Source organism: Panulirus ornatus, chromosome 6 (genome assembly GCF_036320965.1).
Source record: "Panulirus ornatus isolate Po-2019 chromosome 6, ASM3632096v1, whole genome shotgun sequence".
NCBI classification, from domain to species: Eukaryota; Metazoa; Arthropoda; class Malacostraca; order Decapoda; family Palinuridae; genus Panulirus; species Panulirus ornatus.
Genome location: NC_092229.1, coordinates 16,123,223 through 16,267,401, shown reverse-complemented (window position 1 = coordinate 16,267,401; position 144,179 = coordinate 16,123,223). Strand labels below are relative to the sequence as shown.

At 40.3% G+C, this 144,179-nt stretch overlaps 3 protein-coding genes and 1 long non-coding RNA gene across 4 annotated transcripts in view; 1 reads left to right on the top strand and 3 right to left on the bottom strand.

Moving 5' to 3' along the window:
* The window catches only part of LOC139749095 (uncharacterized), a 284,265-nt gene extending 271,163 nt beyond the window's left edge, over window positions 1-13,102 (bottom strand). The window contains exon 1 of the long non-coding RNA XR_011712887.1: window positions 12,857-13,102. This is a non-coding gene — a long non-coding RNA (uncharacterized lncRNA). The remainder of the gene's footprint in view (window positions 1-12,856) is intronic.
* A 19,428-nt stretch (window positions 13,103-32,530) lies between these two features.
* LOC139749092 (probable methyltransferase-like protein 15 homolog) lies at window positions 32,531-59,814 on the bottom strand. Its single transcript, XM_071662639.1, has 3 exons — window positions 59,524-59,814; window positions 35,787-35,931; window positions 32,531-32,914 (listed from the first exon to the last, which is right to left on the bottom strand). The coding sequence occupies exons 1-3, from the start codon at window positions 59,797-59,799 to the stop codon at window positions 32,703-32,705; spliced, it is 633 nt and encodes a 210-aa protein (XP_071518740.1). The 5' UTR covers window positions 59,800-59,814; the 3' UTR covers window positions 32,531-32,702.
* A 12,300-nt stretch (window positions 59,815-72,114) lies between these two features.
* Window positions 72,115-94,832, bottom strand: LOC139749093 (ubiquinol-cytochrome c reductase complex assembly factor 2). The gene is made up of 3 exons (XM_071662640.1): window positions 94,636-94,832; window positions 81,898-82,032; window positions 72,115-72,723 (listed from the first exon to the last, which is right to left on the bottom strand). The coding sequence occupies exons 1-3, from the start codon at window positions 94,710-94,712 to the stop codon at window positions 72,588-72,590; spliced, it is 348 nt and encodes a 115-aa protein (XP_071518741.1). The 5' UTR covers window positions 94,713-94,832; the 3' UTR covers window positions 72,115-72,587.
* Window positions 94,833-95,136: 304 nt separating this feature from the next.
* Window positions 95,137-131,554, top strand: LOC139749091 (transmembrane emp24 domain-containing protein 1-like). Its single transcript, XM_071662638.1, has 5 exons — window positions 95,137-95,336; window positions 99,781-99,884; window positions 106,230-106,422; window positions 120,369-120,536; window positions 128,902-131,554. Exons 1-5 carry the CDS (start codon window positions 95,169-95,171, stop codon window positions 128,983-128,985), a joined length of 717 nt encoding a protein of 238 aa, XP_071518739.1. The 5' UTR covers window positions 95,137-95,168; the 3' UTR covers window positions 128,986-131,554.
* The last annotated feature ends 12,625 nt before the right edge of the window (window positions 131,555-144,179 follow it).

The following is a 144,179-nucleotide window of genomic DNA, read 5'->3' as shown; positions in this document are numbered from 1 at the left end:
GTTTAAGGTTATCCTGGGAGAGTTGATAAGTCGGGCCGCTTTCGACTCAACTTTATCAAGTAAGGTTGCAGAGCTAGACCCACCCCAGGTGTGAGAGCAGCACTCCATACAACGGTGGATTAATCCCTTGTATAAACAAAGCCACTGTTCAGCAGACAAGAAATTCTGACATCTTAATGGGATTCCTAGTATCTTAGAGGCAGACTTAGCTACTTCCGTAATCAGAGGCTTCCAATATAGTGTGGATGTTACTTGAAGTTAATAACCTGGAACAGCATCCATATGTTACCTTGTGATGTATCGAAACCTTTGCAAGGTGCAGGTATCGAAACCTTTGCAAGCTGCACCTTGCAGCTTAAACTTAACTTTCAAACATACAACTGCAGTCGCACATTCCTTTGCTGACACTTGATGTGCATTTGAACACGCGAGTGTAAAAAGTTTCCAACAACTGGAAGTAAACACGGGATCACATATTTTCAAATAACAGAAAAAAAATAAGTTCACTCTCGACTGGTAAGGGAAGTTATGGTACGTTACTTAATCCCACATTTTCCTTGATCTTCACAATGCTCCCCACTTTCCTTTTATCAAAAAAAAAATGTAAATCACGCTCCGTCAGAGTATATTACGATTGCAAGGCGAAATCAACGATATTCCCAAAGTTGATATAACGTGACCTGAAACCAAAACATTACCTATCAAAACATAAATGACTGTACTGTACTTAAGTATGACGAACGAAGAGACGGCAAATAAATCACGAAATCCCCCAAAGGTAGGGATATAGCCATCTACACATCATACAATTACGAAACTGCCTCACACGTAAATCAACTTTTAAGAACCAATTACACTCTGTAACCATCTTAGCAACCAGATGCACACAGAGACATTAAATCCCATCATGATACTTTACTGTAATCACTTTGAACTGCCGATTTATAGTGGAACAAAAATCAAGAAGACAGAACAATAGCTTAAGAAGACTTTATAGATGCATTATCAGAAAAATCAAGAAGACAGAACAGTAGCTTAAGAAGACTTTATAGATGCATTATCAGAAAAATCAAGAAGACAGAACAATAGCTTAAGAAGACTTTATAGATGCATTATCAGAAAAAGCAAAATGTTATTTCAAATTCCAAAAGGTAGCAATTATTTCACAATTTACATCAATAAGCCTATAAACATATCAAACAACAAAAGCTGACATGTAGCAATTAACTTAAAAAAAATTAAAGAAATAAAAACATGCTGCAGAATCTTTTCCCTTAAAATGCATACATAAACATCAACAAATTTAAATACCCTCTTACTTCACATGCAGCCATCTCATATTTCACTACAAACAGCGTTTCAAAGTACAAAACATAATCTATTACTGAAATAATTTACATAAATAACTTCTACTAATATGGAGAGCTTTAAGCGTGTAAATCTCCATTTCTAGTTATGTATGTACGGGGCCGTAATCATTTCACAACTTGTAAATATGTTGACTATAATCAAGAGGAACGTTGTTTGCTTTATGAAATTTTCACGTGCTATTATTCAAGTGATAAGCTTTTGAAAAATGTATCATTGAAGAAATGTATTAATAGAGTGAAGTCTGAAATGCTTGTATCTCAACATTCATTGGTGATATTTTTTGGTACATTACATAATTTTTGTCTACTTATGAAATCACCAGGAATGTGTTAAGTGATATAATCAATAATTCAATGTGATATTTTTAGGACATGAAATATAGTACCCATTATTTGACTATTATCTGAAAACTAACCTCCTTTATGATGCTATTTTCCTCGTAATGATTGAGAAAACTATGAAAACCTTCCTGGATGTTACCTTGTAACAATGATACTAAAAACAAGGTGGAACCTTGAATATCTAAACTGTTCTGAGAAAACCTAACCTAACCTGTGGAAATATGTAATATATTAGGTAATATTTATCATTTAGTGTCCAGCAATCTTTCATTAACCCTACAACACTATCACAACATCCTGTGTAGTCAACACGATAACACTCACCGTCATTATGTTCTTAATACTAATGTAACAATTTATAAATACAGCATTATCAAAAAAGTTGGGCAAAAAAAATCGCATTAAAAAAGCTAAACTGATTCCATATTTATCAATAGTCACTCAAATAATCACGTTACCAATTATGTGGATACATAATCATTACTCAGTTTTTTTTCTGCATTTGTCGTTCGCTTTTGAGAGGCCAATAATCAAAAGGAGTAAATGCAGCATAAATCTTCCTTCGAGTCTCACATAGTCACGATCATATTTTCGCCGAAGCTTAGATTACAATTGTGGCAGACGGATCACTTAACACATCCGTCAAATTTCGATGTCCCTTGTTGCATTTTGCGACGGTTTGATTAATTGTGGTGCCTCAATCCTGACAATAAACTACTTCACTGCTTGCTAACTTTCACCATGCAAGTGCGATTCCATCATCCACGGATACCGAACCGACCCACGGCTGCTAACTATATACCCTTATAAGGAACGATAGTAACCATGGCAACTTACGTGAGATACGAGTGCATCACACATGACAGCTAGAGACTGAGTGTGAACGAATAGGCATTTTTTTTTTTTTCTTTTTGTCTTTTCCTGGCGCTACCTCGCTGAAGCAGGAAGCAGCGATACTATTTCCTGTGGGGCGGGGTATGTGTTTATATGTATATATCTGTGTATGTGTATGTATGTATGTGTATATGATATGTATTAGTATGTGTATGTATAAATACGTGTATGGGCGTTTATGTATGCGTATATGAGTGGATGGGTCGTTCTTCGTCGGTTTCCTGGCGCAACCTCGGTAATGCGGGAAACGGCGATCAAGTATAATAACATATGATTCGGCCATTAGTCTGCCTAACCGAAGTGATATCTGACTCTGAGCATAAAAGTTATAGCATACTTGGTATACTTACAGGCAGTCAAAATGCCATTGAAATTGACAAAGCAATCCAAATGTTTTCAACAACTTTTTCTGTTACCCTTTTATATTAGATTACATTATCTTAAAACGTATTCTGGTCCGTGACCCGTTTCAAAAGCTGAACACCACACAGATGTCATCTGCTGTGGCCATCATTCGCGTTACATTCATACTATGTCTCTGTTTTCAGTGTTACTATATTCACTAATCATCGTAGTCAAACGCATGATGTCCTCAAAAATGAGCGGCTCAGAGTTTACACAGAAATGGAACACAGCGCATCCACCATCACCATTGCTTACTATAGTAAACAAAACTGCATGAGAGATGTATAATTATGCTACATCCATAATTTAGGCGGAAGTTAGTAACAACCTGTTAAAGGCTGGTGGGGACCCCAAAAAAATGCACAAAATAGGAAACAAAAAAAAAAGTTCCCAGTTTAGGGGCACCATAGAAGTAACGTGTATGTGTGTGTGTACGTACTGCACATAGCGAAGTCCTCATACTTGATAAATTTCCCTTAAACTTGGGTAACGTGATTGTGTACATTTATTTCATCGTACAGTATTAGATAATGAGAGTGGGGAGGGCTAACTTGACCTTGGGGAATGGGGTAAAAAAGCTAACACTTTTATTAAAGCCCAACAGAAACATCTATACTTCCTTATGATCCTAAATTTGCCGTACTTTTAACGTCTTTTGAAAAAAAAAATGCATTTTTTTTTTCATTCAGCTGCTGGATAGTTTGTTAGTTGAATGTGCTGACTTCCGCACGACCCAAGACAGGAGGAAAGCTCATGACAAATGTCTTTGGTATATAACAATTATCAAACTTAATAGCAAGGAAAATTTGACCTTTTTAAGTCAGATTGGATGAAGTTTTCAATGGGTCTGTTGATCTACTTCATATCTTACCTAACCATAGCCAAAAAAATGTATAGCACTACGGTAAACTACCCCAGTCTAAATCATTCCTACTATAAAAAGATAAGAGGGAGAGTCTACTAATATGCATTTCATCCAAATCCATCAAGTTACGTCAGTGGTGCCCTTAAAATGAAACTTTACAAAATAATTTATCGCATTGCATCTTTAGTAGGATACCATCCCCCTTGCCCAACACCTATCAAAACGTTTGCAATATTCCTCGTCTACCATCGTCTCTGATGTTATATATCTCATAATGTCGGGCCTCTGGCACTTGATATATATGTGTCAGATGATTCTCAGTCCCGTGGGTTACACGCCATCATGAAGCAGCAGTAAACATGTTTGGCTTACCTTGTTATCATCACACTTGCTGGACTTGCGAATTCCTTCTCACTTTTTCTCACGAAACTCACAAATGATATTTGGTTTATATCACGATCACTAGAACCTCAGATCATAGGTAAATTATTTGTTTTTGTTTTCAGAAACACTCACTTCCAAGCTACCTGGTTGCCACCAACATGTAACACGGCCGTACTAGCTATAAGGACCTGGTGGTGATGACGTCTTTTGTTTACACACACATGAAAACACCTTTAGAATTTCACAGTTTTCATGCAGTTTTTTAGTTTTAACTTCATCTATGATACCATATACCTATAGATATATTTCCAAAGTCAAGTTATCATGATCGCAAGACTCGATATTAGTATTCCTGGCAGCCAAGTGGTGACCAAATCATGGTAACAGAGTGCAAATGGCAACGATCAGCCTCTTTTTGGAGAGTTTTCACAGCAAGTCAGTATCAGAACTGAGTAGTAATATATATATATATATATATATATATATATATATATATATATATATATATTATATATATATATATATATATATATATATTATACTCGATCGCCGTTTCCCGCCGTCAGCGATGTGGCACCAGGAAACAGACGAAGAAAGCCCCATCCTTTCATATACACACATATATACATACACGTATATATGCATACATATACATATACATATCAACATATACATACCTATACATACATGTACACAGACATATACATATACATATACTCGTAGTTTCATTCTTGCCTTCATCCAGGCCCGGCGCGACCCCGCTCCACAGGAAACAGCATCTCCACCCCCTGCGTCATGGAGGTAGCGCCAAGTAACAGACAAAAAAGGCCACATTCGTTCTCACTCAGTCTCTTGGTGTCATATGTGATGAAACGAAAACACAGCTCCCTATCCACATCCAGGCCCCACAAACCTTTCCATGGTTTACCCCAGACGTTTCACATGCCCTGGTTCAGTCCACAGCACGTCGACCCCGGTACCACCACATCGTTCCAATTCACTCTATTCCTTGCACGCCTCACACCCTCCTGTATGTTCAGGCCCCGATCACTCAAAATCTTTTGCACTCCATCCTTCCACCTCTAATGTGGTCTCCCGCTTCTCCTCGTTCCCTCCACCCTTCACACACACACACACACACACACACACGTGTGTGTATATATATAACGACAGTTCAACCCTTGAGTATGACAATACGGCAGGACGGTACGATACAAACATGACAGTTCGACCTTGAGCACGACGGTACCGCCCCCTGCTACAATAACCAGACCTTGAACCTAATGTTTCAGGATCAGGCTCAAGGGCTGGACCATGATGGCCAAGGGCGCCACCCTCCTGCTGAAGGAGTTACGGCGGAGTTCCTCCAGTGACGGTCGCCCGTCTGTACCGGCTGGTGACGCGGAAGCTCCTACTGAGGAACCACCACCTGGCGAGTCACTCATTAAACCAGTAGGTTCAGTGGTAATAACTTGCAAGTGGTAATAACGTCAGTGGTAATAACTAGCATTGTACTGGTGTCTCCGCCGTGCACAACATGGTCACCACCACCTGCACGAGGTTGTACATACACACATGCATGTGTGAGTGAGTGTCTGGCACGTGTGGGGGTCCAGGTACGAAAGAAAGATGGTGCAAATCTTTCCTGCAGGCGGTGCACGTGGTGTCCTGACCTGCCAACCTCCCTTCTTACTCTCCTCCTGTACACTCACTCCTCTCTGATCAGGCAAACAAAATTTTGGCACATCACTTGTCTTGTTTATCGTTGTTTGCCAGTCATCTGCGCCTCCTTCTGTGAAGCTGGAGGTGAAATGATACTGTCTCACGACCCTTGACTTATATGTCTTTACCTGACGAGTAACCAGCGGGTCACTGTGGCCTGGGGTCTTGCCATGCTCTACCGTGGCCCCCTGTGTACAGTCCACCTGGGTATGATGGTCACTCATGATGACTGGGGTCAGCCTGACTCTCCTGGTGCTGACGGTATGCCATGCCCTCACCTCCCACTCATGGTGAGGACTCTCACAAACATCGAGACGAGTTTGACATCAGTAACTGTGGGAGTGAGAGCGTCACCAGGACCACAGTGTACTACACGAGGAGCGGGGCCGGGCTGCGCCTCACCAAGATGTGTGCACCGTCTCCTACAGCACCACAGGTCACAGCCGGGCGAGAGATGTGTACACCGTCTCCTACAGCACCACAGGGTCACAGCCGGGCGAGACAAGTGGCCTCAACCTACACCACAACACCTCCAGCTGGGTCACATGTTGCACTCCACCCTTGCCAGCAGCAGCCCTCTCCCTCCCGCCCAGGGTTACCCCCTCACCCACCCTCCCCCCTCCTTCCCCCACAAACTACGTCATCAAAATTCTGACCATATCTTTACAAATGCAGCCCATTGTCCTCCATTGTTGTGCCATACCTACCATCATCGCAGACCTTCTCTCCAACCTCGTGACAAATGGCACTGGTGGTTTTGTCACACAGCTCACACTGCCTCACCCTCCGCCCTGTGGAGGGACCAGTACACTGCCTCACCCTCCACCTGGGGAGGGACCAGTACACTAGTGGCCTCACCCTCCACCCTGGGGGGGGTACCAGTACACTGCCTCACCCTCCACCTGGAGGGGTAGGAACCAGTACACTGCCTCACCAGTACCTACTGTGCTCCTGAAGTTCAATGTTCTACCCATCATGCTACAGGAACGCCACACAGTATGCTCCAGCAGTTTAATGATCCCATTACCTTCCAGGAGTTCATCAGTCTACCCACTATGCTCCAGTTCAATATTCTACTCATTATGCTCCAGGAATTCAATACCCTGTACATTATGCACCATTTAATGAGCTGCTCATTATGTTCTGGGAGTTTAACGACCTACCCATAGGGCTTCACTACCTCAGGTCAGGAATTTTCAAACTATCTAAAGGCTTGGAATCGTCTTAGTCTTTCGCAGATCCCCATCTAGCTTCTGCAGAAGCCTGAGGCACTGCGGAACCCAGTGTGAAAACCCGTGCTCGAGAGCGCTAGCAATCCCTGAGAAGACAAAACACAAGTGTGAAGACAGTCATAACCTGAGGCGATGCCCCACTAAACTCATACTTCTCTCAGATCAAAAATTCCACCATCCCTGAGCAGCATCGTTCCTGGTGGTAAGCACAACCTGCTGTCAAGTGCAGAGTATACAGCGGAGGAAAAAGAGACCAGGGAAATGGGAGGACGGTAACTGTATGGTGGCATTCACAGCAGGAGGAACAATACAAACACGGCTTTTCCTCACTGTCGTTACAACTATACCTTTTAATGCCCTTTAATTATTAAGTATACCTTAAGGAACAAAATGACGTGCCATGCCAAAGCAGGAGACACTCCGGAGTGGGTGTGAACTGGTGGTAAGACGAGAGGCATGTTCTGCTCCCAGACTGTGACGGTGACGTCACGCAGAGAGCCGACCTAGCCTGGTAAACGTTCATATAAACAAGCAGCAATAAGTGTACATAATGTATGTATGACGAAGACGCACTAACCGAACATTTGCTCGGGAAACTGGTGACCAGGAGATGATGGGTGCGCCCCACCACAACCATCCCAGTCCATGAAAGACGCAAATAATGTGAATGAAGAAAAACCGTCATAAACAGATGACGGCCATGGCCAGGGTCCTTGCTCACACTCCATGAGGCAACACTAGTAAGGCAAACATTACCAGAAATTCTATCAAGGATGTAAAAACCACCTGGAGAGCTCAGAACCACAGGGCCTTATGTGATACCTATTGCGATAAACAAGGACTCCAAGGAACGTAATCTCCAGCTTAGGTAACTCAATACTCAGAACAACTGAAATTAAGATAATTGAAGACATCATAATAACAGAGCGCTATGTAACGCGACCCATCGTCCTAAGGCACATCACAATACTGAGATTTGGAACTAAATAAGAGGATCATAATATCCTGGAACAGCTTTTTATCACTTTTTAATATCATAATGCTTATATCACGGACAGCTTCCGTTTATTACTTTGTGATGCATTTTCTTTTATGCTGAAAGGTTCAGTCACGGAAGAAAGGCCACATCATGTTCGGCACTTAATTGAAAAATAAAGAGGTTACTGAAACAGAAGAATAAGAGACAAGGAATTTCGAGTTTTGAAGGAAAAGAAAGACTTGCCTTTTTAAAAAGTGCCAGGTCATAGTTACTGGGGGAAAATTCAACAGGAGAGTAGAGAGTTCCAAAGCTTCAGGGTGTAGGCAAAGCTATCAAAATGGCCCACCCTTGAGTTATCAACGGCCACAGCAATCATGTGACGAGGCAGCAGCTTGCCAAGTATTGCGTGGTCTAGCTAATGGTGGAGACACACAAGCAGCAGCCTCTCAGAAACAAAGACCAAATCAATGCCTATAAAAGAGGGAAAGTGAACCAATATTGCCGCGTAGGCCAACTGGGTCAAGGTTTAAGGTTATCCTGGGAGAGTTGATAAGTCGGACCGCTTTCGACTCAACTTTATCAAGTAAGGTTGCAGAGCTAGACCCACCCCAGATGTGAGAGCAGCACTCCATACAACGGTGGATTAATCCCTTGTATAAACAAAGCCACTGTTCAGCAGACAAGAAATTCTGACATCTTAATGGGATTCCTAGTATCTTAGAGGCAGACTTAGCTACTTCCGTAATCAGAGGCTTCCAATATAGTGTGGATGTTACTTGAAGTTAATAACCTGGAACAGCATCCATATGTTACCTTGTGATGTATCGAAACCTTTGCAAGGTGCAGGTATCGAAACCTTTGCAAGCTGCACCTTGCAGCTTAAACTTAACTTTCAAACATACAACTGCAGTCGCACATTCCTTTGCTGACACTTGATGTGCATTTGAACACGCGAGTGTAAAAAGTTTCCAACAACTGGAAGTAAACACGGGATCACACATTTTCAAATAACAGAAAAAAAATAAGTTCACTCTCGACTGGTAAGGGAAGTTATGGTACGTTACTTAATCCCACATTTTCCTTGATCTTCACAATGCTCCCCACTTTCCTTTTATCAAAAAAAAAAAGTGTAAATCACGCTCCGTCAGAGTATATTACGATTGCAAGGCGAAATCAACGATATTCCCAAAGTTGATATGACGTGACCTTAAACCAAAACATTACCTATGAAAACATAAATGACTGTACTGTACTTAAGTATGACGAACGAAGAGACGGCAAATAAATCACGAAATCCCCCAAAGGTAGGGATATAGCCATCTACACATCATACAATTACGAAACTGCCTCACACGTAAATCAACTTTTAAGAACCAATTACACTCTGTAACCATCTTAGCAACCAGATGCACACAGAGACATTAAATCCCATCATGATACTTTACTGTAATCACTTTGAACTGCCGATTTATAGTGGAACAAAAATCAAGAAGACAGAACAATAGCTTAAGAAGACTTTATAAATGCATTATCAGAAAAAGCAAAATATCATTTCAAATTCCAAAAGGTAGCAATTATTTCACAATTTACATCAATAAGCCTATAAACATATCAAACAACAAAAGCTGACATGTAGCAATTAACTTAAAAAAAATTAAAGAAATAAAAACATGCTGCAGAATCTTTTCCCTTAAAATGCATACATAAACATCAACAAATTTAAATACCCTCTTACTTCACATGCAGCCATCTCATATTTCACTACAAACAGCGTTTCAAAGTATAAAACATAATCTATTACTGAAATAATTTACACAAATAACTTCTACTAATATGGAGAGCTTTAAGCGTGTAAATCTCCATTTCTAGTTATGTATGTACGGGGCCGTAATCATTTCACAACTGTTGTAAATATGTTGACTATAATCAAGAGGAACGTTGTTTGCTTAATGAAATTTTCACGTGCTATTATTCAAGTGATAAGCTTTTGAAAAATGTATCATTGAAGAAATGTATTAATAAAGTGAAGTCTGAAATGCTTGTATCTCAACATTCATTGGTGATATTTTTTGGTACATTACATAATTTTTGTCTACTTATGAAATCACCAGGAATGTGTTAAGTGATATAATTAATAATTCAATATGATATTTTTAGGATATGAAATATATTACCCATTATTTAACTATTATCTGTAAACTAACCTCCTTTATGATGCTATTTTCCTCGTAATGATTGAGAAAACTATGAAAACCTTCCTGGATGGTACCTTGTAACAATGATACTAAAAACAAGGTGGAACCTTGAATATCTAAACTGTTCTGAGAAAACCTAACCTAACCTGTGGAAATATGTAATATATTAGGTAATATTTATCATTAAGTGTCAAGCAATCTTTCATTAACCCTACAACACTATCACAACATCCTGTGTAGTCAACACGATAACACTCACCGTCATTATGTTCTTAATACTAATGTAACAATTTATAAATACAGCATTATCAAAAAAGTTGGGCAAAAAAAATCGCATTAAAAAAGCTAAACTGATTCCATATTTATCAATAGTCACTCAAATAATCACGTTACCAATTATGTGGATACATAATCATTACTCAGTTTTTTTTCTGCATTTGTCGTTCGCTTTTGAGAGGCCAATAATCAAAAGGAGTAAATGCAGCATAAATCTTCCTTCGAGTCTCACATAGTCACGATCATATTTTCGCCGAAGCTTAGATTACAATTGTGGCAGACGGATCACTTAACACATCCGTCAAATTTCGATGTCCCTTGTTGCATTTTGCGACGGTTTGATTAATTGTGGTGCCTCAATCTGACAATAAACTACTTCACTGCTTGCTAACTTTCACCATGCAAGTGCGATTCCATCATCCACGGATACCGAACCGACCCACGGCTGCTAACTATATACCCTTATAAGGAACGATAGTAACCATGGCAACTTACGTGAGATACGAGTGCATCACACATGACAGCTAGAGACTGAGTGTGAACGAATAGGCATTTTTTTTTTTTCTTTTTGTCTTTTCCTGGCGCTACCTCGCTGAAGCAGGAAGCAGCGATACTATTTCCTGTGGGGCGGGGTATGTGTTTATATGTATATATCTGTGTATGTGTATGTATGTATGTGTATATGATATGTATTAGTATGTGTATGTATAAATACGTGTATGGGCGTTTATGTATGCGTATATGAGTGGATGGGTCGTTCTTCGTCGGTTTCCTGGCGCAACCTCGGTAATGCGGGAAACGGCGATCAAGTATAATAACATATGATTCGGCCATTAGTCTGCCTAACCGAAGTGATATCTGACTCTGAGCATAAAAGTTATAGCATACTTGGTATACTTACAGACAGTCAAAATGCCATTGAAATTGACAAAGCAATCCAAATGTTTTCAACAACTTTTTCTGTTACCCTTTTATATTAGATTACATTATCTTAAAACGTATTCTGGTCCGTGACCCGTTTCAAAAGCTGAACACCACACAGATGTCATCTGCTGTGGCCATCATTCGCGTTACATTCATACTATGTCTCTGTTTTCAGTGTTACTATATTCACTAATCATCGTAGTCAAACGCATGATGTCCTCAAAAATGAGCGGCTCAGAGTTTACACAGAAATGGAACACAGCGCATCCACCATCACCATTGCTTACTATAGCTAACAAAACTGCATGAGATGTATAATTATGCTACATCCATAATTTAGGCGGAAGTTAGTAACAACCTGTTAAAGGCTGGTGGGGACCCCAAAAAAATGCACAAAATAGGAAACAAAAAAAAAAGTTCCCAGTTTAGGGGCACCATAGAAGTAACGTGTATGTGTGTGTGTACGTACTGCACATAGCGAAGTCCTCATACTTGATAAATTTCCCTTAAACTTGGGTAACGTGATTGTGTACATTTATTTCATCGTACAGTATTAGATAATGAGAGTGGGGAGGGCTAACTTGACCTTGGGGAATGGGGTAAAAAAGCTAACACTTTTATTAAAGCCCAACAGAAACATCTATACTTCCTTATGATCCTAAATTTGCCGTACTTTTAACGTCTTTTGAAAAAAAAAATGCATTTTTTTTTTCATTCAGCTGCTGGATAGTTTGTTAGTTGAATGTGCTGACTTCCGCACGACCCAAGACAGGAGGAAAGCTCATGACAAATGTCTTTGGTATATAACAATTATCAAACTTAATAGCAAGGAAAATTTGACCTTTTTAAGTCAGACTGGATGAAGTTTTCAATGGGTCTGTTGATCTACTTCATATCTTACCTAACCATAGCCAAAAAAATGTATAGCACTACGGTAAACTACCCCAGTTTAAATCATTCCTACTATAAAAAGATAAGAGGGAGAGTCTACTAATATGCATTTCATCCAAATCCATCAAGTTACGTCAGTGGTGCCCTTAAAATGAAACTTTACAAAATAATTTATCGCATTGCATCTTTAGTAGGATACCATCCCCCTTGCCCAACACCTATCAAAACGTTTGCAATATTCCTCGTCTACCATCGTCTCTGATGTTATATATCTCATAATGTCGGGCCTCTGGCACTTGATATATATGTGTCAGATGATTCTGTCCCGTGGGTTACACGCCATCATGAAGCAGCAGTAAACAACATGTTTAGCTTACCTTTTTATCATCACACTTGCTGGACTTGCGAATTCCTTCTCACTTTTTCTCACGAAACTCACAAATGATATTTGGTTTATATCACGATCACTAGAACCTCAGATCATAGGTAAATTATTTGTTTTTGTTTTCAGAAACACTCACTTCCAAGCTACCTGGTTGCCACCAACATGTAACACGGCCGTACTAGCTATAAGGACCTGGTGGTGATGACGTCTTTTGTTTACACACACATGAAAACACCTTTAGAATTTCACAGTTTTCATGCAGTTTTTTAGTTTTAACTTCATCTATGATACCATATACCTATAGATATATTTCCAAAGTCAAGTTATCATGATCGCAAGACTCGATATTAGTATTCCTGGCAGCCAAGTGGTGACCAAATCATGGTAACAGAGTGCAAATGGCAACGATCAGCCTCTTTTTGGAGAGTTAACACAGCAAGTCAGTATCAAAACTGAGTAGTAATATATATATATATATATATATATATATATATATATATATATATATATATATATATATATATACACCATCCCTGGGGATAGGATATTACTTCCCACGTATTCCCTGCGTGTCGTAGAAGGCGCGGGGGATGGAAATCCTCCCCTCCAGTTTTATACTTTTACAAAAGAAGGAACAAAGAAGGGGGCCAAGTAAGGATTTTTCCTCTACGGATTAGTCTTCTGTTCTTTACGCTACCTCGCTAACGCGGGAAATGGCAAGTATATGAATATATATATATGACACTGACATATTGTTGGCCTTCCAACCGCAGCTGACAACAGCTACTCAGTTACCACTTCCTCACGAGTCAGTCAGAGGTCCGATCACGTGACCTACGTCCGTCACCACAAAGACCTCATACCCACCAGTGCTGTACACATACATGAATCATCCTATACATACGACTGTGAATGGCATAAACAAGCTATGAACAAGCAGGCAAAATGCTTAATTTTCCCTTAGTTATGTGTATGTTAACTGTTGTACTACATTAACACAACCAAAGTGAAAATCATCACGTAGTATGAGGGCATTACAGTACGTATGTAACTCTCCATCACTCAAAGTTCATCATTAAATACATAATGTACGTCATCACAATACTACTGCAATTCAACCGATGTGTAACTTCACACCACGTAATGTACAACATATAATGTACAAATGTATAATGTATAAGCCACAAAAATTTCTCTGTAGAACTTCGTGTATTATGTAGCAAGACTTCACTCCCTTTCTCATCCAAAGCGTGATTAATTAAGTCGTTACTTTTATGACCCCAATTATGTCATTCCTCAACTGCGTATTTTCAGCTGAGTGGCTGCCTAAATTCAATAAATGTTCTTCATTCTAATTATTTGTATTTATACATATGCTCTAATGTTGCGACCCACAAGGTCTTCATCTTCCTACACTTGTCCTGAGGTCTGACCTGACATACACCACAGGTAAATCATCTCTCTTGCTGTCTCAAAACTCTCTCCTGCTTTCCATTTTTGGCTTAACCCCCTTTGTTGCTGTAACCACCAATCCGCCAGCCACAATCCACCAATCACCTTTGCCAAAAACACACATCTTTCTCAATGGTTAGTAGCCATAACATATTTCTCTACGTAGCCCCAATGCGTCTCCTTAACTTCCTTTCCCATCTTTTATGTTACAACTTCACTCTTTGCCACCAACGAGGCTGATGTTTTCTGAGTTCGTACATTACTTATATACTCTATTACACGTCTTTCTACCCCACGAGAAGCGTCTGGTGGAGTGTTTGGTTGGGAAGTGTTTAACACTGAGTTGGGAGGAAGGTCGATTTGTGATTCTCGGGTACTTCATTATATGTTTCGTCATTGTAATGTTTGTTGCTTGTGGGGAGGAATGTGTGAGCAGAGGTTGCTGAGGTTGGTCATGGAGTGGTCTAGGCTGGAGTGGTCTGGTGAGTTCAGCGTCGAGCATGTTGAGGTGAGATTTATCTGGGAAGATATTGTTTCTGTGAGCAGGTGTTGAGGATTTTGTAGTTGCTAGACAACCGGTGATTGTTCTGAGTGCTCTGTTTTATGTGATTTGCACCTTTGTTATGCTTGTCTTTGCGAGGATGGAAAGTCCAGGCAGGTGGGGGATAGTTTGAGAAGAGCGGATAAATTGTTTGCTGTTGATGCTGGGAGCACTGTCTTCCTCCTGCAGATTTTGGTGCCAGTTATCGTGCTGTGAGGGTATCAAGTCTGCATATTGCATCTGCAATGATGGTGTGAGGGGCATGTGTGTGTGTGTGTGTGTGTGTGTGTGTGTGTGTGTGATGAAGAAAATGGTTGGTGTTTTGTTTAGTGGTATTGATCGTCCATTCTACATGACTGGAGGGTGTAAGGAGGGTTATTGTCTGGCCTGGGTTAAAAGAGTAACTGAAGACTTCTGTGGAGACGCAGACATCATGTGTGTTGTTGTCGAAACTGTGGTGTCAAGGTGATGTGTGTGTGTGTGTGTGTGTGCCTGCGGTGGCCCCGTGGGAATCAGTAACATGTCAGAGGCAGGACCAGCTACGACATCCACCAGCCGACACTCCAGAAGAAAGGATCGACATTGACTTGGGACCACACCCTTTAGACAACTTCCTGCCCCAAAGGGTTAGCCCAACGATACCTGCTCACGCGTGGAGAGCAGCCTGGAGGTGTCCCCTCCCTACACTACTTACTGCCTACCCGATGAGTCCCTTCCATCTTTATGAGGCTCCTGCAGCGTTTGCCCGACCGGCAGACCATCCCAGGTAGGAACGAGGACCCGCCTCCCACCATCACTTTCCCTCTGCTGACTCGTCTCGGGAAGTTACAGGCTACCTCAGCCATGCGCGCGCACGATGACTACTGTTATGTACGTAGATATCTGGCTGTATGTGGGAAAATCTGTTATCAACAATCCCCGAATATGCTATAGGAGGATACCGCAACGTCGGAGTTATCAGTGTAGTGAAATGTATATACTTTAATGTATATAGTATGTGTGCAATATTTACAAAATGAAGAAAAACAGATATAGCAGGCATGTTTCACATTCTCCCGAACGATGTAAGAGATATGTAAAATAAATTAAAAAGGTGAAATTATAAATAGATATAGAAGAAAGTTTGATCTTCAATGAAATGTGTGAGAAAATATTATATATATATATATATATATATATATATATATATATATATATATATATATATATATATATATATATATATATATATTATATATATATATGTGTGTATATATATATATATATATATATATATATATATATATATATATATATATATATATATATATATTTATTTATTTATTTTGCTTTGTCGCAAAAAAGTGAACGAAGACGACTGGAGACAGAACTACTCTTGGGGAACTTCAGTGTAGAGTTTAAGAGTTTTACAGATGAAATCTCTGTGTATGACTGCCTTCGCAGCCATTTACGAAATTGGCTAATTCCCCTTTTTGTGTGCAAGTCATTGTGTATTCTGTTCTTATATAGGTCATGTAGGGAGACGGTTTCATATATTTTCAGACATCTATTGCCGCCAGCACAACGCGTGAGGGTAGACGTGGCTGGTTAAAACTATCCAGTATGTGTGTGTCTTATACGATGCTTGTCTGCTGTGTGGTAGTGGAGTGTTTGTCTGCTGTGTGGTAGTGGAGTGTTTGTCTGCTGTGTGGTAGTGGAGTGTTTGTCTGCTGTGTGGTAGTGGAGTGTTTGTCTGGTGATAGTGAAATGTTTGTCTGCTGTGTGGTAGTGGAGTGTTTGTCTGCTGTGTGGTAGTGGAGTGTTTGTCTGCTGCGTGGTAGTGGAGTGTTTGCTGTGCAGTGCTGGGTCGGTAAATGTGGAATATTTTGAGTGCTGATTCTATTTTGTATAAGTTTCCCAAGGAATTTGGATACATTGATACAGTGATATGGTTCTGTAGGAGGAGGGGGAGAGGCAAGACTATTCTGTTATTAATCACCTGTTCTTGACCACCTGGTTTTTGACCTTTGTTCTTGACCACCTGGTTCTTGATCTTCCTTGTTCTTGACCACCTGGTTCTTGATCTTCCTTATTCTTGACCACCTGGTTCTTGATCTTCCTTGTTCTTGATCTTCCTTGTTCTTGACCACCTGGTTCTTGATCTTCCTTATTCTTGACCACCTGGTTCTTGATCTTCCTTGTTCTTGACCACCTGGTTCTTGATCTTCCTTGTTCCTGACCACCTAGTTCTTGACCTTCCTTGTTCCTGACTACCTGGTTTGTGGCCTTGCTTGTTCTTGACCACCTGGTTCTTGATCTTCCTTGTTCTTGACCTTACCTGTTCCTAATCACCTGGTTCTTCACTTTCCTTGTTCCTGACTACCTGGTTCTTGACCTTCCTTGTTCTTAACCACCTGGTTCTTGACCTTACTTGTTCTTCACCACCTGGTTCTTGACCTTCCTTGTTCCTGACCACCTGGTTCCTGACTCCCTAGTCGTAGTGACCTGCTCAAGGGTCGTACTATGGTGCTGGAAAGTTTAATGTTAACACATGAGCCGTGTTTTAGAAGGCAGCACATCATATCGGTGGAAGGAACTCGCACAACATTACTCTATGAGCTGTATGTGGCTGGGTAAGACACACACACACACACAGATTACAGTAGCCTCAACTGAGTACAGGGATGATGACCCCCTGGATCCCTGCCATGCTCCGTCTCCCGTGCTGTGGCTCTCCACTCAACAGTAGCCTTCACTCTCACCTAGCACCAGCCTGGTGAAGACCCCTCACCAAGAAGCTGTGTGGAAGATCATGAAGTTGTCGTGTCGGACACCGTAACGAGTGGCACCTACTCCTGCGGGAGGGTCGACCGTCATCTGTATTCCTGGCGTGGCGAGGGGGAGGCGGGTGTGGGGCGGAGTGTTAAGGAGGCATGACGGGAGGGCCACGGGAGGAGCGGGTCGGGATAGCCGCCAGGCGCCGCTCTCATGGTGCTTTCTGTACACTGCAGGCATGCCGGAGTGCAGCAGGTGAGGCTACGTGCAGTGGAAGCACAAGGTGCTTGATGTAGGCCAGGTTGGTGGCCGGCTGAAGGGGGGGGGGAGCCTGTACACGCTCAGTATGAAGGGCGGGTGGCCAGGCAGCCTCTTTGGCATACACGGCCACGTATATAACACGGGCTCCCCCTCCAGCTTGTTCAGAACCTCTGGAACAGGACAACATAGATGTTGGGCAAGTGTGGATAGGTTATGGCCGGACTTGTTTGACTTACTGGGTATACAAATGCCTGGCTTCCCTCGGGTGATGCATGACTTAATGCTAACAGTAGGTTATGACCTGGGCTCACTCTGAGGCAGGCAAGTCAGGTCACGACCTGCAGCCGCAGGTTGGCGAGGGGAATACTGTCGACCTTCCCGACCTCCTCCTGAACACGACTGTGACGGCCAGCCAGTGTTGGCCCCCAGCTGGGCCAGACTGGATGGTCCCAGCAAGAGGCTGTACACACGAACACATCAACAGACGTTATCATGATAACTGGTTTTTTAAGAAAAAAAATCAGCCAAAGGTTGAAATATAAAGAGAAAATGCACATATTAAGAACACCAGAATGATCATCAAGTGATGAAGTGTGTGTTCGCCAGCCTTCACAGTAGATAATCTATAACGTTCACGGTGGATGGGAAGGCCCTCTTCTGGTGGTGGTCTGAGCGAGCTCAGGCGGGGTCGATGTAGTTGTGGTGCTAAACTGCAGGCAGAAATGAGGGATATCTATTGTCTGGAGGTGAGGGTGGCGAGGATGGTGCAGTCACTTGGTGTTGAGCTCATGTGGCCAGGTGGTCATACTCAGCCAAGCCTTCGACCAGGCAAAGGTCCTCGTCTGGTGATCTATACTTTTCTTCTTTTTATTTATTACATTGGAGGCTCGTCATGGACAAAAGTCCACATCAATGGCAGGGCTTAACTAAAATACAGAAAGGTTATTGAAAGGTTAGAAGCAGAGACAAGGAAAAGCATTAATGAATCTTGAAAGTAGTGAAAAACCTGTCTTCTAAAATAAGTCAGGTTATAGTTATTGGGAAAGACATGAGAAGGTAGAGAGTTCCAAAGCTTCGAGGTGTAGGGAAAGACAGGTATCAAAACAGCCCACCTTTGAGTTGCCAACGGCCACACAATAATCATGTGACGCAGCAACTTTTCAAGTAATACGTGGTCTAGCTACTGAAAGAAGACTGCGAGATTCAAGACGTCTGAGGATATGGGAGTTGAGGAGGGATTCAAAGACTTTGGAAATGGTAGATGTCAAAGCAACAAGACGATAGCTAGAAGGGTGAGAACAATCTCTTCTTAAGGAAGGGGTGTACCAAAGCATGCTCCCAAGAAGGAAAAGTTCTGGTTCTTTAAAAGAAATCAACCATAGTAGCAAGCACGGGTGCATGTTCATATGCACACTTTTTCAAGGTGTTTGATGCCTTCATAAGCTTTGCTTTTGTTAAGAAAAAGAAGTGTTTTCGAACAGTTCGCTAAGATTACGGGAGGGGCATAGGATTAGTAAAAGGAGCATCATTAGGGCGAAGAAATGTTAGAGTCATCCAAGGTAGAGTTAGAAATGAAACGGGAACCAATGACAATAGCTCTGTCTACGGGAAAGACAGCCATAGCACCGTCATAACAAAAGAGCGAAGGAAAGGTATATAAGCGCAATACTCTGCTAAAACACGGATACAAAATGTAAATAATTGCTCTGTGCTTCCCGGTATTTCCAATTCTAATCTTTTACATTCCTCTGTTCCTCTTTGTTCTCACTTTCCACTTCTTACCTCTAGCTAACAAAGACAGATGTATACCAAAAACCTGAAGGTATTCAAGTTTTTTCATTAGCGGTTTTAACTTGACGCTTTAACTTACTGATCCTGACAGTCGACAAGACTAAAGCCCAAACAAACAGCTAACCAGGATTTTGCGACCATTTTTGCTTTTCCGTGTCTGGTACTGATTCTGGCTCCATGGAAGACTAGGACTGAATCCTTATACCTATCGCCGTCTTACTTTTCTCCACGATCCCTATGTTTCTCTTGATCATCGCACTCCCAAGAACCCTCCCACATCCTTCAACTCTGGCCAGTACCCAGCCCTCCAATCAAAAATCAATACTGGCATAGCCTCGTCTCCATCACCTGAAGGATTTCCTCTGAAGCACCAATTTTTGTTACATTTTATATTCAACGTACAATACGAATTCTGGCTTAATGACATTACCAGTTAATAGCCATTAAATCCAACTTACAAATACAACACCTTTACCCAAGCAGTAACAACGAAGCCTATTACTGTCTGCTGGTCGTACATCTTGCTGCACTCCACAACCAGTTTGTACTACATCATCTTTGTTAACTTCAAGAATCTGTAGTGTTGTTTGCTGGAGTTCCTACATCCTCTTAGTCTGGCATAAATAAAAAAAAAAAAAAATGCCTCTGGGGGTCCCCATTCTAAAAGAGTTACCAGGTAGTGTATGAAAAACGGAATTGTTATCGTAGTTACAAATGTTAAGGTACTCAGACGATGGAAACTCACATACTGATGGTTCTCTTTATGAGTAGAATCCAAAATCATGAATGTGTTAGTTTCTTTTAGTACGAATATTAAACAAAAAAATGTGTATGTTTGCCATGTTTGAGCAAAACATGAACAAGTGGTGTTTTAAGCCAGTTGTCAGGTCTGAATTATCGGTCATCTAAAAGTCGTTAGCTTGTCACTGAACGAAACATAGATAGATATACATAGATAAATTCATTAAAATATACATTGTGATACAAATGAATTCCACAAGTAACCCACTTTTTCGATGAGACGACAGGAGTGGATGTCTGCACACCAGTACGGAGGAACCTCCTTCCTGCTGGCCGATGGCTTGATGTCAACAAATGAACTGTTGCTTTAGTGCCTCTCGTTGCTTTACATGTATTTCTGCTGAATATTTTCGTTTTTCAATATCTACGACTGTCTGCATCACAACATAAAGTAATATGCTCAGTCTACTAGATCAAGGTTCTCAAGAGTATTTATTTCTAATTGTTCTTCAGCCTCAAACATTATTTAAATTCATTTTAGTCTTACCTCTTAACTCTTCATTTGATATCAGTCTACTAAGTAGTGAACACAATATTGTCAAATCCAATTTTTTCAAATGTCTCCGTTGAACTCGTCTTGCCTCTGTGTACAGCATAATGAACTTAGGAGCGACATTTACTGAACGTTACAACAATGAAGCCTTTAAGCAAACTTCGATCGCCATTTTTTGCGAAAAGTGTTTCTTTTTTGTTTAGTGTCTCGGTGTTGCACGTTAAGATCCGTAGATGGGACAAATACTAAGACTAGTAATAGAGAAAATCAATTTTTTTTCAGAATAAAATGTTAACGATTCACAGATTTTCTTATATTTTGGGCAGAATTCTTGATCACTGGAGTTCAGGTTCTGCTTTTTAAGTTCGGACTTGAGAACTCGGGTCTAGATTTTTCAAGACCTACTTGGACAACACAGACTTCGACTCGCGGTTAGTCTGCTCTCTACTGGAATGGTGGCTAGTGTAATATCTTTCAAAATTCCCTAATTATTCCACTTCCTTCAGGAGCGAGATTTTAAATTAGCATTTAAAAAAAAAAAAACTACGGAAACTTTACCGACATTTTCAGTAGCTGTGGGAAGCTTATTACAAATAAGTCAGTGACTTACTTTCTGTCTATCTAATCTTCACTCAATAGGCCACCGTCTGCCATGGTCTCTCCTTATATTTTAGTATTTATGGTTCATTGGCGACGGCACTAGACATAAAATACAAATGACAATAACTTATTATCATCATTACAGACGGAGCCTCGTGTCACTGAGAATGGTGTTAATAGATGAACTGAAAACTTGAGATTGAAAAGTTAAGATGAACTGAAAGTTTCTTTAAATCTATCATCAGATGTTTCGTCCTTGCACTCGTCAAGTAATTCATTCCGGAAAAACTACACTTATCATGCACGTCTGTTACCAGTGGGCGGGTAGTGGTGCATTAGACCTCATATCAAAATATCTATGGACATGGGAATTACAAAACTAGAATTTCTGCCATCATAAGTATAGGTTGATAGGCCTTTATCATCATCATTATCACTGACACCAAAAAAATAAATTAAAAACTCACGCCTGTTGAAAAACTGATCCAGACATGTTTGGGTGTGATACCTTGCCTTCAAAATATTTGCACCCATAATTCACCTCATATGTAATGGATGAAAAACAAATTCAAGGTTGAAATCTCTCGATACTATATACATATGATATTGCAACGCCCTTCCCATGCAAAAACAGTCGCGTGTAAATTGGTTCTCAAACTTTTAACTGGTGTCACATTGTATGTACTACCAAAACTACCAAAACTCTTTGTAAGGGAGTTATCTACTGAATCTAAACCACATTTTTCCTCCTCAATCTGATGCTCTGTACATGCCTTCACCCTCTACCACCACTCTCCTAGACAACTTACCAGATACAATCAAACATCATCTCTGTAGTTCGAACACTCACCTTTGTACCCCTTGCTTTTATACAATGGCACTACATATACACTGCTAATCTTCTGTTTCTCACATTGATCTAAATATAAAATGAAAATCCGAAGTGATCAAATGATATAGTTAACCCCCCCACCACCATTTCTTAAAAAAATTCAACTGCAATATCATCCACTCCAGCCGTCTTACCACGTTTCATCTGAGAAGGCTTTTGCCAACTCTTTTCTTTTCACCTCCTGCATCTTCCACTTGACCTCCTGCCACTTTTTCGTCCATACATCCTAATCATTTGCACTCCTTCCCTGTATGTACGTACTGCCCATACACCTCTCTTTTCTCTTTCACTGGCAACTTTATTGCATCAACCCACCATTCCCTACCCTTTCTTGCCTGCTCACCTTCTGCATGCCACATTTCCCTTGCACATGCCAGCCCTGCCTCCCTAAATATCTCCCACTTTCCTTGCTTTACTTAAGTCTCACCTTTTGCCATTATGCACCAAAGCTCTCTTGGTATTTCTTCATGCACAATTCTCTTTGCCAAGCTCACTTGTTTTCACCACTCTCTTCTTGCTCATATAATTTCTTCTTTTCTAAAGACCACAACAAATCTTCACCCTTGCCTCCAGATAATGATTCAGACATACAACCCACTACCCCTTTGAACACATTCCCATCCAAGAGTCTTTTCTGCAGGCAGTCAATTAGTATGTAATTCAATTAGCATGTAATCCACTTTTATACCATGTATTACCAATCACCAGTCCATTTTCAGCACACAACTCCAAGAGCTGTTCACCATATCCTCTAGTTATACCCTCAACTGCCATATCATTCATTTTCGCATTTAAATCACCCATCACTAATACCCGATTTCTCGCATCAAAACTGCTGATACACTCACTCAGCTGCTCCGAAAACACTTGCCTCTCATCATCCTCCTCCACATGGCAAGGGGTAAAAGCACTAATATAATCACCCATCTGCGACCCACTTTCATTTTCAACCGCATCAGTCTGGAGCTTACGACTTCCCTATACTCTTTCACATATTGCCACAATTCCTGCTCAGTCGGTAGTGCTATACCTTCCTTAGCTCTTGCCCTCATACCATCTCCTGAATTTACCCCAAAAACATTTCCAGACCATTCCTTACCTTTACATCCAGGTTTCTTTCCCCACACATTCTCTCTCTCTCATGCTGGAGGCTCCAGTCATGGACGAAAGTCCATATCAAGAGACAAAGAAAGTATTTACGAAATTTGGAGAAAAAGAAAAACTTGCATTTTAAAAGTGCAAGGTCGCAGTTATTGGGAAAGACAAGAGAGGTTAGAGAATTGTAGGTGTGGGGAAAAAACAGTTATCAAAATGGCCCATCATTGAGTTACCAACGGCAACACGAAAATCATGTTGACACAGCACCTTGCCAAATATTGTGTGGTCTAGCTAGTGGTGTGGGCACAGAAGCAGTGAACACTCAGGAGTAAAGCAAAATTATGCCTACAGAAGAGGGTAAATAAACCAACATCACAGCATTAGGCAAGTGGGTCAAGTTTTGAAGTTAGCCTGGGAGAACTGATGAGTAGGACTGCTAATGACTCAACTCTAACAAGAATGTAGAGCTAGAACAGCCACAGATATGAGTGCAGTACTCCATACAAGGCAGATCAATCCTTTGTGGAAAAGGAGCAACTGTTTGCAAGAAATGAAATTTTATCGAAACAGGACCTCCAGTTTCCTAAGGGCAGACTTAACTGTTTCTATAATGTTGGGTTTTTCAGTGCTCCCAGAACCTTTGCCCCCTCACCTACCCTGTGACTCACTTTTGCTTCCATGGTAATATAATAATCTCTGCCATGTTTACTCCCAGGTGTCTAAAACACTTCACTTCCTCCAAATTTTCTCCATTCAAACTCACATCAGATGAAGAAAGGGCCTTATTCACTCACATCCACACTCTAATGCACCAAAACCATAGCTTCTTGTCCACAACCAGTCTCCATAGACCAATCTATGGATCCTCCAACTGCTTCATATGCCTTGATTCAGCCAACTGACACTATGTTGTCTCCTGTAAACCACATCACTCCAGTTTCCTCTGTTCCTTGCACACCTCACACCCTCATGCATGGTAAGGCCCTGAACCTTCAAAGCATCTTTCATTTGATCCTTCCATCTCCTCTTTGGTTTCTCTCTTTTCCTTGTTTTCCCACTTCTGATTCGTTTCCCTTGTTCCCTCCACTTCTGACACATATATGCTCTTAGTTATCCTTTTCTCAATCATATATCCAAACCATTTCAGTACACCCTCTGCAGCTCTCTCATCGTCTTACTACTGCACTCCTTTCTTACCTTGTCATTAATTCAATCAGTTCTCCTTACACCATATACTGTCCTCAAGCATATCATTTCCAACATATTCACATCCTTCACATTTTTGTCTAAGGACCATGCCTCATATCCAAATAGCACCAACAACCCATACCATCAAACATACTCATCTTTGTCCTTGGACAGTGAATTCACTTCCCATACATTCCTCAATCCCTGGTATCTAAATCACTTTACTTCCTCTAAGTTCTCTCCATTGAAACACATTTCAACTAAAATTTCTCTTTTCACTACTAAACCTAACACCCTTGCATTTGTTAACATTTACTCTAAACTAAACTTTTTCTTTTGAAACACTCAAACTAAGACTCCAACATCTGCCATTTCTCACTCGATTCTGCCACCAATGCCATATCATCAGCAACTGACTCTCCTCACTGGCACCCTCACCCTAACAGACTGCATACCTGCTCCTCTCTCCAAGACTCTTACATTCACCTCCCACTCCATAAACAGATTAAACAGCAAGAGCAAACACCTCTACTGGAGACCCCTCTTCACCTGGAACCACTATTCCTCCTCTCAACTCACCCACACACACACAAACACACACCTGTCCCTCAACCCTACTGAACCTAATAACCTTGCTCATATATTTACTCTCAACTTCTTTCACACACTTTTCCAAACACAGTCACCAACTTCTGTAGTTTCTCACTCAAATCAGCCACTAGAGCTGTATCATCGGCAAACAGCAACTGACCCACTTAAAAAGGCCCTCTCATCCCCAACAGACTTCATATCTCCCCTCTCTCCAAAACTCTTCCATTCACCTCCCTAACCACCTCATCCATAAACAAGTTAAACAACCATGGGGACATCACACACCCCTACCGCAGACCAACTTTCACTGGGAACCAATCACTGTCCTTTCTTCCTACTCATACATATGCCTTACATCCTTGTTAAAAGCTTTTCACTGCTTCTGATAACTCACTTCCCACACCATATACTCTTAAGACCTTCAACAAAGCATCTCTATCAACCCTATCATATGCCATCTCCAGATCCATAAATGCTGCATATATATCCATCTGTTTTCTAAGTATTTCTCACACACATTTGAAGCTTAAAAGCAAACACCTAATTCACATATCCTCTACCACTTCTGAAACCTTACTGGTCTTCCCCAATCTGATTCTCTATACATGCCTTCACCCTCTCATTCAATACCCTCCCACATAATTTCCTAGGAATACTCAACAAACTTATGCATCTGTAGTTTAAACAGTCACCTTTATCCCCTTTATGTTTGTACAGTGGCACTATGCATACATTCCACCAATCCTCAGGCACTTCACCATGATCTATACATACATTGATGCATTGAATATCCTTATCAACCAGTCAACAGCTCAGTCACCCACTTTTTTAATAAATTCTACTGCAATGCCGTCTAAACCTGCTGCCTTGCTGGATTTCATCTTCCACAAAGCTTTCACTACCTCTTCTCTCTTCACCAAACCATTCTCCACAACCCTCTCACTTCTCACATCAACCCAACCAAAACACCCTATATCTGCCACTCTATCATCAAACACATTCAACAAACCTTCAAAATACTCATTCCATCTCACTTCATCACTACCTGTTATTTCTTCTCCACTTGCCCCCTTCACCAATGTTCTGGGAGCGATGAAGAATGTGTGGAAGAAGTGAACATTATCGTGGAGAGGAAAAATGGGTATGTTTGAAGGAATAGTAGTTCCAACAGTGTTATATGGATGTGAAGCATGGGCTATAGATCAGGTTGTTCAGAGGAGGGTGGATGTGTTGTAAATGAAATGTTTGAGGATAATATGTGGTATGAGGTGGTTTGATCGAATGGATGGCTGGATGAAAGTGAGCAAGCATAAATATCTGCATGTGTATATTTGTATATTATATATTATACTTTGTCGCTGTCTCCCGCGTTTGCGAGGTAGCGCAAGGAAACAGACGAAAGAAATGGCCCAACCCCCCCCCATACACATGTATATACATACGTCCACACACGCAAATATACATACCTACACAGCTTTCCATGGTTTACCCCAGACGCTTCACATGCCCTGCTTCAATCCACTGACAGCACGTCAACCCCGGTATACCACATCGCTCCAATTCACTCTATTCCTTGCCCTCCTTTCACCCTCCTGCATGTTCAGGCCCCGATCACACAAAATCTTTTTCACTCCATCTTTCCACCTCCAATTTGGTCTCCCTCTTCTCCTTGTTCCCTCCACCTCTGACACATATATCCTCTTGGTCAATCTTTCCTCACTCATCCTCTCCATGTGCCCAAACCACTTCAAAACACCCTCTTCTGCTCTCTCAACCACGCTCTTTTTATTTCCACACATCTCTCTTACCCTTACATTACTCACTCGATCAAACCACCTCACACCACACATTGTCCTCAAACATCTCATTTCCAGCACATCCATCCTCCTGCGCACAACTCTATCCATAGCCCACGCCTCGCAACCATACAACATTGTTGGAACCACTATTCCTTCAAACATACCCATTTTTGCTTTCCGAGATAATGTTCTCGACTTCCACACATTCTTCAAGGCCCCCAGGATTTTCGCCCCCTCCCCCACCCTATGATCCACTTCCGCTTCCATGGTTCCATCCGCTGCCAGATCCACTCCCAGATATCTAAAACACTTCACTTCCTCCAGTTTTTCTCCATTCAAACTCACCTCCCAATTGACTTGACCCTCAACCCTACTGTACCTAATAACCTTGCTCTTATTCACATTTACTCTTAACTTTCTTCTTCCACACACTTTACCAAACTCAGTCACCAGCTTCTGCAGTTTCTCACATGAATTAGCCACCAGCGCTGTATCATCAGCGAACAACAACTGACTCACTTCCCAAGCTCTCTCATCCCCAACAGACTTCATACTTGCCCCTCTTTCCAAAACTCTTGCATTTACCTCCCTAACAACCCCATCCATAAACAAATTAAACAACCATGGAGACATCACACACCCCTGCCGCAAACCTACATTCACTGAGAACCAATCACTTTCCTCTCTTCCTACACGTACACATGCCTTACATCCTCGATAAAAACTTTTCACTGCTTCTAACAACTTTCCTCCCACACCATATATTCTTAATACCTTCCACAGAGCATCTCTATCAACTCTATCATATGCCTTCTCCAGATCCATAAATGCTACATACAAATCCATTTGCTTTTCTAAGTATTTCTCACATACATTCTTCAAAGCAAACACCTGATCCACACATCCTCTACCACTTCTGAAACCACACTGCTCTTCCCCAATCTGATGCTCTGTACATGCCTTCACCCTCTCAATCAATACCCTCCCATATAATTTACCAGGAATACTCAACAAACTTATACCTCTGTAATTTGAGCACTCACTCTTATCCCCTTTGCCTTTGTACAATGGCACTATGCACGCATTCCGCCAATCCTCAGGCACCTCACCATGAGTCATACATACATTAAATAACCTTACCAACCAGTCAACAATACAATCACCCCCTTTTTTTTTTAATAAATTCCACTGCAATACCATCCAAACCCGCTGCCTTGCCGGCTTTCATCTTCCGCAAAGCTTTCACTACCTCTTCTCTGTTTACCAAATCATTTTCCCTAACCCTCTCACTTTGCACACAACCTCGACCAAAACACCCTATATCTGCCACTCTATCATCAAACACATTCAACAAACCTTCAAAATACTCACTCCATCTCCTTCTCACATCACCACTACTTGTTATCACCTCCCCACTTGCGCCCTTCACCGAAGTTCCCATTTGCTACCTTGTCTTACGCACTTTATTTACCTCCTTCCAGAACATCTTTTTATTCTCCCTAAAATTTAATGATACTCTCTCACCCCAACTCTCATTTGCCCTTTTTTTCACCTCTTGCACCTTTCTCTTGACCTCCTGTCTCTTTCTTTTATACATCTCCCACTCAATTGCATTTTTTCCCTGCAAAAATCGTCCAAATGCCTCTCTCTTCTCTTTCACTAATACTCTTACTTCTTCATCCCACCACTCACTACCCTTTCTAATCAACCCATCTCCCACTCTTCTCATGCCACAAGCATCTTTTGCGCAATCCATCACTGATTCCCTAAATACATCCCATTCCTCCCCCACTCCCCTTACTTCCATTGTTCTCACCTTTTTCCATTCTGTACTCAGTCTCTCCTGGTACTTCCTCACACAGGTCTCCTTCTCAAGCTCACTTACTCTCACCACCCTCTTCACCCCAACATTCACTCTTCTTTTCTGAAAACCCATACAAATCTTCACCTTAGCCTCCACAAGATAATGATCAGACATCCCTCCAGTGGGGGAGGAATGGGATGTATTTAGGGAATCAGTGATGGATTGCGCAAAAGATGCTTGTGGCATGAGAAGAGTGGGAGGTGGGCTGTTTAGAAAGGGTAGTGAGTGGTGGGATGAAGAAGTAAGAGTATTAGTGAAAGAGAAGAGAGAGGCATTTGGACGATTTTTGCAGGGAAAAAATGCAATTGAGTGGGAGAAGTATAAAAGAAAGAGACAGGAGGTCAAGAGAAAGGTGCAAGAGGTGAAAAAAAGGGCAAATGAGAGTTGGGGTGAGAGACTATCAGTAAATTTTAGGGAGAATAAAAAGATGTTCTGGAAGGAGGTAAATAGGGTGCGTAAGACAAGGGAGCAAATGGGAACTTCAGTGAAGGGCGTAAATGGGGAGGTGATAACAAGTAGTGGTGATGTGAGAAGGAGATGGAATGAGTATTTTGAAGGTTTGTTGAATGTGTCTGATGACAGAGTGGCAGATATAGGGTGTTTTGGTCGAAGTGGTGTGCAAAGTGAGAGGGTTAGGGAAAATGATTTGGTAAACAGAGAAGAGGTAGTAAAAGCTTTGCGGAAGATGAAAGCCGGCAAGGCAGCAGGTTTGGATGGTATTGCAGTGGAATTTATTAAAAAAGGGGGTGACTGTATTGTTGACTGGTTGGTAAGGTTATTTAATGTATGTATGACTCATGGTGAGGTGCCTGAGGATTGGCGGAATGCGTGCATAGTGCCATTGTACAAAGGCAAAGGGGATAAGAGTGAGTGCTCAAATTACAGAGGTAAAAGTTTGTTGAGTATTCCTGGTAAACTATATGGGAGGGTATTGATTGAGAGGGTGAAGGCATGTACAGAGCATCAGATTGGGGAAGAGCAGTGCGGTTTCAGAAGTGGTAGAGGATGTGTGGATCAGGTGTTTGCTTTGAAGAATGTATGTGAGAAATACTTAGAAAAGCAAATGGATTTGTATGTAGCATTTATGGATCTGGAGAAGGCATATGATAGAGTTGATAGAGATGCTCTGTGGAAGGTATTAAGAATATATGGTGTGGGAGGCAAGTTGTTAGAAGCAGTGAAAAGTTTTTATCGAGGATGTAAGGCATGTGTACGTGTAGGAAGAGAGGAAAGTGATTGGTTCTCAGTGAATGTAGGTTTGCGGCAGGGGTGTGTGATGTCTCCATGGTTGTTTAATTTGTTTATGGATGGGGTTGTTAGGGAGGTAAATGCAAGAGTCCTGGAAAGAGGGGCAAGTATGAAGTCTGTTGGGGATGAGAGAGCTTGGGAAGTGAGTCAGTTGTTGTTCGCTGATGATACAGCGCTGGTGGCTGATTCATGTGAGAAACTGCAGAAGCTGGTGACTGAGTTTGGTAAAGTGTGTGGAAGAAGAAAGTTAAGAGTAAATGTGAATAAGAGCAAGGTTATTAGGTACAGTAGGGTTGAGGGTCAAGTCAATTGGGAGGTGAGTTTGAATGGAGAAAAACTGGAGGAAGTGAAGTGTTTTAGATATCTGGGAGTGGATCTGTCAGCGGATGGAACCATGGAAGCGGAAGTGGATCATAGGGTGGGGGAGGGGGCGAAAATTTTGGGAGCCTTGAAAAATGTGTGGAAGTCGAGAACATTATCTCGGAAAGCAAAAATGGGTATGTTTGAAGGAATAGTGGTTCCAACAATGTTGTATGGTTGCGAGGCGTGGGCTATGGATAGAGTTGTGCGCAGGAGGATGGATGTGCTGGAAATGAGATGTTTGAGGACAATGTGTGGTGTGAGGTGGTTTGATCGAGTAAGTAACGTAAGAGTAAGAGAGATGTGTGGAAATAAAAAGAGCGTGGTTGAGAGAGCAGAAGAGGGTGTTTTGAAATGGTTTGGGCACATGGAGAGAATGAGTGAGGAAAGATTGACCAAGAGGATATATGTGTCGGAGGTGGAGGGAACGAGGAGAAGAGGGAGACCAAATTGGAGGTGGAAAGATGGAGTGAAAAAGATTTTGTGTGATCGGGGCCTGAACATGCAGGAGGGTGAAAGGAGGGCAAGGAATAGAGTGAATTGGAGCGATGTGGTATACAGGGGTTGACGTGCTGTCAGTGGATTGAATCAAGGCATGTGAAGCGTCTGGGGTAAACCATGGAAAGCTGTGTAGGTATGTATATTTGCGTGTGTGGACGTGTGTATGTACGTGTGTATGGGGGTTGGGCCATTTCTTTCGTCTGTTTCCTCGCGCTACCTCGCAAACGCGGGAGACAGCGACAAAGTATAAAAAAAAAAAAAAAAAAAAAAAAAAAAAAAAAAAAATCCCTCCAGTTGCACCTCTCAGCACATTAACATCCAAAAGTCTCTCTTTCGCACGCCTGTCAATTAACACGTAATCCAATAACGCTCTCTGGCCATCTCTCCTACTTACATAAGTATACTTAAGTATATCTCGCTTTTTAAACCAGGTATTCCCAATCATCAGTCCTTTTTCAGCACATAAATCTACAAGCTCTTCACCATTTCCATTTACAACACTGAACACCCCATGTATACCAATTATTCCCTCAACTGCCACATTACTCACCTTTGCATTCAAATCACCCATCACTATGACCTGGTCTCGTGCATCAAAACCACTAACACACTCATTCAGCTGCTCCCAAAACACTTGCCTCTCTTGATCTTTCTTCTCATGCCCAGGTGCATATGCACCAATAATCACCCACCTCCTGAAACAGGAGTTGTGGGAGTATGCGATAGAGTGTAAGAAAGTAAATTCTCGATTAATATGGGTAAAACTGAAAGTTGATGGAGTATATTTGTATATGTATGTGTAAATATATGTACATATGTATATGTGCATGTATGTGTGCAACTAAAAGGGGAGGGAGTGGGGGGCAGGAAATCCTCCCCTCTCCTTTTTTTTTTTTTTTAATTTTCCAAAAGAAGGAACAGAGAAAGGGGCCAGGTGAGGATATTCCCTCAAATGCCCAGTCCTCTATTCTTAGCGCTACCTCGCTAACGCAGGAAACGGCGAACAGATATGAAGAAAAGAAAGATATGTCAGTGGATGTGTCTTTCATTGTCTGTTTCCTGGCACTACCTCACTGACGTGGGAAATGGTGATCAAGTATGAAAATATATATATACTGTAGCATGCAATCCATGAGAAAATTCTGTAAACAATGAGGGGATGAGCTTTGCTTTTACAAACTACCTTCACCTTCCTACCCTTCCACTACTCTACCATTCAACTGGCTGTAACCTACTTAAGATTTAAGAATATTACTTCTTCACATTCTCATATCATTCCCAAAAATAATATTCTGTATGTAATTTCCCTCAGTCATTACTATAAATGAATTTTTCAGATTTAGCTACACCTTTGATGTTCAAAAAATGCTCTAGATTCTTCTAATCCCTGATATTGCCTTTTCAGTTGCTTGGACAGTATAAAACAAACATATCTCTATGTTTGGTATATTTTGATAAAAACTATACAGGACTTTCTACCATTTCTTATTAACAAAATTTTAGAACAGGCAGAACATTGGCATAAACCATGCTTTCAAGCACAAAAGTCCATAATGTACATAAATTCAAAAAAGGTTCCACATTTCTAAGAACCATAGATTTTATCATGCTTTCATGGCTGCTCTAAGTTTAGCAGACCTGGCTCGAGGATTTTTTGTAACTTCTTCCTCTGATGGCAGAATAACATGCTTGCTGAGTGAGATCCACTTTTTAAGCATAGCGTTTTCCATTTCCGCAGGTGTGTGTACAGACAAAGCACTACGATGTTTTGCTTTACCTAACCCAATAGTTTCAGGGGTCTTGTCAATGTCCACACCTAAAGAAAGTAAAGTTAGATGATACATTTCCAAAGTACAAGAATCAAATACTTATTTAGGTTAGGAGGAGTGGTAAGGATGGGAATTAATGAAAATCATCAAAGAAGAGGGGAAGAAAGATGTGCAACTGTGCTACCACCGAGAATATGGGAGGGTGTTGCAGAGATGGATGAAATGGATCTAGAATAATGTGGATGAAAGCAAAAACTGGTACTGTGACATATGCATGGGTATGAATTTATGCACATGTGAATATACAAACTATGCAAGAAATGGAAGGAATTAAGCATTCTAGAGAAATTTAAATGACTGTATAAATGGGTTTGAGGAGGAGAGGAAGGTGGTTGTACGGGGTGGTATGAAAGTGATAAAACTGGCAAGATGATAAGTAAATAAGGAGTGTCTGGAGTAAATGACAATGGATGTCTGCGCAAAGACCTTTTCAGCACAAGATGACTCACAGATTTACATGGATGAGAAATGATGGGAGTGAGGAACAAAAGATTTGATGGATTATGTGGCATTTGAAAAAAGGCTGAGCAAGGTTGCACTGGATGCTAGAGTTGTGAGAGGATTCATTACAAATTCTGACCATTTTACAGTTCTTGTGAAGGTTAGGGTTATGCAGAAGTGGAGGTATAGCATAAGAAGGAATGGAGAGGTAAAAGCCTTGCAAAGATGAACCAGAAAGAATGCAAGAAGTATGAAAAAGGGTGCCAGAAATTTTAGATGGAAGTGCAGTAAATGTAAAGATACAGTCATGTGAGAATGAAATGTTTAAAATGCTTAGAAGAAGACTGTAACAGGCTATAGAATTAGTAGTTGGATAAAAGGTGGTGCGGAATGTAAGTGGAAATGCATGGTGGATGGATTAGCAATGCTGTGAAGAGGAAAAAGTTTAAATGAAAGTTCAGTAAATGTAGAGATACAGTAAGGTATGAATGGGAAGTATAAAATCTTTAGAGAATGACTAAAGGTTGTAGAATTAGTAGTTCGGTACATGGTTGCGACATGTAGGAATAAAAATGGAAATGCATGGTAAATGGATTAAAAATGCTAAAACATTTCACTTCCAATACATCCATTGTCTTCAGTACAATGCTGTCTATAGCACAAGCCTCGCAACCATATCATATTGTTGGAACTACTGTTCCTTCAAACATGCACATTTTTGCTCTCTGAGATGACTCTCACTTTCCACACAATCTTCCTTGCTTCCAGAACCTTCGCCCCCTCCCACATCCTATAACTCACTTCCACTTCCATGCCTTGGTAAAAACTTTTCACTGCTTCTAGCAACTTACCTTCCACACCATATACTCTTAAAACCTTCCACAAAGCATCTCTATCAACCCTATCATATGCCTTCTCCATATCCCTAAGTGCTACATACAAATCCATTTGTTTTTCTATGTATTTTTCACACATTCTTCAAAGCAAACACCTGATCCACCATCCTCCACCACTTCTAAAACCACAATGCTCCTCCCCAATCTGATCCTCTCTATATGCCTTCACCCTCTCAATCAATACCATCCCATATAATTTCCCAGGAAGACTCAACAAACTTATGCCTCTGTAGTTTGAACACTCACCTTCATCCCCTTTGCCTTTGCACAATGGCACTATGCATGCATTCTGCTAATCCGTAGGCACTTCACATGGTCCATTCATACAATGAATATCCTTACCAACCAATCAACAAAACAGTCACCCCCTTTTTTTAATAAATTCCACTGCAGTACCATCCAAAGCGTCCACCTTGCTGGATTTCATTTTCCACAAAGCTTTCACTACCTCTTCTCTCTTCGCCAAATCATTCTCCCAGACACTTTGTACACCACCCCAACCAAAACACCCTATATCTGCCACTCTTATCATCAAACACATTCAAATGAGAGTTGGGGTGAGAGAGTATCATCAAATTTTAGGGGAAATAAAAAGAAGTGTTGGAAGGAGGTAAATAAAGTGTGCAAGTCAAGAGAACAAATGGGAACATTGATGAAAGGGGCAAATGGGGAGGTAATAACAAGTAGTGATGAAGTGAGGAGATGGAGTGAGTATTTTGAGGGTTTGTTGAATGTGTCTGATGATAGAGTGGCAGATGTGGGGTGTTTTGGTCGGGGTGGTGTGCAAAGTGAGGAGGGTCAGAGAGAATGGTTTGGTAAACAGAGAAGAGGTAGTGAAAGCTTTGCTGAAGACGAAAGCTGCCAAGGCGGTGGGTTTAGATGGTACCGCAGTGGAATTTATTAAAAGGGGGGGTGACTGTGCTGTCACTTGGTTGGTATGTATGGATCATGGTTGAATCATGGTGAAGTTTCTGAGGATCGGAAGAATGCATGCATAGTGCCATTGTACAAAGGCCATTGTACAAGTTAATTGGGAGGTAAGTATGAATGGAGAAAAACTGGAGGAAGTGAAGTGTTTTGGATATCTGGGAGTGGACTTAGCAGCGGATGGAACCTTGGAAGCGGAAGTGAGTCACAGGGTGGGGGATGGGGCAAAGGTTCTGGGAGCGTTGAAAAATGTGTGGAAGGTGACAACATTACCTCGGAGAGCAAAAATGAGTATGTTTGAAGGTATAGTGGTTCCAACAATGTTATATGGTTGCAAGGCATGGCCTATAGATAGGGTTGTGTGGAGGAGGGTGGATGTGTAGGAAATTAAATGTATGAGGACAATATGTGATGTGAGGTGGTTTGGTTGAATAAGTAATGAAAGGGTAAGAGGGGTGTGTGGCAGGGGTGTGTAATGTCCCAATGGTTGTTTAATTTGTTTATAATGAGGAAGAAAGAATAGACAGCCACATGGGTGAGAGGAGTGCAAAATATAATAACATTATGGTGAAATAGCAGGATATAGACAACTCACCTGTTATATGACGTTTAACAATTGTATCTTCAAGTGAATGAAATGATACAGCCACTAAAACACCTTTTGGTTGAAGATAATAATGAGCTAGGCGGAGTCCATAGTCCAGCTCATTGAGCTCATTGTTTACAAGAATCCGAAGAGCCTGTAATGAAAGTAAAAAAATCAAAATTACAACATGTATGTGATACAACAAAGTAAAATTTCATAAAGATAATACTATGCAACATCCTTTATATCATTCATTACCTTCACAGTGGCCGGCATGATACCTGGAAAAGCATTCCCCAATCATGGCCATCTTGGATAAAAGGTAAGACAGTGAGAATGGGAAAAAAGATGAAGTACTAAGTAATTTGAGCTCCTCTTGTGTATGCAGATCTGAGACATAAAGGTGGAAAGGTCATAGAAATAGGGAAAGACTAAAGACAGATGAGAAAAAAAAGTGTTATAACTGTCAATCCTATCATGGTTGGTCTCCATAAAGAAGTTATGGTAAGCAGTAGCCATAATAAGAGGGTCACAGGTCCAGGGTTTAGGAGATGGGACAAATGCAAACAGTACATAAGAGCTGTGGCTTAGATAGGATCTGTGGAATACAGAAAGGTAGCAACATCACAGCAACTACAAGGTGATGGCTGAAGAGAGGTGACAGCATGAGAGTTCATAAGGTACAATGCTTTCGATTCCACTATGGCTAGGATGGTGGTGTAAGAAGCGCCATCCCAAAATATCCATTTCTGAGAAGCATGTTTTGTAATGTTCATTGTATAGGGTTACTATGACAGAGTGGAGGATATGGTTATGCCCAACATGTTATTGTTATTTCTGAGATGAATTGCAGCATTTTCAAATGTAACAGAAGGAACATAGTGAATTTAAAAACACATGAATGAAAGTAGTATGTTACCACTGCTAAATTTCACCAGATCACTGCTTCTCCATTACATATGTTGCAAAGGCCAAAACTAAAACAGGAAATATGTTCAGAGAAAAAAAATATCAATGAGCATTGGAGGGACATAATGAAAGGTGAAACATGTGCATGGGACCGACTGAAATGGAACAACGTAGTATATAGGGGTTGACATGCTGTCAATGAACTGAACCACAGCAAGTGAAGTAAACCACAGCTCCCTTTCCACATCCAGGCCCCACACAACTTTCCATGGTTTACCCCAGACGCTTCACATGCCCTGATTCAATCCACTGACAGCACGTCAGCCCCGGTATACCACATCGATCCAATTCACTCTATTCCTTGCCCTCCTTTCACCCTCCTGCATGTTCAGGCCCCGATCACACAAAATCTTTTTCACTCCATCTTTCCACCTCCAATTTGGTCTCCCACTTCTCCTCGTTCCCTCCACCTCCGACACATATATCCTCTTGGTCAATCTTTCCTCACTCATTCTCTCCATGTGCCCAAACCATTTCAAAACACCCTCTTCTGCTCTCTCAACCACACTCTTTTTATTTCCAAACATCTCTCTTACCCTTACATTACTTACTCAATCAAACCACCTCACACCACACATTGTCCTCAAACATTTCATTTCCAGCACATCCACCCTCCTGCGCACAACTCTATCCATAGCCCACGCCTTGCAACCATACAACATTGTTGGAACCACTATTCATTCAAACACACCCATTTTTGCTTTCCAAGATAATGTTCTCGACTTCCACACATTCTTCAAGGCTCCCAGGATTTTCGCCCCCTCCCCCACCCTATGATTCACTTCCGCTTCCATGGTTCCATCCGCTGCCAGATCCACTCCCAGATATCTAAAACACTTTACTTCCTCCAGTTTTTCTCCATTCAAACTTACCTCCCAATTGACTTGACCCTCAACCCTACTGTACCTAATAACCTTGCTCTTATTCACATTTACTCTTAACTTTCTTCTTTCACACACTTTACCAAACTCAGTCACCAGCTTCTGCAGTTTCTCATATGAATCAGCCACCAGCGCTGTATCATCAGCGAACAACAACTGACTCACTTCCCAAGCTCTCTCATCCACAACAGACTTCATACTTGCCCCTCTTTCCAAAACTCTTGCATTCACCTCCCTAACAACCTCATCCATAAACAAATTTTAACAACCATGGAGACATCACACACCCCTGCCGCAAACCTACATTCACTGAGAACCAATCACTTTCCTCTCTTCCTACACGTACACATGCCTTACATCCTTGATAAAAACTTTTCACTGCTTCTAACAACTTGCCTCCCACACCATATATTCTTAATACCTTCCACAGAGCATCTCTATCAACTCCATCATATGCCTTCTCCAGATCCATAAATGCTACATACAAATCCATTTGCTTTTCTAAGTATTTCTCACATACATTCTTCAAAGCAAACACCTGATCCACACATCCTCTACCACTTCTGAAACCACACTGCTCTTCCCCAATCTGATGCTCTGTACATGCCTTCACCCTCTCAATCAATACCCTCCCATATAATTTACCAGGAATACTCAACAAACTTATACCTCTGTAATTTGAGCACTCACTCTTATCCCCTTTGCCTTTGTACAATGGCACTATGCATGCATTCCACCAATCCTCAGGCACCTCACCATGAGTCATACATACATTAAATAACCTTACCAACCAGTTAACAACACAGTCACCCCCTTTTTTAATAAATTCCACTGCAATACCATCCAAACCTGCTGCCTTGCCGGCTTTCATCTTCCACAAAGCATTTACTACCTCTTCTCTGTTTACCAGACTTGTGTGAGGAAGTACGAGGAGAGAATGAGTACAGAATGGAAAAAGGTGAGAACAATGGAAGTAAGGGGAGTGGGGGAGGAATGGGATGTATTTAGGGAATCAGTGATGGATTGCGCAAAAGATGCTTGTGGCATGAGAAGAGTGGGAGGTGGGTTGATTAGAAAGGGTAGTGAGTGGTGGGATGAAAAAGTAAGATTATTAGTGAAAGAGAAGAGAGAGGCATTTGGACGATTTTTGCAGGGAAAAAATGCAATTGAGTGGGAGATGTATAAAAGAAAGAGACAGGAGGTCAAGAGAAAGGTGCAAGAGGTGAAAAAGAGGGCAAATGAGAGTTGGGGTGAGAGAGTATCATTAAATTTTAGGGAGAATAAAAAGATGTTCTGGAAGGAGGTAAATAAAGTGCGTAAGACAAGGGAGCTAATGGGAACCTCAGTGAAGGGCGCAAATGGGGAGGTGATAACAAGTAGTGGTGATGTGAGAAGGAGATGGAGTGAGTATTTTGAAGGTTTGTTGAATGTGTTTGATGATAGAGTGGCAGATATAGTGTTTTGGTTGAGGTGGTGTGCAAAGTGAGAGGGTTAGGGAAATATATATATATATATATATATATATATATATATATATATATATATATATATATATATATATATATATATATATATACATATATTATCCCTGGGGATAGGGGGGAAAGAATACTTCCCACATATTCCCTGCGTGTCGTAGAAGGCGACTAAAAGGGGAGGGAGCGGGGGGCTGGAAATCCTACCCTCTCTATTTTTTTTTTATTTTTCCAAAAGAAGGAACAGAGAAGGGGGCCAGGTGAGGATATTCCCCCAAAGGCCCAGTCCTCTGTTCTTAACGCTACCTCGCTAATCCGGGAAATGGCGAATAGTTTGAAAAAAAAAAAAAAAAAAAAAAAAAAATATATATATATATATATATATATATATATATATATATATATATATATTCTTTTTTATACTATTCGCTATTTCCCGCGATAGCGAGGTAGCGTTAAGAACAGAGGACTGGGCCTTTGAGAGAATATCCTCACCTGGACCTCTTCTCTGTTCCTTCTTTAAAAAAAAAAAAAAAAAAAAAAAAAAAAAAAAAAAAGAGAGAGAGGGGAGGATTTCCAGCCCCCCGCTCCCTTCCCTTTTAGTCGCCTTCTACGACACGCAGGAAATACGTGGGAAGTATTCTTTCTCCCCTATCCCCTGGGAATAATTGTTATCAAGTAGAAAAATAATCCAATAACGACAAAGCCTGTGTGTTTTTGTGAAATGGCTATACCTATGAGCTTAACTGCCATTCAGGAAGACCACTACCACGTACAAGAGGTGAACAAAGGGAATGCAGTCATGCTAACACAACAGGAAAACAGAAAAGTAATCGACAAGAAGAAGCAACTGACTGTTAAATTACACTACATATATGTAACGTACTGCAAGCAAGATTTTTATATGGTTGTGCTTAAAGTGAAAAATCAGTAAGGGATAAAGAAAATAATACTGAAACTGTCCTGTCAATAATACCGCATTTGTCTCTCACCAAGGGAAGCTCATAAGGTGAACTACTTCTGATTTATCTCTATCCTCAAGAAATGTGAAGAAAAAAGCCTCCAAAATGTGTCAGCAGTAGCTGTAATCTATATAGTACCATTACTCAATAAATGGTTTAGTATCAACTGGTACTTCTAATGAAAATTTGCCAAAAATCTTTCTTCTGTATTTTCACTCTCATTGTTACTAAAATATTTACTGTTAAAGATTACCTCACAACTGTAAAGATTACTATTTTGAAATGTACCAGATGCACATTGGTTATTCATCCTGTTGAACATGAAAAGGTTGTTATTGATTGATAATGTAAATTGTCACTTACATATAGCTAAGGCCTCAAATTACTACTGAATTAAAAAGAAAATCAAATTTCCTTTAATGGTATATTAATGAAGAAGAATTTGACATTGATGAATAACCAATGTGCATCTGGTATATATATATATATATATATATATATATATATATATCCCTGGGGATAGGGGATTAAGAATACTTCCCATGTATTCCCTGCGTGTCGTAGAAGGCGACTAAAAGGGGAGGGAGCGGGGGGCTGGAAATCCTCCCCTCTCATTTTTTTTTTTTTCCAAAAGAAGGAACAGAGGGGGCCAGGTGAGGATATTCCAAAAAAGGCCCAGTCCTCTGTTCCTAACGCTACCTCGCTAACGCGGGAAATGGCGAATAGTTTAAAAAAAAAAAAAAATATATATATATATATATATATATATATATATATATATATCTTCTGAAACCACACTGCTCTTCCCCAATCTGATGCTCTGTACATGCCTTCACCCTCTCAATCAATACCCTCCCATATAATTTACCAGGAATACTCAACAAACTTATACCTCTGTAATTTGAGCATTCACTCTTATCCCCTTTGCCTTTGTACAATGGCACTATGCACGCATTCCGCCAATCCTCAGGCACCTCACCATGCGTCATACATACATTAAATAACCTTACCAACCAGTCAACAATACAGTCACCCCCTTTTTTAATAAATTCCACTGCAATACCATCCAAACCTGCTGCCTTGCCGGCTTTCATCTTCCGCAAAGCTTTCACTACCTCTTCTCTGTTTACCAAATCATTTTCCCCAACCCTCTCACTTTGCACACCACCTCGACCAAAACACCCTATATCTGCCACTCTATCATCAAACACATTCAACAAACCTTCAAAATACTCACTCCATCTTCTCACATCACCACTACTTGTTATCACCTCCCCATTTGCGCCCTTCACTGAAGTTCCCATTTGCTCCCTTGTCTTACGCACTTTATTTACCTCCTTCCAGAACACCTTTTTATTCTCCCTAAAATTTAATGATACTCTCTCACCCCAACTCTCATTTGCCCTTTTTTTCACCTCTTGCACCTTTCTCTTGACCTCCTGTCTCTTTCTTTTATACATCTCCCACTCAATTGCATTTTTTCCCTGCAAAAATCGTCCAAATGCCTCTCTCTTCTCTTTCACTAATACTCTTACTTCTTCATCCCACCACTCACTACCCTTTCTAATCAACCCACCTCCCACTCTTCTCATGCCACAAGCATCTTTTGTGCAATCCATCACTGATTCCCTAAATACATCCCACTCCTCCCCCACTCCCCCCGCTTCCATTGTTCTCACCTTTTTCCATTCTGTACTCAGTCTCTCCTGGTACTTCCTCACACAGGTCTCCTTCTCAAGCTCACTTACTCTCACCACCCTCTTCACCCCAACATTCACTCTTCTTTTCTGAAAACCCATACAGATCTTCACCTTAGCCTCCACAAGATAATGATCAGACATCCCTCCAGTTGCACCTCTCAGCACATTAACATCCAAAAGTCTCTCTTTCGCACGCCTGTCAATTAACACGTAATCCAATAACGCTCTCTGGCCATCTCTCCTACTTACATAAGTATACTTATGTATATCTCGCTTTTTAAACCAGGTATTCCCAATCATCAGTCCTTTTTCAGCACATAAATCTACAAGCCCTTCACCATTTCCATTTACAACACTGAACACCCCATGTATACCAATTATTCCCTCAACTGCCACATTACTCACCTTTGCATTCAAATCACCCATCACTATAACCCGGTCTCGTGCATCAAAACCACTAACACACTCATTCAGCTGCTCCCAAAACACTTGCCTCTCTTGATCTTTCTTCTCATGCCCAGGTGCATATGCACCAATAATCACCCACCTCTCTCCATCAACTTTCAGTTTTACCCATATTAATCGAGAATTTACTTTCTTACACTCTATCACATACTCCAACAACTCCTGTTTCAGGAGTATTGCTACTCCTTCCCTTGCTCTTGTCCTCTCACTAACCCCTGACTTTACTCCCCAGACATTCCCAAACCACTCTTCCCCTTTACCCTTGAGCTTCGTTTCACTCAGAGCCAAAACATCCAGGTTCCTTTCCTCAAACATACTACCTATCTCTCCTTTTTTCACATCTTGGTTACATCCACACACATTTAGGCACCCCACTCTGAGCCTTCGAGGAGGATGAGCACTCCCCGCGTGACTCCTTCTTCTGTTTCCCATTTTAGAAATGGCCCAACCCACCCCATACACATGTATATACATACGTCCACACACGCAAATATACATACCTACACAGCTTTCCATGGTTTACCCCAGACGCTTCACATGCCTTGATTCAATCCACTGACAGCACGTCGCTCCAATTCACTCTATTCCTTGCCCTCCTTTCACCCTCCTGCATGTTCAGGCCCCGATCACACAAAATCTTTTTCACTCCATCCTTCCACCTCCAATTTGGTCTCCCTCTTCTCCTCGTTCCCTCCACCTCCGACACATATATCCTCTTGGTCAATCTTTCCTCACTCATTCTCTCCATGTGCCCAAACCATTTCAAAACACCCTCTTCTGCTCTCTCAACCACGCTCTTTTTATTTCCACACATCTCTCTTACACTTACGATACTTACTCGATCAAACCACCTCACACCACATATTGTCCTCAAACATCTCATTTCCAGCACATCCATCCTCCTGCGCACAACTCTATCCATAGCCCACGCCTCGCAACCATACAACATTGCTGGAACCACTATTCCTTCAAACATACCCATTTTTGCTTTCCGAGATAATGTTCTCGACTTCCACACCTTCTTCAAGGCTCCCAGAATTTTCGCCCCCTCCCCCACCCTATGATCCACTTCCACTTCCATGGTTCCATCCGCTGCCAGATCCACTCCCAGATATCTAAAACACTTCACTTCCTCCAGTTTTTCTCCATTCAAACTCACCTCCCAATTGACTTGACTCTCAACCCTACTGTACCTAATAACCTTGCTCTTATTCACATTTACTCTTAACTTTCTTCTTTCACACACTTTACCAAACTCAGTCACCAGCTTCTGCAGTTTCTCACATGAATCAGCCACCAGCGCTGTATCATCAGCGAACAACAACTGACTCACTTCCCAAGCTCTCTCATCCCCAACAGACTTCATACTTGCCCCTCTTTCCAAAACTCTTGCATTCACCTCCCTAACAACCCCATCCATAAACAAATTAAACAACCATGGAGACATCACACACCCCTGCCACAAACCTACATTCACTGAGAACCAATCACTTTCCTCTCTTCCTACACGTACACATGCCTTACATCCTCGATATATATATATATATATATATATTATCCCTGGGTATAGGAGAGAAAGAATACTTCCCACGTATTCCCTGCGTGTTATAGAAGGCGACTAAAAGGGAAGGGAGCAGGGGACTGGAAATCCTCCCCTCTCGTTTTTAGTTTAACTAATGAAGGAACAGAGGAGGGGTCCAAGTGAGGATATTCCCTCAAGGGCTCAGTCCTCTGTTCTTAACGCTACCTTGCTGACGCGGGAAATGGCGAATAGTATGAAATTTTTTTTTTTCTTTTTTGCTGTCTCCCACATTTGCGAGGTAGCGAAAAAAAAAATATATATATATATATATATATATATATATATATATATATATATATATATATATATATATATTTTTTTTTTCAAACTATTCGCCATTTCCCGCATTAGCGAGGTAGCGTTAAGAACAGAGGACTGGGCCTTTTTCGGAATATCCTCACCTGGCCCCCTCTGTTCCTTCTTTTGGAAAATTAAAAAAAAAAAAAAAATATATATATATATATATATATATATATATATATATATATATATATATATATATATATATATATATATAAAATATATATATATATATATATATATATATATATATATATATATATATATATATATATATATATATATATTTCTTTTCTTTCAAACCTGTTTGCCATTTCCTGCCCTAGCAAGGTAGCATCAAGAACAGAGGACTGAGCCTTAGAGGAAAATCCTCAATTGGCTCCTTCCATTGTCGCTGTCTCCCGCATTAGTGAGGTAGCGCAGAAACAGACAAAAGAATGGCCCAACCCACACACATACACATGTATATACATAAACGTCCACACAAGCACAAATAAATACCTATACATTTCAATGTACACACACACACACATATATATATATATATATATATTATCCCTGGGGATAGGGAAGAAAGAATACTTCCCACGTATTCCCTGTGTGTCGTAAAAGGCGACTAAAAGGGAAGGGAGCGCGAGGCTGGAAATCCTCCCCTCATTTTTTTTTTTTCCAAAAGAAGAAACAGAGAAAGGGGCCAGGTGAGGATATTCCCTCAAAGGCCCAGTCCTCATCCTCTGTTCTTAACGCTACCTCGCTAATGCGGGAAATGGCGATTAGTATAGAAAAAAAAAAATATATATATATATATATATATATATATATATATATATATATATATATATATATATATTTTTTGCTTTGTCGCTGTCTCCCGTGTTTGCGAGGTAGCGCAAGGAAACAGACGAAAGAAATGGCCCAACCCACCCCCATACACATGTATATACATACGTCCACACACGCAAATATACATACCTACACAGCTTTCCATGGTTTACCCCAGATGCTTCACATGCCTTGATTCAATCCACTGACAGCACGTCAACCCCGGTATACCACATCGCTCCAATTCACTCTATTCCTTGCCCTCCTTTCACCCTCCTGCATGTTCAGGCCCCGATCACACAAAATCTTTTTCACTCCATCTTTCCACCTCCAATTTGGTCTCCCTCTTCTCCTCGTTCCCTCCACCTCCGACACATATATCCTCTTGGTCAATCTTTCCTCACTCATTCTCTCCATGTGACCAAACCATTTCAAAACACCCTCTTCTGCTCTCTCAACCACGCTCTTTTTATTTCCACACATCTCTCTTACCCTTACGTTACTTACTCGATCAAACCACCTCACACCACACATTGTCCTCAAACATCTCATTTCCAGCACATCCATCCTCCTGCGCACAACTCTATCCATAGTCCACGCCTCGCAACCATACAACATTGTTGGAACCACTATTTCTTCAAACATACCCATTTTTGCTTTCCGAGATAATGTTCTCGACTTCCACACATTCTTCAAGGCTCCCAGAATTTTCGCCCCCTCCCCCACCCTATGATCCACTTCCGCTTCCATGTTTCCATCCGCTGCCAGATCCACTCCCAGATATCTAAAACACTTCACTTCCTCCAGTTTTTCTCCATTCAAACTCACCTCCCAATTGACTTGACCCTCAACCCTACTGTACCTAATAACCTTGCTCTTATTCACATTTACTCTTAACTTTCTTCTTTCACACACTTTACCAAACTCAGTCACCAGCTTCTGCAGTTTCTCACATGAATCAGCCACCAGCGCTGTATCATCAGCGAACAACAACTGACTCACTTCCCAAGTTCTCTCATCCCCAACAGACTTCATACTTGCCCCTCTTTCCAAAACTCTTGCATTCACCTCCCTAACAACCCCATCCATAAACAAATTAAACAACCATGGAGACATCACACACCCCTCCCACAAACCTACATTCACTGAGAACCAATCACTTTCCTCTCTTCCTACACGTACACATGCCTTACATCCTCGATAAAAACTTTTCACTGCTTCTAACAACTTGCCTCCCACACCATATATTCTTAATACCTTCCACAGAGCATCTCTATCAACTCTATCATATGCCTTCTCCAGATCCATAAATGCTACATACAAATCCATTTGCTTTTCTAAGTATTTCTCACATACATTCTTCAAAGCAAACACCTGATCCACACATCCTCTACCACTTCTGAAACCACACTGCTCTTCCCCAATCTGATGCTCTGTACATGCCTTCACCCTCTCAATCAATGTGAATGTGTTTGATGATAGAGTGGCAGATATAGGGTGTTTTGGTCGAGGTGGTGTGCAAAGTGCGAGGGTTAGGGAAAATGATTTGGTAAACAGAGAAGAGGTAGTAAAAGCTTTGCAGAAGATGAAAGCCGGCAAGGCAGCAGGTTTGGATGGTATTGCAGTGGAATTTATTAAAAAAGGGGGTGACTGTATTGTTGACTGGTTGGTAAGGTTATTTAATGTATGTATGACTCATGGTGAGGTCCCTGAGGATTGGCGGAATGCGTGCATAGTGCCATTGTACAAAGGCAAAGGGGATAAGAGTGAGTGCTCAAATTATAGAGGTATAAGTTTGTTGAGTATTCCTGGCATATATATATATATATATATATATATATATATATATATATATATATATATATATACATACACAGGCATATACATATAAACACATGTACATAATTCATACTTGCTGCCTTTATTCATTCCCTTTGCCACCCTACCACACATGAAAAAACATCGCCCTCCACCCCTGCATGCGCGAGGTAGCACTAGGAAAAGACAAAGGCCACATTCGTTCACACTCAGTTTCTAGCTGTCATGTATAATGCACCGAAACCACAGCTCCCTTTCCATATCCAGGCCCCAAAAAACTTTCCATGGTTTACCACAGATGCTTTACATGCCCTGGTTCAATCCACTGACAGCACGTCGATCCCAGTATACACATCATTCCAATTCACTCTATTTCTTGCATGCCTTTCACCCTCCTGCATGTTCAGGCCCCGATCACTCAAAATCTTTTTCACACCATCCTTCCACCTCCAATTTGGTCTCTCACTTCTCCTCGTTCCCTCCACCTCTGACACATATATCCTCTTTGTCAATCTTTCCTCACTGATTCTCTCCATGTGACCAAACCATTTCAATACACCCTCTTCTGCTCTTTCAACCACACTCTTTTTACTACCACACATCTCTCTTACCCTTTCATTACTTACTCGATCAAACCACCTCACACCACATATTGTCCTCAAACATCTCATCTCCAAACATCCACCCTTCTCCGCGCAACCCTATCTATAGCCCACGCCTCGCAACCATATAACACTGTTGGAACCACTATTTCTGCAAACATACCCATTTTTGCTTTTCGAGATAATGTTCTCACGTTCCACACAGTTTTCAACACTCCCATAACTTTCACCCCCTTCCCCACCCTGTGACTCACTTCTGCTTCCATGGTTCCATATGCTGCCAAATCCACTCACAGTTATCTAAAACACTTCACTTCCTCCAGTTTTTCTCTATTCAAACTTACTTCCCAATTGACTTGTCCCTCAACCCTACTGAACCTTGCTCTTATTCACATTTACTCTCAGCTTTCTTCTTTCACATGCTTTATCAAACTCAGTCACCAACTTCTGCAGTTTCTCACCCAAATCAGCCACCAGCGCTGTATCATCAGCAAACAATAATTGACTCACTTCCCAAGCCCTTTCATCCACAACAGACTGCATACTTGCCCCTCTCTCCAAAACTTTTGCATTCACCTCCCTAACAACCCATCCATAAACAAATTAAACAACCATGGAGACATCACACACCCCTGCCGCAAACCGACATTCACTGGAAACCACTCACTTTCCTCTCTCCCCACTCCTACACATGTCTTACATCCACGATAAAAACTCTTCACTGCTTCTAGCAACTTACCTCCTACACCATATACTCTTAATACCTTCCACAGAGCATCTCTATCAACTCTATCATATGCTTCTCCAGATCCATAAATGCTACATACAAATCCATCTGCTTTTCTAAGTATTTCTCACATACATTCCTCAAAGCAAACACCTGATCCACACATCCTCTACCACTTCTGAAACCACACTGCTCCTCCCCAATCTGGTGCTCTGTACATGCCTTGACCCTCTAAATCAATACCCTCCCATATAATATCCCAGGAATACTCAACAAACTTATACCTCTGTAATTTGAACAGTCACCTTTATCCCTTTGCTTTTGTACAATGGCACTATACAAGCATTCCACCAATCCTCAGGCACTTCATCATGAAGCATACATAAATTGAATATCCTCACCAACCAGTTAACAACAAAGTCACCCCCTTTTTTTAATAAATTCCACAGCAACACCATCCAAACCTGTCACCTTGCCGGCTTTCATCTTCTGCAAAGCTTTCACTACTTCTCTGTTTACCAAATCATTCTCCCTGACCCTCTCACTTCGCACACCACTCCGACCAAAACACCCTATATCTGCCACTCTATCATCAAAAACATTCAACAAACCTTCAAAATACTTACTCCATCTCCCTCTCACTTCACTACTACTTGTTATTAACTCCCCATTTGCCTCCTTCACCGATGTTCCCATTTGTTCTCTTGTCTTACGCACTTTATTTACCTCTTTCCAAACTATCTTTTTATTTTCCCTAAAATTTAATGATACTCTCTCACCCCAACTCTCATTTGCCCTCTTTTTCACCTCTTGCACCTTTCTCTTGACCTCTTGCCTCGTTCTTTTATACATCTCCCAGTCATTTGCACTATTTCCATGCAAAAATTCCCCAAATGCCTCTCTCTTCTCTTTTACTTCTTCATCCTACCACTCACTACCCTTTCTAATCTGCCCACCTTCCACCTTTCTCATGCCAAAGGCATCTTATGCACAAGCCATCACTGCTTCCCTAAATACATCCCATTTCTTCCCTACTCCACTTATGTCATAGGTATGTATATGTGCCTGTGTGGGTGTTTATGTATATACATGTGTATGTGGGTGGGTTGGACCATTCTTTCAACTGTTTCCTTGTGCTACCTCGCTAACATGGGAGACAGCGTCAAAGTATAATAAATAAAATAAGAATATATATATATATATATATATATATATATATATATATATATATATATATATATATATTTTTTTTTTTTTTTGCTTTGTCGCTGTCTCCCGCGTTTGCGAGGTAGCGCAAGGAAACAGACGAAAGAAATGGCCCAACCCCCCCCCCCCCCCCATACACATGTATATACATACGTCCACACACGCAAATATACATACCTACACAGCTTTCCATGGTTTACCCCAGACGCTTCACATGCCTTGATTCAATCCACTGACAGCACGTCAACCCCGGTAAACCACATCGCTCCAATTCACTCTATTCCTTGCCCTCCTTTCACCCTCCTGCATGTTCAGGCCCCGATCACACAAAATCTTTTTCACTCCATCTTTCCACCTCCAATTTGGTCTCCCTCTTCTCCTTGCTCCCTCCACCTCCGACACATATATCCTCTTGGTCAATCTTTCCTCACTCATCCTCTCCATGTGCCCAAACCACTTCAAAACACCCTCTTCTGCTCTCTCAACCACGCTCTTTTTATTTCCACACACCTCTCTTACCCTTACGTTACTCACTCGATCAAACCACCTCACACCACACATTGTCCTCAAACATCTCATTTCCAGCACATCCATCCTCCTGCGCACAACTCTATCCATAGCCCACGCCTCGCAACCATACAACATTGTTGGAACCACTATTCCTTCAAACATACCCATTTTTGCTTTCCGAGATAATGTTCTCGACTTCCACACATTCTTCAAGGCTCCCAGAATTTTCGCCCCCTCCCCCACCCTATGATCCACTTGCGCTTCCATGGTTCCATCCGCTGCCAGATCCACTCCCAGATATCTAAAACACTTCACTTCCTCCAGTTTTTCTCCATTCAAACTCACCTCCCAATTGACTTGACCCTCAACCCTACTGTACCTAATAACCTTGCTCTTATTCACATTTACTCTTAACTTTCTTCTTCCACACACTTTACCAAACTCAGTCACCAGCTTCTGCAGTTTCTCACATGAATCAGCCACCAGCGCTGTATCATCAGCGAACAACAACTGACTCACTTCCCAAGTTCTCTCATCCCCAACAGACTTCATACTTGCCCCTCTTTCCAAAACTCTTGCATTTACCTCCCTAACAACCCCATCCATAAACAAATTAAACAACCATGGAGACATCACACACCCCTGCCGCAAACCTACATTCACTGAGAACCAATCACTTTCCTCTCTTCCTACACGTACACATATATATATATATATATATATATATATATATATATATATATATATATATATATATATATATATATATATAAGTGATAGAGATGGAAAGCAAAAAGGCGTTTTTCATGAATGTACTGGAAAAGTTGAGGTCCAGATAAACTTTTGGTCTGTCAATGCTTTATTATGGCGAATGACCAACTACCTACCCTCATGTATCCAAGATATGGTTGTACTTTGTGTAATGAAGACAATTGAGAAACATCATAAGCCAATATTCCAGTTTCGTGATAAGAGAAGTGGACCAGGCAGTATGATACAGTGGTTAAACTGATGACAACTACTATTGACGTTTGTGTAAATAAATTATACATTTCCCTTTTCCATAGCCAGAGGTTGAACCATTATGTGACATTCATTTTTCATTTCATTTCAAACTAGAAGTTTCAGTTTTCTAAATTATTTCTTACATTTTTCATATGTATAAATATATATATATATATATTTTCTTTCTTTCTTTTAAACTATTCGCCATTTCCCGCGTTAGCGAGGTAGCATTAAGAACAGAGGACTGGACCTTTGAGGGAATACCCTCACCTGGCCCAATTCTCTGTTCCTTCTTTTGGAAAATTAAAAAAAAACGAGAGGGGAGGATTTCCAGCCCCCCGCTCCCTCCCCTTTTAGTCGCCTTCTACGACACGCAGGGAATACGTGGGAAGTATTCTTAATCCCCTATCCCCAGGGATAATATATATATATATATATATATATTCCCTGGGGATAGAGGAGAAAGAACACTTCCCACGTATTCCCTGCGTGTCGTAGAAGGCGACTAAAAGGGGAGGGAGCGGGGGGCTGGAAATCCTCCCCTCTCGTTTTTTTTTAATTTTCCAAAAGAAGGAACAGAGAATTGGGCCAGGTGAGGGTATTCCCTCAAAGGCCCAGTCCTCTGTTCTTAACGCTACCTTGCTAATGCGGGAAATGGCAAATAGTTTGAAAGAAAAAGAAAGATTATATATATATATATATATATATATATATATATATATATATATATATATATATATATATATGTGTGTGTGTATATGTGTGTATGTGTGTATGTATGTGTGTATATATATATATATATATATATATATATATATATATATATATATATATATTTTTTTTTTTTTTTCTTTTTTTTTTTTTATACTTTGTCGCTGTCTCCCGCGTTTGCGAGGTAGCGCAAGGAAACAGACGAAAGAAATGGCCCAACCCCCCCCCATACACATGTATATACATACGTCCACACACGCAAATATACATACCTACACAGCTTTCCATGGTTTACCCCAGACGCTTCACATGCCTTGATTCAATCCACTGACAGCACGTCAACCCCGGTATACCACATCGCTCCAATTCACTCTATTCCTTGCCCTCCTTTCACCCTCCTGCATGTTCAGGCCCCAATCACACAAAATCTTTTTCACTCCATCTTTCCACCTCCAATTTGGTCTCCCTCTTCTCCTCGTTCCCTCCACCTCCGACACATATATCCTCTTGGTCAATCTTTCCTCACTCATTCTCTCCATGTGCCCAAACCACTTCAAAACACCCTCTTCTGCTCTCTCAACCACGCTCTTTTTATTTCCACACATCTCTCTTACCCTTACGTTACTCACTCGATCAAACCACCTCACACCACACATTGTCCTCAAACATCTCATTTCCAGCACATCCATCCTCCTGCGCACAACTCTATCCATAGCCCACGCCTCGCAACCATACAACATTGTTGGAACCACTATTCCTTCAAACATACCCATTTTTGCTTTCCGAGATAATGTTCTCGACTTCCACACATTCTTCAAGGCCCCCAGAATTTTCGCCCCCTCCCCCACCCTATGATCCACTTCCGCTTCCATGGTTCCATCCGCTGCCAGATCCACTCCCAGATATCTAAAACACTTCACTTCCTCCAGTTTTTCTCCATTCAAACTCACCTCCCAATTGACTTGACCCTCAACCCTACTGTACCTAATAACCTTGCTCTTATTCACATTTACTCTTAACTTTCTTCTTTCACACACTTTACCAAACTCAGTCACCAGCTTCTGCAGTTTCTCACATGAATCAGCCACCAGCGCTGTATCATCAGCGAACAACAACTGACTCACTTCCCAAGCTCTCTCATCCCCAACAGACTTCATACTTGCCCCTCTTTCCAAAACTCTTGCATTTACCTCCCTAACAACCCCATCCATAAACAAATTAAACAACCATGGAGACATCACACACCCCTGCCGCAAACCTACATTCACTGAGAACCAATCACTTTCCTCTCTTCCTACACGTACACATGCCTTACATCCTCGATAAAAACTTTTCACTGCTTCTAACAACTTTCCTCCCACACCATATATTCTTAATACCTTCCACAGAGCATCTCTATCAACTCTATATATATATATATATATATATATATATATATTATCCCTGGGGATAGGGGTGAAAGAATACTTCCCATGCATTCGTGTCGTAGAAGGCGACTAGAGGGGACGGAAGCGGGGGGCCAGAAATCCTCCCCTCCTTGTATTTTAACTTTCTAAAAATGGGAAACAGAAGGAGTCACGCGGGGAGTGCTCATCCTCCTCGTAGACTCAGATTGGGGTGTCTAAATGTGTGTGGATGTAACCAAGATGTGAAAAAAGGAAAGACAGGTAGTATGTTTGAGGAAAGGAACCTGGATGTTTTGGCTCTGAGTGAAACGAAGCTCAAGGGTAAAGGGGAAGAGTGGTTTGGGAATGTCTTGGGAGTAAAGTCAGGGGTTAGCGAGAGGACAAGAGCAAGGGAAGGAGTAGCACTACTCCTGAAACAGGAGTTGTGGGAGTATGTGATAGAATGTAAGAAAGTAAATTCTCGATTAATATGGGTAAAACTGAAAGTTGATGGAGAGAGACGGGTGATTATTGGTGCATATGCACCTGGGCATGAGAAGAAAGATCATGAGGCAAGTGTTTTGGGAGCAGCTGAATGAGTGTGTTAGTGGTTTTGATGCACGCGACCGGGTTATAGTGATGGGTGATTTGAATGCAAAGGTGAGTAATGTGGCAGTTGAGGGAATAATTGGTATACATGGGGTGTTCAGTGTTGTAAATGGAAATGGTGAAGAGCTTGTAGATTTATGTGCTGAAAAAGGACTGGTGATTAGGAATACCTGGTTTAAAAAGTGAGATATACATAAGTATACGTATGTCAGTAGGAGAGATGGCCAGAGAGCGTTATTGGATTACGTGTTAATTGACAGGCACGCGAAAGAGAGACTTTTGGATGTTAATGTGCTGAGAGGTGCAACTGGAGGGATGTCTGATCACTATCTTGTGGAGGATAAGGTGAAGATTTGTATGGGTTTTCAGAAAAGAAGAGTGAATGTTGGGGTGAAGAGGGTGGTGAGAGTAAGTGAGCTTGGGAAGGAGACTTGTGTGAGGAAGTACCAGGAGAGACTGAGTACAGAATGGAAAAAGGTGAGAACAATGGAAGTAAGGGGAGTGGGGGAGGAATGGGATGTATTTAGGGAATCAGTGATGGATTGCGCAAAAGATGCTTGTGGCATGAGAAGAGTGGGAGGTGGGTTGATCAGAAAGGGTAGTGAGTGGTGGGATGAAGAAGTAAGATTATTAGTGAAAGAGAAGAGAGAAGCATTTGGACGATTTTTGCAGGGAAAAAATGCAATTGAGTGGGAGATGTATAAAAGAAAGAGACAGGAGGTCAAGAGAAAGGTGCAAGAGATGAAAAAGAGGGCAAATGAGAGTTGGGGTGAGAGAGTATCATTAAATTTTAGGGAGAATAAAAAGATGTTCTGGAAGGAGGTAAATAAAGTGCGTAAGACAAGGGAGCAAATGGGAACTTCAGTGATGATAGATTGGCAAATATAGGGTGTTTTGGTCGAGGTGGTGTGCAAAGTGAGAGGGTTAGGGAAAATGATTTGGTAACAGAAAAGAGGTAGGAAAAGCTTTGGGGAAGATGAAAGCCGGCAAGGCAGCAGGTTTGGATGGTATTGCAGTGGAATCTATTAAAAAAAGGGGGTGACTGAATTGTTGACTGGTTGGTAAGGTTATTTAATGTATGTATGACTCATGGTGAGGTCCCTGAGGATTGGCGGAATGCGTGCATAGTGCCATTGTACAAAGGCAAAGGGGATAAGAGTGAGAGCTCAAATTACAGAGGTATAAGTCTGTTGAGTATTCCTGGTAAATTATATGGGAGGGTATTGATTGAGAGGGTGAAGGCATGTACAGAGCATCAGATTGGGGAAGAGCAGTGTGGTTTCAGAAGTGGTGGAGGATGTGTGGATCAGGTGTTTGCTTTGAAGAATGTATGTGAGAAATACTTAGAAAAGCAAATGGATTTGTATGTAGCATTTATGGATCTGGAGAAGGCATATGATAGAGTTGATAGAGATGCTCTGTGGAAGGTATTAAGAATATATGGTGTGGGAGGCAAGTTGTTAGAAGCAGTGAAAAGTTTTTATCGAGGATGTAAGGCATGTGTACGTGTAGGAAGAGAGGAAAGTGATTGGTTCTCAGTGAATGTAGGTTTGTGGCAGGGGTGTGTGATGTCTCCATGGTTGTTTAATTTGTTTATGGATGGGGTTGTTAGGGAGGTGAATGCAAGAGTTTTGGAAAGAGGGGCAAGTATGAAGTCTGTTGTGGATGAGAGAGCTTGGGAAGTGAGTCAGTTGTTGTTCGCTGATGATACAGCGCTGGTGGCTGATTCATGTGAGAAACTGCAGAAGCTGGTGACTGAGTTTGGTAAAGTGTGTGAAAGAAGAAAGTTAAGAGTAAATGTGAATAAGAGCAAGGTTAATTTATTAGGTACAGTAGGGTTGAGGGTCAAGTCAATTGGGAGGTAAGTTTGAATGGAGAAAAACTGGAGGAAGTAAAGTGTTTTAGATATCTGGAAGTGGATCTGGCAGCAGATGGAACCATGGAAGTGGAAGTGAATCATAGGGTAGGGGAGGGGGCGAAAATCCTGGGAGCCTTGAAGAATGTGTGGAAGTCGAGAACATTATCTCGGAAAGCAAAAATGGGTCTATTTGAGGGAATAGTGGTTCCAACAATGTTGTATGGTTGCGAGGTGTGGGCTATGGATAGAGTTGTGCGCAGGAGGGTGGATGTGCTGGAAATGAGATGTTTGAGGACAATGTGTGGTGTGAGGTGGTTTGATCGAGTAAGTAATGTAAGGGTAAGAGAGATGTGTGGAAATAAAAAGAGCGTGGTTGAGAGAGCAGAAGAGGGTGTTTTGAAATGGTTTGGGCACATGAAGAGAATGAGTGAGGAAAGATTGACCAAGAGGATATATGTGTCGGAGGTGGAGGGAACGAGGAGAAGTGGGAGACCAAATTGGAGGTGGAAAGATGGAGTGAAAAAGATTTTGAGTGATCGGGGTCTGAACATGCAGGAGGGTGAAAGGCGGGCAAGGAATAGAGTGAATTGGATCGATGTGGTATACCGGGGTTGACGTGCTGTCAGTGGATTGAATCAGGGCATGTGAAGCGTCTGGGGTAAACCATGGAAAGTTGTGTGGGGCCTGGATGTGGAAAGGGAGCTGTGGTTTTGGGCATTATTGCATGACAGCTAGAGACTGAGTGTGAACGAATGGGGCCTTTGTTGTCTTCTCCCATCGCTACCTCGCACACATGAGGGGGGAGGGGGATGGTATTCCATGTGTGGTGAGGTGGTGATGGGAATGAATAAAGGCAGACAGTGTGAATTGTGTGCATGGGTATATATGTATGTGTCTGTGTGTGTATATATATGTGTACATTGAGATGTCTAGGTATGTATATTTGCGTGTGTGGATGTGTATGTATATACATGTGTATGGGGGTGGGTTGGGCCACTTCTTTCGTCTGTTTCCTTGCGCTACCTCACAAACATGGGAGACAGCGACAAAGCAAAATAAAAAAAAAAAATAATATATATCTTTGTTTTTCTTCTTTCATGCATTCGCCATTTCAAGCATCAGTGAGGTAGCATCAAGAACAGATAACTGAGCCTTATAGGGAAAATCCTCACTTAGCTCTTTTCTCTGTTCCTTCTTTTGGAAAAGTCAAAACTGGAGGGGAGGATTTCCAGCCACCAGCTCCCTCCTCTTTTATGACACACAGGGAATACATGGGAAGTATTCTTTTTCCCTTATTCCCAGGGATAATGTATATGAATATATTTTTTTCATACATATTTGCCATTTCCCACATTAGCAAGGTAGTGTTAAGAACAGAGGACTGAGCCTTACAGAGAAAATCCTCACTTGGCCCCCTTCTCTGTTCCCTCTTTTGGAAAAGTAAATTCTAAATTGTCGTGGGTAAAACTGAAAGTGGATGGAAAAAGATGGGTGATTATTGGTGCTTATGCACCTGGTCATGAGAAGAAAGATCATGAGAGGCAAGTGTTATGGGAGCAGCTAAGTGAGTGTGTCAGCAGCTTTGATGCACGAGACTGGGTTTTAGTTATGGGGATTTAAATGCGAAGGAGAGTAATGTGGTAGTTGAGAGTATAATTGGTGTCCATGGGGTATTCAGTATTGTGAATGGAAATGGTGAAGAGTTTGTGGATTTGTGTACTGAAAAAAGAATGGTGATTGGGAATACCTAGTTTAAAAAGAGAGATATACATCAGTATACATATGTGAGTAGGAGAGATGGTCAAAGGGCATTATTGGATCATGTGTTAACTGATGGACGTGTAAAAGAGAGACTTTTGGATGTTAATGTGCTGAGAGCGGATGTCTGATCAGTATCTTGTGGAGGCGAAGGTGAAGATTTATAGAGGTTTCCAAAAACGAATGTTGAGGAGAAGAAAGTGGTGAAAGTAATAGAGCTTGGAAAGGAGACTTGTGTGAGAAAGTACCAGAAGAGACTGAGTGCAGAATGGCAAAAGGAGAGAGCAAATGATATGAGGAGAGTGGATGAGGAATGGGATGCATTTAGGGAAGCAGTGATGGCTTGTGCAAAAGATGCATGTGGCACGACAAAGGTGGGAGATGGGCAGATTAGAGAGGGTAGTGAGTGGTGGGATGAGAAGGAAAGTTGTTAGTAAAAGAGAAAAGAGAGGCATATGAATGATACTTGCAAGGAAGGAGTGCAAGTGACTGGGAGATTTATAAAACAAAGCCACAGGAGGTCAAGAGAAAGTTGCAAGGGTTGAAAAATAGGGCAAATGAGAGCTGGGGTGAGAAAGTATCATTAAATTTTAGGGAGGATAAAAAGATGCTTTGGAAGGAGGTAAATAATGGGCATGAGGTAAGAGAACAAATGGGAACATCAGTGAAGGGGGCAAGTGGAGAAGTTATAACAGGAAGTGAGGAGATGGGGTGAGTATTTTGAAGATTTGTTGAATGTCACTGAAGATAGAGTGGCAGATATAGGGTGCTTTAGTCATGGTGGTGTGTGAAGTGAGAGGGTCAGGGAGAATGGTTTGGTGATGAGAGAAGAGGTGGTGAAAGCTTTGTGGAAGATGAAATCCGGCAAGGCGGTGAGTTTGGATGGTACTGCAATGGAATTTATCAAAAATGGGTGACTGTGCTGTTGATGGGTTGTTAAGGATATCCAATGTATGTATGGCCCATGGTGAGGTGCCTGAGGATTGGCAGAATGCATGCATAGTGCCACTGTATAAAGGCAAAGAGGATAAAGGTGAGTGTTCAAACTACAAAGGCATAAGTTTGTTAAGAGGATAAAGGTGAGTGTTCAAACTACAAAGGCATAAGTTTGTTGAGTATTCCTGGGAAATTATATGGGAGGATATTGAGTGAGAAGGTGAAGGCATGTACAGAGCGTTAGATTGGGGAAGAGCAGTGTGGTTTCAGAAGTGGCAGAGGATGAGTGGATCAGGTGTTTACTTTGAAGAATATATGTGAAAAATACTTACAAAAACAAATGGATTTGTATGAAGCATTTATGGATCTGGAGAGGGCATACAATAGGGCTGATAGAGATGCTTTGTGGAACATTTTAAGAGTAGCACATGCCTCGCAACCATATAATATTATTGGAACTACTATTCCTTCAAATGTACCCATTTTTGCACTCCGAGATAATGTCCTTTCTTTCCACACATTCTTCATCACTCCCAGATTCTACGCCCCCTCCCCCACACCATGATTCACTTCCACTTTCGTGGTTCCATTTCCTGCTAAGTCCACTTCCAGATCTCTAAACCTCTTCAATTTCTCCAATTTTTTTCCATTCAAACTCATATCCCAACTAACTTGTTCCTCAACCCTGCTAAATCTAAAAACCTTGCCCTTATTCACATTTATTCAACTTTCTACTCTCACACAGTTTTCCAAAGTAAGCCACCAACTTCTGCAGTTTCTCACTCGAATGAGTCACCAGTGCTATATCATCAGTGAACAATAAATGACTCACTTCCCAAGCCCTCTCATCCCAATAGACGACATATTCACCCCTCTCTCCAAAACTCTTGCATTTACTTCTATTTACTTCCCAACTATCCCACCCATAAACAAATCAAACAACCACAGTGACATCACACACCCCTGCCCCAGACCAACCTTTACTGGGAACCAATCACTCTCCTCTCTTCCTACTCATACACATGCCTTACATCCTTGATAAAAACTTCTCACTGCTTCTAGCAGCTTACCTCCTACACCATGTACTCTTAAGACCTTCCACAAAGCATCTTTATCCACCCTGTCATTTTGCCAATCCTCAGGCACTTCACCATGATCTAGACATACATTGAATATCCTTACCAATCAATGAAGAAGATAGTTGCCCCTTTTTCAATAAATTTCTCACTTGTAGCTGGACTCTGCCTGCATGAAGATACACCACAAGTGAAAAATCATCCATAATGAAGATGTCTTATTGGGAGTACAATCTCATGAAAGAATTTCTCACTTGGATGAAGTCCACATTTCACTACTTTTGGAGGTAGCACAGCCTCTGGATAATCATCCTAAGTAACACCATGAATTTTTCTTAGAAAGAAATCCTAGGATAATTATAAATAAAATAAGTGAATAAATATTTCACCTGAAAAGTTTTGGTAGCTGGATGGGAATATCTCTGCAACTTGTCAAATCTGCACTTTTCTCCAATCAGTGACTTTACGAGCTCTGCTAACTCTTGGGTAGTATGAAGCTTTCTAAATAAATATCGGGACTCAACCACACCTCGAGCAATTGTTCGAGCATGCTTTTCTTCTCCATAGTACTTCAGTACTTTGTACAAGGAAACTTCATCTATGTGAGTAAGTATATCTGAAGCTGTCAATTGGCATGGATCTCTAAAAAGACAGAAAAACAGCATGATTACTATTACCAATTCTGCTATCAATAATAATAATAATAATAATAATAATAATAATAACAATAATGTTATTATCATCATCATAATACTTGATCACTGTTTCCCACATCAGCGAGGTAGTGCCAGGAAACAGATGAAGAACAGTCCATCCACTCATATGCAAACATATACAAATAAATGCCCATACACACACATATACATATCAACATTTTTTATTTTATTATTTTGCTTTGTCGCTGTCTCCCGCGTTTGCGAGGTAGCACAAGGAAACAGACGAAAGAAATGGCCCAACCCACCCCCATACACATGTATATACATACACACACGCAAATATACATACCCATACATCTCAATGTACACATATATATACACACACAGACACATACATATATACCCATGCACACAATTCACACTGTCTGCCTTTATTCATTCCCATCACTACCTCGCCACACATGGAATACCATCCCCCTCCCCCCCTCATGTGTGCGAGGTAGCGCTAGGAAAAGACAACAAAGGCCCCATTCGTTCACACTCAGTCTCTAGCTGTCATGCAATAATGCCTGACAACCACAGCTCCCTTTCCACATCCAGGCCCCACACAAGTTTCCATGGTTTACCCCAGATGCTTCACATGCCCTGATTCAATCCATTGACAGCACATCGACCCCAGTATACCACATCGTTCCAATTCACTCAATTCCTTGCACGCCTTTCACCCTCCTGCATGTTCAGGCCCCGATCACTCAAAATCTTTTTCACTCCATCTTTCCACCTCCAATTTGGTCTCCCACTTCTCCTCGTTCCCTCCACCTCTGACACATATATCCTCCTGGTCAATCTTTCCTCACTCATTCTCTTCATGTGACCAAACCATTTCAAAACACCCTCTTCTGCTCTCTCAACCACACTCTTTTTATTTCCACACATCTCTCTTACCCTTACATTACTTACTCGATCAAACCACCTCACACCACATATTGTCCTCAAACATCTCATTTCCAGCACATCCACCCTCCTGCGCACAACTCTATCCATAGCCCACGCCTCACAACCATACAACATTGTTGGAACCACTATTCCTTCAAACATACCCATTTTTGCTTTCCAAGATAATGTTCTCGACTTCCAAACATTCTTCAACGCTCCCAGAATTTTCGCCCCCTCCCCCACCCTATGATTCACTTCCACTTCCATGGTTCCATCTGCTGCCAGATCCACTCCCAGATATCTAAAACACTTTACTTCCTCCAGTTTTTCTCCATTCAAACTTACCTCCCAATTGACTTGACCCTCAACCCTACTGTACCTAATAACCTTGCTCTTATTCGCAATTACTCTCAACTTTCTTCTTTCACTCACTTTACCAAACTCAGTCACCAGCTTCTGCAGTTTCTCACATGAATCAGCCACCAATGCTGTATCATTAGCGAACAACGACTGACTCACTTCCCAAGCTCTCTCATCCACAATAGACTGCATACTTGCCCCTCTTTCCAAAACTCTTGCATTCACCTCCCTAACAACCCCATCCATAAACAAATTAAACAACCATCGAGACATCACACACCCCTGCTGCAAACCTACATTCACTGAGAACCAATCACTTTCCTCTCTTCCTACACGTACACATGCCTTACATCCTCGATAAAAACTTTTCACTTCTTAACAACTTGCCTCCTACACCATATATTCTTAATGCCTTCCACAGAGCATCTCTATCAACTCTATCATATGCCTTCTCCAGATCAATAAATGCTACATACAAATCCATTTGCTTTTCTACGTATTTCTCACATACATTCTTCAAAGCAAACACCTGGTCCACACATCCTCTATCACTTCTGAAACCACACTGCTCTTCCCCAATCTGATGCTCTGTACATGCCTTCACCCTCTCAATCAATACCCTCCCATACAATTTACCAGGAATACTCAACAAACTTATACCTCTGTAATTTGAGCACTCACCTTTATCCCCTTTGGCTTTCTACAATGGCACTAGACTTGCATTCTGCCAATCCTCATACATATACATATCTTTTATTTAATACTTGATTGCCATTTTCCACATTAGCTAGGTAGCTCCAGGAAACAGAAGAAGAAAGACCCATCCATTACATACATATATATACACAAATAAGCACATACATGTACACACATACACAAACACACACATACATATATATACATGTACATAATTCATACTGTCTGCCTTTATTCATTCCCATCGCCACTCTGCCACACATGAAAAAACAACCCCCTACCCCCACATGTGCACGAGGTAGCACTAGAAAAAGACAACAATGGCCACATTTGTTCACATTCAGTCTCTAGCTGTCATGTTAATGCACTGAAACCACAGCTCCTTTTCCATATCCAGGCCCCACAGAACTTTCCATGGTTTACCCCAGACGCTTCACATGCCCTGGTTCAATCCACTGACAGCATGTCGACCCAGTATACCACATCATTCCAATTCACTCTATTCCTTGCATGCCTTTCACCTTCCTGCAAGTTCAAGCCCTGATCACTCAGAATATTTTTCACTCCATCTTTCCAACTCCAATTTGATCTCCCACTTCTCCTCGTTCCCTCCACCTTTGACACATACATCCTCTTGGTCAATCTTTCCGCACTCATTCTCTCCATGTGACCAAACCATTTCAACACACCCTCTTTTGCTCTCTCAACCACACTCTTTTTATTAACACACATCTCTCTTACCCTATTATTACTTACTCGATCAAACCACGTCACACCACATATTTTCCTCATACATTTCATTTCCAACACATCCACCCTCCTCCGCACAACCCTATCTATATCCCATGCCTCACAACCATATAACATTGTTGGAACCACTATTCCTTCAAACATACCCATTTTTGCTTTCCGAGATAATGTTCTCGACTTCCACACATTCTTCAATGCTCCCAGAACTTTCGCCCCCTCCCCCACCCTGTGACTCACTTCTGCTTCCATGTTCCATCCATGTTTTGAAATGGTTTGGGCACATGGAGAGAATGAGTGAGGAAAGATTGACAAAGAGGATATATGTGTCAGAGCTGGAGGGAACGAGGAGAAGTGGGAGACCAAATTGGAGGTGGAAAGATGGAGTGAAAAAGATTCTGAGCGATCAGGGCCTGAACATGCAGGAGGGTGAAAAGCGTGCAAGGAATAAAGTGAACTGGAACGATGTGGTATACCGGGGTTGACGTGCTGTCAGTGGATTGAATCAGGGCATGTGAAGCGTCTGGGTAAACCATGGAAAGCTGTGTAGGTATGTATATTTGCGTGTGTGGACCTATGTATATACATGTGTATGTGGGTGGGTTGGGCCATTCTTTCATGTTTCCTTGCGCTACCTCGCAAACGCGGGAGACAGCGACAAAGTATAAAAAATATTATTTTTTTCATACTATTTGCCATTTCCTGCATTAGTAAGGTAGCATTAAGAACAGAGGACTGAGCCTTTGAGGGAATATCCTCACTTAGCCCCCTTCTCTGTTCCTTCTTTTGGAAAATTATAAACCAGAGGGGAGATATTGGTGTGAAGTGGTCTGATCGAGTAAGCAATGAAAGGATAAGAGAGATGTGAGGTAATAAAAAGAATGTGGTTGAGAGAGCAGAAGAGGGTGTTTTGAAATGGTTTGGGCACATGGAGAGAATGAGTGAGGAAAGATTGACAAAGAGGATATATGTGTCAGAGCTGGAGGGAACGAGGAGAAGTGGGAGACCAAATTGGAGGTGGAAAGATGGAGTGAAAAAGATTCTGAGCGATCAGGGCCTGAACATGCAGGAGGGTGAAAAGCGTGCAAGGAATAAAGTGAACTGGAACGATGTGGTATACCAGGGTCGACGTGCTGTCAATAGATTGAACCAGGGCATGTGAAGCGTCTGGGTAAACCACGGAAAGTTTTGTGATGCCTGGATATGGAAAGGGAGCTGTGGTTTCGGTGCATTATACATGACAGCTAGAGACTGAGTGTGAATGAATGTGGCCTTTGTTGTCTTTTCCTTAGCGCTACCTCGCAAACGCGGGAGACAGCGACAAAGTATAAAAAATATTATTTTTTTCATACTATTTGCCATTTCCTGCATTAGTAAGGTAGCATTAAGAACAGAGGACTGAGCCTTGGAGGGAATATCCTCACTTAGCCCCCTTCTCTGTTCCTTCTTTTGGAAAATTATAAACCAGAGGGGAGATATTGGTGTGAGGTGGTTTGATCGAGTAAGTAACGTAAGGGTAAGAGAGATGTGTGGAGATAAAAAGAGCATGGTTGAGAGAGCAGAAGAGGGTGTTTTGAAATGGTTTGGGCACATGGAGAGAATGAGTGAGGAAAGATTGACCAAGAGGATATATGTGTCGGAGGTGGAGGGAACGAGGAGAAGTGGGAGACCAAATTGGAGGTGGAAAGATGGAGTGAAAAAGACTTTGTGTGATCAGGGCCTGAACATGCAGGAGGGTGAAAGGAGGGCAAGGAATTGAGTGAATTGGATCGATGTGGTATACCGGGGTTGACGTGCTGTCAGTGGATTGAATCAGGGCATGTGAAGCGTCTGGGGTAAACCATGGAAAGCTGTGTAGGTATGTATATTTGCGTGTGTGGACCTATGTATATACATGTGTATGGGGGTGGGTTGGGCCATTTCTTTCATGTTTCCTTGCGCTACCTCGCAAACGCGGGAGACAGCGACAAAGCAAGAAAAAAGAAAAAAAAAAAACTCAAATACATTGTCTACTTGTTTCGTATGTCCAACATGATTATGCAATGATTAATTTTTATCACTTCTGTAAAGAGATGAAAATTATATGGTTTGTAAAATAATACAAATGAATATCAAAAACATTAATCTTCGCCTTACACATTATTTTCGTAATAGCTCAGCCACCAAACATGCCATTATTGGCTTCATCCTGGACCCAGGTTCTAACTCATCCAATACCCACTACCTTTCCTCCCCTATACTGTTCAAGTACCAAACAGGTACAGTGCAAAGTTACAAGTGGAAGCGGACATGTCCATGGGTCTTGTTTGTTAACAGTTGCCAATTATCTGGCAGGGTATGAATTCTAAAAAGATTCATGAACTTTGTAATTATTTGCATGAAGCTAAATAAAATACTTCAAAAAGGACAGATATAGGCTCCCTATCCACATCCAGGCCCTACAGACATTTCCATGCCCTAGTTCAGTCCACTGACAGCACATGTTGGCCCCAGTATACCACATCGTTCCTATAATTCCATGCACGCTATTCGTCCTCCTGCATGTTCAGGCATCAATCGCTTAAAGTCTTTTTCATTCCATCCTTCCATCTCCAATTTGGTAACTTGCTTCTTATTCCCTCCACTTCTGATGCATACACCCTCTTTGTCAACCTTTCCTTACTCATTTTCTCTATATGTCCAACCCATTTCAACACACCCTCTTTTGCTCTCTCAACCACACTCATTTTATTCCCACACATCTCCCTTTCCCTCTCATTACGTACTTGATTAAACCACCTCACACCACATATTGTCCTTAAGTATTTTATTTCCAACACATCCACCCTTCTCCATACAACACTATTTATAGCCCATGCCCCAAACCATATAATATTGTTGGAACTGCTATCCCTTTAAACTTACCCAATTTTGCTCTCCCAGATAACATTCTTTCCACAAATTCTTCAATGCTCCCAGAATTTTTGCATCCTTCCCTACCCTATGACTCGCTTCCACTTCTATGATTCCATCCGCTGCCAAATTCAATCCCAGATATCCATAACACTTCACTTCCCCCAATTTTTCTCTATTCAAACTTACACCCTAACATACTTGTCCCTCAACCCTGTTGAACCTAATAAACTTGCTTTTATTCACATTCACTCTCAACCTTCTCCTTTCATACACTCTTCCAAAGTCAGTCATCAACCTCTGCAGTTTCTCATTCAAATCAGTCACCAGTGCTGTAACACTAGTAAACAACAACCGACTCACTTCCCAGGCTCTCTTATCCCCAACAGACTGCATACTCACCCATCCATCCAAGACTCACATTTACCTTCCTCACCACCCCATCCACAGACAAATTAAACATACATGGTAACGTCAAACACCCCTGCCAAAGACTGACCTTCACTGGGAACCAATCACTCTCCGCTCTTCCCACTGGTACACATGCCTTACACACTTGATAAAAACTTCAAACTTCTTCTTGCAGCTTATCTCCACAAAGCATCTCTATCAACCCGTCACATGCCTTCTGCAGATCCATAAATGCCACACAAATCCATCTGTTTTTCTAAGCATTTCTCACATATTCTCCAAAGCAAATGCCTAATTCACACTTCCTCTACCACTTATGAAACCATACTGTTCTTCCTCAATCTGATGTTCTGTACATGCCTTCATCCTCTCAATCAATATCCTCCCATACAACTTACCAGGTATACTCAACACTCTTATACCTCTGTAGTTTAAATACTCACCTTTATCCCCTTTGGCTTTCTACAATGGCACTAGACTTGCATTCTGCCAATCCTCATACATATACATATCTTTTATTTAATACTTGATTGCCATTTTCCACATTAGCTAGGTAGCTCCAGGAAACAGAAGAAGAAAGACCCATCCATTACATACATATATATACACAAATAAGCACATACATGTACACACATACACAAACACACACATACATATATATATATATATATATATATATATATATTTATTTATTTATTTATCTATTTTACTTTGTCGCTGTCTCCCGCGTTAGTGAGGTAGCATTATACATACACGTCCACACACGCAAATATACATACCTATACATCTCAACGTGTACATATATATACACACACAGACATATACATATATATACATGTACATAATTCATACTGTCTGCCTTTATTCATTCCCATCGCCACTCTGCCACACATGAAAAAACAACCCCCTACCCCCACATGTGCACGAGGTAGCACTAGAAAAAGACAACAATGGCCACATTTGTTCACATTCAGTCTCTAGCTGTCATGTATAATGCACTGAAACCACAGCTCCTTTTCCATATCCAGGCCCCACAGAACTTTCCATGGTTTACCCCAGACGCTTCACATGCCCTGGTTCAATCCACTGACAGCATGTCGACCCCAGTATACCACATCATTCCAATTCACTCTATTCCTTGCATGCCTTTCACCTTCCTGCAAGTTCAAGCCCTGATCACTCAGAATATTTTTCACTCCATCTTTCCAACTCCAATTTGATCTCCCACTTCTCCTCGTTCCCTCCACCTTTGACACATACATCCTCTTGGTCAATCTTTCCGCACTCATTCTCTCCATGTGACCAAACCATTTCAAAACACCCTCTTCTGCTCTCTCAACCACACTCTTTTTATTAACACACATCTCTCTTACCCTATTATTACTTACTCGATCAAACCACGTCACACCACATATTTTCCTCATACATTTCATTTCCAACACATCCACCCTCCTCCGCACAACCCTATCTATATCCCATGCCTCACAACCATATAACATTGTTGGAACCACTATTCCTTCAAACATACCCATTTTTGCTTTCCGAGATAATGTTCTCGACTTCCACACATTCTTCAATGCTCCCAGAACTTTCGCCCCCTCCCCCACCCTGTGACTCACTTCTGCTTCCATGGTTCCATCCATGTTTTGAAATGGTTTGGTCACATGTAGAGAATGAGTGAGGAAAGATTGACAAAGAGGATATATGTGTCAGAGCTGGAGGGAACGAGGAGAAGTGGGAGACCAAATTGGAGGTGGAAGGATGGAGTGAAAAAGATTCTGAGCGATCAGGGCCTGAACATGCAGGAGGGTGAAAAGCGTGCAAGGAATAAAGTGAACTGGAACGATGTGGTATACCAGGGTCGACGTGCTGTCAATAGATTGAACCAGGGCATGTGAAGCGTCTGGGGTAAACCACGGAAAGTTTTGTGATGCCTGGATATGGAAAGGGAGCTGTGGTTTCGGTGCATTATACATGACAGCTAGAGACTGAGTGTGAATGAATGTGGCCTTTGTTGTCTTTTCCTAGCGCTACCTCGCACGCGTGCCGGAGAAGGGGGTTGTCATTTCATGTGTGGCGGGGTGGGGACAGGAATGAATAAAGGCAACAAGTATGAATTATGTACATGTGTATATATGTATATGTCTGTGTATGTATATACATGTATACGTTAAAATGTATAGGTATGTATAAGTGCGTGTGTGGACTTGTATGTATATACATGTGTATGTGGGTGGGTTGGGCCATTCTTTCATCTGTTTCCTTGCGCTACCTCGCTAACACGGGAGACAGCGACAAAGTATAAAAAATATTATTTTTTTCATACTATTTGCCATTTCCTGCATTAGTAAGGTAGCATTAAGAACAGAGGACTGAGCCTTTGAGGGAATATCCTCACTTAGCCCCCTTCTCTGTTCCTTCTTTTGGAAAATTATAAACCAGAGGGGAGATATGTGGTGTGAAGTGGTCTGATCGAGTAAGCAATGAAAGGATAAGAGAGATGTGAGGTAATAAAAAGAATGTGGTTGAGAGAGCAGAAGAAGGTGTGTTGAAATGGTTTGGACACATGGAGGTAATGAAAGAGGAAAGATTGATAAAGAGGATATATGTGTCAAAGATGGAGGGAACAAGAAGCGAGAGGCCAAACTGGAGGTAAAAGGATGGAGTGAAAAAGATTTTGAGTGATCGGGGCCTGAACATGCAGGAGGGTGAAAGGCATGCAAGGAATAGAGTGAATTGGAACGATGTAGTATACTGGGGTCAATGTGCTGTCAATGGATCGAACCTGGGCATGTGAAGCATCTGGAGTAAACAATGGATTGGTCTGTGGGGCCTGGATATGGAAAGGGAGCTGTGGTTTCAGTGCATTACGCATGACAGCTAGAGACCGAGTGTGAACGAGTGGCCATTTTGTCTTTTCCTGGCACTACTTCACTGGAGGGGGGATGCTATTTCATGTGTGGTGGGGTGGCAACAGGAATGGATGAAGGCAGCAAGTATGGGTATGTACATGTGTATATATGTTTATGTCTGTGTATGTATATGCATGTATACATTGAAATGTATGAGTATGTATATGGGCGTTTATGTATATATATGCATATGTTGGTGGTTGGGCCATTCTTCATCCATTTCCTTGTGCTACCTTGCTGACATGGGAAACAGCGGTTAATTATATTAAAATGAATAATAAAAAAAAAATGTGTAAATGAGTAGATGAGTAGAATGTCAGTTTGCGGCACGGGTGCATGATGTCTCCATGGTTGTTTAATTTGTTTATGGATGGGGTTGTTAGGGAGGTGGCGGGGGTGGCGACAGGAATGGATGAAGGCAGCAAGTATGGGTATGTTCATGTGTATATATGTATATGTCTGTGTATGTATATCCATGTATACATTGAAATGTATAAGTATGTATATGGGCGTTTATGTATATATATGCGTATGTGGGTGGTTGGGACATTCTTCATTCGTTTCCTTGCACTACCTCGCTGACGTGGGAAACTGCGGTTAATTATATTAAAATGAATAATAAATAAAAAAATATGTGAATATGAGTAGATGAGCAGAATGTCAGTTTGCGGCACAGGTGCATGATGTCTCCATGGTTGTTTAACTTGTTTATGGATGGGGTTGTTAAGGAGGTGAATGCAAGAGTTTTGGAGAGAGGGGCAAGTATGCAGTCTGCTAAGGATGAGAGGGCTTGGGAAGTGAGTCAGTTGTTGTTCGCTGATGATACAGCGTTGGTGGCTGATTTGGGTGAGAAACTGCAGAAGTTGGTGACTGAGTTTGGTAAAGTGTATGAAAGAAGAAAACTGAGAGCAAATGTGAATAAGAGCAAGGTTATTAGGTTCAGAAGGGTTGAGGGACAAGTCAACTGGGAGGTAGGTTTAAATGGAGAAAAACTGGAGGAAGTGAAGTGTTTTAGGTATCATTTGCTTCTTGGAATCGCTGTCTGCATAGACTTTCAATATTTTTTTCCTTTGCTTCTTTATATCATAAACAGATGATGATCCAATACTGTAGATGTCACACAGCTTTCACACTGAAACACCACAGTCCATTTTTTCAACAGTTCTACCTTATATTGGATCGATATGGACTGGTGTTTATGTTTGACACCATGAATGACACTCTCATATGTCTTAGAAGCCAAAGCTAGGGTTGAATTTAAGTAAAATAAGCTAAGAATCTCACAGAATTGCAGTATCACCCCCAAGTGCAGTGTAAAGAATGTAAATAAGAGCGCCCTACACACAACGTCATCTGTGTCTGCCCAGTAAACTAGTCTAGTGGCCACGGTAATTTCAAGTTCCCTCATGTAATTTTGTCCAGACTAAAGGAGGTACTTAACCATCAGTTGCCAGAAAATCAGTGGTGTACCTGTATATATGCACTCATAATCACTCACTTCTTACCATTCATATCAATATCAGCCTAGAGTTCACTCCCTTATACTCTTTCACTGAACAAACCTTTGTAATCTGAACACTCACCTTTGTCCCCCTTGCCTTTATACAATGGCATTATACATGCATTCTGCCAATCCTCAAGCACCTCACCATGATCTATAAAGACACTGAAAATCCTAACCAGCCAGCAACATAACCACCACCTTTCACATGAAATTCAACTGCAGTACTATCAACTCCAGTTGCCTTAACAGATTTCATCTTGTGCAAGACTTTCAACACCTCTTCTCTCTTCATTAAACCACTTGCCATGACTCTCTCACTTCACATACATCCTCAACCCAAATACCCTACATCTACAACCCTCTCATCAAGCACATTCAACAGTCCCTTAAACGACTTGCTCCATCTCTTCACCTCATCTCACTGCCCGTTACCACTTCCCCTTTTGCCCCCTTCATTGATGTTCCGATCTGTTCTTGTTTTTCTTACACTATTAACCTCCTTCCAAAACATCTAACTCTCCCTAAAGTTTGCTGATACTAGTTCATTCCAATTCTCATTTGCCCCTTTTCAGCCCATAAACCTTCCTCTTGATATGCTGCTTTCTTTTTTGCATAATTTTTACAACTTTACATCTCATCTTTTCCATCTTGTTAAGGTGAGCAGCAACAATGTCTAGTGGACTTCTTTTTGAGCTCAGAGTATCTTGTATCATCACTTAGCAGATAATTCATTTTGGAGATTTAATCATCTTTGTTCACAATCACCACTTCACTGGCTTTATCTTTCTTAAGATCGTAAATTGCTCTAATAAAACTTATACGGTCAGTAATGCTGTCTGGTTCAGATACATTAGTTGATGTCCTCTGTCTTTGATCATCTAATGAGAAACAAGAAAAGGATCATATAGGCTTAGGGAACAAGTTAAATCATATTATATGGGTGAGAAGAAGGATGTGAAAGTGAGAAAGCTTGGTAAAGAGGCTTGTATGAAAAGATACCAGGGAAGACTGTGTAAAATGGCAAATGGTGAAAGTAAATAAAGTGGGGTGAGGAATGGGAAGTATTCAGAGAAGCACTGCTTACACATGTGAGGGAAATGTGTGGCACGTGAAAAAGGGCAGTAAATGGCACGATGGAAGGGTTACTTGTGAAAAAGGAGAGATGCATATGGGAACTACTTGCAGAGAAGGAGACTAATTGGTAGATGTACAAAAGAAAGCAACAGGAGGTGAAGAGAAAGGTGCAGGGAGTGAAAAAGAGGGCAAACAAGAGTTTGTGTGAGGATTACTAGTAAATTTCATGAAGAAAAAGAATGTTTTGGAGCAAACATGAGAAAACAGAAGAAATGAAATGAAATATCAATGAGGGGGGAAAATGGGGAAGTGGTAAAAAGCTGAGATGAGGTGAAGCAATGGAGTAAGTATTTTGAAAGACTACTAAATATGTCACATGACATAGTGGCAGATATGGGGGCTTTTAGATGTGGATGAATGCAAAGCAAAAGAGTCATGGCAATTGGTTTGGTGATAGCCTTGAGTAAGATGAAGTGGTAGAGGACATGTGGACTTGGTGTTTGCTTTGAAGAATTTGTGTGAAACACTCAAAGAAAGAAAAGGATCTGTCTGTGCCCATTTCTGTACCTGGAGAAAGTATATGATAAAACTAATTGAGTTGTCATGTGAAAGCGTTACACATATACTATCAGTAGTTACTCTACACAATACAAACTCTCATCCATGGGCCACAGTAGACAGTATGCAGCCTTGATGTTGCAAAGCTGGACAACCTTTCTTTCCACTATGCTTCAATACAAGAGCACTAAAAAAGCAAATAATACATTTAGTAATCATACCTAAACTTCCCTAACAGAGGGAGAAGTCTTCCAGGATATTCTTTCTGCAATTTCTTTGCATATTCATAGGCTGCTGGATCCCGATCCAAACAAACCATTTGGACATCTGGTGTGCTTTCAAGAATTTTTTGAGAATGACCTCCAGCCCCAAAGGTCATATCCAGAATAACATCATCTTTTCTTGGTGCTAAAAACTCCAATACCTCTTCTGCCATAACAGGAATATGAGGTGCAGCTGCAGATGATACTGAATAGTTTTCCTGTTTCTGAAACACCTGTGCCCCTCTCTGGCCCACTGTAGAAAACTTTTTTGATGGGCATCTTACACTATGAGAATCAAATATCTTTATGGTTCCCCCAAAATTTTTCAACTGTCTTCTAGTAAACATTATCCTATTACTAAACAATGAAACCATTTTGTGACAAGAAATTAAATAAAAGTTCTTTTTATGAAGCACAGGGTACACAAAACAGCTACACTTTGGTTTAATTTCTTTTGAAAAGGCGTGAAAAGAACCCTCTTTCTTGTTCCTCTAGAGCTTTTAAAAAGTCATTTGATATAATCTCTCGACACACTTCTCCAGAGAGGCCTGTTGCTGTGCTGCTTAGTGAGCGTGGATACCTGCAAAAGTAGACAGTTTCATGTAAAATTAATATGAAAAAGAAGAGAAATGCATTGAATTATATATGGAAGTTTAGAAATGCATCTGGTTATGTTTGGAAGTTATGTGCAGAAATATTCTATGGAGCTACGGATCAATTCACATGGGCATTCTCACCATGGATAAGGGTTATTTTACAAGAAGTGATGATTCCTCTATAACTACAGCAATGATGAGTTACACTTTTGGTAAAGAAGAAGAAGCAACTGTCATCCCTTAGAAAAAAAAGGCTAAAAAAATTAGTCTACACACCCTTCTTGAAGTGCCAAACTGATATTTAGGGACTAAATTGGAGGAAAGATGTGTTGCAAGGGAAAAGGAAACTACTGCATAAAAATCAGATCCCAAAAGGTGAAACTGAAGAGCATTAACTTGGACGAACATAAGTGAAATAAAAATTTCACGTCAAAATTTCAGTTTAAATCATTATGAGCATTAGTAGGATGCCAAACAAGACATTCAAGATTACTGACAAAAGAAAAGGAAAGTCTCAATGCAACTTGCTATCATCTTAAAAGAATTTCCATGCTGTGGATACTAAATTTCTATTGTAGTCACAGTCAATGGATTAACAATTCTTTACTATAGGTTGGCAGGGAAATAAGCAGTTATAAAGGGAATGGCGAGGTACAGCATGGTGGTCTGAATATCTGAAGAAGTTAGTGGTGGGAAATGTGTGAGTTTGGAGGGAAAATTACACACATCAGAAACTAATGATGAATGGAAGTCAAATACTGCAGAATACACAGACCTGAATAAAACATTCAAAAGGATGGCATATATCAATAAGAGGAAACCACATGAGAATTTAGGATGACAAATCAATCAGAACATAAAGAATAACAAACTAATCTGGAAAGAGGTATATGATATATATATATATATATATTTTTTTTTTTTTTTTTTTTTATACTTTGTCGCTGTCTCCCGTGTTTGCGAGGTAGCGCAAGGAAACAGACGAAAGAAATGGCCCAACCCCCCCCATACACATGTACATACACACGTCCACACACGCAAATATACATACCTACACAGCTTTCCTTGGTTTACCCCGGACGCTTCACATGCCTTGATTCAATCCACTGACAGCACGTCAACCCCTGTATACCACATCGCTCCAATTCACTCTATTCCTTGCCCTCCTTTCACCCTCCTGCATGTTCAGGCCCCGATCACACAAAATCCTTTTCACTCCATCTTTCCACCTCCAATTTGGTCTCCCTCTTCTCCTCGTTCCCTCCACCTCCGACACATATATCCTCTTGGTCAATCTTTCCTCACTCATTCTCTCCATGTGCCCAAACCATTTCAAAACACCCTCTTCTGCTCTCTCAACCACACTCTTTTTATTTCCACACATCTCTCTTACCCTTACGTTACTTACTCGATCAAACCACCTCACACCACACACTGTCCTCAAACATCTCATTTCCAGCACATCCATCCTCCTGCGCACAACTCTATCCATAGCCCACGCCTCGCAACCATACAACATTGTTGGAACTACTATTCCTTCAAACATACCCATTTTTGCTTTCCGGGATAATGTTCTCGACTTCCACACATTTTTCAAGGCTCCCAAAATTTTCGCCCCCTCCCCCACCCTATGATCCACTTCCGCTTCCATGGTTCCATCCGCTGACAGATCCACTCCCAGATATCTAAAACACTTCACTTCCTCCAGTTTTTCTCCATTCAAACTCACCTCCCAATTGACTTGACCCTCAACCCTACTGTACCTAATAACCTTGCTCTTATTCACATTTACTCTTAACTTTCTTCTTCCACACACTTTACCAAATATATATATATATATATATATATATATATTTTTTTTTTTTTTCATACTATTTGCCATTTCCCGCGTTAGCGAGGTAGCGTTAAGAACAGAGAACTGGGCCTTAGAGGGAATATCCTCACCTGACCCCCTTCTCTGTTCCTTCTTTTGGAAAAAAAAAAAATATATATATATATATATATATATATATATATATATATATATATATATATATATATATATATATATATATTTTTTTTCCGGTCTCCCGCGTTTGCGAGGTAGCGCAAGGAAACAGACGAAAGAAATGGCCCAACCCACCCCCATACACATGTATATACATACGTCCACACACGCAAATATACATACCTACACAGCTTTCCATGGTTTACCCCAGACACTTCACATGCCCTGATTCAATCCACTGACAGCACGTCAACCCCGGTATACCACATCGATCCAATTCACTCTATTCCTTGCCCTCCTTTCACCCTCCTGCATGTTCAGGCCCCGATCACACAAAACCTTTTTCACTCCATCTTTCCACCTCCAATTTGGTCTCCTCGTTCCCTCCACCTCCGACACATATATCCTCTTGGTCAATCTTTCCTCACTCATTCTCTCCATGTGCCCAAACCATTTCAAAACACCCTCTTCTGCTCTCTCAACCACGCTCTTTTTATTTCCACACGTCTCTCTTACCCTTACGTTACTTACTCGATCAAACCACCTCACACCACACATTGTCCTCTAACATCTCATTTCCAGCACATCCATCCTCCTGCGCACATCTCTATCCATAGCCCACGCCTTGCAACCATACAACATTGTTGGAACCACTATTCCTTCAAACATACCCATTTTTGCTTTCTGAGATAATGTTCTCGACTTCCACACATTCTTCAAGGCTCCCAGGATTTTCGCCCCCTGCCCCACCCTATGATTCACTTCCCCTTCCATGGTTCCATCCACTGCCAGATCCACTCCCAGATATCTAAAACACTTTACTTCCTCCAGTTTTTCTCCATTCAAACTTACCTCCCAATTGACTTAACCCTCAACCCTACTGTACCTAATTACCTTGCTCTTATTCACATTTACTCTTAACTTTCTTCTTTCACACACTTTACCAAACTCAGTCACCAGCTTCTGCAGTTTCTCACATGAATCAGCCACCAGCGCTGTATCATCAGCGAACAACAACTGACTCACTTCCCAAGCTCTCTCATCCACAACAGACTTCATTCTTGCCCCTCTTTCCAAAACTCTTGCATTCACCTCCCTAACAACCCCATCCATAAACAAATTAAACAACCATGGAGACATCACACACCCCTGCCACAAACCTACATTCACTGAGAACCAATCACTTTCCTCTCTTCCTACACGTACACATGCCTTACATCCTCGATAAAAACTTTTCACTGCTTCTAACAACTTGCCACCCACACCATATATTCTTAATACCTTCCACAGAGCATCTCTATCAACTCTATCATATGCCTTCTCCAGATCCATAAATGCTACATACAAATCCATTTGCTTTTCTAAGTATATCTCACATACATTCTTCAAAGCAAACACCTGTATATGTATATATATATGTGTGTGTATATGTGTGTATGTGTGTATATATGTGTATATGTGTGTGTATGTATATATATATATATATATATATATATATTATCCCTGGGGATAGGGGTGAAAGAATATTTCCTACGCATTCTCACGTGTCGTAGAAGGCGACTAGAGGGGACGGGAGCGGGGGGCCAGAAATCCTCCCCTCCTTGTATTTTTAACTTTCTAAAAAATGGGAAACAGAAGGAGTCACGCGGGGAGTGCTCATCCTCCTCGTAGACTCAGGTTGGGTTGTCTAAATGTGTGTGGATGTAACCAAGATGTGAAAAAAGGAGAGATAGGTAGTATGTTTGAGGAAAGGAACCTGGATGTTTTGGCTCTGAGTGAAATGAAGCTCAAGGGTAAAGGGGAAGAGTGGTTTGGGAATGTCTTGGGAGTAAAGTCAGGGGTTAGTGAGAGGACAAGAGCAAGGGAAGGAGTAGCAGTACTCCTGAAACAGGAGTTGTGGGAGTATGTGATAGAATGTAAGAAAGTAAATTCTCGATTAATATGGGTAAAACTGAAAGTTGATGGAGAGAGACGGGTGATTATTGGTGCATATGCACCTGGGCATGAGAAGAAAGATCATGAGAGGCAAGTGTTTTGGGAGCAGCTGAATGAGTGTGTTAGTGGTTTTGATGCACGCGACCGGGTTATAGTGATGGGTGATTTGAATGCAAAGGTGAATAATGTGGCAGTTGAGGGAATAATTGGTATACATGGGGTGTTCAGTGTTGTAAATGGAAATGGTGAAGAGCTTGTAGATTTATGTGCTGAAAAAGGAGTGGTGATTGGGAATACCTGGTTAAAAAAGCGAGATATACATAAGTATACGTATGTAAGTAGGAGATATGGCCAGAAAGCATTATTGGATTACGTGTTAATTGACAGGCGCGCGAAAGAGAGACTTTTGGATGTTAATGTGCTGAGAGGTGCAACTGGAGGGATGTCTGATCATTATCTTGTGGGGGCTAAGGTGAAGATTTGTATGGGTTTTCAGAAGAGTGAATGATATATATATATATATATATATATATATATATATATATATATATATTCCTATGAGTCCACGGGGACCCATAGGAATATCTTGATCACACGCAAAATTGTGATCCTTTCCAATATATATATATATATATATATATATATATATATATATATATATATATATATATTTTTGCTTTGTCGCTGTCTCCCGCGTTTGCGAGGTAGCGCAAGGAAACAGACGAAAGAAATGGCCCAACCCACCCCCATACACATGTATATACATACGTCCACACACGCAAATATACATACCTACACAGCTTTCCATGGTTTACCCCAGACGCTTCACATGCCTTGATTCAATCCACTGACAGCACGTCAACCCCGGTATACAACATCGCTCCAATTCACTCTATTCCTTGCCCTCCTTTCACCCTCCTGCATGTTCAGGCCCCGATCACACAAAATCTTTTTCACTCCATCTTTCCACCTCCAATTTGGTCTCCCTCTTCTCCTCGTTCCCTCCACCTCCGACACATATATCCTCTTGGTCAATCTTTCCTCACTCATTCTCTCCATGTGACCAAACCATTTCAAAACACCCTCTTCTGCTCTCTCAACCACGCTCTTTTTATTTCCACACATCTCTCTTACCCTTACGTTACTTACTCAATCAAACCACCTCACACCACACATTGTCCTCAAACATCTCATTTCCAGCACATCCATCCTCCTGCGCACAACTCTATCCATAGTCCACGCCTCGCAACCATACAACATTGTTGGAACCACTATTCCTTCAAACATACCCATTTTTGCTTTCCGAGATAATGTTCTCGACTTCCACACATTCTTCAAGGCTCCCAGAATTTTCGCCCCCTCCCCCACCCTATGATCCACTTCCGCTTCCATGGTTCCATCCGCTGCCAGATCCACTCCCAGATATCTAAAACACTTCACTTCCTCCAGTTTTTCTCCATTCAAACTCACCTCCCAATTGACTTGACCCTCAACCCTACTGTACCTAATAACCTTGCTCTTATTCACATTTACTCTTAACTTTCTTCTTCCACACACTTTACCAAACTCAGTCACCAGCTTCTGCAGTTTCTCACATGAATCAGCCACCAGCGCTGTATCATCAGCGAACAACAACTGACTCACTTCCGAAGCTCTCTCATCCCCAACAGACTTCATACTTGCCCCTCTTTCCAAAACTCTTGCATTTACCTCCCTAAAAACCCCATCCATAAACAAATTAAACAACCATGGAGACATATATATATATATATATATATATATATATATATATATATATATATATATATATATATATACAAATATATATATATATATATATATACACAAATATATATATACACAAATATATATATATATATATATATACAGAGAGAGAGAGAGAGAGAGAGAGAGAGAGAGAGAGAGAGAGAGAGAGAGAGAGAGTTGGGGTGAAGAGAGTGGTGAGAGTAAGTGAGCTTGGAAAGGAGACTTGTGTGAGAAAGTGCCAGGAGAGATTGAATGTAGAATAGAAAAAGATGAGAGCAAATGACGTAAGGGGAGTGGGGGAGGAATGGGATGTATTTTGGGAAGTAGTGATGGCTTGCACAAAAGATGCCTGTGGCATGAGAAAGGTGGGAGGTGGGCAGATTAGAAAGGGTAGTGAGTGGTGGGATGAAGAAGTAAGATTGTTAGTGAAAGAGAAGAGAGAGGCATTTGGATGATTTTTGCAGGGAAATAGTGCAAATGACTGGGAGATTTATAAGTGAAAGAGGCAGGTCAAGAGAAAGGTGCAAGAGGTGAAAAAGAGGGCAAATGAGAGTTGGGGTGAGAGAGTATCGTTAAATTTTAGGGAGAATAAAAAAGAAGGAGGTATATAAAGTGTGTAAGACAATAGAACAAATGGGAACATTGGTGAAGGCGGCTAATGGGGAGGTAATGATAAGTAGTGGTGAAGTGAGAAGGAGAGAGTATTTTGAAGGTTTGTTGAATGTGTTTGATGATACAGTGGCAGATAGAGTGTTTTGGTCGAGGTGGTGTGCGAAGTGAGAGGGTCAGGGAGAATGGCTTGGTAAACAGAGGTAATGAAAGCTTTGCAGAAGATGAAAGCTGGCAAGGTGTCAGGTTTGGATGGTATTGCAGTGAAATTCATTAAAAAAAGGGGGTGACTGTGTTGTTCACTTGTTGGTGAGGATATTCAATGTATGTATGCTTCATGGTGAAGTGCCTGAGGACTGGTGGAATGAATGCATGCACACTGCCATTGTACAAAGGCAAAGGGGATAAAGGTGAGTGTTCAAATTACAGAGTTATAAGTTTGTTGAGTATTCCTGGGAAATCATATGGGATGGTATTGATTGATAGGGTGAAGGCATGTACAGAGCATCAGATTGGGAAAGAGTAGTGTAGTTTCAGAAGTGGTAGAGGTGCTTGCTTTGAAGAATGTATGTGAGAAATACTTAGAAAAACAGATGGATTTGTATGTAGCATTTATGGATCTGAAGAAGGCATATGATAGAGTTGATAGAGATGCTCTGTGGAAGGTATTAAGAGTATATGGTGTGGAAGGTAAGTTGCTAGAAGCAGCGAAAGTTTTTACCAAGGATGTAAGGCATGTGTACGAGTAGGAATAGAGGAAAGTGATTGGTTCTCAGTGAATGTTGGTCTGCGGCAGGGGTGCATGATGTCTCCATAGTTGTTTGTTTTGTTTATGGATGGGGTTGTTAGGGAGGTGAATGCAAGAGTTTTGGAGAGAGGGGCAAGTATGCAGTCTGCTGTGGATGAGAGGGCTTGGGAAGTGAGTCAGTTGTTGTTCGCTGATGACACAGCGCTGGTGGCTGACTCGGCTGAGATAGAAGCTGGTGATTGGGTTTGAAAGTGTGTGAAAGTAGAAAGCTGAGAGTAAACGTGAATAAGATCAATGTTATTAGGTTCAGTAGGGGTGAGGGACAAATCAATTGGGAGGTGAGTTTGAATGGAGAAAAACTGGAGGAAGTGAAGTGTTTTAAATATCTGGGAGTGGATTTAGCAGCGGATGGAACCATAGAAGCAGAAGTGAGTCACAGAGTGGGGGAGGGGGTAAAGGTTCTGGGAGTGTTGAAAAATGTGTGGAAGGTGAGAACATTATCTCGGAGAGCAAAAATGGGTAAGTTGGAAGGAATAGTGGTTCCAACAATGTTATATGGTTGTGAGGTGTGGGCTATAGATAGGATTGTGCAGAGAAGAGTGGATGTGTTGGAAATGAGATGTTTGAGGACAATATATGGTGTGAGGAGGTTTGATCGAGTAAATTATGAAAGGTTATGAGAGATGTGTGGTAATAAAAAGAGTGTGATTGAGAGAGCAGAAGAGGGTGTATTGAAATGATTTGGTCACATGAAGAGAATGAGTGAGGAAAAATTGACAAAAAGGACATATATGTCAGAGGTGGAGGGAATGAGGAGAAGTGGGAGACCAAATTGGAGGTGGAAGGATGGAGTGAAAAAGATTTTGAGTGATCAGGGCTTGAACATACTTGAGGGTGAAAGGCATGCAAGGAATAGAGTGAATTGGAACGATGTGGTATACTGGGGTTGATGTGCTGTCAATGGATTGAGCCAGGTCATGTGAAGCATCTGGGGTAAACCATGGAAAGTTTTGTGGGGCATAGATGTGGAAAGGGAGCTGTGGTTTCAGTGCATTACACATGACAGGTATATACAGCTATGATAACGTACTAGTAAAATTCATTAAAAATTCCTCAAGCAATAAAGGATCAATGTACATGTACTAAGTATGCATATCATAAACTACTATGATAAACTACTTAAGTTTACCCAAAGCATAGCAAGTCCCATGAACCCCAATCATTAAGTTTACAAACTACTACAACATGTTAAACTATTACTCTGTCCACTGTATACTGTCTATTAAAATCTAGCAACTCATGTTTTTTCAATGTCCTAACAAATCCAATCAGCCTCAGAAAGGTCAAAGACATTCCTTACATTTCAGTACCCCAGAAAATGAAAAAACTGGTGCTAGAACAATTGAAATTTTATCAATCAGCTTACTTATCGTCAAAGCCTAACCAAACTATTATCAGATCTAATCCCTGGATACTTTTGCATTACAAAATGGTCTCGTCAGTTAAACAAAATAAAGCATTATGGCAACGAAGACATGGAGAAAAAATCATCATGATAACTTTCTACAGCAATGTTAAAGATGAAAGTTTACTGCCAATGAAATAAAAAATGCTCTATCAGTGTCATATATGTTGGTATCCAGAATGTTGGATGATTCCGGCCATTGCAAAAAAAAGTAGCCTTTTCTAGATTAACTGTTATTCATATTAACCACAAGGAAGTAAAGTACTTTATTGCCTCTTCTGTGGAATTAGCATAGCCCCCAATCATACTCCAACGGTATTATGTATCACTTACGCTTTAAGTTTGCTGATAGCCTTTGATACTTCAGCTCTGATTAGTAATAAACCCTTAATCCAGATCAATATCTCCATGCATGGTACAGTTGTTACCAGAGCACTATGGTACACCAATAATTAAATCCATGGTGTCAATGCACTATAAGAAAGTAAGTTACATCCAATCCTGATATAAAAATACCACTGGCTATAACAGCTAAAACAGAATTCATTAGTTAGGTTAATCATAAGACACAGAGGGTTAACTTCATTTAAAAGGCTCAAACAGGAACTAAAAATGTTTCCATCAAGCAAATTTTCCAAAATACTAACTGTTTAGCATATGTGTCCTTAGCTATACGACTTAGTGAAGAATAGATCCTCTGGCACTCTACTTCATCTACACTTGTGACATCACCATGTTTGAAGCTCTCTGTGACACGAAGACGAAGGTGTTCACCAAGATCCCTGATAAAAAGGGGAAGATTAAAAATCTATCTACAGTGTATACGCTTCAGGAAAACTATTTAGTAAGACATTACTAAATCATTATTAAAATATCTGGGGTATCATGTTTATGGAGTATTACATTTATACAGTATTTTATCTATAGCATTCATGTCCACTCATGGGAGGTGTTATTCTTTAAACTTCTGTACCTGTCCCCTACAAACAATCAGTGTTCTCCATTTTTGAATATGTCAAACCTACCAGGTCAAGCATAACAAAAATATGCAACACACAAAATACTTCACTGAGAACAATGATTGAATGCTTAGTATTAACAAATATTCCACATTTGTACAAAACAAATGCTTCCAATACAATAAAACTTCAATATGCTCAGCAACCAATATTCTGCAACAGTATTAACCTCCTGATGCCAAGGCCACTTTATAATCATTCACCAGCCTTCATGCAGAAATGAAGAGTCTATCCTAGTCTCACACGTCTATCAACTGCACTCAAAGATTCCCCACCCCTAGCTAACACCCCATTAATAAAGCATTCCAAAAATGATGCAGTAAAAGCTACAGTTCTTACTGCTGGACATGGCTAACTTCCTGAATGCAGTAGGGGCCTCATTATGGGGGTTCCTGGGGCAGGATAAGTGTACTGTATTTGTCTAATACTAATGTAAATGTGTAAATAAGTTAATACTATTATTACTATCATTATTATTATCACTATTAGAATATATAGTTATGTATGTGACTGGTGTAATATGCACTTGTATATATATCTTTGTTAGACTTTCAGTCATCAATCTTATCCTGGTAATACTCACTGATTTAAAAATGGAGGCAGTAAAACACATGAAACATACAGAAATAATTTTCTTACAGCCTTTTACAATAGTTAATATGAGCAGAGCTTAATGCAATGTTGAACAATACTATTTCTTGTGACACAAGTCTATTTTGTGAAAGCTGACACTGTAATCTTGGAAACAGTAACTGGATGTTTTAAATTTAGAGGAGAAAGGGGTGGGAAGAAGCATATCTTGGGAAGAGGCTGCCTCTGCTGTCCTTGGCAAAGCTACTACTGAACCACAATGAAGAGTTGGGTCAGCCAGTTAATGAAGACCTTTGGTAACTTACTCAAAATAGCTTAGCAACCCAAGTCTGAGTTGGGAACCTATAGCTCAAGCAGCTGAGATTTAGTCCACAAATATAGCAACAAGTTTTTTGACAGTTAGTTCAATGCAGAAGCCATGAATGAATGTGATATCTAAGTACTAAACTGAAAATCTAAATCTCAAATTTTGGAGAGCATTTGATACAATATATACAATATGACAAAAAAAGCTTCTAACTAATCTATCAACATATGGAACAGGTCATGTGTTAGGTTAGGTTAGGTTTTCACAGGCAGACATAGGGAATGAGTCAAAATCTAACTGCTGTAAAGTTTATCCAGTACCCTATGGGATTCAGTTCTGGTACCCTTGTATAAATGACCTCCCTCAGCAAGCTGACACTGATATGTACCTTTCTTATGCTAGATATAAGGAAAGGGAGTTGCTAAATCAAAAGGAGAAAGTGAAAGGAAGGTAGAAAGAGTATTTTGAACTGATGAATGTGAGAGGTGAAGCAGCAGCCTATAGCAAAAAGGTATGTGAAAAGGGTTATTATGAGACTGAAGATTGGAAAGGCACCTGAAGTGGATGGGATTATAGCTGAAATGCTGAAGTACAGAGGAGAAAGTGCAATACAGTGGATGCATCTGATATGTAATTTAGCATGGAAGCAGAAGGTTGTGCATGAGGATCGGTGAAAGCTATCATTAATCTATCATTCAAAGGAAAAGGTGCTATGGATGTATGCAGTAACTATAAGAGAATAAGTCTGTTAAGTGTAACAGAAAAAGTGTAAGCAAGAATGTTGATTGCTAGATTAATGGAAGTGACGAGCAGAATGAGTGAGGTGTGAAGGGATTTTAGGAAAGGTAGGAGATGTGTGGCTTAGATTTTTATGGTGATGACTATTTATTTATCCATATTTCTGATATCTGTTCCCTTCAGGAACTTCCTCAAGGGGGTGGCCACAGCAAAAGTCTCCATAATTGGTGAAATCCAGAGTGACTTTTCAGCCACTGGCAAAGGGCAACTCTGGTGCAGTGTTTTCTGAGGCTCCTACCTAATGTTCCAATTAACTACTACCTAATGCGTCTACCTAATGTTTCAACCTATTACTATTATCTGGTGCTCCCAGGTAGCGTTGCTACCTACTACTAATAAGTGCTCCTGCCTAATGTTCCTGCCTATTACATACACCCACTGCATCTATTATTTTGCTAAAGGGCAGAGCTAGCATATAGCATTCATTTCAGGAAAAATCTAATCACAAAGAATGAGTTGAGTGAGTTAAGTGTTGTCAAGGGCTATGTGTGACAAGGAGAGATTGTATGTTTGTGGAAGGAATGCCAGCAGTCCACATGTGGTTGAGGCAAGGAGAAAAGACAGCAACTTGGGTCAGAGTGGAACTTGACAGCCACTAAAGTGTTGGCTCACTACTCAGCTGTCACTAACCCTCCTCATACTCAGGCAGATAGTACTGGTAACATAACCCCCCCTGGTTGGTGGTTGCGTACCAACTGCTACCTCCCTCTGATGCGACGATAACTGTAGAAAAGTATTTAGAGAAAGGTAAAAAGTTGTATGTAGCCTTTAAGGATCTAAAGAAAGTGAATGACAAATTTGAGGGGAATACTTTTTGGGACATGTTAGGGATATATGGGGTAAGGGGACAACTGTTGGATGGTGTGAAAGCTTTCTACAGAGGAGCAAATGCATGTGTAAGAGTGGATGGAGAGTTGCACAAAAGTTTTGATATACAAGTAGGTGTGAGGCAAGGCTGTGTGATGTCACCATGGCTTTTTATTGCACAATCACATGTTTACCTAATGGCATCCTAGCTACGTCTCTTTGTTGTATATCAATTGACTTATATTTCTCTCGTCTCCCCTGATGATGTTATTATACGAACGTGCACTTGGGAGCTTATCGTGTTTCATTTTCCCCATGGACTCATAGGAATATATATATTTATATATATTTATATATATATATATATATATATATATATATATATATATATATATATATATATATATATATATATATATATATATATATATATATATATATATATATATATTTTTCATACTATTCGCCATTTCCCGCGATAGCAAGGTAGCGTTAAGAACAGAGGACTGGGCCTTTGAGGGAATATCCTCACCTGGCCCTCTTCTCTGTTCCTTCTTTTGGAAAATTAAAAAAAAAAAATGAGAGGGGAGGATTTCCAGCCCCCCGCTCCCTTATATATATATATATATATATATATATATATATATAATATATAATATATATATATATATATATATATATATCATCCCTGGGGATAGGGGAGAAAGAATACTTCCCACGTATTCCCTGCGTGTTGTAGAAGGCGACTAAAAGGGGAGGGAGCGGGGGGCTGGAAATCCTCCCCTCTCGTTTTTTTTTTAATTTTCCAAAAGAAGGAGCAGAAAATTGGGCCAGGTGAGGGTAGTCCCTCAAAGGCCCAGTCCTCTGTTCTTAACGCTACCTCGCTAATGTGGAAAATGGCGAATAGTTTGAAAGAAAAAGAAAGAAAAAGATATATATATATATTCTTTCTCCCCTATCCCCAGGGATATATATATATATATATATATATATATATATATATATATATATATATATATATATATATATATATATATATTTTTTTTTTGCTTAGTCGCTGTCTCCCGTGTTTGCGAGGTAGCGCAAGGAAACAGACGAAAGAAATGGCCCAACCCACCCCCATACACATGTATATACATACGTCCACACACGCAAATATACATACCTACACAGCTTTCCATGGTTTACCCCAGACGCTTCACATGCCCCGATTCAATCCACTGACAGCACGTCAACCCTGGTATACCACATCGCTCCAATTCAGTCTATTCCTTGACCTCCTTTCACCCTCCTGCATGTTCAGGCCCCGATCACACAAAATCTTTTTCACTCCATCTTTCCACCTCCAATTTGGTCTCCCTCTTCTCCTCGTTCCCTCCACCTCCGACACATATATCCTCATGGTCAATCTTTCCTCACTCATTCTCTCCATGTGCCCAAACCATTTCAAAACACCCTCTTCCGCTCTCTCAACCACGCTCTTTTTATTTCCACACATCTCTCTTACCCTTACGTTACTTACTCGATCAAACCACCTCACACCACACATTGTCCTCAAACATCTCATTTCCTGCACATCCATCCTCCTGCGCACAACTCTATCCATAGCCCACGCCTCGCAACCATACAACATTGTTGGAACCACTATTCCTTCAAACATACCCATTTTTGCTTTCTGAGATAATGTTCTCGACTTCCACACATTCTTCAAGGCTCCCAGAATTTTCGCCCCCTCCCCCACCCTATGATCCACTTCCGCTTCCATGGTTCCATCCGCTGCCAGATCCACTCCCGGATATCTAAAACACTTCACTTCCTCCAGTTTTTCTCCATTCAAACTCACCTCCCAATTGACTTGACCCTCAACCCTACTGTACCTAATAACCTTGCTCTTATTCACATTTACTCTTAACTTTCTTCTTTCACACACTTTACCAAACTCAGTCACCAGCTTCTGCAGTTTCTTACATGAATCAGCCACCAGCGCTGTATCATCAGCGAACAACAACTGACTCACTTCCCAAGCTCTCTCATCCCCAACAGACTTCATACTTGCCCCTCTTTCCAAAACTCTTGCATTCACCTCCCTAACAACCCCATCCATAAACAAATTAAACAACCATGGAGACATCACACACCCCTGCTGCAAACCTACATTCACTGAGAACCAATCACTTTCCTCTCTTCCTACATGTACACATGCCTTACATCCTCGATAAAAACTTTTCACTGCTTCTAACAACTTGCCTCCCACACCATATATTCTTAATACCTTCCACAGAGCATCTCTATAAACTCTATCATATGCCTTCTCCAGATCCATAAATGCTACATACAAATCCATTTGCTTTTCTAAGTATTTCTCACATACATTCTTCAAAGCAAACACCTGATCCACACATCCTCTACCACTTCTGAAACCACACTGCTCTTCCCCAATCTGATGCTCTGTACATGCCTTCACCCTCTCAATCAATACCCTCCCATATAATTTACCAGGAATACACAACAAACTTATACCTCTGTAATTTGAGCACTCACTCTTATCCCCTTTGCCTTTGTACAATGGCACTATGCACGCATTCCGCCAATCCTCAGGCACCTCACCGTGGGTCATACATACATTAAACAACCCTACCAACCAGTCAACAATAGAACATACAAACCTCCAACAGCCAGGATCGAACCCGGGACCCCTGTGCAAGAGGCAGGAAGGCTAACCGCTAGGCTATGAGCCTGGCCCATAGCCTAGCGGTTAGCATTCCCTTCAAGACAACAAAGGCCACATTCATTCACACTCAGTCTCTAGCTGTCATGTATAATGCACCGAAACCACAGCTCCCTTTCCACATCCAGGCCCCACAAAACTTTCCATGGTTTACCCCAGACGCTTCACATGCCCTGGTTCAATCCATTGACAGCACGTCAACCCCGGCATACCACATCATTCCAATTCACTCTATTCCTTGCATGCCTTTCACCCTCCAGTATGTTCAGCCCCCAATCAATCAAAATCTTTTTCACGCCATCCTTCCACCTCCAATTTGGTCTCCCACTTCTCTTCATTCCCTCTACCTCTGACACATATATCCTCTTTGTTAATCTTGCCTCTCATTCTCTCCATGTGACCAAACCATTTCAATTCACCCTCTTCTGCTCTCTCAACCACACTCTTTTTATTACCACTCATCTCTCTTACCTTTGCATTACATACTTGATCGGACCACCACACACCACAAATTGTCTTCAAACATTTCATTTCCAATGCATTCACCCTCTGCACAACCCTATCTATAGCCCATCCCTCACAACAATAAAACATTGTTGGAACCACTAATCCTTCAAACACCCATTTTTGCTCTCTGAGATAATGTTCTCGCCTTCCACACATTCTTCAACACTCCTAGAACCTTTGCCCCCTCCCCCACCCTGTGACTCACTTACACTTCCATGGTTCCATAGTTACCAACATAAATCAAATGACAGAGTTAAATATGCATACACAGTCATTCATCTTTCCTTTGAGGGACTAAAAGGATTAAAATAATTGTGAAAATACATAAATCATGATGTTATAAAAAATAGAAATGAATGAAGACAGGAGGAAGAAAAATGACATAATATTGTTCAACTTACCAGAACCAAATACAGAGAATGATAAAGAGAAAGGGAAGATAAGGAAAAGTGTGATGAGATAATTAGAGAGAGATTTGGTACAGAAATTAATGACACAGAATCATAAGTGAGAATGGGAAGAAGGGAAAATAACAACACTTATCCAACTATTAATCAAAGTAAGTAAGGAAACAGCAAAATAGGAAATAATTGCTAGAGCCATGAGATTATGGAAAGATCCTAATCAAAATATAACAAAGACTGAAATTTCTCCAGACATGACAAAAAAAGAGAGAGGAAAACCAGAAATTGAATGAAGATAGCAGAGATAAGAAGAGAGGGAGAAAGATGGGTAATTATGAAACATGAAATAGTAAATCTAGAGGAAGGAAGGGATAAGTCAGTAAGAAGTACAAACAAAGACTAGACAAAAGCTTAAACAAGGATACCATAAATCTCATGATGATCAATAAACAGGGACTTACAATAAAACAGATGATGTTTTACCATGTCTAACTAAAATGCAGATGGAGGTATAAGTGGTTAACCAAAGTGAAGATATACGTATTTACAAAAAAGAGTATAAGAGGTTCAAGGTAGAAAGAGTGGGACTTATGATAATGTATAGAATGAGTGAAACAAATTTAAAACAAATGCAAAATAGATATGAATGAGGAAGGCTGATAAAGAGGATATACATGTCGGAGTGGAAAGAACAAGAAGTGGGAGACCAAACTGGAGGTGGAAAGATGGAGTGAAAAAGATTTTGAGCGATTGGGGCCTGAACATATAAGAGGGTGAGAGGCAAGGAACAGTGTTAATTGGAATTATGTGGTATACCGGGGTTGACATGCTGTCAATGGACTGACCCAGGGCATATGAAACATCTGGGGTAAACCATGGAAAGGTCTGTGAGGCCTGGATGTGGATAGGGAGCTGTGGTTTCGGTGCATTACACATGACAGCTAGAAACTAAGTGTGAATGAATGTGGCCTTTTCTGTCTAGTTACCTGGCACTACCTTCCTGAAGCAGGGGGTAGTGATGCTTTTTTTCTGTGGGGCAGGTTTTAACCAAAAGATAACTAATTCCTAAATGAAAAACAGCCAGAAAATAGAAGAGACACAAAGTAACAATTGAATTTAAAAATCTAGGAATCACAAGAAATAAGGCAAAATTGTTTCTAGCACAAAAATGTTACAAAAAGCTATGTAGAAAATACAAATAATTTACCATCATTACACAACACTGTATTAAAGTAGTAACTGGAAAAGTCTGCATGAAGAAGCATAGTTCTACTTGCTATTCTATATGAATCAGACATATCAAATCCACTAAAATGACACAACATACACCAAAGAGCTAAATTAAATGCTATATAGAGGTCAATTTTAGATGCATCGAATTATACCAAGAAGAGTTCACAAAGAGGAGAAATAGCAGCATCCATAGCGAAAACAAGGACAATGGAAGACCACATTATATATCTACAATATATCATAAAGTAAGTGGAAATAATTTACTAGAAAGGATAATACAAGAAATGAGAACAGAGGAAAAACAATGGAATACTATCTTTGAGATACATGGAAAGTATAATAAACAAAAAGAAATGACAAGATTTACAAATAAAAATAAAGCAATAGGATACCAGAACTTGGAGAGGGGAGATGAAAACTAAATCTGATATAAAATTCTATTGAAATAGGAAGAAAGATAAAGGATGAAGAAACAATGTGAAATAAAAAGACTGGCATACTATCATATTCCTTTGTTGAGTGAAGTTCTGGGATAATAAAAAAACCATACTAGAAGGAGGTGAAAAAGGAAAGGTGAATATGTGTGGAAATGTTGATGTGAGAAATAAGGGAGGGAAACTGCTGAATCAGGAGGAGGAAGTGAAAGGAAGATGGAAAGAGTATTCTGAATTGATGAATGTGGGAGAAGGGAAGGCAGCAGTTGTTACATGCATGGGTGTCGAGGGGGGAACAAAGAGAATACAAGTGAGGGGGCCTGTAGCAAAGAGGGAGGTAAGAAAGGCAATAATGAGGCTGAATGTAGGAAAAGCACCTGGAGCGGATGGAATTATGGCTGAAATGCTAAAGTATGGAGGAGAAAGTGTAATACAGTGGATGCATCTTATATGTAATTCAGCATGGACCAGAAGGTTGTGCCTGAGATTGGGTGAAAGCTGTTATTGTTTCTTCATCCAAAGGAAAAGGTGCAAAGGATGTATGCAGCAATTATAAGACAATAAGTGCTAAGTAGTCTGAGAAAAGTGTATGCAAGAATTTTAACTAACATTTAAGGAAGAGACTGAATGCAGAACAAGTGAAGAGTAAGGGGGTTTCAGGAAAGGTAGGGGATAATTGGATCAGATTTTTGTAGTAATATGACCATGGAAAAGTATTTAGCTAAAGGCAAGATGTTGTATGCCTCTTTTATGGATCACGATAAAGCGTATGACAGCTGATTATAGGGGAAAACTCTTGGATGGTGTAAAAGCCTTCTATAGAGGAGAAAATGTGTGTAAGATTGGATAGAGAGCTGAGTGAGTTTTGGTATACATGTAGGTGTGAGGCAGGGATGTGTGATGTCACCATGGCTTTTTGATTATATATATATATATATATATATATATATATATATATATATATATATATATATATATATATCCCTGGGGATAGGGGAGAAAGAATACTTCCCATGTATTCCCTGCATGTCGTACAAGGCGACTAAAAGGGGAGGGAGCGGGTGGCTGGAAATCCTCCCCTCTCGCTTTTTTTCAATTTTCCAAAAGAGGGAACAGAGAAGGGGGCCAGGTGAGGATATTCCCTCAAAGGCCCAGTCCTCTGTTCTCAACGCCACCTCGCTAATGCGGGAAATGGCGAATAGTATGAAAAAAATATATATATATATATTATCCCTGGGGATAGGGGAGAAAGAATACTTCCCACATATTCCCTGCGTGTCATAGAAGGCGACTAAAAGGGGAGGGAGCGGGTGGCTGGAAATCCTCCCCTCTCATCTTCTTTTTTTAATTTTCCAAAAGAAGGAACAGAGAAGGGGGCCAGGTGAGGATATTCCCTCTAAGGCCCAGTCCTCTGTTCTTAACGCTACCTCGCTAATGCGGGAAATGGCGAATAGTATGAAAAAAAAAAAAAAAAATATATATATATATATATATATATATATATATATATATATATATATATATATATATATATATATATATATATATATATAGGGATAGTCTGTTGTGGATGAGAGAGCTTGGGAAGTGAGTCAGTTGTTTGCTGATGATACAGCGCTGGTGGCTGATTCATGTGAGAAACTGCAGAAGCTGGTGACTGAGTTTGGTAAAGTGTGTGAAAGAAGAAAGTTAAGAGTAAATGTGAATAAGAGCAAGGTTATTAGGTACAGTAGGGTTGAGGGTCAAATCAATTGGGAGGTACGTTTGAATGGAGAAAAACTGGAGGAAGTAAAGTGTTTTAGATATCTGGGAGTGGATCTGGCAGCGGATGGAACCATGGAAGTGGAAGTGAATCATAGGGTTGGGGAGGGGGCGAAAATCCTGGGAGCCTTGAAGAATGTGTGGAAGTCGAGAACATTATCTCGGAAAGCAAAATTGGGTATGTTTGAAGGAATAGTGGTTCCAAAAATGTTGTATAGTTGTGAGGCGTGGGCTATGGATAGAGTTGTGTGCAGGAGGGTGGATGTGCTGGAAATGAGATGTTTGAGGACAATGTGTGGTGTGAGGTGGTTTGATCGAGTAAGTAATGTAAGGGTAAGAGAGATGTGTGGAAATAAAAAGAGCATGGTTGAGAGAGCAGAAGAGGGTGTTTTGAAATGGTTTGGGCACATGGAGAGAATGAGTGAGGAAAGATTGACCAAGAGGATATATGTGTCGGAGGTGGAGGGAACGAGGAGAAGTGGGAGACCAAATTGGAGGTGGAAAGATGGAGTGAAAAAGATTTTGAGTGATCGGGGCCTGAACATGCAGGAGGGTGAAAGGCGGGCAAGGAATAGAGTGAACTGGATCGATGTGGTATACCGGGGTTGACGTGCTGTCAGTGGATTGAATCAGGGCATGTGAAGTGTCTGGGGTAAACCATGGAAAGTTGTGTGGGGCCTGGATGTGGAAAGGGAGCTGTGGTTTCGGGCATTATTGCATGACAGCTAGAGACTGAGTGTGAACGAATGGGGCCTTTGTTGTCTTTTCCCATCACTACCTCGCACACATGAGGGGGGAGGGGGATGGTATTCCATGTGTGGTGAGGTGGCGATGGGAATGAATAAAGGCAGTGTGAATTGTGTGCATGGGTATATATGTATGTGTTTGTGTGTGTATATATATATGTGTACATTGAGATGTATAGGTATGTATATTTGCGTGTGTGGACGTGTATGTATATACATGTGTATGGGGGTGGGTTGGGCCATTTCTTTCGTCTGTTTCCTTGCGCTACCTCGCAACCGCGGGAGACAGCGACAAAGCAAAATAAAAAAAAATAAAAAAAATATATATATATATATATATATATATATATATATATATATATATATATATATATATATATATATATATATATTCTTTCTTTCTTTTAAACTATTCGCCATTTCCTGCATTAGCGAGGTAGCGCTAAGAACAGAGGACTGGGCCTTTTTTGGAATATCCTCAACTGGCCCCCTCTGTTCCTTCTTTTGGAAAATTAAAAAAAAAAAAAAAAAAAAGAGAGGGGAGGATTTCCAGCCCCCCCGCTCCCTCCCCTTTTAGTCGCCTTCTACGACACGCAGGGAATACGTGGGAAGTATTCTTAATCCCCTATCCCCAGGGATAATATATATATATATATATATATATATATATATATATATATATATATATATATATATATATATATATATATATATGGATGGAGTGATAAAAGAGTTGAAAGGAAAACTTGGGTATTGGGGTGCAGATGTGGAGTTTGGCAGAGATATGGTGGCTAGTGTCAAGCCTGTTTGTGGATGATACTGTGTTGTTTGCGGAGTGAAGAGGAGTCGCAGAAGGATGTAAGTGTGTTTTATGATGTGTGTAACTGGAGGATACTGAAGGAAAATGCAAGTAAAAGTAATGGTGTTTGAAAGGAAACACAGTGAAAGTACAGATTTTGTAAAATTATATAGAGTGAAAGAAGAAAGTGTACTAAATTGTGCTGTGGATATGGGGGAAAAAGACTGGAAGAAATGAGGGAATTTAAGTGTCTGGGAGCAGTCTTCAATAAGTGCGGTGATATAGAAGGAGAGATAAGGGAGAAAGCAGTACAAGGAAGAAGAGTATGGAAGTAAAGTGAGGATTATGGGAGGGCATTGTCCTGCTAACACTGACCTAAGCAACCAAAACATGGACATAGAATGAGGCACAAAGGTCAAGAATCCAAGCTGTGGAAATGAGATATTTGAGAGGAGCATGTGGTGTGACTTGATGGAATGAAGAATGATATGAATAGTTATATGAATGATGTGGTGCGGCAAGGAATGCAAAGGGAATGAATTACACAGAGTGGTAGAATGAATGAATCTTAATACTTTGAGGTGGTTTGGGCAATGTGGGAAAAGTCCAACGCCGGGAGTTTACAAGGAGAGTGCATGATAGTAAAATTAAAGGGGGGGGGGGTTGGGTGTGAGTGGAAGAATGTGTGGAATGGTGTATGCGAGGGTGACACTTAAGGACAGGGATAAGTGGAGCCTTTTGCCGTTGCCAACCCTTGATGGCAGCTCCTGGAGGGAACGGTCCTCAAGAGATATAGATAGAGATTATATATAACAAAGATAAAAAAAACTATAATTTAGAAATGTCAAGACTTGATATATATATATATATATACATATATATATATATATATATATATATATATATATATATATATATATATATATATATATATATGGTAGATTTTGGATATTAAAAGGAGTGAGAAGACAGAAGGGAATATATAAATCAAACATAAAAGAATAAGTTAATGAAAAACCTGCGCATAATGCAGTGTACTAAGGAACAAGATATATATAGAGAGGATATTAATGCCACTCTTCTTTACAGACTAACTTACAATATACCATTAAAACATGAACCTTGCTCTTTTTGTCAGAAATTCCGCGTACTAAGCGCAAAGCTCCCTCTAATTTCATGGTAGCAAGATGGAGTCAGTTCGACTAAAACAACGGAGCCTATTCAACCCCACCAACACAGCCATTTACCTACCGGCCTCCTGACTTGGTCTGATCCACTGGCCATTTTTCAAGAAGCCTTAAAAAATTCCGATAGCTCCCTCGTGACATAATTAGTCCAATGGGAGAATAAAAACCAAATATTTGTGGAAGCCTGAGGGAAGGTGGTAGGGAGTGAATGACCACCTTCTTTGCTACCACCTAGCGACCACCACCGTCTACTGCTATAGTATACGGTAATACACTTATGATCATCATTGACGGAAAACATATCAATTATTCTAATAAATTATCAAATAATAAGCAAATGACTCAATTCTATCGAAGTACATTCATAGTTGCAGAAGAAAAAGGGATATACTCATGTTCTATAATTACTTCCCTCAGTGTATTATGTAAATAGTCTAAACTCAGAATAATCTATAGGTGTAGATCCCTATCTTCCCACAATGATAAAGATATTTATGATGCATCACCAATACATAAAACGTTGATGTAGATGATGCTGGCAATGAGGGATTATGATACTTGTAGGTTAGTTACCCTCCAACCCATCAGGTGTAAACAATGGCTAGTCAGTCCCTGCTATTTCTAGTCATAATTACCACTTTCCTCGCACAGACCTCGTATTGCAGGGAAATAGAGAGAGAAATGACGGTAGAGGTTAAAGCTGGAACAGAAGAATGTTTCTATGAGCTGGTGAAGGCTGGTGAGACCTTAGACGTGGAGTATCAGGTTGGTGGACCAAGGGTGAATTTAACTTTGATGCCGGGTGTCAAAAGTTGGACACGTCATCCAACAGTTTTATGCTCTTGCGAATTTGCATTTCCTCTTTTGCTATGTGATTTTTGATTGTTTGAAGTCATTGTCATGAGTATCACTCAAGGAGTTGACACTTCACTTAAACCTAAAATCTCAAATGCTCTAAATAAACTCCTGGGAATATATTTCTGACAAGGAGAGAACTTAGTAAAGTTCTAGAAGAAAAACGCCACGTTGATAGGTTTGATATTTTGGTTTATTTTGGGGTCTCTGGTGCTACTGCAAGGAATGATGAAAGAATGTGGGATTTTACCTGTTCAGACTATCTTTTGGTATTAATTAATGGCAGTCATTAGGGACTAGATCATGAAAGATGAGGGGAAATGTAGGATTAAATGATACTAAAATAATGTTAAATGTGATAATTAAATGGTATGCTCTTTTAACATTTAAAGACTGAATTTGTGAAGATCTCATTATTATTACACATTCTTACAAACAAATTACTGTTTTCTACTTATCCTCACCATGATATTTCATTTGCTTGATGATGTATAGTGAATTCCCATGAGATATAAGAATCAAAGTCTGTATGGGAAAGATCTCTTAAGCATTAATTTTAGCCCTAAATTTATGTAGACATGAACTCACCCAGCAGAACTCGAGGCATGATTGCATTCACTGGAATGCGTAAATGGTAAAGGATGATAGACATTCCTACACTGTACAGGCAATTTTCCATGTTCTGTTACTGCATCATTCACTTTGTACATAAATTAAATAAAGCTCTGTAGAATCCAAAAAAAAAGTGGCTGGTGAATGTTTTTGGTCAGCCATCCAAAGGAGCCTGAGAAAAGGTCTTCATTCATTATTTGCAAGATTCAATGAAAGTGTTACAGATGCATCACTTAGACTGTCCAATGTTGGTTTTTTTAAATGTTTATATTGCATAATTTCCTCTGCTTCAAAGCACTGCCCTTTTTATGAAAACATAAACCTGATGGAGTTGCAGGTGCTACGTGTGACATTCGACACCCAACATCACCTCTACACATTGTAGCAATGCTTATCTGAAAATATTTATAATTACCATGGTGAAAGGGGCATCCATAAACTAGAAAATTACCGAGAATTTCAGTGGGACTATGCTTGGAATGTTAAGAACGTGAATCTGTGCAGTGATAACATTTTATTTTTTTTTATGATAGTACTTATTGTAATATTAGTGAACATTATTTAAGTCATTTATGATAATACTTACTGTAATATTAGTGAGCATTATTTAAGTCAGAATTGGTTACTCTAACCATACCTCACCTATAGAACTGTTTACTGTCCACATCATCAGTCTGTTTTAAGAATTTAAAGATTGTGATCAGGTCACCTCTCTCACTCTTCTCTATTTCAGCGTGGGCAAATTCAAAGCTCCTTTTCATTCCTTGTAACTCCTATCTTAATGCTGGTCTCTCCTGTTTTTGTTCCCCTCCTGTGGACTTCTCAGTTAGCTCTGTGTTTCTTTAAATGCTGTGACCAAACTGAGAAGCCTATTCAAGTTTAGGCATGGTGTAGGATATGAACAGGTTGCTAAATATTTCTTTGTCCATATATTTGAAACCTATTCTGATATTTGCCAACAGACCATTTGTTCTCATAATGGACTCTGACAAATGGTTGGGGACAGTGTTGACTTCCTAGTCCTTCTCATTTACAGATTCCTGAAGCTTATTTCCTGTTAGACTGTAATCATATTGAGGCCTTCTTTCACTTTGTCCCATCCTCATTACTTCACATTTGCTTGGGTTGAATTTCATCAACCAAGTATCGGACATTCTTTGGAGTCTCTTTGTAAGTTGTTACAATCATACTCAGTTTTCACTTTCGCCATAACTTTTGCATCATCTGCAAACATGTTCTCTTAGACCTTCCCTTCAGACATGAAATTTATATAGATCAGTAATGGTCACAGCAGAACCATGTGGCACTCTGTTGTATACCTTGAACCATTTGGAGAAGGCACTAGCATAAGTCTTCTGGCCCCTCCCACTGAGATAATCTTCTATCCATCAAAGGAATTTTCCCCCTATTCCTGCGACGATGATCTGTTTTCTTAATCAGCTTTACAGTACAGTTTACAGTGTCAAGTACTTTCCGGTGGTCTATATAAAGACAATCCAATCAGTGTCCCCTTTCCTCTAAGAGTGCTTACTCTGTCATAGAACTCTTGATAGATTTATTACACATGACCTTCCTTCCCTAAGATTGTGCTGTGTCTCACTTGGGCAATTTCATCTCAGTAGAAAGCCATCCATGTGCTTTCTAATTATCTTTTTCAGAATCTTAAATATCGCACTAATTTGTGAGACTGGGTTGTAGTTCAGCACCTTTCCCAGTCTCCTTTCATTTAGACAGGCTAAGATGTTTGCCCTTTAACAGTACCGTGACATTTCCCTTTCTCCAGTATTTCAAGTGTTTTGTCTTGCATATCTTCACACATCTTCAGCACAGATGGTGAAATTTCATCAGGACCTTCAGCTGCCCTGTATTCTTGTATGCTGTCACCACAAAGCATTAGTTTCTGGCTGCTGAACCCCATTTCCCAATCGGTTTTACCTTAGATATTGTTGACTTTTTTATAGTTTCCACAATCGTTTCCTCTTTTTATGTCTTGTCTCACTTTTGCTCTTTTAATGTCCTTATTTGTCACACAGTCAAACTTGAGCATTACTTCATCTTTTCCTCCGGTTGGTGTATCATATGTAATATTCTCCTTATCTTTGCAAGTATGTGTAAAGATAAGATTTAGCAATGATCCTACATCAGTTTCTCTCATCGTGATGCGCTTTCTGATGTGTTGCTATATGAAATTTTCCTGTATACTTTAAAGATGTATCTCCATTGCTCCCTATCTCCATGAGAATTCAAATTCCTGAAGTTGTGTCTTTATAGATGAAATCCCTTATTATCAGTACTTTATCATCTCTTAGAAGTGAGCTTTTTACTGCTTCATGTATCATCCTGATTGTTCCTTTATCATTGTGTATATTCTGGATTGATGCATTTCTTCAGAGGATTATTTAGTAACATAATTATGCACTCCCATACCATTATTCTTCCCATTATGTATTGTCTGAATGGTCCATCTTACACTATTTCTTGAAACTTTAGGCTATCTTTTATCAAGAGGACCAGTTCTCCTCCTCCTTTCCCTCCTCACTATCTTGCACTCTCGTGGACTGAAGAGGTGAGATCTTTTATCTCAAGTAATATCAGATGCACTTTTCCCCATAAGATCCTTGAATGCCAGATTTTTACCACTGAGTACTTTACTTTCAGTCTTACAATGCCACTTCCAAACACTCCTGCCCTCTCTGCAGTGCTGGTGGGGCTGCTGGATCCTCTTGCCCAGTAACTTGGATGTGATGTTGGATGTAATGCTAAGATGGCTGGTGAATCTTGAACTACCTGATGTACTTTCCTATGGTGATGCCCCTTTGGAACTGAGGTCACAAACTAAAATCATAAAGATATATACAGGAAATAATTATGTCAATATAAACTTAAATTTCATTACTTGACTGGGTCTCTTACAGCAATACAGGTGTATTTAGGTAACCCATGTGCTATTCTCGTGAATTTTGGTGTTTAGGGTTACCAAATCCTCTCCTAACCTCCCTAGCAGCCAAGGTTCACTTTGATTTTTAGTGATATAGTCTAAATGTATTAATATCTTTTTTCTCTTTACCTCGTCATGAATAGTGTTGGCTATATGGTTTGTTACAACAGTTGCATTCTGGGGTCAAAATAACTTCCAGCACATGTTCTTCATCAAATTACTGGAGAATATTGAGCATGAGACAAAAGGGGAAGCAAATTATGTCGATACCAAACACTTTGACTAAACCTTTAAAGATTAAAGCAAATCTTAGTTGCTAGAGTAAGTTAGGTAAGGTTTTCATAGGCTTTGTTACTTTCTAGAAGTGTCTCATCAATCTTTACATTTTATTATTCCATATTTTTGATACAGTTTATAGCTACTGCCTCTACTGAAATATTTGTTAATGGAGAATAAGATATGATGCTCCATATTATTCTCCACTACTCCTATTGCATTCATTGAAGGATACACTACTGTTGAACAATATCATGTTCCAGAGCAAATGGAGTGACGTATCGATAAATATTTTTCATCCCACAACTGTAAACATTTCAGTAATGCTCTTCAAATAGCTGCAGGTGCTTGGTCTGGACAAATATCAATTATGCGGGTGAAATTTTCCTTCTAATGCTCACTATTATTAACTCCACACCAAAAAAGTACTCTCTCAGATGTCTGTTATAGTTTTTTTATCTAACTTACTTTTCCTAATCTTTCATCGTCCTAAAGAGGCACTGTACCTATCCTTTCCTGTCTTTGCAGGTTATTGATGGTGGAAAAGGTGAACTTGACATTGATTTTTATGTTGCTGGACCGACTGGAGTGGTGCTTGTCCAAGATTTAAGAAAAGGAGAAGGATCCCATAGGTAGGAGATATGAACATAAGCATTTTAGTCATATTGTTGCACCCTTTTCCATAGTTATATCAATTCCAGTTATATTCTAATCCTGACAGACTTAACCCATTAACTGCTGCTACCACAGATATTTAGTTTGCGCATGATGCGGCCATTTTCAGTAAATCAAAAAAAGAATACTTTTGTTTTGCCTCAGCTTTTTATAAAAAAGAAATATATATATATATATATATATATATATATATATATATATATATATTATATATATATATATATATATATATATATATATTTTTTTTTTTGCTTTGTCGCTGTCTCCCGCATTTGCGAGGTAGCGCAAGGAAACAGACGAAAGAAATGGCCCAACCCACCCCCATACACATGTATATACATACGTCCACACACGCAAATATACATACCTACACAGCTTTCCATGGTTTACCCCAGACGTTTCACATGCCCTGATTCAATCCACTGACAGCACGTCAACCCCGGTATACCACATCGATCCAATTCACTCTATTCCTTGCCCTCCTTTCACCCTCCTACATGTTCAGGCCCTGATCACACAAAATCTTTTTCACTCCATCTTTCCACCTCCAATTTGGTCTCCCACTTCTCCTCGTTCCCTCCACCTCTGACACATATATCCTCTTGGTCAATCTTTCCTCACTCATTCTCTCCATGTGCCCAAACCATTTCAAAACACCCTCTTCTGCTCTCTCAACCACGCTCTTTTTATTTCCACACATCTCTCTTACCCTTACGTTACTTACTCGATCAAACCACCTTACACCACATATTGTCCTCAAACATCTCATTTCCAGCACATCCATCCTCCTGCGCACAACTCTATCCATAGCCCACGCCTCGCAACCATACAACATTGTTGGAACCACTATTCCTTCAAACATACCCATTTTTGCTTTCCGAGATAATGTTCTCGACTTCCACACATTCTTCAAGGCTCCCAGGATTTTCGCCCCCTCCCCCACCCTATGATCCACTTCCGCTTCCATGGTTCCATCCACTGCCAGATCCACTCCCAGATATCTAAAACACTTTACTTCCTCCAGTTTTTCTCCATTCAAACTTACCTCCCAATTGACTTGACCCTCAACCCTACTGTACCTAATAACCTTGCTCTTATTCACATTTACTCTTAACTTTCTTCTTTCACACACTTTACCAAACTCAGTCACCAGCTTCTGCAGTTTATCACATGAATCAGCCACCAGCGCTGTATCATCAGCGAACAACAACTGACTCACTTCCCAAGCTCTCTCATCCCCAACAGACTTCATACTTGCCCCTCTTTCCAAAACTCTTGCATTCACCTCCCTAACAACCCCATCCATAAACAAATTAAACAACCATGGGGACATCACACACCCCTGCCGCAAACCTACATTCACTGAGAACCAATCACTCTCCTCTCTTCCTACACGTCACATGCAAACCTACATTCACTGAGAACCAATCACTCTCCTCTCTTCCTACACGTCACATGCAAACCTACATTCACTGAGAACCAATCACTCTCCTCTCTTCCTACACGTACACATGCCTTACATCCTTGATAAAAACTTTTCACTGCTTCTAACAACTTGCCTCCCACACCATATATTCTTAATACCTTCCACAGAGCATCTCTATCAACTCTATCATATGCCTTCTCCAGATCCATAAATGCTACATACAAATCCATTTGCTTTTCTAAGTATTTCTCACATACATTCTTCAAAGCAAACAGCTGATCCACACATCCTCTACCACTTCTGAAACCACACTGCTCTTCCCCAATCTGATGCTCTGTACATGCCTTCACCCTCTCAATCAATACCCTCCCATATAATTTACCAGGAATACTCAACAAACTTATACCTCTGCAATATATATATATATATATATATATATATATATATATATATATATATATATATATATATATATATATAAGAAGAGAGAATGTTGGGGTGAAGAGAGTGGTGAGAGTAAGTGAGCTTGGGAAGGAGACTTATGTGAGGAAGTACCAGGAGAGACTGAGTACAGAATGGAAAAAGGTGAGAACAAAAGACTTAAGAGGAGTGGGGGAGGAATGGGATGTATTTAGGGAAGCAGTGATGGCTTGTGCAAAAGATGCTTGTGGCATGAGAAGCATGGGAGGTGGGCAGATTAGAAAGGGTAGTGAGTGGTGGGATGAAGAAGTAAGATTATTAGTGAAAGAGAAGAGAGAGGCATTTGGACAATTTTTGCAGGGAAATAATACAGATGACTGGGAGATGTATAAAAGAAAGAGGCAGGAGGTCAAGAGAAAGGTGCAACAGGTGAAAAAGAGGGCAAATGAGAATTGGGGTGAGAGAGTATCATTAAATATTAGGGAGAATAAAAAGATGTTTTGGAAGGAGGTAAATAAAGTGTGTTAGACAAGGGAACAAATGGGAACATCAGTGAAGGGGGCTAATGGGGAGGTGATAACAAGTAGTGGTGATGTGAGAAGGAGATGGAGTGAGTATTTTGAAGGTTTGTTGAATGTGTTTGATGATAGAGTGGCAGATATAGGGTGTTTTGGTCGAGGTGGTGTGCAAAGTGAGAGGGTTAGGGAGAATGATTTGATAAACAGAGAAGAGGTAGTAAAAGCTTTGTGGAAGATGAAAGCCGGCAAGGCAGCGGGTTTGGATGATATTGTGGTGGAATTTATTAAAAAGGGGGTGACTGTATTGTTGACTGGTTGGTAAGGTTATTTAATGTATATATATGACTCATGGTGAGGTGCCTGAGGATTGGTGGAATGCTTGCATAGTGCCATTGTACAAAGGCAAAGGGGATAAAAGTGAGTGCTCAAATTACAGAGGTATAAGTTTGTTGGGTATTCCTGGGAAATTATATGGGAGGGTATTGATTGAGAGGGTGAGGGCATGTACAGAGCACCAGATTGGGGAAGAGCAGTGTGGTTTCAGAAGTGGAAGAGGCTGTGTGGATCAGGGGTTTGCTTTGAAGAATGTATGTGAGAAATACTTAGAAAAGCAAATGGATTTGTATGTAGCACTTATGGATCTGAAGAAGGCATATGATAGAGTTGATAGAGATGTTCTGTGGAAGGTATTAAGAATATATGGTGTGGGAGGTAAGTTGTTAGAAGCATTGAAAAGTTGTTACCGAGGATGCACGGCATGTGTACAAGTAGGAAGAGAGGAAAGTGATGTGTTGGAAATGAAATGTTTGAGGACAACATGTGGTGTGAGGTGGTTTGATTGAGTAAGTAATGAAAGGGTAAGAGAGATGTGTGGTAATAAAAAGAGTGTGGTTGAGAGAGCAGAAGAGGGTGTGTGTTTGGACACATAGAGAAAATGAGTTAGGAAAGATTGACAAAGAGGATATACGTGTCAGAGGTGGAGGGAACAAGGAAAAGTGGGCAACCTGATTAGAGGTGGAAGGATGGAATGAAAAAGATTTTGAGCGATCAAGGCCGGAATATACAGGAGGGTGAAAGTCGTGCAAGGAATAGAGTGAATTGGAATGATGTGGTATACCTGGTTGATGTGCTGTCAGTGGACTGAACCAGGGCATGTGGAGTGTCTGGGGGTAAACCATAGAAAGGTCTGTGTGGCCTGGATATGAAAAGGGAGCTGTGGTTTCAATGCATTACACATGAGAGCTAGAGACGGAGTGTGAATGAATGTGGCCCTTTTGTCTTTTCCTGGCGCTTCTTCTCTGGAGGGGGATGCTATTTCCTGTGTGGTGGGGTAGTGACGGGAATTGATGAAGGCAGCAAGTATTAATATGTACATGTGCATACATGTATATGTATTTATACGTTGAAAATCATATGTACGTGTATGGACATTAATGTACATAGTGTATATGAGGGGTTGGGCCATTCTTCTTCTGTTTCCTTGCGCTACCTTGCTGACGCGAGAAACAGCAATTAAGTATAATGATAATGATATAATAATGTATGAAATATTTGATAAATGTTTGCTTTGAAGCAATAGAGTTACATTCCTGGAGAACTGGTTGTGAAGCAGAATACATCAATACGAGCAACTGAATAAGAGGGATTACAATCCTGAACAAATGTTTTCATGTACTTAACCCTTATGTACAAAATAAACATGCAGTAGCTTAGCCTAATAATAACTTACCCCTCTCATCAAATTAAGTTAGACGATATTTAATGAAAACTCACCTGGAAAAGTGGTGATGAGGGCTTAGGTCATGGAGTGAGGGTTACTGGGAGGGAGAGGAAGAGGCATGTGGGTCGTTTACTTCACCATCTGAATTATCTGATTCAGTAGCTAATTCATCTAGAGGTAGAGGAGGAGAAATTTCCTTGGTCTTTTGAAAAACTTTCCTTTATTAACTATAGGGCATATCTATTACTTTCTCTGTAAAATCCTTGTAGCTTTATGAAACATCTACAAGGTTTGTAGAGAACACCAAGGCATGTTTAGCTGGGATCTTTATCATTAGCAATAGCCACAGCCTTTTTTGTGTTATTGAAGTGATAGACAAAGAACTAGATTTTGTTTTCTTATTTTTGTAATGGCAAGCAAGATACACGGGCTTGGCAATAGCCATAAGTTTCTTACCAGCACCATACCTCTACTCTAAAGAACCTCTTTTCTTATTCAGGAAAGTGGTAGCCTCGTACCAAGTACTTCCCTGAAATAGCTACACATACTTTGGAGATAGAGAATAATGGAAAAAATGGCTCTGATAAGCCCTAATGAGAGTGAGTGTTGACTGACTGATGTTTATGCTTACAGGCTGACTGCCAGTGGGTGGGGTACAAATCTAATTTTACTAATGGATGGGGTATGAATCAAAGAGTGTTTTCCAGTGATATTTTTTAAGATGGATGATGTGTAAAGAAGTACCTAAGAATATCTAGAACTGTTTTATTATTCAAGAGGAGAAATATTTTATGTATGAAATACATTAAGAGTTCTTTTTATGAATCTGTCACAGCTATGAGAGATTACATGTCACTATGTGAGTTTGTGCCCTAGTTTTCAACTGTCATGATGGTGAAATTTTTAATCATGAGTTGTATAGGGAAGGTCCCTAAACTGGAAATTCATGATGGTTACCTTGAGTGCACTGGACCATGAATTGTAGGAGTTTATAGAGTTTAGAAATATGTATTTTTGTTTTTGTACTTCTAGTATCATTATTGTAAAAGATGAAGTTCTAGTTAGTGCAGAAATAATGATCATGTAGAAGGCTCATACCTAAGTATGTTTTTGGATGATGCTAAGGAGTTGATGATTACATCACCCATCAGGTGGACATCGTTGACAAGCTGCAACACTGGTGTGATATGTTGTTGATGAAATTCAACCCAGGTAAATGCAAAAAGATGAAGATGGGACACAATGAAAGAAAAAATACCTTGATATTAAAATACATTAATGTAGGTGGAAACAAGCTACAGGAATCTGTTTGCAGGAGGGACTTTAGAATCATTATTTCCCCTGGAGATTTGTAGAGTTAAGCTGTGTGCTGGGAAATATGAAAACTACATATAAGTGCTTGGATAAGAAAATATTCAGCAAGTTAAGCAAAGCACATATTAAACCAATAAATTTGGTCAGCTTTTTAAAAGAAATGCAAAGAACTAATGATGAAGGTCCAGAGGAGGATGACAAAGATAGTGCCTAGAATCATATAGATAAGTTAAAGTGCTCAAGGGCTTAAAGTTAGCCTACTTTAGAAAAAAAGAAGTTATAGGGGGAACTTGATCACATCTTTCAAGTTTTTAAACTATTCTTATGAGAGTTACAGTGAAGGATGAAACAGCTGTTGGCTGTAGCAAAAAAGTAAATAAGAAAGTTGTTAGAAAAGATGTAAGGAAGTACTTTTAGTGTCAGAGTAGTGGATAAATGGAATGGAATAGTTCAAGTAATACTGTTGTGAATGCTGACAAACTAAGACTTTAAAAAGTTGTATAATTAGTTGAAAACATTCATGAAATGTATTCTCATGAGTATACAGTTCCCTCCCCATACTGTGCAAATGGTAATTAAAGGTTGGTAATTACAAATAGGTAGGTACACACTTTTTTGGAGACATGACTCATTTCTCCAGTTTGAAGATAACATTTCTTTGACCACAAATAAGTAGAACAATTTATTTGGTTGTTTTAACATCAGATTCATGATTTAGTGCATCTCGTATTTAAAATGACCATGCTAAATTTGGTGTCTGTATAGCTGATATTTTGCCTTCATATAAGATATTGTCTTAGTACTAAATGATATTGGAGATATTACAATTTTTAGAAAAATTTATCTCCACCTGTCTATTTTGGTGGAAAAGTAATATGTCAGAGCTATTTTATTAATTCTCCAGAACCACAATGACCGAAGAAGCTGACTATCAGATCTGTTGGGACAATAAATTTTCTCACTTCAACTCTAAGACTGTATTCTTTGGAGTCATGATAGAAAATGAAAATGATGATGATGATGATCTCTGGGATGGTGGACTAGAAGCTAGTGTCACTGCAGAAGAGATCTATGAGATGAAAATAGATGACATGAAGGTGAGTATTTAGCAGTGATTTGATCAAATTCTTGTGGCCTTTAGTGCATCACATCACTCTGCTATTTCAAACCTCTCGACTCTTGTAAACATTTCACATTATTTGATAGTTCTCTGCCTTCTAAGTCACCTTTATTTGTAAGCCCCAGACTGATAGGGTAATATGAAAGTGAAGTACAAAGGGTGGATGATTGTTAATGCCCATGCACCTGATTAATAGAGGAATGAGGAAGAGGTGAGTGTTTTGGTGGGACCTGAGTATGTGTCAGTGATAGGTGATTTGAATGTAAAAGTGGGTAATGTAGCATTTGAGGGTATAATTGAGGGACATGGGGTACCAGTGATGAGAATAACTTTGTGACCAGCTTATGTTGTGTACTAAAAAAAGTTGGTAATTGGGAATACTTGGTTTAGAGATAAGGACATACATAAACATATGAGGGTGAAAAGGGTAGATGGTGATTAGGCATTATTAATTACATACAGATTGATAGAAATGCAAAAGAAGACTCTTGGATGTGAATATGTTGAGAGATGAGGTGAAGAGGAAAGGAAGTGAATTTTTTAAAGGACTTTGAATGTGTTTGATGAGGGGATGGCAGATGTATGGTGTTTTGGACATGGAGGTATGTAAGTTGAGAGAGTCATGGCATGTGGTTTGGTGAAAAGAGAAGGCATGGTGAAAGCCTTACATAGGATGAAGTGCAGCAAAGCAGTTGGATGGAACTGCAGTTGAAGTTCTTAAGAAAAGGGGTTACTGTGTTACCAATTGGTTTGTTAAGATTTTCATGGTATGTATGGATCATGATAAGGTGCTTGAAGATTAGCAAAATGCCACTATGATGCCACTATGTAAAGGTAAGGAGAGTAAAGGTGAATATTCAGTTTATGGAGGCATACGTTTATTAGTGTATTATCCCTGGGGATAGGGGAGAAAGAAAACTTCCCACGTATTCCCTGCGTGTCGTAGAAGGCGACTAAAAGGGGAGGGAGCGGGTGGCTGGAAATCCTCCCCTCTCGTTTTTTTTAATTTTCCATAAAAAAGGAACTTAGAAGGGGGCCAGGTGAGGATATTCTCTCAAAAGCCCAGTCCTCTGTTCTTAATGCCACCTCGCAAATGCGGGAAATAGTGAATACTATGAAAGAAAGAAAAGAAGTTTATTGAATGTACCAGGTAAGTTATGTGGGAAATTATTGACGGAGAAGGTGGTGTCATGCAAAGATTATAAGGTTAGGGAAGAAGAGTGTGGTGTCAGGTGTTGTAAAGGATGTTTGGATCATGTGTTTGATTTCAAGAATTTTTGAGAAATGGTTTGAGAAGGATTTGTACATTGCCTTTAAGGAGCTGGAAAAAGCATAGTATGTAATAGGCAGCCACCGACAAGGGAGGTATATTACCAGTACTGCCCGCCTGGGTATCGGGAGTTTAGTGATGGCTGTGTAGCGAGCCAGCACTTCAGTGGTTGTCAAGTTGCACTCCTCTGACCCAAGTACTTTTCTTTTCCCCTCATGTGAACTGCTGGCATTGTCTACAAATAATATTTTTTTGTTATTATTATGCTTGGTTGCTGCTTCCTGTGTCAGGAAAGTAGCTCTCTCTCTATATATATATATATATATATATATATATATATATATATATATATATATATATATATATATTATCTTGTGGAGGCTAAGGTGAAGATCTGTATGGGTTTTCAGAAAAGAAGAGTGAATGTTGGGGTGAAGAGGGTGGTGAGAGTAAGTGAGCTTGAGAAGGAGACCTGTGTGAGGAAGTACCAGGAGAGACTGAGTACAGAATGGAAAAAGGTGAGAACAATGGAAGCAAGGGGAGTGGGGGAGGAATGGGATGTATTTAGGGAATCAGTGATGGATTGCGCAAAAGATGCTTGTGGCATGAGAAGAGTGGGAGGTGGGTTGATTAGAAAGGGTAGTGAGTGGTGGGATGAAGAAGTAAGAGTATTAGTGAAAGAGAAGAGAGAGGCATTTGGACGATTTTTGCAGGGAAAAAATGCAATTGAGTGGGAGATGTATAAAAGAAAGAGACAGGAGGTCAAGAGAAAGGTGCAAGAGGTGAAAAAAAGGGCAAATGAGAGTTGGGGTGAGAGAGTATCATTAAATTTTAGGGAGAATAAAAAGATGTTCTGGAAGGAGGTAAATAAAGTGCGTAAGACAAGGGAGCAAATGGGAACTTCAGTGAAGGGCGCAAATGGGGAGGTGATAACAAGTAGTGGTGATGTGAGAAGGAGATGGAGTGAGTATTTTGAAGGTTTGTTGAATGTGTTTGATGATAGAGTGGCAGATATAGGGTGTTTTGGTCGAGGTGGTGTGCAAAGTGAGAGGGTTAGGGAAAATGATTTGGTAAACAGAGGAGAGGTAGTGAAAGCTTTGCGGAAGATGAAAGCCGGCAAGGCAGCAGGTTTGGATGGTATTGCAGTGGAATTTATTAAAAAAGGGGGTGACTGTATTGTTGACTGGTTGGTAAGGTTATTTAATGTATGTATGACCCATGGTGAGGTGCCTGAGGATTGGCGGAATGCGTGCATAGTGCCATTGTACAAAGGCAAAGGGGATAAGAGTGAGTGCTCAAATTACAGAGGTATAAGTTTGTTGAGTATTCCTGGTAAATTATATGGGAGGGTATTGATTGAGAGGGTGAAGGCATGTACAGAGCATCAGACTGGGGAAGAGCAGTGTGGTTTCAGAAGTGGTAGAGGATGTGTGGATCAGGTGTTTGCTTTGAAGAATGTATGTGAGAAATACTTAGAAAAGCAAATGGATTTGTATGTAGCATTTATGGATCTGGAGAAGGCATATGATAGAGTTGATAGAGATGCTCTGTGGAAGGTATTAAGAATATATGGTGTGGGAGGAAAGTTGTTAGAAGCAGTGAAAAGTTTTTATCGAGGATGTAAGGCATGTGTACGTGTAGGAAGAGAGGAAAGTGATTAGTTCTCAGTGAATGTAGGTTTGCGGCAGGGGTGTGTGATGTCTCCATGGTTGTTTAATTTGTTTATGGATGGGGTTGTTAGGGAGGTAAATGCAAGAGTTTTGGAAAGAGGGGCAAGTATGAAGTCTGTTGGGGATGAGAGAGCTTGGGAAGTGAGTCAGTTGTTGTTCGCTGATGATACAGCGCTGGTGGCTGATTCATGTGAGAAACTGCAGAAGCTGGTGACTGAGTTTGGTAAAGTGTGTGGAAGAAGAAAGTTAAGAGTAAATGTGAATAAGAGCAAGGTTATTAGGTACAGTAGGGTTGAGGGTCAAGTCAATTGGGAGGTGAGTTTGAATGGAGAAAAACTGGAGGAAGTGAAGTGTTTTAGATATCTGGGAGTGGATCTGGCAGCGGATGGAACCATGGAAGCGGAAGTGGATCATAGGGTGGGGGAGGGGGCGAAAATTCTGGGGGCCTTGAAGAATGTGTGGAAGTCGAGAACATTATCTCGGAAAGCAAAAATGGGTATGTTTGAAGGAATAGTGGTTCCAACAATGTTGTATGGTTGCGAGGCGTGGGCTATGGATAGAGTTGTGCGCAGGAGGATGGATGTGCTGGAAATGAGATGTTTGAGGACAATGTGTGGTGTGAGGTGGTTTGATCGAGTGAGTAACGTAAGGGTAAGAGAGATGTGTGGAAATAAAAAGAGCGTGGTTGAGAGAGCAGAAGAGGGTGTTTTGAAATGGTTTGGGCACATGGAGAGAATGAGTGAGGAAAGATTGACCAAGAGGATATATGTGTCGGAGGTGGAGGGAACGAGGAGAAGAGGGAGACCAAATTGGAGGTGGAAAGATGGAGTGAAAAAGATTTTGTGTGATCGGGGCCTGAACATGCAGGAGGGTGAAAGGAGGGCAAGGAATAGAGTGAATTGGAGCAATGTGGTATACCGGGGTTGACGTGCTGTCAGTGGATTGAATCAAGGCATGTGAAGCGTCTGAGGTAAACCATGGAAAGCTGTGTAGGTATGTATATTTGCGTGTGTGGACGTATGTATATACATGTGTATGGGGGGGGGGTTGGGCCATTTCTTTCGTCTGTTTCCTTGCGCTACCTCGCAGACGCGGGAGACAGCGACAAAGTATAAAAAAAAAAAAAAAAAAAAATATATATATATATATATATATATATATGTGTGTGAGGGTGAAGGCATGTACAGAGCATCAGATTGGGGAAGAGCAGTGTGGTTTCAGAAGTGGTAGAGGATGTGTGGATCGGGTGTTTGCTTTGAAGAATGTATGTGAGAAATACTTAGAAAAGCAAATGGATTTGTATGTAGCATTTATGGATCTGGAGAAGGCATATGATAGAGTTGATAGAGATGCTGTGTGGAAGGTATTAAGAATATATGGTGTGGGAGGAAAGTTGTTAGAAGCAGTGAAAAGTTTTTATCGAGGATGTAAGGCATGTGTACGTGTAGGAAGAGAGGAAAGTGATTGGTTCTCAGTGAATGTAGGTTTGCGGCAGGGGTGTGTGATGTCTCTATGGTTGTTTAATTTGTTTATGGATGGGGTTGTTAGGGAGGTGAATGCAAGAGTTTTGGAAAGAGGGGCAAGTATGAAGTCTGTTGGGGATGAGAGAGCTTGGGAAGTGAGTCAGTTGTTGTTCGCTGATGATACAGCGCTGGTGGCTGATTCATGTGAGAAACTGCAGAAGCTGGTGACTGAGTTTGGTAAAGTGTGTGAAAGAAGAAAGTTAAGAGTAAATGTGAATAAGAGCAAGGTTATTAGGTACAGTAGGGTTGAGGGTCAAGTCAATTGGGAGGTGAGTTTGAATGGAGAAAAACTGGAGGAAGTAAAGTGTTTTGGATATCTGGGAGTGGATCTGGCAGCGGATGGAACCATGGAAGCGGAAGTGGATCATAGGGTGGGGGAGGGGGCGAAAATTCTGGGAGCCTTGAAGAATGTGTGGAAGTCGAGAACATTATCTCGGAAAGCAAAGATGGGTATGTTTGAAGGAATAGTGGTTCCAACAATGTTGTATGGTTGCAAGGCGTGGGCTATGGATAGAGTTGTGAGCAGGAGGATGGATGTGCTGGAAATGAGAAGTTTGAGGACAATGTGTGGTGTGAGGTGGTTTGATCGAGTAAGTAACGTAAGGGTAAGAGAGATGTGTGGAAATAAAAAGAGTGTGGTTGAGAGAGCAGAAGAGGGTGTTTTGAAATGGTTTGGGCACATGGAGAGAATGAGTGAGGAAAGATTGACCAAGAGGATATATGTGTCGGAGGTGGAGGGAACGAGGAGAAGTGGGAGACCAAATTGGAGGTGGAAAGATGGAGTGAAAAAGATTTTGTGTGATCGGGGCCTGAACATGCAGGAGGGTGAAAGGAGGGCAAGGAATAGAGTGAATTGGATCGATGTGGTATACCGGGGTTGACGTGCTGTCAGTGGATTGAATCAGGGCATGTGAAGCGTCTGGGGTAAACCATGGAAAGCTGTGTAGGTATGTATATTTGCGTGTGTGGACGTATGTATATACATGTGTATGGGGGTGGGTTGGGCCATTTCTTTCGTCTGTTTCCTTGCGCTACCTCGCAAATGCGGGAGACAGCGACAAAGCAAAAAATATATGAGAAGGAGATGGAGTGAGTATTTTGAAGGTTTGTTGAATGTGTTTGATGATAGAGTGGCAGATATAGGGTGTTTTGGTCGAGGTGGTGTGCAAAGTGAGAGGGTTAGGAAAATGATTTGGTAAACAGAGAAGAGGTAGTGAAAGCTTTGTGGAAGATGAAAGCCGGCAAGGCAGCAGGTTTGGATGGTATTGCAGTGGAATTTATTAATAAAGGGGGTGACTGTATTGTTGACTGGTTGGTAAGGTTATTGAATGTATGTATGACTCATGGTGAGGTGCCTGAGGATTGGCGGAATGCGTGCATAGTGCCATTGTACAAAGGCAAAGGGGATAAGAGTGAGTGCTCAAATTACAGAGGTATAAGTTTGTTGAGTATTCCTGGTAAATTATATGGGAGGGTATTGATTGAGAGGGTGAAGGCATGTACAGAGCATCAGATTGGGGAAGATATATATATATATATATATATATATATATATATATATATATATATATATATATATATATATATATATAGTTTTTTTTTTTTTTTTTTTTTTAACTTTTCAAGAGAAGGAACAGAGAAGGGGGCCAGGTGAGGATATTCCCTCAGAGGCCCAGTCCTCTGTTCTTAATGCTACCTTGCTAATGCGGGAAATGGCGAATAGTTTGAAATATATATATATATATATATATATATATATATATATATATATATATATATATATATATATATATATATATCCCTGGGGATAGGGGAGAAAGAATACTTCCCACGTATTCCCTGCGTGTCGTAGAAGGCGACTAAAAGGGGAGGGAGCGGGGGGCTGGAAATCCTCCCCTCTCACTTTTTTTTTTAATTTTCCAAAAGAGGGAACAGAGAAGGGGCCCAGGTGAGGATATTCCCTCAAGGGCCCAGTCCTCTGTTCTCAACGCTACCTCGCTAATGCGGGAAATGGCAAATAGTATAAAAGAAGAAAATATATATATATATATATATATATATATATATATATATATATATATATATATATATATATATATATATATATATATATGGGAGCGGGGGGCTGGAAATCCTCCCCTCTTTTTTTTTTATTTTCCAAAAGAAGAACAGAGGGGGCCAGGTGAGGATATTCCAAAAAAGGCCCAGTCCTCTGTTCCTAACGCTACCTCGCTAACGCAGGGAAATGGCGAATAGTTTAAAAGAAAGAAAAAAAAATATATATGGGGATAGGGGAGAAAGAATACTTCCCACGTATTCCCTGCGTGTCGTAGAAGGCGACTAAAAGGGGAGGGAGCGGGGGGCTGGAAATCCTCCCCTCTCAATTTTTTTTAATTTTCCAAAAGAAGGAACAGAGAAGGGTGAGGTGAGGTGAGGCCAGGTGAGGATATTCCCTCAGTGGCCCAGTTCTCTGTTCTTAACGCTACCTCGCTAACGCGGGAAATGGCGAATAGTTTGAAAAAAAAAAAAAATATATATATATATATATATATATATATATATATATATATATATATATATTTATGGTGTATGGTTGCAAGGCGTGGGCTATGGATAGAGTTATGCGCAGGAAGGTGGATGTGCTGGAAATGAGATGTTTGAGGACAATATGTGGTGTGAAGTGGTTTGATCGAATAAGTAATGTAAGGGTAAGAGAGATGTGTGGAAATAAAAAGAGCGTGGTTGAGAGAGCAGAAGAGGGTGTTTTGAAATGGTTTGGGCACATGGAGAGAATGAGTGAGGAAAGATTGACCAAGAGGATATATGTGTCGGAGGAGGAGGGAAAGAGGAGAAGTGGGAGACCAAATTGGAGGTGGAAAGGTGGAGTGAAAAAGATTTTGAGTGATCGGGGCCTGAACATACAGGAGGGTGAAAGGCGGGCAAGGAATAGAGTGAAAATGGATCGATGTGGTATACCGAGGTCAATATGCTGTCAATGGATTGAATCAGGGCATGTGAAGCATCTGGGATAAACCATGGAAAGTTCTGTGGGGCCTGGCTGTGGAAAGGGAGCTGTGGTTTCGGGCATTATTACATGACAGTTAGAGACTGTGTGTGAACGAATGGGGCCTTTGTTGTCTTTTCCTAGTGCTACCTCCCACACATGAGGGGGGAAGGGGGATGTTATTCATGTGTGGCGAGGTGGCGATGGGAATAAATAAAGGCAGACCTATGAATTATGTACATGTGTATATATATATATATGTCTGTGTGTGTATATATATGTGTACATTGAGATGTATAGGTATGTATATTTGCGTGTGTGGACGTGTATGTATATACATGTGTATGGGGGTGGGTTGGGCCATTTCTTTCGTCTGTTTCCTTGCGCTACCTCGCAAACGCGGGAGACAGCGACAAAGCAAAATAAATAAATAAATAAAAATAAATATATATACATATGTGAATGCAATAGTTTTGGACAGAAGGGCAAGTATGCAGTCTGTTGTGGATGAGAGAGCTTGGGATGTGAGTCAGTTGTTGTTCACTGATGATACAGTGCTGGTGGCTGATTCAGGTGAGAAACTGCAGAAGCTGGTGACTGAGTTTGGTAAAGTGTGTGAAGGAAGAAAGCTGAGAGTAAATGTGAATAAGAGCATGGTTATTAAATACAGTTGGATTGAGGGACAAGTCAGTTGGGAGGTAAGTTTGAACGAAGAAAAACTGGTGGAAGTGAAGTGTTTTAGATATCTGGGAGTGGATTTGGCAGCAGATGGAACCATGGAAGCGGAAGTGAGTTACAGGGTGTGGGAGGGGGCGAAAGTTCTGGGAGCGTTGAAAAATGTGTGGAAGGCGTGAACATTATCTCAGAAAGCAAAAATGGGTATGTTTGAAGGAATAGTGGTTCCAACAGTGTTATATGGTTGCAAGGCATGGGCTATAGATAGAGTTGTGCAGAGGAGGGTGGATGTGTTGGAAATGAGATGTTTGAGGACAATATGTGTTGTGAGGTGGTTTGATCGGGTAAGTAATGAATGGGTTAAGAGAGATCTCTCTCTCTCAAACTATTCGCCATTTCCCGCATTAGCAAGGTAGCGTTAAGAACAGAGGACTGGGCCTCTGAGGGAATATCCTCACCTGGCCCCCTTCTCTGTTCCTTCTCTGTTACCTGTGTGGTAATAAAAAGAGTGTGGTTGAGAGAGCAGAAGAGGGTGTTTTGAAATGGTTTGGTCACATGGAGAGAATGAGTGAGGAAATAATGACAAAGAGGATATCTGTGTCAGAGGTGGAGGGAACGAGGAGAAGTGGAAGACCAAATTGGAGGTGGAAAGATAGAGTGAAAAAGATTTTGAGCAACTGGGGCCTGAACATGCAGGAGGGTGAAAGGCGCACAAGGGTTAGAGTGAATTGGAATGATATGGTATACCAGGGTCGATGTGCTGTCAGTGGAATGAACCAGGGCATGTGAAGCGTGTGGGGTAAACCATAGAAAGTTTTGTGGGGCTTGGATGTGGAAAGGGAGCTGTGGTTTCGGTGCATTATACATGACAGCTAGAGACTGAGTGTGAATGAATGTGGCTTTTGTTGCCTTTTCCTAGCGCTACCTCGCACGCATATGGGGGAGGGGGTTGTCATTTCATGTGTGGCAGGATGGCGACAGGAATGAATAAAGGCAGCACGTATGAATTATGTACATGTGTATATATGTATATGTGCATGTGTGGACGTGTATTTATATACATGTGTATGTGTGTGGGTCAGGCCATTCTTTTGCGAGGTAGCGCAAGGAAACAGACGAAAGAAATGGCCCAACCCACCCCCATACACATGTATATACATACGTCCACACACGCAAATATACATACCTACACAGCTTTCCATGGTTTACCCCAGATGCTTCACATGCCCTGATTCAATCCACTGACAGCACGTCAACCCCTGGTATACCACATCGATCCAGTTCACTCTATTCCTTGCCCTCCTTTCACCCTCCTGCATGTTCAGGCCCCGATCACACAAAATCTTTTTCACTCCATCTTTCCACCTCCAATTTGGTCTCCCACTTCTCCTCGTTCCCTCCACCTCCGACACATATATCCTCTTGGTCAATCTTTCCTCACTCATTCTCTCCATGTGCCCAAACCATTTCAAACCACCCTCTTCTGCTCTCTCAACCACGCTCTTTTTATTTCCACACATCTCTCTTACCCTTACGTTACTTACTCGATCAAACCACCTCACACCACACATTGTCCTCAAACATCTCATTTCCAGCACATCCATCCTCCTGCGCACAACTCTATCCATAGCTCATGCCTCGCAACCATACAACATTGTTGGAACCACTATTCCTTCAAACATACCCATTTTTGCTTTCCGAGATAATGTTCTCGACTTCCACACATTCTTCAAGGCTCCCAGGATTTTCGCCCCCTCCCCCACCCTATGATCCACTTCCGCTTCCATGGTTCCATCCGCTGCCAGATCCACTCCCAGATATCTAAAACACTTTACTTCCTCCAGTTTTTCTCCATTCAAACTGACCTCCCAATTGACTTGACCCTCAACCCTACTGTACCTAATAACCTGTACCTAATATATATATATATATATATATATATATATATATATATATATATATATATATATATATATATATATACCTCGCAAACGCGGGAGACAGAAAAAAAAATATATATATATATATATATATATATATATATATATATATATATATATATATATATATATTTTTTTTATTATTATTTATTATACTTTGTCGCTGTCTCCCGCGTTTGCGAGGTAGCGCAAGGAAACAGACGAAAGAAATGGCCCAACCCCCCCCATACACATGTATATACATACGTCCACATACGCAAATATACATACCTACACAGCTTTCCATGGTTTACCCCAGACGCTTCACATGCCCTGCTTCAATCCACTGACAGCACGTCAACCCCGGTATACCACATCGCTCCAATTCACTCTATTCCTTGCCCTCCTTTCACCCTCCTGCATGTTCAGGCCCCGATCACACAAAATCTTTTTCACTCCATCTTTCCACCTCCAATTTGGTCTCCCTCTTCTCCTTGTTCCCTCCACCTCCGACACATATATCCTCTTGGTCAATCTTTCCTCACTCATCCTCTCCATGTGCCCAAACCACTTCAAAACACCCTCTTCTGCTCTCTCAACCACGCTCTTTTTATTTCCACACATCTCTCTTACCCTTACGTTACTTACTCGATCAAACCACCTCACACCACACATTGTCCTCAAACATCTCATTTCCAGCACATCCATCCTCCTGCGCACAACTCTATCCATAGCCCACGCCTCGCAACCATACAACATTGTTGGAACCACTATTCCTTCAAACATACCCATTTTTGCTTTCCGAGATAATGTTCTCGACTTCCACACATTTTTCAAGGCTCCCAAAATTTTCGCCCCCTCCCCCACCCTATGATCCACTTCCGCTTCCATGGTTCCATCCGCTGACAGATCCACTCCCAGATATCTAAAACACTTCACTTCCTCCAGTTTTTCTCCAATCAAACTCACCTCCCAATTGACTTGACCCTCAACCCTACTGTACCTAATAACCTTGCTCTTATTCACATTTACTCTTAACTTTCTTCTTCCACACACTTTACCAAACTCAGTCACCAGCTTCTGCAGTTTCTCACATGAATCAGCCACCAGCGCTGTATCATCAGCGAACAACAACTGACTCACTTCCCAAGCTCTCTCATCCCCAACAGACTTATATATATATATATATATATAAGTTTAATTTGTTTAATTTGTTTATGGATGGGGTTGTTAGGGAGGTAAATGCAAGAGTCCTGGAAAGAGGGGCAAGTATGAAGTCTGTTGGGGATGAGAGAGCTTGGGAAGTGAGTCAGTTGTTGTTCGCTGATGATACAGCACTGGTGGCTGATTCATGTGAGAAACTGCAGAAGCTGGTGACTGAGTTTGGTAAAGTGTGTGGAAGAAGAAAGTTAAGAGTAAATGTGAATAAGAGCAAGGTTATTAGGTACAGTAGGGTTGAGGGTCAAGTCAATTGGGAGGTGAGTTTGAATGGAGAAAAACTGGAGGAAGTGAAGTGTTTTAGATATCTGGGAGTGGATCTGTCAGCGGATGGAACCATGGAAGCGGAAGTGGATCATAGGGTGGGGGAGGGGGCGAAAATTTTGGGAGCCTTGAAAAATGTGTGGAAGTCGAGAACATTATCTCGGAAAGCAAAAATGGGTATGTTTGAAGGAATAGTGGTTCCAACAATGTTGTATGGTTGCGAGGCGTGGGCTATGGATAGAGTTGTGCGCAGGAGGATGGATGTGCTGGAAATGAGATGTTTGAGGACAATGTGTGGTGTGAGGTGGTTTGATCGAGTAAGTAACGTAAGGGTAAGAGAGATGTGTGGAAATAAAAAGAGCGTGGTTGAGAGAGCAGAAGAGGGTGTTTTGAAGTGGTTTGGGCACATGGAGAGGATGAGTGAGGAAAGATTGACCAAGAGGATATATGTGTCGGAGGTGGAGGGAACAAGGAGAAGAGGGAGACCAAATTGGAGGTGGAAAGATGGAGTGAAAAAGATTTTGTGTGATCGGGGCCTGAACATGCAGGAGGGTGAAAGGAGGGCAAGGAATAGAGTGAATTGGAGCGATGTGGTATACAGGGTTTGACGTGCTGTCAGTGGATTGAATCAAGGCATGTGAAGCGTCTGGGGTAAACCATGGAAAGCTGTGTAGGTATGTATATTTGCGTGTGTGGACGTGTGTATGTACATGTGTATGGGGGGGGGGTTGGGCCATTTCTTTCGTCTGTTTCCTTGCGCTACCTCGCAAACGCGGGAGACAGCGACAAAGTATAAAAAAAAAAAAAAAAAAAAAAAAATATATATATATATATGGGGATAGGGGAGAAAGAATACTTCCCATGTATTCCCTGCGTGTCGTAGAAGGCGACTAAAAGGGAAGGGAGCGGGGGGCTGGAAATCCTCCCCTCTCGTTTTTCTTTTTTTTTTTTTTCCAAAAGAAGGAAGAGAGAAGGGGGTCAGGTGAGGATATTCCCTCAAAGGCCCAGTCCTCTGTTCTTAACGCTACCTCGCTATCGCAGGAAATGGCGAATAGTATGAAAAAAAAAATATATATATATATATATATATATATATATATATATATATATATATATATATATATATATATATATATATATATTATGGGTATGTTTGAAGGAATAGTGGTTCCAGCAATGTTGTATGGTTGCGAGGCGTGGGCTATGGATAGAGATGTGCGCAGGGGGGGTGGATGTGCTGGAAATGAGATGTTTGAGGACAATATGTGGTGTGAGGTGGTTTGATCGAGTAAGTAATGTAAGGGTGAGAGAGATGTGTGGAGATAAAAAGAGTGTGGTTGACAGAGCAGAAGAGGGTGTTTTGAAATGGTTTGGTCACATGGAGAGAATGAGTGGGGAAAGATTGACCAAGAGGATATATGTGTCAGAGGTGGAGGGAAAGAGGAGAAGTGGGAGACCAAATTGGAGGTGGAAAGATGGAGTGAAAAAGATTTTGAGTGATCGGGGCCTGAACATGCAGGAGGGTGAGAGGCGTGCAAGGAATAGAGTGAATTGGAACGATGTGGTATACCGGGGTCGACGTGCTGTCAATGGATTGAACCAGGGCATGTGAAGCATCTGGGGTAAACCATGCAAAGTGTGTGGGGCCTGGATGTGGAAAGGGAGCTGTGTTTTCAGTGCATTATTACATGACAGCTAGAGACTGAGTGTGAACGAATGGGGCCTTTGGTGTCTTTCCTAGCGCTACCTCACACACATGAGGGGGGAGGGGGGTTGTTATTCCATGTGTGGCGAGGTGGCGATGGGAACAAATAAAGGCAGACAGTATGAATTATGTACATGTGTATATATGTATATGTCTGTGTGTGTATATATATGTGTACATTGAGATGTATAGGTATGTATATTGTGCGTGTGTGGACATGTATGTATATACATGTGTATGTGGGCGGGTTGGGCCATTCTTTCATCTGTTTCCTTGCGCTACCTCGCTAACGTGGGAGACAGCGACAAAGCAAAATAAATGAAATATATATATATATATATATATATATATATATATATATATATATATATATATATATATATATTTTTTTTTTTTTTTTCCAAAAGAAGGAACAGAGAAGGGGGCCAGGTGAGGATATTCCCTCAAAGGCCCAGTCCTCTGTTCTTAGCGCTACCTCGCTAATGCGGGAAATGGCGAATAGTATGAAAAAAAAAAAAAATATATATATATATATATATATATATATATATCTTCACCTTCGCCTCCAAAAGATAGTGATCAGACATTTCTCCAGCTGCCCCTCTCAGCACATTAACTTTCTGTTTAACTTACTCTTTCTTTTTTCTTTTCCTCTCTCCTTCATACCTAATTCAGGATGCAATGGACAGGATCCGTGGTCACTTAACAAGGTCAAGATTTATGCAAGATCAACTACGTGCTTATGAGGCGCGGGACAGAAATATTGCTGAGAACAACTACAGTAAAGTTAATGTGTGGTCAATAATCAATATAACAGTAATGCTGGTCACTGGAATCATTCAGGTGAGTAAGGCTAGATAGTGATGTAATTCTTTGTAAGATCTCATTCGATGGCACATTATGAAATTTAGGCCTTTTATACTTTAGACTAGTTCACTTTAAATATATTCACAAATAAATTTTGTATTTTTCAATATATTTTAGGCATGGTTTTCAATTAAGTGGGTGAGCATGAAGAATATGCTTACTTTGCATTTCATATTGTGAATATCACAATGAATCGTGGGGAATATTTCCTACAGGTTTGCATGTGTTTATCATGTAGGTAAGGTTGCTGTCTTCCGTCCTCTGGTGGTAAATCAAGAGCAACACACGCTAAATGCTATGAATAAGGTGAACTCACACTCAGCCAAGATTGCATTAATAGTAAGAAATCCATTGATAAAAAAAAATATGCTGGCCACATAAGATAACATTAATGGTAAAGAATCCATTGATAGAAAAAATGTTTGCCATATGGATGAAAGATGAACGTCAAAAGCCGGTGTTGCTGTGTTATAACAACTAATGCCACAATTTGGTGTATGCGCGTACAGATATGAATCTGAAATTCCACAATCAACAAAATAAGATCTCTCCTAAGTGCCAGAGTGAACCAGAAAATACAAAATATTAACATTCTCACAAACAGTAATTACAATTTAAAGAAAAGTTCAGCCCATACATTACTAGTGTTGATTAACACTGGAAAAATGAAATAATACCTTCCTAAGGTTTTTGTCTATTTCCACAATCTCTTCTTTGCAGGGGAATGACAAGAGAACTGTAAGAAGAGTTGTACAGTGTAAATAGAATGAAATTAGATACAAGGAAATAAGCCTGACCCACTAACAATAATCTCATAAATGCTGGGAGGCATCATACAATTATCTTGCTAGTAGATGCTGAGGGTTATCTCATGAGTGCTAATTTTCTCAGGCTCATTTTGAACAACTTAACAGTATTTTGAGATTTGTATTGCTGCTTAGTGTCCCTTGGTAACTATAGGGGTTATTTCAGGGAAAGCAGAGATTACCATTTTCTGGAAGTAAATCTGAAGTGTATGAATATATGTAAATAAATGTAAATATTTGTAAACAGCAAGTATAAATAACAATGTGTGAGTTAGTGAATGTGGATTACAAAATACAGATTATCTTTCCGGGTACCTCACAGCCATAAAAGTGATGTTAGTTCACTTGTTTCTATGTATCTTATACATTTACAAGCTTTTCTTTCATAAATAGTTATATGAGTCATCAATTAATTTGCATCAGACTTGCCCATATTGTATTTAGGAGAAGAGAAGCTGAAAAGATGGAAGATGAACTTAGGTTTGGGAATACCAAAGATTCCAAAGTAGATAGGCAAACTAGAGTACTGGATAGGTTTACAAAGAGGCTGCATTGTGACAAATAGGGGAATTAAAAAGGCACAGATAGTTCAAGACCTCTGTGAAATAATGAAAAAGCATACTTTTAATAAGTTAATGTATAAGGAAGAGGAAATAAAATGAATGCAGAAGATAACTTAGATAGGTCACATTTCAAACAAGGGAAGTTGTACAAGGGGAGGTTATGAGGGGTAAGTCCATGATGATCTTTGGTCTGGAAGAGGAACATCATCCAAACAAAGGAGAAAGAAAAGCTAGGGTTCAGGAATATATTGCAAGGATAATCTGCAATAGAACTTACAATTGCTACTCAAAAAGTAAAGGGAGTCTAGGTAATGGGGTCACTCTGGTAAGACACTAGAAAAAGGCCACTATGTACAACATGGATGTGTGAGCAGAGGTACTTTGCTTACCACAATTTTGAACATACACTTAGAATGATGTATATAATTCTAGCAACCATGGGTATCCACAGTTTGAACAGAGGTCCTTTACCTGCCACATTTTGAGCATACATGCTTAGAATGATGTATATAATTTTTGCAACAATCGGTATCCACAGTTTTCCACTGCATCACCAAAATTTTCCTACATTTTGTGAATGTCATATAGTCAGACTACTTTTAGCCTAGTCAGGCAGACTACTATTGCTAAAGAGAGGCTGGAGGAGTATCATAATCAGGAGTTGGTGCTAGGGCTTGTATCAAGGTACCTTTTTGAACAGCAGCTGGTTTTGGGGAATAAAGGTGTGGTATCAATGATGACATACTGTCATCATGTTATTACTTAAAAGTTTTACGATCCATTTCTTTTTAGTTTTATAGAAGAGCATGTTGGTTTTGAAGTATAACTTGCTTATTTTTAACTTTTAAGTGTTCATTGTAGGGCTTGCAAAAGCATTCCCCAAACTGTCTTTTTTCAATAGGCCTTGCGCTTTGCTAACCACAGTTAAGTCAACCACTGGGTATTCCAGGAATGTTACCCTCATAATTGGTAAAGGACATCTATAGTCAACAGGTGCTTGACCAGTCATGCAAATTTGCCAGAAGGGAGTTCAAAGGAGTGTATCTCCTGAGTGACAAGTCAAGAAAGGAAAGGGAGAGAACTTTAGAAAGCTGGCTAAAGTCAAAAACGAAAAATGAGAGGTATCAGATCAAGCAAGGGAAAGGAACATCAGAGGGTGGATTGAATTAACTAGTGGTAAGTGCTTTAGACAGAAGATTTTGCATACTAAATCAGACAGAATAATGGTGAACTTAGACTGTATCAAGAATAGAAATCCTGGTATCGATGGAGTGATTGGGACCAAACTCATAAAGTCACCTAATCTACCCTGAGGGTACATGATAACAAGAAGAGACAGAGAGGGTGAAGTAGGAGGGGGGGTTGGCCTTTTTGAATTAGGGATAACATTAAATTCTAGTTAGTACTCATGGATGGCATCTTGAAATGTACATATAATGCATAACCCATGGTGGAAACAAAGTGTAAAGTGGTGCTGTTCGTCCACATACCTACAAGGAACTGTAGTGGTTCAGAGCAGATGTCCATAGAGAACAGTGAAGGAACAATTAAGATGTTAAGGGAGGCAGTGATACGTTCCCCAAGTGAATATGGTTAGTTACTGATAATAGAGAACTTATCTACAGGGAAAAAGACTGGGAGAACTTGGATGCTCAGGGAGATACGGAGATAAATATAAGTTTATTAGATATGTACAGAACTTCCCTGTATTTGCACATCACAGAGCACACTAGATCTAGGGGTGTTAATACAGTAACATTGCTTGACCTTGTCTTTATACACACCATCATGGAAATAGATCTTATTAACTTTGTAGCACCTTTAGGAAAGGGTGATCATGTAGTACTTGATTTTGACTATATGGTCGAGTAGAACTCAAGAGAGGGATCAAGCACTTGACTCTAAGAAGAAATGCAGTTGAGGTAGCTATATAGAGCTGAAGTTCCCTAAGACTCTAGACTGGGAAAAGGAGTTCAACTACAAGAGCACTGACCAGAGCTCCAGGAGACTTTGTGAAATGTGCCATAAAGGATTTAGAACATTGGTGCCATGGGACACTGAAAGGTGAAAAAATTTAAATGGAAAGAGGCATAGTTCAACATGAAATGTTAAAAAGCATGGGAGCTCAGGTTCATACTGTGGAAGGGGTACAAACATTTTTGAATCTGGCCAGTATTAGAAAGATAGAGGAGAGCAAGATATGAATACTGCAAGATAAGAAGTGAGGAGGGGAGAGGTTTTGGAAGGAGCATTGTAGACAAGGCAAAAGACAATCTAAAGCTTTTCCAGAGGAGTTTCATCAGGAGCAAATTATTGGTGAAAGAACAACTAATTATGCTAAGAGACTCAGGAGAAAGAATTCTCGAGGAAGATATGGGGACATGGAAAGAGCATAACAGCAGATTTAAAAGTGTTTTTTCATAGTAGAGTATGATACTACACACAGAATGGTAAAAAGCGGAAGAGGTCTTGGAAAGTAGAAACTTTTGAATTGGAAGACAGAGCTGCTCCAGAGAAAGGAGGTCCTTTATTACAAACCTGTTAAACTTTTTGACAGTTTGAACTCAGTTTTAAGCCAAAGAGATGGATAGGTAGACTGTGTGTTCTTAGACTGTGACTCCAGAATGTCTGTGATACTTTCCCCCCATTGGAGGTTAAGTAGTTAGATACGTAGGTAGGATTAAGAAAATAATTCGTTTGATTAAGGGTTACTGATGTGATAGGGAGTAGAGGATGCAGGTGAGAGGTATATTGTCAAAATGGGCTGACTTTAAAAGTAGATTGTCACAGGGTTCAGGCTTGAGTCCACTGCTGTTTTTCATGTATGTAAATGAATTGCCAGAAGGATTAAGCTCATGCCTAAACATGTTTGAGGATAATGCCAAGGTCATGAGAGAAATGAGGAATAAAAACAATTGCATCATCTTATAGGGAACCTAGACAGACTCCATAGTTGGTTTAATACATGGATGAAATTCTGTCCAAGTAACTTCACGGTAATGAGGATGGAAATCAACAAAAGAAGGCCCCAGTATGAGTACTACTTAATGGGAAATGAGCTACTGGAATAGGTGTGTGAAAGAGATCTAGGGTTGTTATGGTGCCTCATACATATGTTAATGTGAAGTGTGAAAGAAGTAAACTGTCTGCTGGCAAATATCCAGACTGCATTTAAGTAGATGGATATGGAAATCTTTGGTAAGCTAATCACAACATAAATAAGACCAAAAATTGTATTATACCTCTAAGGTCTGGTCACCACACCTAAAGAAACATAAAGATATAATGGAGTGAGATCAGAGAACAAGGTGATACCGGAATTAAGAGAACTTTACTTAGCTACAGTGAATGGTTGATGGCTACATAATTGTTAATCTTAGAGGAGAGAAGGGAGAGGAATGACTGCAGAACCAGTTACCCAATGCCTTGATCATAATCTGAGAAAGAGGATGGATAAAATGATGTAAGGAAATATTGTTTTATTGTAAGGGTAATGGGGAATGGTTGAAGCAAGGAGACTGTGAATGCCAGCAACTTACAAAGATTGAAAATCTTGGTGACACAAAAAGTACAAAATATAGGGCTTAAGAAGTGTAAAACTCACTCCCCATAACTCCACCTCCTCATCACTCCCTCCACAACCCCTCTCCAGGGGTGTTGCATGTCAACTTTAGCACTGCACTGTGGCTGTATGAATTATGTTTGCTCATTTTCATGTGCACAACTATTACCTGTATATGTATTTCTTTCATCTCATAGTGGGAAACAGAAAATTTGAGGATCTCACTTTCTTGTCCATATTGTGATCAATTTTTAAGGTCACCTGGTGTGTATGGGTTAAGGAACAAGGCTCTACACTTTGCTTATCACCTGAAGAACATAGTGTCTGACCTAACCTCACATGTGGCTTAACATTCTTTAGTAATGTGTAGTTTGTCGTTTTATCTTTTTAAACATATTTTTGTATTTCTTGGTTCACTTTAGCACTTTTATTGGAGATTGTATGATTCTGACCGTAGATTCATGGAAGCTTTTTGGTGATGGTTTCAGGGTAAGTTTATGCTGGCTGGCAATAAAAGACATAGCTGTGATAGTAGTCATCATCTTAGAAGCCAAAATATTTTGGTAATGTATAGTTTGTAATTTTTTCATGATGTGTAACTTGGATTTGTCATAATAATAGTTTTAAACTTTCTGGCTCATTTTAGCCTTTTTGTGGAAGAGTTTCTTTGTGTTATTCTTACTTTACTTTTCACAGATGATTTCATGGTGAGTTTATTCTGGTTAACTTTTAAATTGGTGACACTGTACAGTGATGCTAAGCATTGTCATGGTAAATTCACCATGAATGATTGTTAAAATGTTAGGTAAGAATTAGTCAGAAAAATAAAATTACAAATTTCTTATGGTGATCCTGGAATACAAATATTAAAGTAATTATTAATGCAAGTTACATTTTAATGATTAATTTACAGACTATATATTTGGCTTCTAAAATGGTAAAGACCCTTGTAACTGTGCCAAGCATTACTAGAGAAAATTTGCCAAGCAAAAAGTTAGGTAAGAATAACAAGGTCAGAAAGATAAGATTTCTCTTTAAGTTAAAGTGAATTAGATTACTACTATTGTGATTTTGAAGTAATATTTAAAGGTAAAATCATGGACTATTCTCTACTTAAGTTAGCACCTGGAATGATGACCACCACCATTGTAATACCAGGCTCCTAATGGCAACTTGTAGTACTTTATACTCACCATGTAGCATCTGTAGCATTTAAATTACTTCTCATGCTAAAAGAATAGCTTGTATTAGTGGATTTTACTCTCTGATAACTTTTTTAGTGGTTTATGTTTTAAATGTATACTTCTTTTTTTCATGTTCTGAAAATTAACAATACTTGATTTCATGGAGGGATTTGGAACATAACCTTTCTTCTGAACAATTTCCCTTTAGACATCCTTTTTCTAGGATTGCATCCCCCAGATATAATGGAAGAGGGATGTATCATGTAAACGGATTTTGTAATTTTCCTCCTCCTCCAGTATTTGAGTAAAAATTCTGCTGAGGCTACCTAGGTCTTTGCATTCATTCATCTTAACAGGCAAATCTGGGATGATATAGTCAATGAAAAAGAAGGAACAGAGAAGGGGGCCAGGTTAGGATATTCCCTCAAAGGCCCAGTTCTCTGTTCTTAACGCTGCCTCGCTAACGCGGGAAATGGCGAAGTTTGAAAAAAATATGAAATAAAAAACCTTCAAAGCTGTAGAGGGAAAACAAATGCCAGTGCATAGTAGAAAGTCTAATTTTAAAACAAAGCCAAGTTGGGGAATGGTGAAACAAAAAAGTGCCTAGTATCAGTTAAAGTAGCTCAAAGGAAACTTAGAAAGACCAATAACCAGCATGATAGAGGAAGTTATCCAAATTTGCATAGTGAAAGTCAGAGTTATATATGACCAAGGAAATGTTAATATGAAGTGTTTATTGCTTAGAATAGTAAAAGAAACCCTAAGGAGTTGTACAATTATTTTAGAAGCAAGAGAGTCCATTAATTATCGAAAATGGTGACTTGGTTCAAAACAACGAAGCCACAAGAAAAATTTTAAATGACTGTTTTACATCTGTATTTACAATTAAAGACACAATCAGTGTCCTGAATGTAGTTTCATTGATAAGGGAGAACATTCTTAAACAAATTGACATGAAAGCTGAAGACATACTATCTGCAATAAATGATATGAAAGATATCAGCAATAAACAACAATCAAGATATCAAAATTCCAAGATGATACAAAGCTGGGAAATGAATCAACAAATGAACTTAAATATCTACAGCTTCAAACTGAATTAGACAGACGTCGTAGGTGGTAAATAGATTTTAATATTGATAAGTACAAAGTTTTACATATCAGTAGCAAAAATGGAAAGGCAAGCTCGAGTATGAATTCTGTTGAACTTCTAAAGTTAAATGAGGGAAAAAACTTAGGATGAATTATCCTTGGTGGCCTAAAACCGAGTAAGCAATGCACAGAAGCAGTGAAAAGAGCAAACAAAATTCTTTCATTCATAGGTAGGGCCTTTGAAGAACTGAAGTCTAAGGAAATCTATCTTACTCCTTATGATTCATTGGTTTCTCCCCATCTTGAATATTATCAATTTAGATCACTCTACCTTACACAAGACAGACAGAATGGAGAATGCACTGTTAAGCTACCAAGACGATTCCCAGGCTGACAAGCAAAACCTACGAGAGCTTATTAGATTATCTGAAACTATTTAGCTTAGGAATGAGAATCTTAGAGATGATCTAATAAAGTATTCAGAATTATTAAAGGCTTTGATAACCTTGATCCAACAAGTAACTTACTTAAGACCTATCTAACAAGTTACTTAAGACTTGATTTGTCTGATTTCACAAATGTTTTACCTCGGTGGAGGTGAAGTATTATTTCATTAGCAGGGTTGTTAACATATTGAACGATTTGCCAATCACAGTGGTTGAAAGCAGAACTATAGATAAGTTTAAGAATAGACTTGATAAACATTTTGCTTCAAGTCCATGACTTACATTATTTGTGCCTCCTTGATCACATTGGCAATTTGCGGGTTAATCTCTTTGAATTACCTGTACCTTTGAACATTTACCACACTAATCTGTGAGTTTCTGGTATCTTCCACCACCACAAACAGCCTTGAAAGGATCCAACATTATGTTGCTGTTAAATTTAAATTCCTATGTTAATATTTCTTTGAATATAAGAAAGTATGTGAAATATAGTTAAGCTTTTTGCCAGAATTGCAGGCAGACTTTCTCAACTTACCACTGATTCATTTTTTCTTTTATCAAGAATTTGCTCAAAAAATTCCTCCCCCAAATCTTTAGTTGCTTAATCTGTCCACTGTATAAAAATAGATACATTATGTAATGTGGTTGTTATATTCTGAAGTACTTGTTTAATTTTTGATATTGGCAGGTAATATTACTGAGAAGCCTGTTTGATGATAAGTCACGACTGCATGGAATGTGGAAAAAGGGAGCTGCATCTACATTTTCATAGGGGTTGTGACATAAAGGTCCAATTCTACTTATAATACCCTCTTATCACTAAAGCCTGTGATAGGTGTTCATGTTCGTAAGGTATTTTGCCAAAAAGATATTAAGCTTATCACCTGATAATGGCAGGGTTTTGCTCATAGATAGCTAGAGGAGTTTTTAAGAATTTTGTTGAGTCAGTACTGTAAAAGTAATGTTAAATATCCAGTAAGTTATAATAAATGAATTGTTAACAGCATAACTTGCACACAAAAAAATAAGGTTTTGTTTGAAGGTGAGGTTATGTTTATTATCTGATTTAGTGTTACTGAGGGGAAGTTTTACTATGAATTACCAGTCTAATAATTTGTAAGTTTTTATATATATGCAGATGAGCATTTTATGCACTTGTTTTATTGTATTATGTTTTCATCTTTTGCACAAGTGATGAATACAGCAATAATATACATCATAGGGAAACTTGTATATATTCTTTTAGTGTGTTGGGGAGATAATGTGCTGTGTTAGAGCTAAGGCCATGCACATAGCATGCCTTCTCTGTCATCATTTCATGGAAAATCTTGATTGAAAGACTTATGAAAGACTTTTATCTTTATTCATGTTTGGTTAAGCATTATGCAGAGTATGCAGTGTGTATTTTAGACCAGTATTTTACAAAATATTTTGGGTTATACATAAAAATTTGCAGTAAAGGTTTTGCTGTTACTGCAATAATTGAGTGCCATATATGATGAAGCTTTTTAGAATGGACTATAAAAGGGGTGAAGAGAAACTGTTTGTAAGAGGAAATGTTTTTGTTCTGATTATGCAGTCCACACAAAAGTGGTAGTACAGGGGGTCCCTGACTGATGAACATCTGACATATGGACACCCATACTTCAAAAGAAATCAAAAAACAATATGTAATTTATAGTCCAACATACAGTCAAGTACTTCTGAACCACAGAACTACTTAAATATGCATCATTTTTCATTGTGTTGCTTAATTTGATGTCATATAAATTATATTAACTTCAGAATACAATATGTAATGCATTATTACAATGAAGTACAGGTATTTTTTCTCATTTATGCATTTCTTTATACTTTCTGACTCACGAACATGGTCATGACATAACCGGTTCATAAGTTGAGAACCCACTGAACTTCCAAATGAGCTTCAAAAAATATTTAATTCTTAATCCAGCATACAGTTAGTTACTCATACTTATGAAGTGTATCTTATTAAGTGTTGCTTAACATGATGTTCTGGTAACTAAATTCACTTTAGAATACAATATCTTATTTATTATTACACTGAGATATAGAATGCATTACCTAATACATTAATTTAGCAAAATATTGGTATTTACTCTAATTTTATGCATGCTTTTATATTTTCCAACTTACAAACAGGGTCAGGAATGTTACCTGTTCGTTAGTCAGGTACCCCACTTTATTCAGTTGAGTGGCTGTTAAAAATGATACCTATTGCCTTTTGAGTACCAAATGGAAGATTTTGTTTGATCTGAAAACTTTACTAGCCTTATTTTTTTTTTTAAGAAACATGAAGTTGTTGTATGTTAAGCTTAACCAGGCTTACTGACGTCACTTGTTTCATAGGTTGTATGCATTTATGAGTTATTGTTGATTAATAATTAATATTAAAAGACTGTCATACAACTTCTTATTTATGATACTTCTCTATTTTCTAAGAATCCATATCAATTTAATGGTGTTGAAAAATCCTGTGTTACCAGCAATCAAGGGATAATTTTACTCCATGAGCCATTTCATCAGTTTATGTTTCTAAGCTGTAGAATAAGGTCTCCACAAAGCCATCTGCTACATTAAAACGACAGTCCAATGCATTTTGTATGAAAAACTTTGATAGATCTTTGACTTCCAGTTCTAAGTTTTAACATATCTAGGTGAATTACTAGTGCGCTTTTTATTTGTAATGCATTATGATAAGACTGTGATACATTAATTTAACCAGTGTTGCAATATTTTACAGTATCAGTGAAGTTCTTAGATGGAAACTTATGCTTTACCAAGAGATTTTCTTCGAGTGGCTATTTAAAGGATTTGTGTTCAAAGTCCTTTTGAAAGAGTAAAGAGACCAAATCTTCCTTTGATGCATTCTTGGCAAGAATAGGTAACAGTTTATAAGATTTTTTCTACTGAAAGTCATGTAATGTTGTTTTGATGATTTTAGGAATGTTCTGTAATCTTTTGTTCTGATTTATATCAGAGTATGATGAAAAAGTTTAAGTATTATTATAATAAATGATTGTAATGCATTAGTTAGTCTTACTCAAGTTATTGCTAGTTTCTGCAAAATGTACAAAAGTTTAAGTCAGTAATCATTACATTTGTTTAGGTAATGTATTTTAGTCAACAGGTTTAGTTTTGTAATAATGTAATTTAGATCATCCCATTATAAATGGCTCTTCATGTTTTAAGCAACAATTTTTTATGGAAATCTTATTGCATTATTGGTGACAGTTATCAGATGTATGGACTTGATAGTACTTTGGTAACTTGTAGGATATAGCCTGAGTCAAACAAGAAATAAAAATTTTGGTTTTCAACCATCTAAAGCTTCCTTACCTCACCATCCACATTCACAGGATGGCATCTTTTAAGGCAGGGTTTTCAACCTTTTATATATGAGGTACATCTTGAGGGTCACGAAAATGTCCCATATAGCCCTTAGGGATAAATAATCACTTTTGATGGGTCCAAGGGAGAGAGTAAAAACATGATTTTTGTTCATTTTTATGCCTCTTTGTTTAAAAACCCCTAAACTATGGCATACATCTAGAATGAAGGTTATCTTATGAACAGTTTTTCCTGACAGAATACCTCTATGTCATATGTTATTGAAAGTAGTCTTTTTTCCTCTAAAATGGTGTGGGAGGGTACTGAGTTGATGAGAGAGGGCCCTAGGTGTTATGGATGCTCCTTGTTTATGGAAGTATAGTGAACCCTCAATTTAAAGACCCCAATTTAACGTATTTTGGATTTAACAGACTGGGCAAATAATACCTTGATTAATGATAGTAAAAAAATACCTCAAACTCCGTACCATGTGCATTTCATATCACCCTTGTTTTTGGTAGCATGGGGTATGCTCAGTTTGTTTCGGTCTCAGTCTGCCTCAAGCTATTGTGCAGTCAGGTTGTATACAGAGAACTGTGACTGTTTATTATAAAATTTTGCAGTCCTTACAATTCAAAATGGCATCAAGTGATAGAAGAGTTGAAAGAAAGCATGTGAGCTGTACATTGACTTATTGTATATTTTATTAAAAAATGGCCTATAGGTTACATTTGATTTAACAGACTTTCAGCAATAACAGACATGCCCTCCCCCTATTAGTCCATCAAATCAAGGGTTTACTGTATATGCTGATTATGGGTTTTCCGTTGGTATGATTTCATTCTACATACACCTAAACACTTCACACTTTATGTTTTATTCCATCTGCAATTTTACACAATCCATATGTATCATTTACTTATTTATTACATAATAAACATTTTTTTCATACAATGTTTGGCATTTTCCACCTTAGAAAGGTAGTGCCAGGGACAAACAAACAAATGGCCTCATTCACTCATATCCATTCCCTAGTTTTCATGTATAATGCACAGAAACCAGAGCCCCCATCCACAACCAGGTTCCACAAACATTTCTGTAGTTTCCTTCAACCACTTCATGTGGCTCAATTCAGTTCCATGGCTCCATTTGCTGCCATATCCACTCCCAGGTATCAAAGTTCTTTCCATTCAAACTCACAGTCAAATAAACCTAACCCTCTTCACTGCTAAACCTAATAATCTTGCCTTTATTCAAATTTATTCTCAACTTTCTCCTTTAATACACACTTCCAAACTCAGATACCAGCATCTGCAATTTCTCACTTGAATGACCCACCATTGCCATGTTGTAAGAGTAAGCAACAACTGATCATCATCCAGACCTCCTGCTCCCCTTAACAGACTGCATACCTGCTCCTTTCTCCGTGAACTTTGCATTTTCCTCCCTCACCACCCCACACATAAACAAACTAAACAGTCATAGTGACATTACACACCCCTGATACGAACCCAACCTCTTCTGGGACCTCTTGCCCTCCTCTCTTGTTTCTTCCACATGTCTTACTCTCATTAAAAGCTCTTTTCTGCTTCTTGGACGAGCTCCCAGACCATACATTCACAACAAATTTCCATGGAGCTTCTTTATCAATGCTATTATATGCTTTCTCCAGCTTCATAAATGCCACTATAGGTCCATCCATTTCTCTTGAGTATTTCCTGGACACATTCTTCCAAGGAGACCCTAATCCTGACAAACTTTACCACTCCTGAAGCCACATTGCTCCTACCCAGTCTGAAGCTCAGTGCATGCCACCACCTTCTTTTTTGTCACAGGCACTGGGGATGTTCATAGGGTCCAAAAAAATCTAGAATTCAGCAGTATTAACCCTGAATGGATTTTTGAGAGCTTTAGCTCATGGTGTTACATGAAAAAGTAGGACTAAAATTTTGTTTGTGGAATAAAAATATCTCTATTAGAACTGTCAACTTCATTATAGTATCACTAAGATTCTGTCATTAACAAGTGTCTCAAAAAACCAAACGTTTTGTCTCCTACTTTTGCTTTCCACTGCTCCAGTTTTATTACAATTGCTTCTGCTGTGATAACACAGTTGGTAAGTGGCATCTCGTTCCTGGAAGGACTTGGTAGTAATGATGAACTAGGAAAACATACCCACAGTGTAGATGAGGTAAGTGACCCAATTGTTGTCTCCCATTTTGGGGATGAAATGTGAACTATTTAGGACTCATTTTTATTATAACTAATGAACTCTTTTATCTCTTATGCAGTCAAAGACTTTCTTGACTACATTTCCAAGGGATAGCCAATGAACGTTTGTGTGAAAGAAGAGCGTTTTTTGAGTTGTTTCGTGAGATGTCAAAATCATTTCACTGGAACCAAGACAGGCAAGTATTGAAGGCCCCCGATTTAATGTTGTACCTTTTTGAATTTCAGAGGCATTTTCTTAGAAGCTAAGGCCAGTCTATGGATTATGATTGTTGTGTAGCCACTTTCACTGTTTGTTTACTGCTTCAACCCATAGGTGGAATCCTGAGAGACAGCCAGGTATAGCTGGAGCTTCTGTATTTGTATTTCCACTCAGGTATTTCCAGAGGATTCCCCCAGTCTCATGGGAGTTTAAACATCTTGAAATATACCTTCTCCTGTGATGGTGGTTTCATAAGAAAACAGGTACTCTTTCCTTGAAGTGACCATCATTAATGAACTGTGTAAAATGAAGAAAAAAAGCACATCTGGCTATGTCCATGGACTCACTTGATAAGCTCTTGTTATATGACAATGGAATTATTGTTTCCCCTTCCACTGATTTCTAAATATGACTTGTACTATTATGTCTTGTGCTAAGAAAAATTGGAATCTTTAGCAATTAGTAACTTCTTAAGTAATTATCAGTATAATTCCAGACTGCTGCAAACAAAGGTGCTTCATGCTGATTTCGCTCTGAAGTAATATTTGTTCTTTTTTCATTTCAGGATGATATCTATGCAAGTGTTGCTGTAACACTGGTTTCATAGGTTCTGCAGAAAAAACTTTAACACTGATAACTCACTTCAGCATCCCATTTCTACTCTTCACAATAAATGTGAACCCCTACTAAATGTAATCTACAGTAATGCTGGTTTTTGTTGACCTTAGCTTTTATGGCACATGGGATTATGGAAAAGTATTTGATTATATTTTTGCTTGAAAATTAGAGCCAAGTTTCATGGTACATTGCAGAATTGCAATTCTTTCCAAATAACAGTCTTTCATCCCATCAATGTCTAAATATTTTTCCCCTCAATCATGGTTTGAGTACTTCTGGTGTAATACTTTTTGCATCAGGGATAGTGCATAATGGCTTATGAACCTAATCCCTTCCCCTGAAACCTACTCTGCTTTCATTTCTGCTTGAAATCAATGCAAAGCTGTTCTCCACAAAGTCGAGGACACTCTCTTAAAAAGAAAGTGTGCTATGTCCAGGTCCATAAATGCCGCATATTGTTCACTTTCTTTTTACAAGTATTTCTCATTGCAAACATTTGGTCCTCTACCTCTCCTCCATTGCTCCTTCCCAGTCATGTGTTTTGTACATGGCAGATATTAACTATAAATCTTTTTCCATTTCACAGTTCATTCACAAACAATAGGAATCTTTCACCATGCTGCATGGTCATACAACATTATCTTGACTTTTAAATGCATGGGTGAGAGCTAAATAACCTACAGTGTCTGCAGGAACACTGTCTGCTCCCATATGTTTTCAAAGACAATACACGGCTAAGGCTTATTGTGGGTACAAGCACATAATGCTTTCAGGATGAATTCATCATATATCTAGTTGCTGAGACTAATGTTTCAATGTTTCTAAAGGTGTGAGTATCTGCAACCTGCCTTGGTGTGCCTCATGCCATCTTGAGGGAAGGATGTTCTTTCTTTACTCTTCAGAGGGCTGCCACTTCATTTTGGGAATTTTGCACCTAGGCACTGTATTCCTTTTACCTGTCCTTCAAGATGGTCAGCTCTTATCTTTCTAAGATGAAGACAGCCCAAATTCTACACTGGAAGCAAGAAAATGTGGTATATTTAAGATTTATAGGCGACCTGGGTGCTCAGAAAGCTTGATCAGGCGGCTGCCTCCTGCAACATCTCATTAGTGCCTACCTACCTCATTCAGATCAAAAAACTATGGACCCAAAACCTGGACTTGGAATACATCAGGAACCTTGCCAATTTCATGCCCAGATATCAGCATATGGTAATAAAGACCAAAGGAAAGATGACAAAATACTAATATGCAAGTGTGACATCACCTCTGAAAAATATATATATGGGGAAGTGGACAAGGTTTCCTGTGGACACTTTAAATATATGAGTATGTAAAAGCTACACAATTTTAATAATGCAAAATAATAACATTCTATACTAAGAACTAGAGTACAATAATCGTTAACCCGTAAACTGCAGCATACATCTGAAATAGAGGGAACCCAGTGTGGGGTGATCAAAATTTCTTTTACTGGATATCTTGATTTTTTATATTATTGATATACTTTGTTGCTGTCTCCCGCATTAGCGAGGTAGCACATGGAAACAGATGAAAGAATGAACCAACCCACCCACATACACTTGTATATACATACACGCCCACACAGGCACATATACATACTTATACATTTCAACGTATACATTTATTTTGCTTTGTTGCTGTCTCCCGCATTAGCGAGGTAGTGCAAGGAAACAGACAAAAGAATGGCCCAACCCACCCACATACATACACGTCCACACACGCAAATATACATACCTATACATCTCAATGTATACATATATATACACACACAGACATATACATATATACACATGTACATAATTCATACTGTCTGCCTTTATTCATTCCCATCGCCACCTCGCCACACATGAAATAACAACCCCCTCCCCCCTCATGTGCACGAGGTAGCGCTAGGAAAAGACAACAAAGACCCCATTCGTTCACACTCAGTTTCTCGCTGTCATGTAATAATGCACTGAAACCACAGCTCCCTTTCCACATCCAGGCCCCACAGAACTTTCCATGGTTTACCCCAGACACTTAACATGCCCTGGTTCAATGCATTGACAGCACGTTGACTCCGGTATACCACACTGTTCCAATTCACTCTATTCCTTGCACGCATTTCACCCTCCTGCATGTTCAAGCCCTGATCACTCAAAATATTTTTCACTCCATCTTTCCACCTCCAATTTGGTCTCCCACTTCTCCTCGTTCCCTCCACTTCTGACACATATATCCTCTTTGTCAATCTTTTCTCCCTCATTCTCTCCATGTGACCAAACCATTTCAAAACACCCTCTTCTGCTCTCTCAACCAGACTTTTTATTACCACACATCTCTCTTACCCTATTATTACTTACTCGATCAAACCACCTCACACCACATATTGTCCTCAAACATCTCATTTCCAGCACATCTACCCTCCTGCAACACAACTCTATCCATAGCCCACGCCTCGCAACCATACAACATTGTTGGAACCACTATTCCTTCAAACATACCCATCTATGCTTTCCGAGATAATGTTCTCGACTTCCACACATTCTTCAACGCTCCTAGAATTTTTGCCCCCTCCCCCACCTTATGGTTCACTTCCACTTCCATGGTTCCATCCACTGCCAAATCCACTCCCAGATATCTAAAACACTTCACTTCCTCCAGTTTTTCTCCACTCAGACTTGCCTCCCAATTGACTTGACCCTCAACCTTGAGCTACTGTACCTAATAACCTTGCTCTTATTCACATTTACTCTCAACTTTCTTCTTTCACACACTTTACCAAACTCAGTCACCAGCTTCTGCAGTTTCTCACATGAATCAGCCACCAGCGCTGTATCATCAGCGAACAACAACTGACTCACTTCCCAAGCTCTCTCACCCACAACAGACAGCATACTTGCACCTCTTTCCAAAACTCTTGCATTCACCTCCCTAACAACCCCATCCATAAACAAATTAAACAACCATCGAGGCATCACACACCCCTGCCGCAAACCTACATTCACTGAGAACCAATCACTTTCCTCTCTTCCTACACGTATACATGCCTTACATCCTCGATAAAAACTTTTCACTGCTTCTGACAACTTGCCTCCCACACCATATATTCTTAATGCCTTCCACAGAGCCTCTCTATCAACTCTATCATATGCCTTCTCGAGATCCATAAATGCTACATACAAATCCATTTGCTTTTCTAAGTATTTCTCACATACATCCTTCAAAGCAAACACCTGATCCACACATCCTCTACCACTTCTGAAACCACACTGCTCTTCCCCAATCTGATGCTCAGTACATGCCTTCACCCTCTCAATCAATACCCTCCCATATAATTTCCCAGGAATACTCAACAAACTTATACCTCTGTAATTTGAGCACTCACCTTTGTCCCCTTTGCCTTTGTACAATGGCACTATGCAAGCATTCTGCCAATCCTCAGGCACCTCACCATGAATCATACATAAATTGAATAACCTTACCAACCAGTCAACAATACAGTCACCCCCTTTTTTAATAAGTTCCACTGCGATACCATCCAAACCCGCTGCCTTGCCGGCTTTCATCTTCCGCAAAGCTTTTACTACCTCTTCTCTATTTACCAAATCATTTTCCCTAACCCTCTCACTTTGCACACCACCTCAACCAAAACACCCTATATCTGCCACTCTTATCATCAAACACATTCAACAAACCTTCAAAATACTCACTCCATCTCCTTCTCACATCACCACTACTTGTTATCACCTCCCCATTAGCCCCCTTCACTGATGTTCCCATTTGTTCCCTTGTCTCATGCACTTTATTTACCTCCTTCCAAAACATCTTTTTATTCTTCCTAAAATTTAATGATACTCTCTCACCCCAACTCTCATTTGCCCTCTTTCACTTCATGCACCTTCTCTTGACCTCCTGCCTCTTTCTTTTATACATCTCCCACTCATTTGCATTATTTCCCTGCAAAAATCATGCAAATGCCTCTCTCTTCTCTTTCACTAATACTCTTACTTCTTCATCCCACCACTCACTACCCTTTCTAATCAAACCACCTCCCACGCTTCTCATGCCACAAGCATCTTTAGCGCAAGCCATCACTGCTTCCCTAAATACATCCCGTTCCTCCCCCACTCCCCTTACCTCCTTTGTTCTCACCTTTTTCCATTCTTTACTCAGTCTTTCCTGGTACTTCCTCACACAAGTCTCCTTCCCAAGCTCACTTACTCTCACCACTCTCTCCACCCCAACATTCTCTCTTCTTTTCTGAAAACCTCTACAAATCTTCACCTTCGCCTCCACAAGATAATGATCAGACATCCCTCCAGTTGCACCTCTCAGCACATTAACATCCAAAAGTCTCTCTCGCGTGCCTATCAATTAACACGTAATCCAATAACGATCTCTTCCCATCTCTCCTACTTACATACGTATACTTATATATATCTCTCTTTTTAAACCAGGTATTCCCAATCACCAGTCCTTTTTCGGCACATAAATCTACAAGCTCTTCACCATTTCCATTTACAACACAGAACACCCCATGTATACCAATTATTCCCTCAACTGCCACATTACTCACCTTTGCATTCAAATCACCCATCACTATAACCCAGCCTCGTGCATCAAAACCACTAACATACTCATTCAGCTGCTCCCAAAACACTTGCCTCATGATCTTTCTTCTCATGCCCAGGTGTATATGCACCAATAGTCACCCATCTCTCTCCATCAACTTTCCGTTTTACCCATATCAATCTAGAGTTTACTTTCTTACACTCTATCACATACTCCCACCACTCCTGTTGCAGGAGTAGTGCTACTCCTTCCCCTGCTCTTGTCCTATCACTAACCCCTGACTTTACTCCCAAGACATTCCCAAACCACTCTTCCCCTTTACCCTTGAGCTTCGTTTCACTCAGAGCCAAAACATCCAGGTTCCTTTCCTCAAACATACTACCTATCTCTCCTTTTTTCTCATCTTGGTTACATCCACACACATTTAGATACCCCAATCTGAGCCTTCGAGGAGGATGAGCACTCCCCGCGTGACTCCTTCTGTTTCCCCTTTTAGAAAGTTAAAGTACAAGGAGTGGAGGGTTTCTAGCCCCCCCGCTCCTGTCCCCTTTAGTTGCCTTCTACGACACGTGAGGAATGCGTGGGAAGTATTCTTTCTCCCCTATCCCCAGGGAAAAACGTATACATGCATAGACATATACATATATACACTTGTACATATTCATACTTGCTGCCTTCATCCATTCCCATCGCCACCCTGCCACACATGAAATGGCACCCCCCCTCCCTCTGCATGTGCACGAGGTAGTGCTAGGAAAGGACAACAAAGGCCACATTCATTCACACTCAGTCTCTAGCTGCCATGTGTAATGCACTGGAACTACAGCTCCCTTTCCACATCCAGGCCCCACAAGACTTTCTGTGCTTTACCCCAGATGCTTCACATGCCCTAGTTCAATCCACTGACAGCACGTCGACCCTGGTATACCACATCATTCCAATTCACCCTATTCCTTGCATGCCTTTCACTCTCCTGTATGTTTAGGCCCTGATTGCTCAAAATCTTTTTCACTCCATCCTTCCACTTTGGTCTCCCACTTCTTGTTCCCTCCACCTCTGACAAATATATCCTCTGTCAATCTTTCCTCACTCATTCTCACCATGTGACCAAACCATTTCAGTACACCCTCTTCTGCTTTCTCAATCACACTCTTTTTATTGCCACACATCTCTCTAACCCTTTCATTACTTACTCAATCAAACCACCTCACACCACACACTGTCCTCAAACATCTCATTTCCAACACATCCACCCTCTGCACAATCCTATCTACAGCCCATGCCTTGCCACCATTTAACATTGTTGGAACCACTATTCCTTCAAACATACCCTTTTTTGCTCTCCGAGAAATCATTCTCGCCTTCCACACATTCTTCAGTGCTCCCTCTCAATTTGCCCCCTCCCCCATCCTGTGACTCACTTCCACTTCCATGGTTCCATCTGCTGCTAAATCCACTCCTACATATCTAAAACACTTCACTTCCTCCAGTTTTTCTCCATTCAAACTTACCTCCCAATTGACTTGTTCCTCAACCTTACTGAACCTAATAACCTTGCTCTTATTCACATTTACTCTCAGCTTTCTTCGTTCACACACTTTACCTAACTCAGTCACCAACTTCTGCAGTTTCTGACTTGAATCAGCCACAAGTGCTCTATCAGCAGCAAACAACTAACTCACTTCCCAAGCCCTCTCATTCACAACAGATTGCATACTTGCCCCTCTCTCCAAAACTCTTGCATTAACCTCCCTAACAACCTCATCCATAAACAGATTAAACAACCATGGAGACATCACGCACCCCTGCCGCAAACCTACATTCACTGGGAACCAATCACTTTCCTCATTCCTTCCTACTTGTACACATGCCTTACATCCTTGATAAAACTTTTCACTGCTACTAGCAACTTACCTCCCACACCATATACTCTTAATACCTTCCACAAAGCATCTCTATCAACTCTATCATTTGTTGTTCGCTGATGATACAGCGCTAGTGGCTGATTTGGGTGAGAAATTGCAGAACTTGGTGACTGAGTTTGGTAAAGTGTGTGAAAAAAGAAAGCTGAGAGTAAATGTGAATAAGAGCAAGGTTATTAGGTTTAGGGTTGAGGGACAAGTTAATTGGGAGGTAAGTTTGAATGGAGAAAAACTGGAGGAAGTGAAGTGTTTTAATATCTGGAAGTGGATGGAACCAAGGAAGCGGAAGCGAGTCACAGGGTGGGGAAGGGGCAAAGGTTCTAGGAGCATTGAAGAATGTGTGGAAGGCAAGAACGTTATCTCGGAGCAAAAATGGGTATGTTTAAAGGAATAGTGGTACCAACAATGTTATATGTTGTGAGGCTATAGATAGGATAGTGCACAGGAGGGTGGATGTGTTGGAAATGAAATGTTTGAGAAGAATATGCGGTGTGAGGTGGTTTGATCGAGTGAGTAATGAAAGGGTAAGAGAGATGTTTGGAAATAAAAAGAGTGTGGTTGAGAGAGCAGGAGAGGGTGTATTGAAATGGTTTGGTCACATGGAGAGAATGAGTGACGAAAGATTGACAAAGAGGATATATGTATCAGAGATGGAGGCAACGAGGAGAAGTGGGAGACCAAATTGGAGGTGGAAGGATGGAGTGAAAAAGATTTTGAGCGATTGGGGCCCGAACCAACAGGAGGGTGAAAGGCATGCAAGGAATAGAGTGAATTGGCACGATATGGTATACCGGAGTCGACGTGCTGTTAATGGATGGAACCAGGGCATGTGAAGCATCTGGGATAAACCATGGAAAGTTTTATGGGGCCTGGATGTGGAAAGGGAGCTGTGGTTTCGGTGCATTACATGTGACAGCTAGAGACTGAGAGTGAACAAATGTGGCCTTTGTTGTCTTTTCCTAGTGCCATCTCATGCATGCTTGGGGGAGGGAGTGCTGTTTCATGTGTGGCAGGGTGGCGATGGGAATGGATGAAAGCAGCAAATATGAATATGTACATGTGTATGTATGTATATGTATGTATACGTTGAAATGTATAGGTATGTGTATGTGTGTGTTTGGGCGTTTATGTATATGCATGTGTATGTGGGTGGGTTGGGCCATTCTTTCGTCTGTTTCCTTGCGCTACCTCGCTAACGCAGGAGACAGTGACTAAGTATAATAAAAAAAAAATATGTATATATATGTTTCTCTATGTGAGTGGATATGTCTTCGTCTATTCCCTGGAGCTACCTCACTAACATAGGAAATGGCAATCAAGTAAAAATATTTTTTTTTCATGATTATTATTGTACTAATTTCAGACTTGTTTGCCTTTTCCCAAGTTAGCATCATGAACAGACAAAGAAAGGCTGCATTCATCACCTCCATTCTTTAGCTGTCATGAGTATTGCACTAAAACCACAGTCCCTTATCCACAACCATTCCATGTTTCCCCCAGCTGCCCAGTGTGCCCTAGTTCACTCCAATTCATATCCCATGCAGACTTTTCCTCCTACCAGATAATGGCCTTTCTTTCCACACTCAATGCTCCCAAAACCTTTGCCCCCTCACCCACCCAATGGACTAGCTTCTGCTTCCATGGTTCCTTTTGCTGCAAAGTCCATTCCCATGTATCCAAAGCACCTCACTTCCTAATATTTTCCTTCAAATTCACACCCCAATTAATCTCTAACTATGCTTTGCTAAACCTAAAAACTTTGCTTTTATTCATGTTTACTTTCAACTTCCTGATTTCACATACTCTCCCAAAGCCAGGCACCAACTTCTGCAGCTTCTCTCTAAAATTTGCCATAATTTGTCATCAGCAAACAACAACTGACTCACTTCTCAGGTCCCCTATGCACCTACATATTGCATACTCACCCCTCTCCCCAAGGCCTTGCATTTACCTCTCTAACCATTCAATCCATAAACAAGTAAACAAGCCATAGTGACATCATACACCCCTGCCATAGACCCACCGTCACCTAGAACCATTCACTGACATTTCTACCAACTCATTCAAATGCTTTACACTCTTGATAAAAGCTCAGTTTCTATTAGTGTTCCTCTCACACTATATCTCTGTAAGACCTTCCACAAGTCATGTCTTTTAACCCTTTTTTTTTTTTTTTTTTTTTTTTTTTATACTTTGTCGCTGTCTCCCGCGTTTGCGAGGTAGCGCAAGGAAACAGACGAAAGAAATGGCCCAACCCCCCCCCCCCCATACACATGTACATACACACGTCCACACACGCAAATATACATACCTACACAGCTTTCCATGGTTTACCCCAGACGCTTCACATGCCTTGCTTCAATCCACTGACAGCACGTCAACCCCTGTATACCACATGACTCCAATTCACTCTATTTCTTGCCCTCCTTTCACCCTCCTGCATGTTCAGGCCCCGATCACACAAAATCTTTTTCACTCCATCTTTCCACCTCCAATTTGGTCTCCCTCTTCTCCTCGTTCCCTCCACCTCCGACACATATATCCTCTTGGTCAATCTCTCCTCACTCATTCTCTCCATGTGCCCAAACCATTTCAAAACACCCTCTTCTGCTCTCTCAACCACGCTCTTTTTATTTCCACACATCTCTCTTACCCTTACGTTACTTACTCGATCAAACCACCTCACACCACACATTGTCCTCAAACATCTCATTTCCAGCACATCCATCCTCCTGCGCACATCTCTATCCATAGCCCACGCCTCGCAACCATACAGCATTGTTGGAACCACTATTCCCTCAAACATACCCATTTTTGCTTTCCGAGATAATGTTCTTGACTTCCACACATTTTTCAAGGCTCCCAAAATTTTCGCCCCCTCCCCCACCCTATGATCCACTTCCGCTTCCATGGTTCCATCCGCTGACAGATCCACTCCCAGATATCTAAAACACTTCACTTCCTCCAGTTTTTCTCCATTCAAACTCACCTCCCAATTGACTTGACCCTCACCCCTACTGTACCTAATAACCTTGCTCTTATTCACATTTACTCTCAACTTTCTTC

Bases quoted from the DNA above. Each gene is read 5' to 3' on its own strand.
- LOC139749093 (XM_071662640.1), bottom strand. From the start codon at position 94,712: ATGTCACGAGGGAGCTATCGGAATTTTTTAAGGCTTCTTGAAAAATGG. The intron at 82,033-94,635 runs GTAGGTAAATGG...CCTTTTTATCAG, and splicing joins CAGACCAAGTCAGGAGGCCG to GGATCTTGGTGAACACCTTC. The intron at 72,724-81,897 runs GTTAGTATTTTG...CTACTTTTGCAG, and splicing joins AAGGACACATATGCTAAACA to GTATCCACGCTCACTAAGCA.
- LOC139749091 (XM_071662638.1), top strand. From the start codon at position 95,169: ATGGCTAGTCAGTCCCTGCTATTTCTAGTCATAATTACCACTTTCCTC. The intron at 99,885-106,229 runs GTAGGAGATATG...TTAATTCTCCAG, and splicing joins AAAGGAGAAGGATCCCATAG to AACCACAATGACCGAAGAAG. The intron at 120,537-128,901 runs GTGAGTAAGGCT...TGATATTGGCAG, and splicing joins TGGTCACTGGAATCATTCAG to GTAATATTACTGAGAAGCCT.
- LOC139749092 (XM_071662639.1), bottom strand. From the start codon at position 59,799: ATGCTGTTTTTCTGTCTTTTTAGAGATCCATGCCAATTGACAGCTTCA. The intron at 35,932-59,523 runs GTGAAATATTTA...CTTTCATTACAG, and splicing joins CAGCTACCAAAACTTTTCAG to GCTCTTCGGATTCTTGTAAA. The intron at 32,915-35,786 runs GTGAGTTGTCTA...TACTTTCTTTAG, and splicing joins TGTTAAACGTCATATAACAG to GTGTGGACATTGACAAGACC.